General features: G+C 44.5%; 1 protein-coding gene across 1 annotated transcript; it reads right to left on the reverse strand.

The window, feature by feature from the left end:
• Positions 1–28,458: 28,458 nt before the first annotated feature.
• On the reverse strand, positions 28,459–116,079 carry LOC124616286 (opioid-binding protein/cell adhesion molecule homolog; the record flags this gene model as incomplete). The annotated part of the gene is made up of 8 exons (XM_047144589.1): positions 115,983–116,079; positions 97,790–97,948; positions 82,288–82,451; positions 81,476–81,487; positions 75,541–75,702; positions 51,318–51,452; positions 35,766–35,976; positions 28,459–28,517 (listed from the first exon to the last, which is right to left on the reverse strand). Coding segments are annotated over exons 1-8 (999 nt in total), but the record flags the coding sequence as incomplete, so codon positions are not given.
• Positions 116,080–144,179: the final 28,100 nt, after the last annotated feature.

Consider the following 144,179-nt stretch of genomic DNA (forward strand, 5'->3'; position numbering starts at 1 on the left):
GTCCTGTTGGAACAGCAAGTTCCCTTGCCGGTCTAGGAATGGTAGAACGATGGGTTCGATGACGGTTTGGATGTATCGTGCACTATTGAGTGTCCCCTCGACGATCACCAGTGGTGTACGGCCAGTGTAGGAGATCGCTCCCCACACCATGATGCCGGGTGTTGGCCCTGTGTGCCTCGGTCGTATGCAGTCCTGATTGTGGCGCTCACCTGCACGGCGCCAAACACGCATACGACCATCATTGGCACCAAGGCAGAAGCGACTCTCATCGCTGAAGACGACACGTCTCCATTCGTCCCTCCATTCACGCCTGTCGCGACACCACTGGAGGTGGGCTGCACGATGTTGGGGCGTGAGAGTGCCGGCCGCGGTGGTCTCGCGGTTCTAGGCGCGCAGTCCGGAACCGTGCGACTGCTACGGTCGCAGGTTCGAATCCTGCCTCGGGCATGGATGTGTGTGATGTCCTTAGGTTAGTTAGGTTTAAGTAGTTCTAAGTTCTAGGGGACTGATAACCACAGCAGTTGAGTCCCATAGTGCTCAGAGCCATTTGAACCATTTGGGGCGTGAGCGGAAGACGGCCTAACGGTGTGCGGGACCGTAGCCCAGCTTCATGGAGACGGTTGCGAATGGTCCTAGCCGATACCCCAGGAGCAACAGTGTCCCTAATTTGCTGGGAAGTGGCGGTGCGGTCCCCTACGGCACTGCGTAGGATCCTACGGTCTTGGCGTGCATCCGTGCGTCGCTGCGGTCCGGTCCCAGGTCGACGGGCACGTGCACCTTCCGCCGACCACTGGCGACAACATCGATGTACTGTGGAGACCTCACGCCCCACGTGTTGAGCAATTCGGCGGTACGTCCACCCGGCCTCCCGCATGCCCACTATACGCCCTCGCTCAAAGTCCGTCAACTGCACATACGGTTCACGTCCACGCTGTCGCGGCATGCTACCAGTGTTAAAGACTGCGATGGAGCTCCGTATGCCACGGCAAACTGGCTGACACTGACGGCGGCGGTGCACAAATGCTGCGCAGCTAGCGCCATTCGACGGCCAACACCGCGGTTTCTGGTGTGTCCGCTGTGCCGTGCGTGTGATCATTGCTTGTACAGCCCTCTCGCAGTGTCCGGAGCAAGTATGGTGGGTCTGACACACCGGTGTCAATGTGTTCTTTTTTCCATTTCCAGGAGTGTATTTTCTCCATGTGTGACCCATTAGACTAAATGACGCTGCAGTCGATGTACTTATTAATATTGCTTTACGATGGATCAAAACATAGTAATCTAGTGGCGAACCGGTACTCAACGACTGTTCAGCGAACGTTGCTAGGAATGAGCCTCCGCAATAGGCCCCAAGTTCATGCCTGCATGCTGATGGCTGTTCACGGCTGCGAAGGCTGGAAACTGCACGCACACTGAGTGGTGACAAATGGCCTTTTTTAGATGAATCACGGTATATTCCCCATCGGATAAACAGCCGTTGGCGTGTACGGCGTGAAACGTTTGAAAGCAAGGGATAAGGGAGCGCGTGGTCTAGAGAATGCTTGCGTGGCACTCTCTGGGTGTTCTCTTCATTCTGCAAGGCATAGTGAAACAATGTAAGTATGCGTCTATCTTTGAGGGCCACGCCCGCTCCTATATGCTGTTTGTTTTTCCTCAGCGTGATGGAATCTACCAGCAATGACAATGTAACGTATCACATAGCTCGCAGTGTAAGTGAGAGCAGTAGGGTAAATTTTCCGTACTCCTCTGGCCACGAAACTCCACAGGTTTAAGTCCTGCCGGGAATCTTTGGGACCACCTCGACTGGACTGATGGCGCCACAGGTCCTCAACCGAGAAACCTAACACACGTCACTGGAATCGGCATGGCTCCACATCCTTCTCGACACCTTCCAGAATCTCTGACTCCGTTGCTGCACCTCGTGCAGCGGTCTGTGGTGCAAAATAAGGTTATTCAGAATTTTGACAAGTGTTCACATTAACGTGACTCGACAGTGTATTGTGGAATTTGTTTTTGTGAGTATGATTCTTATCATTATTCTTATTCTTAATAAATTAGTAGCTCCACTGTTGTCATAAATGTTACTGTAGTAACACAGCCAACAAACGTAGAAGTGTACAATTAACTAAAATGGTGCAAAACAAAGGTCACTGAGCATTGTTTGCATAGGTCGTACGAAGTTTGTAAGGCCCTGAAGTCTGCAATAAAACCGGGCTAAACAGACTAATGCAAAAACAACGAAAATATCATTACACATGAGCGTGGTTGTTGTTGCAGTTTGATGCAGCTCTCCATGCTACTTTACACCGTGCGAGCCTCTTCATCTCTGAATCATTACTGCAACCCATATCCTTCTGAATCTGTTTACTCTTGGCTTTCGCGACGTATTTCTTGAATAAAAACCTCTCGGTGTACATGCCGCGTCAATTCAGGATAAAACTCCAAGCTTTCGACCACTACCTCCATGGTCGTCGTCAGGGCTAAAACTGACTGTCGTAAACTAGCGAGGCTCCCACTTTTATATGCAAAGGACGGCTTCTGATTCGCTGGAATACGTCATAGCCACAGCGATATGGCGAGTAGTGAAGTGGTGCCCTCTACTTCCATAGATGTAGTTTCTATCCCGCGTTGCTTGCAGTGCCATACCTTGAATCAGGAGGTAAAGTGCGGGAAGTTTTTTTCTGCGATTTTTCGTTATCCAGTGCACTCTTCCATGTGTTGCTAAGGAGATGGCGGACGCTACTAGCACTTCTCCTGCTGTCACCCGCAGCAAGACTGCAACACATGAGGTGCGAGGATCGACTGCACCCGCCGAAACTCGCGCCCCGCCCGCTACCGAAGGCAAGGGAGCGGCTGGCGACGTTCGACAGCTTGGCGCGAAACCGCAAAAGCAGCTCGAGTCGCGCCGCCTAATCACCGAACTTTTCGGGGCGGACGTTTCTCCCACCAAAACAACTACACTCAACATCACTTTACACTCACCTGTCAATGGACAGTCATGTACCATTCTCCCACCGACACCGCAGCCTCAAGAGACCGAGGCAGCGGCGGCAGATGTGGACACAGAAAACCACTACACAGAGCCCTGGCAGGTGGAGGGCCCAAAACGCAGACCCAAAAAAACACCAGCACAAACAAGCGAGCAACCAAACTCGCTAGGCAACCGAAAGGCGCTGTTGCCTACACCCACTAGCTCACCTCAGGCTAGCAACATTCACACAAAACAAAACGCAAACACAGTTGTGGCGAACAACAACAAAGCACACAAAGCCACAGCAGTGCCCACACAACACAAGACTGGTTTCCCCCCAGTTGTTATACAAAACTATGGGAACCTTAGTGCCCTTAACACTGCATTCGCGGCAAGGCACATAAACAGCACATTACATGCAAAGTACTCGGGGGATAGGGCCTCACTGTACGTTGCCACAGACAACGAATATAAAGATCTCCTGACCTTCCTCAAAATCGGAAGATCGAACATTACACGTACAGAACGCTGGACGAGAGAACCCAGCAGTACGTGATCAAGGGAGTGGATCCCAGTACCGCCAACGAGACAGTACATGCGGCCCTTTGTTATCTGGGATTCGACTGTAAAAGTGCCTCCCGGATGACAGGGTTCCGAACACACGCACCGTTACCACACTACATGGTTGAGTTAGCCGACTCGGCTGATTCCCATGCCATCCTGCAGATAAAGAGCTTTCTGCGGATGGACGTACGTGTAGAACTTTACGAACCACCCAACGTCCCCCAACAATGCAACAACTGCCAGCGGTTCGGCTACTCGGCCCTCCGCTGCGGCCTGGCAACTCGCTGCCGCGGATGCGCTGGCAATCACAGATTCAACACTTGCACACAAACACAGCCAAACCAGGGACGCTGTGCCAATTGCGGTGGGCCCCATGCGGCAAACTTCAGACAGTGCAACTCATACAAACAGGCGCTGAAGCGAAAACAAGACAAAAGTAGGGTACTGTATGACATACCACGTCCAAGGCCAGCGCCGAACCCAGTAAGGAACGGCGTAACGTTTGCCACGGTTGCACGCCCTGGCGGAACGGCACAGGCTGCGGAACCTCAGCGCCCTACACACACACGTGAAACAACCGCTGCAACAGCCACACAACAGCCACAGGCAACATCTGAAACCCAACAAGCGTCGGTACCAACACCTATGCCCCCAAACAACACGACCCCACTCCCGGAAATCACGTGCTGCGAAGAAACGCACCATATACAGGAAAACACACCGACACAAGAACCCCCCGAACCCCAAGCCCAGAGGAGAAATAGACGTACACGCAAACACAGGGCGGGGAACACGAAATCACCACAACAGGCCACACAGCAACAACAGAACAGCAACACACAAGAAAACAGTCAACAAGACACCGAGACTGTAACTCACACTACCATCCCCCTCACCACAGAAGTAACACAGGCGCCACAACCTCTGTCACAAAGCACAAATGCCGCTCCTAACAACACACCAATACCCGCACAAGCGGCCGCTAACTCCACAACAGCACCTCAGGCTGCCACACCTAACACCAACACACCATCTTGGGGAATACTGGAAACACTATTCCCCCGACACACGACCGTTCAAATCCTTACCAAGGTGCTGACGGCCGTCACTACACTCATCACCCAGCTCATGAGCGCCGAACCCGGGCAATACTGGGCTGTCATACACACTGCCATCACAACACTCTTTCACACTCTTACATGAATAATATGCCACACAAGGCCCATAACGCAGACCCACATACACTATCACAGATCCTGTTCTGGAATGCAGACTCGATCCACAACAAAAGGGCAGAATTTGCCGCGTTCATGGAGCGCAAGGGAATCCTTGTCGCGCTACTGAGCGAGACTAAACTTAAACCGCACAAACAATTAAACTTTCCTGGCTATTGTGTCTATCGTACCGACCGACCGGGTGACGCCGTGGCGGTTGGAACTGCAATCGTCATACACAAAGACATTGAGCACACAAACATAGAGCTCCCTGAACTGGAAAAAATCGAGGCTACGGCCGTCAGAGTCAAGTTCAACGGAGCCTACACCACACTGATATCGGTATACAACAGCCCTGTAGGCATCTCAACACGCGATATCAGCACATTACTCAACATTTCACCGCGAGTAATAGTCGCTGGAGATCTGAACGCAAAACACCCAGAATGGAATTCACGCATACGAAGTCCCAACGGCAAAAAACTGTACGAACATTTGCTAGGCAGAAACTACATTATACTAGCGCCGACTGAACCGACGCACATTCCCTATCAGCGGGGACACAGGCCAGACGTGATAGACATGGCCCTCATCAACGGCATTACATCGACACTCAACGTTGCCGTTGAAAACGATCTGTCCTCAAACCACCAACCTGTAATACTATACATTGAGGAAACACTGCAGCACATGGAACAACGCAAGATGTTGGACTACGGGCGTGCGAATTGGACATTGTTCAAGGAAACGCTCGATAGCCAAATCGCACCCATACACGAAATTAATGAAACAGCACAAATTGACGAGGCAGTAGAAACCCTCAATAACGCACCTCACAACAACACAGTGCGGCCCTGCCCCAGGAAATCCTGGGCCTAATCTCAATGAGGAATCGCCTCAGGAGACAATGGCAGCGCACCAGGCGTCCGTACTTCAAACGGCACATTAACAGACTACAGGGCATCATACACGATAAAATACAAACACATAGAACACAACAGTGGAATCAAAAACTCGAAGGGCTGGACACCGCACGACCTGTCGTGTGGCAACTAGCCCGACACTTCACCAGGGAGAAAATATACACCCCAACGCTTCAATGGCCTGACGAACCTGCATACTCAGCGGAAGAGAAAGCAGAACTAATGGCTCGAACACTCGCAGCGTCATTCACACCGAACCTGGTACCATCAGATCCAGTGTTCACACTTGCTACTGACCAAGAGGTTACACGCATTCTAGCCCAACCATCGCGCGACGACATTCGACATGGTAGCACAGCCGAAGTCTCCTGGGCTATAATGCATTTCGCTGCTAGGAAAGCCCCTGGCCATGATGGCATTCAAAACCGTGTCCTCCAGGAGATCACGGATAAAGCAACTGAGTACCTAACACACATAACGAATGCCATACTAAAACACCAACACTTCCCCGCCTTTTGGAAGACGACCAAGGTCCTGATGTTCAGGAAGCCGGGGAAAGACCACAGCCTCCCACAAAATTACCGACCCATCAGCCTTCTGAGCTCGCTCAGTAAGATTGTTGAGAAGGTGATTCTCAAACTCATCACTAGGCACTGCATAACAAATGACATCCTGAGACCGGAGCAATTCGGCTTCAGGAATCACCACTCCACAACACAACAACTCCTACGGGTCGTTGAACATATAACACATGGCTTCAACATAAACAAAGCTACAGGGGCAGTGTTCCTGGACATCGAAAAGGCTTTCGACCGTCTATGGCACAACGGCCTCATCCGCAAACTCAGCGACGCGGGATTCCCCGACGGGCTGCTGCGTCTAATACTCTCATACCTCACAGACAGGAGTTTCAACACTGACGTGCAGGGAATACAATCACCACGACGCGGTATACACGCGGGAGTACCCCAGGGAAGCATCCTAGGGCTCCTACTGTTTAACCTCTACATAAACGATCTCCCAACCACACACAACACAATGATGGCAATCTACGCGGATGACACAGCCATCCTTGCGCAAGATTGGAAACCATCAAACATTACGTCACGCCTACAGACTGCACTCAGAGTGGCCGAGCCTTGGTTGGAGAAATGGCGTGTTAGAGTAAACGTCGACAATTGCGAAGCCGTTCTGTTCACTAGAAGACCGAAGCAACTGCGCAAACACCGCTATTGCAGACCAATAACTCTACATGCACGTCCAATACGTTTCCGCGAGAAAGTCAAAAACCTCGGTGTCTGGCTGGACCGGAAATTACTCTGGGGGGACCACATACAACACATGACCAACCGAGCTAGCGCGAGGCTCAAACATCTCTATCCTATGCTCAACAGGCGTAGCACACCGAACAGAAGGGTGTCGAGGTCCATGTACATGACACTTATCCGACCCCTGATGACGTACGCAGCTCCTGTCTGAGGATACGCTGCGCCTACACGCCTGCGCCGTCTGCAGCTCATACAAAACAAAGTACTCAAAATCATAAGCAATGCTCCACGATACACACGCATCGCGGACCTTCACCGGGAATACCGACTTGAGACACTCACGCAGGTAATCCACAAACTCACCACAAGACTATACAGAAACTACAGACATTCGCATAACCCGTTTATTCTGAATCTGAGGAACTACGACCACAACCATAGATGGAAACATAAAAGACCAAAAGACATACTTGTAAGGACATAACATCTATGGCCAAGCATACGCAAACATAACGGCACAGGCGAGCCCCTGTTAATCAGACGCCATTACTGGATATCCAACTGAAATATACTGTCGAATAACTGGCACCACACAGGGAGGCCGTACCGTACACTGCATGCAAACAAGCTCCACACATCCCCCACACAGTGAGATGATCTATGGCCGATCTCCCACTACTGTATAACGATCTTGATTGTTCCAGGAATGTAGCAGCTGCAGCAACTGGGACACCTCGCCATCGCTTGTCACGGTAATGATGCATGATACCTTTACTAACAAATCCAACCTTGCATGAGCTATCGCAGCTAGTAAGCCACTACTGCTCTTACTACCCATCCCACTGTCGCAGAGGTTTTTTTTCCCACGGCACGAGCCATGGCACTTTTTTCCCTCTGCTCTTCAAATCGCTACCCTCACTCGCGTTTCGTCCACTCTCTATCACCTGATGGACCGTGTTAATGCGTAGCCTTACCCAGACGCACGGACAACATCACAGCCCAGCATCCTGTGAGCCACTTACTAGACAACTAACATGTTTACGGAGGTGACAGTAGAACTTTTGGTTTGGTCACCACGTTGGTGCGGGCGTGGAGGGGACCCATCTCTATCTTAAAAAAAAAGCCGTTGTCTCTGTTAAAGTTACTATCGCTATGTCTAATTTCGACTGCTTCCCGGATCACAGAGTCCCAGTAATTCGATGCGTGGGCTATTACTCCCATTTCTTCAAATAAAATCTTATGATTGTTAAGCAGGCTATGTTCAGCCACCGCTGATTTTTCCAAATACCTGTATTTCAGGTGGCGCTGGCGTTGGGACTCTGTGATCCGGGAAGCAGTCGAAATTAGACTTAGCGATAGTAACTTTAACAGAGACAACGGCTGTGCACTTAGCAACACTTGGAAGACTGCACTGGATAAAGAAAAATCGCAGAAAAAAACTTCCCGCACTTTACCTCCTGATTCAAGGTATGGCACTGCAAGCAACGCGGGATAGAAACTACATCTATGGAAATAGAGGGCACCACTTCACTACTCGCCATATCGCTGTTGCTATGACGTATTCCAGCGAATCAGAAGCCGTCCTTTGCATATAAAAGTGGGAGCCTCGCTTGTTTACGACAGGCAGTTTTAGCCCTGACGACGACCATGGAAGTAATGGTCGAAAGCTTGGAGTTTTATCCTGAATTGACGCGGCATGTACACCGAGAGGTTTTTATTCTATTTACTCTTGCTTTCCTTCTACAATTTTTACTTCCCACACTTCCCTCATATAATGAACTGGCGATCACTTGATGTCTCAGAATGTGACTTATTAGCCGCACATTTCTTTTGGTCAAATTGTGCCTCAAACTTCTTGCCTTACCAGTTCTGTTCAGTATCTCATTAGTTACGTGATCGACCCATATAATCTTCAACATTCTTCTGTAGCAACTGATTTCAAAAGCTTCTATTCTCTTTTTGTCCAGACTGTCTGTCGCACATGTTTCACTTCCATACAAGGCTACACTCCAAGCAGATACCTTCAGAAAAGTCTTCCTAACATTTAAATCTATTATCCACACTGACAAATTTTTCTTCTTCGGAAATGCATTTCTTCTCATTGCCATCTACATCTACTCTCTAGTTTGGCCATCATCACTTATTTTGCTGCCTAAATAGCAAAGTGTCTCATTTAATGGTCTAATTCGCTTGGAACCACTTGATTTAATTCAATTACATTCCATAATCCTTGTTCTGCTTTTGTTGATATTCATCTTATATCTTCCTCTCAATGTCCATTCCGTTCAACTGCTCTTCCAAGTCCTTTACTGTCTCTTACAGAATTGCAATGTCATCGACAAATCTGAATGTTTTTATTTCTTCTTCCTGTACTTAATTACTACTCCAATTATTTCGGTTTCCTTTTCCGCTTGCTCAGTGTTCAGACTGAATAACATCGGGGATAGGTAACAATCCTACTTTACTTCCTTCTCAACCACTGCTTCCGTTTTACGCCTCTCGACTCTTATAACTGCCGTCTGGTTTCCATACAAGTTGTCAATAGCCTGATGGAAAACGTATAAGTGACGTAAGAGAACATATAGAAGCAACATATAAGTGGTAGGTCGAACATCGTAGTTCACATCTACCACGAAAAGCGTCAAACCATTCCCAGCCTGACACATTTCGTTTTTATGCAAATAACATGTGATGCCAATAGAAGTCATCTGTAGACCGACAAGCATGTTACTTTTTAGTCAAATCACGAGGATTAAACGGTGGCGGAGGAGGAGGAGGAGATTAGTGAAACTTCCTGGCAGATTAAAACTGTGTGCCGGGCCGAGACTCGAACTCGGAACCTTTGCCTTTCTCAGGCAAGTGCTCTACCATCTGAGCTACCCAAGCACACCTCACGCCCCCTCCTCACACCTTTACTTCTGCCAGTACCTCGTCTCCTACCTTCCAAACGGACAGAAATAAAGTTGTGAGGAGGGGGCGTGAGTCGTGCTCGAGTAGCTCAGATGGTAGAGCACTTGCCCGCGAAAGGCAAAGGTCCCGAGTTCGAGTCTCGGTCCAGCACACAGTTTTAATCTGTCAGGAAGTTTCATATCAGCGTACAGTCCGCTGCAGAGTGAAAATTTTATTGAGGAGATTAGTGTTTAACGGCCCGTCCACAACGAGGTCATTAGAGACGGAGCACAAGCTAGAATGGGGAAGGAAATCTGCCGTGCCTTTTCAAGGTAACCATTCCGGCATTCGCCTGAAGCGACTTACGGAAATCACGGAAACCTAAACGAGGATGGCCGGACTCGGATTTGAACCGTCGTCCTCCCAAATGCGAGTCCAGTCTACTAACCACTGCGCCAACTCGATCGATGATTAAGACGGTGACTGTCTAGCCCAAGCCATCTTTATTAATGTCATTTCTATCTGGTAAGTGGGAATCGTATGGAGAATATTTGCTTGCACATCAAAGCCTTGAACAGCCAGCGCTAAGAGAAAGGGAAGGACAGTGACCGGCACGCCCTGCCATGCCGCTCCCGGGGAACCCTTGGAGCATTTTAGGAGCGGAACGCCGACTGAGGGCTGAGGTGGTCCTAGCCGATCACAAAGCAGGCAGCGCTGCTAGCATATTGTTCCTCTGACGCCGCGTCTGCGGCCAAGGCAGTCAGTTATACCGAGGAACTTGGAAGGGGAATAACTGCACGTGGTCCTAGCAAATACGCTAAAAAGGTAACCTGTGGCGGCTCACATCCCACACAATGGGTATTTCACGATATGTCATTTCCAGCAGTGCTTTTTACACAGAGAGCAAGGGACACTGTGCACAGGCGAACAAGTTTGTGGAAGGCAGGTGAAACTTTCCCATCACACAGTCCTGAAAGCTACGAATTGTTTGTTGTGAAAAAGACACTTACGAAACAGAGTTTCAATTTTTTTTTTTTTTTTTTTTAACATGGATTGATAGTGAAACACACGAGGCTGTGAAGTAGGTCCGCTTCCATATTATTCTCGGAACGGAGATAGCGAGAGAAAAGACGATTGGAGAACGAATTTTTCGCAGTCTGTAGTGGGAGAATTTAACAGCATAAAAAAATTAAATGATTAGCTAGCAGCAAGCGAACTGTGTTTTCATTGCTGGGAAGTGTATTTTCGAGCGAGACCGTGAGCGAAGCAATCACGGAAGAAGTGTGCTCTACGGATTCGGTTGGCAGATTTCATTTGAGTAGCATGTTTTCTTTCCGGCGGCGGACTGCAGCTCTTGCAGCAGATGGCTCTTGGACGGGACGGAAGACTTGGATGCAGAGAGATGCTCATATTCAGAACAGACTGGGGTAACACATCTATTGCTACACTCAGTAGTCACGTCTACATGCACGTAATGGCGAGAACATCTAGCGGCATTAGGTGGTCAGGTTGGAACAAAGTTAAATATTTGCCAACTTTCAGTAAATTCGGTCTGACGTTTCATGACTAGGCAGACACCCAAGCTCCTCTTTCCGGTACGACAATAAAATCACGCTTTCATTTCGCAATTATGTTGTACTGTATTAATAAGCCAGGAAGTTGATATAGGCGAATCCCGTTTCCCTGTTAAATTATATTTCTCAACCGTACCATTGCTCATCGTAACTTAGTTTCATATCGTATTTTTCATGTATTTGCTGTGTGCTCTATTAGAAGTCTCGTAATGTCCTTCATAAATCTGTGTATGCTAAGAATTGTAATAAATATGGGGATTAAATTGGGCAAACCTTTTGATTTGCGGTTAGTAAATACCTTCCACGGGCAAATTATGGGAAAACTCGTTCCTGCAATTCAGTGCTGCGGCCGCTGTTTTGGGCTAATTGCGTTATTCATATCCGTTGCGTTAAGGCCAGAGATAAAGGGAAAATCTTCCACTCAATACTCCCAGACTGGTGCACTTCTATTGGAGGCTCAGATCGGTATTTTGCTACCATTTGGTGTTCTTTTCAAAGTGCAGGCGAATCATGTATCGTTAACCTATTTCAGGATACACAGTAATGTTAAACAGTTAACCACGGGAGTTAGTGTTCCTGGTAAAGTAATTTCCGTATTTCTGCTTCTCGTCACAATCGTCCATCATCCATCTCAAGCAATAAGCTTATTATTATTATACAATGAAAAAATGTTCTCAAGAAATGAATTCTTGCAAATGTATGTTTCGCAGACACAAACAGCTCCTATATTTCATAGTTTGCCCTCAGAAATATGTTCCAAACGGGAAATTAATTATTAGACAAAGAAACACTTCCGTTACGTATCTGGGTGTATATGGTGTACATCGGTGTTTTTCGTAGAGCTCCATGGAGATTACTATTTTTTCTATCTTTCTCTTTCCAATTCCTTCAACGTTCTCACGATGAGAGCATATGAGTAACAGTAGGATCCAAGATTATGGGTAAGAAGTACGAGTCATTATGCTGTTGTGCCTGAGACTGTATACATTTTCTTCCCAACGTCATTGTCGTATCATATTTCATGGATGTTCTTAATTAGCTCTATTTCCATTTCTTCTATATTCGAAATCAGGCTAAAAGTAATTGCATCGGACAAATATATTTTAAGAGGTTCAGTACAAGTAAGTATTAGGAATCGTTTGTGTCTATCTTCGGATAATATCGTTTCCTTCGTGTACCATACTGCTAGCAGCTAGAAGCATAAGTGTTGGGAAGATTTTTCGTCAGTCTACTCGGATAAAAATACAGGTGACGATAGTGAAGTGGCAACGGCTTGGTGATACGGCCCTCGCAAAGAGTACTTTATAACTTTAATTCGGTTCTACTGCGTACTTTCATGTAAAAATTCAGAATACACAATAAAATAGTGGATCTCTGAAGGAGAGTCATAGGCACGCAGTGCACGTACGGCTGTTAATGGACACTCGATGAAGAGTTTGATAGTGAAACAGTATTAAAATTTTCATTTCATCCTTCAAAAACTTTTGTATTTATTAAAACGTACAGAAGTTGAATATAGAAAAGATTACAAAGAAATGATACATACATGATCACTCACAACAGACTTAGACACAGTCTCTCGTACGTAGTTACAGAAAGTCGTTAATGGAAAATAAGTTATAACATTTGTGTCGCTGTAATACTGCATCCAGACATGAAGTGTTTACTTGGAAAAACAGCCATCAAATCCAAACTAATTTCGATGAATGTACTTCCCAAAGACGTCTCTTCTCCCTGAAAATGAGGAGACTCATAAGTAAATTGAGCAAGGAACGTTTTGAAACTTCCTGTCAGATTAAAACTCAGGTCATTTGTCTTTCCTGGACAAGTTCTCTACCATCTGAGCTACCCAAGCACGACTCAAGCTCTCTGCTCACAGCTTTACTTCCGACAGTACCTCATCTCCTACCTTCCATATTGGTACTGCCGGAAGTACAGCTGTGAGGACGGGACGTAAATCGTGCTTGGGTAGCTCAGATGGTATTGTCAATCCTCTGGGCTCGGGTTCGATTCCCGGCTGGGTCGGGGAATTTTCTGCGTTCAGTGACTGGGTGTTGTGCTGTCCTCATCATCATCCTATCACCCTCATCGACTGCAGGTCGCCGAAGTGGCGTCAGATTGGAAGACCGGCACCCGGAGAACGGCCTGCCCGACGGGGGACCCTTGCCATACGATTAAATAAATAAATAAATACTGGTACATTACCATAGCCGAAACGGTAGCTCAGCTTGTTCGGTCTGAAAGCTGCGTGCTCTCTGCAATAAAAAAACAGAGTCAAGGAGTCAACGATCAACTTGAACGGATGTCTTGTGACGTCCGCCTAGACCAAACGCAACGACCTAAATAAATAAATAAATAAATATGGTAGAGCCCTTGCCCAGGAAAGGCAAATGTCCAGAGTTCGACTTTCGGTCCGGGACACAGTTTTAATCTGCGAGGAAGTTACATACAAGCGTATACTCCGCTGCAAAGCGAAATTCTCATTCTGGAAAGTAACGTTTTACTTGAGAGTACTATCAAAAGAAGAAGTTTTTCTGGCTAAGTTACTTGAAATGGTGGATACTACTTATGCAGTAATTATCGGCTACCTCAGTTATTCAGTTCCCCACAGCGCGTTCAACAATACACATATGTTAATTACAGTATTATTCGTCCCTCTACGCGACTCTTAAATGATACTGATACACGTGATAGAATAGCTCGCGCCACATGCTCGTTTTTACGGCCTGACAAAACATGATGTACTCGGTAACATATTAGACAAAGAAGGAGTTCCACAATCCATCATTCCATATATGTTATGTCCTGTACTAATTTCAGTACCTTATACTGATACATTAGTTCGCAGAGAGTTACTGCTATTAAAATTCCATATTTTATAAAATATTTGTCATCGACGAGATATCGTTCTGTTTCGCGTACTTTTCATTGCTGACAAACAAATCGGTTCAGTACTTCTGTACAGAGTAATCCTTATACAAGAAGTGTGGCTGCTGAGAGGACGTTTCATAGCCTACACCTCACATAGTGTCATTTGCACTGTTGCTCATCACTATTGGGGTACCATAAAGACAGAAAATAAGTATAAGTTACTTATTTTACGTACACAGTACAATAGGAAGAATACACGGTAAAATTTGTGGATGATTTGGGGTTATGCTTTTAGTGCACAGAGCTAACACCTATTGCAGAGCGACTGGTATAACAGCTGGGTATCGAGTCGAATAGAGCTTGGATGGCAGATACGGGCACATCAACCCATGCCGCTTAAACTCTGTGACAGATTGATGAATTATAGTGGCTCGCACTTGGTATTTTACGAGATAAGTAATGAAACGTGTTTTTTTGTCGGTCAGTTTCGGTTGAAAAATTTCGCCTATAGTTTCATGAAGTTGTGGTGGCATATACGTATCCTAAAATGGTGTTTGTAGTGGAGGTGCATTCCAAGAAGAGCGCCGTCATTGGGGTTTCTTTTGGTGGAAAACCCGAGCATCGTAGATATTCGTAGGTGCTTGCATAATGTCTACGCAGACCCGGCAGTGAACAAAACCACGGTGAGTCGCAATAAGGTCGCGCAAACCTGGCCGATCTCCCGCGAGCCGACCGCCGGCAGCAGCTGTGACTCCTACAATGCTGGAACGTATGGACACACTTATTCGAGGAGATCAACGGATCACAACCAAACACTAAACTGCACAACTGTACGTCTGCGTTGCAAGTAGTGATACACTCGTCCACCAGCTGTACTCAAAGATGTGTACCTGCTGCGTTCCTCGTGGTCTAATAGAAGACCATAAAGGGCAAGGAAGCACAATCTTTGCGGAATTGCTTACATTTTACGAGACTGTCCGTGGCAATTTATTGTTGAACATGGTTTCATCTTATCGAGCCGGAATCAAACCTGCTATCCATGGAGTGGCGCTAAGCCACCTCTTCTCCGAAGAAAAAGTTCTAATCGCACTCTCTGCTGGTAAATTCCGGGCGACGGTCTTCTGGAACTCTGAAGGGATTATTCCGTTTGATGTCCTCCCTCATGGTGCAACGATCGATCAACCCAGAAGTGCGATGTGCTGTCGTCAGAACGCTGAAGACGTGGACATACAATATTGCACGGCCGTTGAGATCGTGCGTCACGATGAGTATAGCCCCCCTGAAGCCATCCATTATGTGTATGTATGACGAGAGAGATGCAGTCCCATGCAAGCAGCAGCGATATCACGAATCGATAAGCTGCAGTTTCGAGTTTGCCGCTGTCAGATTCCTACACATTCCTAGACATTTCTTCAGCTTTCTTGAGACATAATACGATCTTCTCACTAACAAACAATAGTGAAATGGAGCTGTATCTAGGGCGTAAATGCCGTTATTTCTTACAGATATGTGATGTACATCGTTGTAATTTGACACTTGTTACATGCCACGTTCATGATGTAACAGTTTTAATAATGGGCTGTGTTACTGGAATTAGATTTCGGGAATGATGGACAAGCGCACTCACATATCAGTCTGAGTTACGGTACGCTGCTCCGATATTCTCTCCTGACAAAAAGAGTGAATCAATCATCGAAATGGGGAGGCGGGAACGAAGTAAAACTTTCAGGGATGATAAAGTATATCAAGTTATTTCACTGTTTATAACATTCAGGCTAACTCGTCCATATGTGCCACTTATCAGTACGGCGTTGTACCACCTCTAACAGGAATGTATGCACTGATTCCATTGGGAAGGCGTTCATAAAATCGCTGTATCCTCTCCTGAGGCACGTTGGTCCACAATCCTTGCAACTGGTCCTTGGTAGTGATCCATGTTAGTCCACTGTTAGACTGGCCCATCTAATATTTCATTTATAACCGATTTAAATTCAACATATTTTGACTTCCATTTCTGGCAGTTAATAGATAGATATCTAACGGGTAATAATCTCAGTGACTGCAAGGATAAAAGCCATCTGCTCCTGTATTAATTCTTTCTCTTTTCTGGTGGCACTTTTTGATATTACAGTGTCTGTGATTTAACTGCGGCTGTGATGAGCTAGGGAAGAAAAGGAACGGCAGGGCATGGACTTTGAGTCCAGGTAGGCTCCCTTGTGAGTTTCGCCTCGGCTTTCAGAGGTGTCAGAGAGGGCATCGGGCGAAATTTCTAGTCGCGCCAGGTACAATGCTGAGGGCCGAACATGGCTTAACTCGGGCGCCTGGGAATCGCCTTCCAACAGTTTTTGTCTTAACGTGCTCTGAGCATTGCGGGGTCTGGCCTCTCTCCAAAGAAGCCATATAATGTCCCACGACTAGCAGCTGGTGCAGAATCTTGGCTTTCACAAGCTGTGCCACCTGGTCAAAACATATTTCAAAAGAACTTCGTTCTTCACCGACAAGTTTTCTTCCTAGAAGGCAATGGAGTGGCAAGTCTGCTGCAGATAATCTCTGTGCAGCTACATGTTGTTCAGGATTTCCTGTCTGTCTGTGTAAAAGCGATGGGCTGACGATCCAGCGCCAGTTCATGTGGGGTGAACATCCTCATTTCTGGTATGTTGTAATAGGCCACACGTTCTTTTAATAAAATGCAGAAGAGACGAAGTTTGGATGCCAGTTTCCGAGAAAGTCAGACATGTAGGCAAGCGGACTGGCTGAACTGAAAAACTTAGCTGAAGTATGGGAGTGTAATACAATATAGTTTATGAAGTGCTTACATAAGAGTTAATCTATTGGCTAACGTTGTTAAACATTCACCAGGTGGGTAGTCATTTTGTTAACAACAATATCATTGGTCAGTATTTTACAGAGCCATCTTCACTGGTGCACAGGAATTTCACCGACTTTGTACAGACGAGAGAGAATGTTCCGGTTTGAAGCACTTTTTCTAGGGGCTCTTCATCTGGAGGCCTTGAGAAATGCAATTGGTCCTCACACGTTGAAAAGAACACATCGCCCACAGATGTAGAGAATGGACATTGCCGCATCAGCAGGCGATCATGGCACTAGCAGCTCTCTGCTCTACAGTTTGCAGAATGTGTTAAGAAATTGCAGATTAGGAGGATAGGGTATGCGACTGATCAATCGTTATACTTTTCTTGAGTCGCTGACCGCTACTTCGTGACTTGACCAGTGATGTTTGCGTAAAGTATATTTCCATTCTTCTTGTGCAATCTGGCAATTCCTTTGTATCCAGCACATATTTATCGTTCCAAAATTGATTTGTGAGATGCCGGTTTATGAAATTCAACTAACGTCTTTGGTCTTTGCTAGGTCATTTAAGTGTTTCATCTCAGTAATGGTCAGTTTTCTTGTTCTCTGTATTTGTAAACCCCCATCAGATCCTGTAATTAATTCTTGTTCGGTATGTGCGAACACAGAATTTTCTAATAAACTTGGGATAATTTGGACCATTCATCTTGCCCTATGAACCATGGACTTTGCCGTTGATGGGGAGGCTTGCGTGCCTCAGCGATACAGATAGCGTACCGTTAGTTTAACTACAACAAAGAGGGGTAGCAGTGTTTTCCGTAGTTGTAAGGGCACGTCTGTACGAATGAATGATCTGGCCTGGTCACATTAACCAAAACGGCCTTACTGTGCTCGTACTGTGAACGACTGAAAGCAAGGGGAAACTACAGCCGTAATTTTTCCCGATGGCATACAGCTTTACTGTATAGTTAAATGATGATGGCGTCCTCTTGGGTAAAATATTCCGAAAGTAAAATATTCCCCCATTCGGATCTCCGGGGCACGCAGAGCATTCAGCTCTACTATGTGGTTAAATGATGATGGCATTCTCTTGGATAAAATATTCCGGAAGTAAAATAGTCCCCCCATTCGGATCTCCGGGCGGGGACTACTCATCAAGACATCAATACCAGGAGAAAGGAGACTGACGTTCTACGGATCGGAGCGTGGAATGTCAGATCGCTCAATCGGGCAGGAAGGTTAGGAAATTTAAAAGGGAATTGGATAGGTTAAAGTTAGATATAGTGAGAAGAAGTGAAATGCGGTGGCAGAAGAAACAAGACTTCTGGTCGGGTGACTACAGGATTATGAATTCAAAATCAAATAGGAGTAATGTAGGAGTAGGTTTAATTATGAATAAAAAAAGAGGAGCGCGGATGAGCTACTACGAACAGCATAGTGAACGCATTACTGTGGCCAAGATAGACACGAAGCCCACGCCTACTACAGAAGTACAACTTTATATGCCAGCTAGCCCCCCAGATGATGAAGAGATTAAAGAAATATATGATGCGATACAAGAAATTATTCAGACAAAGGAAACGAAAATTTAATAGTCATGGGGATTGGAATTCGATAGTAACGGCAGTTGGAGAAGGAGGGTTACCTGCCGTTTTTAGACGTCTTGGTGCGACGTAAGAGCGATTCAGTATATAGAAAGCCCAGTCGCACAGACCTTTACTTGCAAGCAGCTAGTTGCACCATCCGGCACAAACAATGGATGTTTTGAAGACATTGATTCACTGTGCCTACATCATCTCTAACACCGATAGTTTGCAAACGGAACTGGAGCACCTGAAGACTGTATTTCTGAAGGATGGGTATTCGTCCCAGGAAGTGGAGAAAGCGCTGCAGACCTGTAAACGACGGAGCAAAGGAGAGGAAGAGGCCTTTAAAAGGACTGCCTGTTTACCAGAATTTGATAATGTTTCAGCGCTGATACGCAGAATACTAAGAAAATATAAAGTGAAAGCAATTTTTTGCCCTCCTGCACAAACTTAGTCGCTGTTGGGATCTGTCAAAGACGACCTAGAGCTGCGCAAGGCAGTTGTTTACAGAATTCCGTATGAATGTGGCAAATCTTATAAATGGCAAACGACGCATACCGGGCAGGATCGCATTGTAGAACATAAGCGGCATACTCGCCTTCTTCAGCCTTGTAAGCCTGCCATCACCGAACACTGTATTTCCACTGGTCATGTCATGAACTACAGTGAGACAAAATTTGTGGCCATACGCCTAACTTTTGGAGTTCTGCTATTAATGAATCAGTGGAAATACGACTGTCTGACAGTCTCTTCTTAATCGAGACGGCGGTTTTCAATTGAATTCGGCATTGAATCCAATAGTTGAAAAACATCGTGTCCTCCGTAGCCGGCGTAGTTCTGTAATGGAACGGTGGGAAGACAATCGAACTGATATCGATGCGGCGAGTTTTCAGCACGGAGAGCGCGCGGCTCAACAGAATCGAACGCGCTCAAGTAGCGTACGCGCAACGTCAAGTGAATCCACCACGCACGTGCCGGAGGGGCCTTAAATACCAGTGCTCAGTGCGTTTTCGCCAATATCGCCTGAAGTTGGCGAGGACACTCTGCAGCCTAAATATTGTGACAGGAAGTTACAAACATCAGGCAGTACTCCCGTAATTTTCTGGAACATTATGAAAGAAGGTTGTAAACGTGAAAGAGGCTTGGAGACCCTAGAAGGTTTCAGATAGATTACATAATGATAAGACAGAGATTTAGGAACCGGGTTTTAAATTGTAAGACATTTCCTGGGGCTGATGTGGACTCGGACCACACTTTATTGGCTATGAGTTGTAGATTAAAACTAAAAAAAGTGCAAAAAGGAAGGAACATAAGGAGATCAGACCTGGGTAAACTGAAACAACTAAAGGTTGTCGAGCATTCCGGGGAGAGCGTTAGGAAACGATTGACAAGTATAGGGGAAAGAAATAAAGTAGAAGAAGAATGGGTAGCTTTGAGAGATGAAATAGTGAGCGCAGCAGAGGATCAAGTAGGTATAAAGACGAGGGCTAGTAGAAATACTTGTGTAACAGAAGAGATATTGAATTTAATTGATGAAAGGAGAAAACATAAAAATGCAATAACTGAAGCAGGCGAAAAGGGATACAAACGTCTCAAAAATGAGATCGATAAGAAGCGCAAAATGGGTAAGCAAGGATGGTTATAGGACAAATGTAAGGATGTAGACGCCTATATCACTAAGGGTAAGATAGATACTGCCTACCGGAAAATTAAAGAGACCTTTGGAGAAAAGAGAGCCACTTGTATGAATATCAAGAGCTCAGATGGAAAGCCAGTCCTAAGCAAATAAGGGAAAGCAGAACGGTGGAAGGAGTATATAGAGCGCCTATACAAGGGCGATGTACTTGAGGGAAATATTTTGTGGAAATGGAAGAGGATGTAGATGAACATGAAATGGGAGATACGTTACTTGAGTGAAGAATTTAACAGAACACTAAAAGACCTAAATCAAAAAAGGCCCCGGGAGTAGACAACTTTCCGTTAGAACTACTGATTGCCTTGAGAGAGCCAGCCTTAAGAAAACTCTACCACTTGGTAAACAAGATGTATGAGATACGGGAAATAACCTCCAAGTTCAAGAAGAATATAATAATTCCACTCCCAAAGAGAGCAGTTGTCGACAGATATGAAAATTACCGAACTATGAGTTCAATAAGTCACGGCTGCAAAATACTAACGCGAATTCTTTACAGGCGAATGGAAAAACTGGTAGAAGCCGACTACTGGGAAAATCAGTTTGGATTCCGTAGAAATGTTGGAGCACGCGAGGTAATACTGACCCTACATCTTATCTTAGAAGATAGATTAAGGAAAGGCAAACCTACGGTTCTAGCACTTGTAGACATAGAGAAAGGTTTTGGCAATGTTGACTGGAATACTCTGTTTCAAATTAGGAAGGTGGTAGGAGTAAAATATAGGGCTCAAAAGGCTATTTACAATTCGTACAGAAACCAGATGGCAGTTTTAAGAGTCGAGGGGCATGAAAGGGAAGCTGTGGTTGAGAAGGGAGTGAGATAGGGTTGTAGTCTGTCCCTGGTGTTATTCAATCTGTAGATTGAGCAAGCAGTAAAGGAAACAAAAGAAAAATTTGGAGTAGGAATTAAAATCCATGGAAAACAAATAAAAACTTTGAGATTTGCCTATGTCGTTGTAATACTGCCAGAGACAGTAAAGAAGTTCGAAGAGCAGTTGAACTGGATAGGCAGTGTCCTAAAAGGAATGTATAAGATGAACATCAACAAAAGGAAACGAGTATAATGGGATGTAGTCGAATTAAATCAGGCGATGTTGAGGGAATTAGATTAGGAAATGAGGCAATTAAAGTTGTAGATGAGTTTTGCTATTTTGGCAGCAAAATAACTGATGATGGTCGAAGTAGAAAGGATATAAAATATAGACTGGCGATGGGAAGAAAAGCATTTCTGAAGAAGAGAAATTCGTTAACATCGCGTATAGATTTAAGCGTCAGGAAGCATTTTCTGGAAATATTTGTATGGAGTGTAGCCATGTATGGAAGTGAAACATGGACAATAAATAGTTTAGAGGGGATTAGAATAGTAGTTTTCAAAATGTGATGCTACAGAGGAATGCTGAAGATTAGACGGGTAAATCAAGTAATTAATGAGGAGGTACTGAATAGAATTGGGGAGAAGAGGAATTTGTGGCACAACTTGACGAAAAGAAGGGATCGACTTTTAGTACACGTTCTGAGTTATCCAGGGATCACCAATTTGGTACTGGAGGGGAGAGTGGAGCTTAAAAATCGTAGAGGGGGCTCGAAAGGTGAATACGCTAAGCATATTCAGAAGGATGTAGGTTGTAGTAGTTACTTGGAGATGAAGAAGCTTGAACAGGATACAGTAGCATGGAGAGATGAATGAAACCAGTCTCTGTACTGAAGCCCATAACAACAACACCTGATTTTATAGTTAGATTATCCTCTTTTTATAATCTATTTTGAGGAGCGACACTTTTTACTAAAATTTCTGAGGACATGAGAAGCGATCTACATCAGTCCAGCTGATTTGGACCATTCTGACATCCATAAGCGTGTGTCAAAAGCTCAGTTGAAACCTTATAATTTTCTGGATACTGGCACTGGGACGGATTTAATGTTTGAGTTGATTCCACAAATGTTCTGTCAAGGAAAAATCTCGAAATCTTGCTGGCCAAAGAATGTACCTGAGCATCACGCAGGCAGTTCATAGTGACACGTGAAAGGAGTGAACGAGCAATAAGCTGTTGAATAACGGCACCTCGGTCCTGACACGTTAAGGATGCAGGATGTCTATGACAGAGCGTTGTGCAGTCAGAGTTCCGTCAATCACTACCCGCAGTGAAGTGAAGTAAACTCCGATGGCTTCCAATTCTATGACGCCTGGAGTAACACTGCTGTGCCTCTCCAAAACATTGGAAGAATGGAAACTCGCCACAGATCGTCGCCGTACTTGCTGACGATGGTCACCAGAATATCGAAGAAGAACACAACGCGACGCCCTTCGTCGGCAGTCCATGATTCCAAGTCACGGCATCATTCAAAACGCACCTGTTTGTCTTTTGGTGTTAAGAGCGTTCTGCTCGTGGAACAGCAGTTCCCTAGTCCGGCTATCGCTATTCACCAATCAATGTTGTGGGTTGACACAGAATATTAGAGAGAATCCAGTACTTGTTCTCGAGCGGCAGGTGCAGATGCGATGGACTTACAGTGTGCTTGGCGTGTAGTGCAGTGATCCCACTGGTCCTCCCTTGTGTCGGTGTATCTGATAGACTGGAACCTTGACGACGAGTATGCTTGCCCGAATGTTGCCGTTGAGTCCAACATCGACTCCTTGTCATTTCTGTATGCCGCACAAATATGGATATTGCACTATTGGGCCAGTTGGCCGTTCGGAGACACGCAAAAACATGGCTCTGAGGACTATGGGACTTAACTGCTTTGGTCATCAGTCCCCTAGAACTTAGAACTACTTAAATCTAACTAACCTAAGGACATCACACACATCCATGCCCGAGGCAGGATTCGAACTTGCGACGGAGACACGCAATGAGGCTTTTAGCAGACTATGTCAGGTGCTGATACCGCCATGGCTCTGAGGACTATGGGACTTAACTGCTTTCGTCATCAGTCCCCTAGAACTTAGAACTACTTAAATCTAACTAACCTAAGGACATCACACACATCCATGCCCGAGGCAGGATTCGAACTTGCGACGGAGACACGCAATGAGGCTTTTAGCAGACTATGTCAGGTGCTGATACCGCTGTCTCATATGAGTGCGTGTGAGTGCGTGACATCTCTGCGTCCTTCACGGTAATCACTCACCATCTAGCGGTGTCCACGTCTCTTACAAACCCTACCAGCACCAAAGACGAGCCGGCCGAAGTGGCCGTGCGGTTCTAGGCGCTACAGTCCGGAACCGCGAGACCGCTACGGTCGCAGGTTCGAATCCTGCCTCGGGCATGGATGTGTGTGATATCCTTAGGTTAGTTAGGTTTAAGTAGTTCTACGTTCTAGGGGACTGATGACCTGAGAAGTTGAGTCCCATAGTGCTCAGAGCCATTTTTTTGAACCAAAGACGAACAACACTGCATCACTCTGGCAGCCTTTATATTTGTCGACAGAATTGAAAACGCTAACTATTTCTATATCGCTTACAGTGTGTGTGTGTCTGTGTGTGTGTGTGTGTGTGTGTGTGTGTGTGTGTGAAGTTACTCTGACATATGACCATGTTCTCTGGGTGCTTCACATTTTTTCTAAGGTAATGTAAAAGTGAAATAATAATACGTCAAAGACTCGCATAATATTTGCCTGCTGACTGTGATGAAACGCCAGTAAAAACACTTTGGTATTAATTTTTTCCAATGGAATGAACAAGGTACTACTTTTACAAATGTCCGAAGTGGTGACTCGCAATATATATGCAGGAGTAACATTATCACACTGGACTTTTATCAGTTTGAACGACCTTGATGTTGCTTGAAAAATGTGACAGGCAGTAATAGCTATTACCAAGAGGTCCTCTTCAGTGTGAAAAAGTTTCTCGCACACAAAACTTCCCACGTGAAGCCACCAGAGCCAATGAAATACACACATCAAAAAAGTTCTCGATCACCCCGGTTCCCCTAACTCCTGAAGATAGACTTCGACAGTGGATATTGTGTCTCAATCACAGTCCCTTTGACCGTTCAGAGATGTCACTAAACCCAAAGAAGTAAAAAACCATGCATGAGCGGCGCGTATTAGACGGATGGGGCCCGACAAGCTGCCAGTTTAGTCATTCCAACAGGAAGAAGGTACACGGGTGGTCTTGTCTGTAGTTCAACGATGCCTAGACGGTCAATACCGCGGTTCGATAGCGTCCGCATTGTTACTTCATGCCAGGAAGGGCTCTCAACAAAGGAAGTGTCCAGGCGTCTCGGGGTGAACAAAAGTGATATTGTTCGGGTATGTAGGAGATACAGAGAGAGAGGAACTGTCGATGACATACCTCGTTCAGGCCGCCCAAGGGCTACTACTGCACTGAACGACCGCTACCTACGGATTATGGCTCGGAGGGACGCCACAATGTTGAATAGTGCTTTTCATGTAGCCACAGGACGTCGTGTTGCGACTCAAACTGTGCGCAATAGACTGCATGATGCGCAGCTTCACTCGCGACGTCCTTGGCGAGGTCCATCTTAGCGACCACGACACCATGCAGCGCGGTACTGATGGGCTCAACAACATGCCGAATGGACGGTTGAGGATTGGCATCACGTTCTCTTGATCAATGAGTGTCGCAAATGCCTCCAACAAGACAATCGTCGGAGACGTGTTTGGAGGCAACCGGGTCAGGCTGAACACCTTAGACACACTGTCCAGCGAGTGCAGCAAGATGGAGATTTACTGATGTTTTTGGTGGCGTTATATGGCGCCGACGTATGCCGCTGGTGGTCATGGAAGGCGCCGTAACGGCTGTACGATACTTGAATAGCATCCTCTAACGGATAGTGCAACAATATCGGCAGCCCATTGGCGAGGCATTCGTCTTCATGGACGGCAATTCGCGCCCCCATCGTGCACATCTTGTGAATGACTTCCTTCAGGATAACGGCATCGCTCGACTAGAGTGGCCAGAACGTTCTCCAGACATGAACCCTATCGAACATGCTTGGGATAGATTGAAAACGGCTGTTTACGAACCACGTGTCCCACCAACCACACTGAGAGATTTACGCCAAATAGCCATTGAGGAGTAGGACAATCTGGACCAACAGTGCCTTGATGAACTTGTTGATAGTATGCCACGACGAATACAGGTATGCATCAACGCAAGAGGACGTGGTACTGCGTATTATAGGTACCAGTATGTACAGCAGTCTGGATCACCACCTCTGAACATCTCGCTGTATGGTGGTATAACATGCAATGTGTAGTTTTCATGAGCAATTAAAAGGGCGGAAATTATGCTCATGGTTGTCCCTATTCCAATTACCTGTACAGGTTCTGGAGCAATTGGAACCGAGGTGATGCAATACTCTTTTTGATGTGTGTATTTTCGGATCATGCGACAGAGTTGACCTCGAAACAGAACAATTATTATACTTCCATTCACCATTATGCTTGACGTAGATCACGAGAAAGATGTGCAAATTAGTCCTGACACATCGTGTTGAAGCTAAGTCAAGAGGGTTATTTACAACAACACTGGAATACGTGGGTAGCCATAAAGTTAATGCATCCCATAAATACAATGGAAATCTGTGTCTATGGTTCTCCACTACTACAGCGTAGCAGCTCTCCATGTCTGAAGCATGACTAACTATGTTAATCATCTCCGGTGAAACAGACTAATTCAAGGAAAATAACATACGCGTGAAGAAAGTATCAACCATACAGTGCTGTTTCACCCACTAACTCCACGCAGTGCTGAAGGTAGCAGGAATGTACTTGGTTTATATCGTTCTCTTATGACTTTCTACACAGTGTTATGCCTACCATGTGCGCTGTACAAAGAACGATTCCTCTCACCAAAGTGGCAGCCTTATACCAAAGCTATTTTAGCTTCGTAACTTTTTACTCCTTCCTTTACGATTCAAGTACATTTTTTCTAACTGATACAGTTCCCATCCCTGAATGTTTACTTATCAATGGGAAACAGCCTGTGTCTTACAGATGTCAGCAGGGAATAGAAATAAACTCTTGTGGGGAATCACTACGTGAGACAGCGTGTAGAACTACACTCCTGGAAATTGAAATAAGAACACCGTGAATTCATTGTCCCAGGAAGGGGAAACTTTATTGACACATTCCTGGGGTCAGATACAACACATGATCACACTGACAGAACCACAGGCACATAGACACAGGCAACAGAGCATGCACAATGTCGGCACTAGTACAGTGTATATCCACCTTTCGCAGCAATGCAGGCTGCTATTCTCCCATGGAGACGATCGTAGAGATGCTGGATGTAGTCCTGTGGAACGGCTTGCCATGCCATTTCCACCTGGCGCCTCAGTTGGACCAGCGTTCGTGCTGGACGTGCAGACCGCGTGAGACGACGCTTCATCCAGTCCCAAACATGATCAATGGGGGACAGATCCGGAGATCATGCTGGCCAGGGTAGTTGACTTACACCTTCTAGAGCACGTTGGGTGGCACGGGATACATGCGGACGTGCATTGTCCTGTTGGAACAGCAAGTTCCCTTGCCAGTCCAGGAATGGTAGAACGATGGGTTCGATGACGGTTTGGATGTACCGTGCACTATTCAGTGTCCCCTCGACGATCACCAGTGGTGTACGGCCAGTGTAGGTGATCGCTCCCCACACCATGATGCCGGGTGTTGGCCCTGTGTGCCTCGGTCGTATGCAGTCCTGATTGTGGCGCTCACCTGCACGGCGCCAAACACGCATACGACCATCATTGGCACCAAGGCAGAAGCGACTCTCATCGCTGAAGACGACACGTCTCCATTCGTCCCTCCATTCACGCCTGTCGCGACACCACTGGAGGCGGGCTGCACGATGTTGGGGCGTGAGCGGAAGACGGCCTAACGGTGTGCGGGACCGTAGCCCAGCTTCATGGAGACGGTTGCGAATGGTCCTCGCCGATACCCCAGGAGCAATAGTGTCCCTAATTTGCTGGGAAGTGGCGCTGCGGTCCCCTACGGCACTGCGTAGGATCCTACGGTCTTGGCGTGCATCCGTGCGTCGCTGCGGTCCGGTCCCAGGTCGACGGGCACGTGCACCTTCCGCCGACCACTGGCGACAACATCGATGTACTGTGGAGACCTCACACCCCACGTGTTGAGCAATTCGGCGGTACGTTCACCCGGCCTCCCGCATGCCCACTATACGCCCTCGCTCAAAGTCCGTCAACTGCACATACGGTTCACGTCCACGCTGTCGCGGCATGCTACCAGTGTTAAAGACTGCGATGGAGCTCCGTATGCCACGGCAAACTGGCTGACACTGACGGCGGCGGTGCACAAATGCTGCGCAGCTAGCGCCATTCGACGGCCAACTCCGCGGTTCCTGGTGTGTCCGCTGTGCCGTGCGTGTGATCATTGCTTGTACAGCCCTCTCGCAGTGTCCGGAGCAAGTATGGTGGGTCTGACACACCGGTGTCAATGTGTTCTTTTTTCCATTTCCAGGAGTGTATTTATGTCATGTCCTACACATATGGTCTGTATGTGTTGCTGGGCTAGGTATACCCACCATAAATATTTTTCGCTGCAAAATTATCATATATATATATATATATATATATATATATATATATATATTCAATGAAAGGAGCTACAGTCACCTACTAAACCGATGCTAGCGATTCTCTTGCATACGACATGCACTCATATTTGTCAGTCATTGCTACCGAAAGTTTGTAATGCAGTGTTCTTGCACTGCGACATCACTCAAAAGACGCAGTGTTTCTGTGATAAGGAACATCCTCACTGTTCATTGGCAAAATTCGTTAAAATTTTCGTGTAACGCTATTTTCAGTGAAGATGAAACTCACCTCTTTGGGTATATGTCCAAGTTCTCCAGCCAGTGTTTTACACGAATATTATCGGCGCTCTGTCCGATGGTAGTTCAAAAATCCACCACACATTTCCAGTGGTTTATTTCTGGTGGAATGATAGGTGGAAGAACGCACTCAGAACACGTTCACAGATTTAGTGACAACAGCCCTCCCAAACTGCGGCCAGCACCTCCGATGCTACGAGGGCGTGTACTGTCGTGAATTGGCGTCATCGACTAAGTTCCCTCAAGATGGCAATTATTATACTAGTGGCAAGATGCCTAACCGGCGAAGGATGAAACCCGGCGGATGCTTCTTGCTTCTGAATGGCTGCTGTGTTGTCACCTGAAAAAGAAATAATAATTAGTGCAACTTATGATGGAACTGTAAGGGAATTGTCATTCATTGGGAATTCAGGAGCAAGTAACTAGCTTCGCGACAGCAAATAATACTGGTTCACCATACAGAAATAATGAGTACACAGGTGTACAGAACTGATTCGCTATGTTCTGATCTTCACATCTACATCTAAGTGACGACTTTGCTACTCACAATAAAGTACGTGGCAGAGGGTTCAATGAACTACCTTCAAGCTCTGTCTCTACCATTCCACTCTTGTACGGCTCGAGGGAAAAACGAGCACTTAAATTTTTCTGTGCCAGCTCTGATCTCTCTTATTTTATCGTGATGATTATTTCTCCCTATGTAGGTGGGTGCCAATAGAATGTTTTCGCAATTGGAGAAGAAAATTGTTGACTGAAATTTCAAGAGAAGATCCCGTCGTAGCGAAAAACGCCTTTGTTTTAATTATTGCCACTCCAATTCACGTATCATGTCTGTGGCACTTTCTCCCTTGATTCGTGATAATACAAAAAGAGCTCCCCTTCTTTGAACTTTTTCGATGTCATCTGTCAGTCCCACCTGATGCGGATGCCACACCGCACAGCAATACTCCAGAATAGGGCGGACAAGCGTAGTGTAAGCAGTCTCTTTAGTAGACCTGTTGCACCTGCTAAGTGTTCTGCCAATGAATCGCAATCTTTGGTTTGCGAAACCCACAACGTTATCTATGTGATAATTATTTGTAATTGTAATCGCTAAGTATGTTGTTTAATTTAAAGCCTTCAGATTTGTGTGACTTATCGCTCAATCGAAATTTAGCGGATTTCTTTTAGTACTCATGTGAATAACTTCACACTTTTCTTTATTCAGGGTCAATTGTCATTTTTCGCACCATACAGATATCTTATCTAAATCATTTTCAATTCGTTTTGGTCATCTGATGACTTTACAAGACGGTAAATGACAGCATCATCTGCAAACAGTCTAAGACGGCTACTGAGATTGTCTCCAATGTGTTAATATAGGGTAGATCAGGAATAATAGAAGGCCTATAAAGCTTCCTTGGGGAACGCCGGATATTACTTCTGTTTTACTCGATGACTTTTCGTCTATTACTACGATATGTGACCTTTCTGACTGGAAACCAGGAATCCAGTCGCACAACTGAGGCCATATTCCATAGGCACGCAGTTTGGTTAGAAGACGCTTGTGAGGAACAGTGTCGAAAGCCTTCTGGAAATCTAAAACTGTGGAATCAATTTGACACCGCCTGTCGATAGCACTCATTACTTTATGCGTATAAAGTTGTATTTCACAAGAACGATATTTTCTGAATAGTGCTGCCTGTGTGTCAATAAATCGTTTTCTTCGAGGTAATTCATAATGTTCGCGCACAGTATATGTTCTAAAACCCTACTGCAAATCGTGTTTAGTGAAATGGGGCTGTAATTCAGCTGATTACTCCTATTTCACTTTTTGGGTATTGGTGTGACTTGAGCAATTTTCCAGTCTTTATCTACGGATTTTTCTGTGAGCGAGCGGTTGCACATAATTGCTATTTAACGCCTGCAGTTGAATTGCGCATGTTATTTCTTGGTGTTCCTTTGTCCTGTAAACCACCTCATTTAACCATTATGACAGATTCGAAGTATCGTGTGGCAAATGCACAATATACACTCCTGGAAATGGAAAAAAGAACACATTGACACCGGTGTGTCAGACCCACCATACTTGCTCCGGACACTGCGAGAGGGCTGTACAAGCAATGATCACACGCACGGCACAGCGGACACACCAGGAACCGCGGTGTTGGCCGTCGAATGGCGCTAGCTGCGCAGCATTTGTGCACCGCCGCCGTCAGTGTCAGCCAGTTTGCCGTGGCATACGGAGCTCCATCGCAGTCTTTAACACTGGTAGCATGCCACGACAGCGTGGACGTGAACCGTATGTGCAGTTGACGGACTTTGAGCGAGGGCGTATAGTGGGCATGCGGGAGGCCGGGTGGACGTACCGCCGAATTGCTCAACACGTGGGGCGTGAGGTCTCCACAGTACATCGATTTTGTCGCCAGTGGTCGGCGGAAGGTGCACGTGCCCGTCGACCTGGGACCGGACCGCAGCGACGCACGGATGCACGCCAAGACCGTAGGATCCTACGCAGTGCCGTAGGGGACCGCACCGCCACTTCCCAGCAAATTAGGGACACTGTTGCTCCTGGGGTATCGTCGATGACCATTCGCAACCGTCTCCATGAAGCTGGGCTACGGTCCCGCACACCGTTAGGCCGTCTTCCGCTCACGCCCCAACATCGTGCAGCCCGCCTCCAGTGGTGTCGCGACAGGCGTGAATGGAGGGACGAATGGAGACGTGTCGTCTTCAGCGATGAGAGTCGCTTCTGACTTGGTGCCAATGATGGTCGTATGCGTGTTTGGCGCCGTGCAGGTGAGCGCCACAATCAGGACTGCATACGACCGAGGCACACAGGGCCAACACCCGGCATCATGGTGTGGGGAGCGATCTCCTACACTGGCCGTACACCACTGGTGATCGTCGAGGGGACACTGAATAGTGCACGGTACATCCAAACCGTCATCGAACCCATCGTTCTACCATTCCTAGACCGGCAAGGGAACTTGCTGTTCCAACAGGACAATGCACGTCCGCATGTATCCCGTGCCACCCAACGTGCTCTAGAAGGTGTAAGTCAACTACCCTGGCCAGCAAGATCTCCGGATCTGTCCCCCATTGAGCATGTTTGGGACTGGATGAAGCGTCGTCTCACGCGGTCTGCACGTCCAGCACGAACGCTGGTCCAACTGAGGCGCCAGGTGGAAATGGCATGGCAAGCCGTTCCACAGGACTACATCCAGCATCTCTACGATCGTCTCCATGGGAGAATAGCAGCCTGCATTGCTGCGAAAGGTGGATATACACTGAAGTAGTGCCGACATTGTGCATGCTCTGTTGCCTGTGTCTATGTGCCTGTGGTTCTGTCAGTGTGATCATGTGATGTATCTGACCCCAGGAATGTGTCAATAAAGTTTCCCCTTCCTGGGACAATGAATTCACGGTGTTCTTATTTCAATTTCCAGGAGTGTAGTATGCTGAACGTCTCTGAATTTTTTTAGGTTAAAAGTTACATGGATTGACAGTATAGACTAGGTGACTTCGCAGACTGAACGTCGGATGTTCCATTGATAGTTTTGTTTTTTAATCAACTAAATGACTACCTGCCTCGGTATTCGAGGCAGCTGCACAGTCCCATGCTGTTGGTAACTGAAGTCGTTCGAATCAGTCTCCAACTGTGGCACGTAAAAGTTCTCAAGCACGTCGAGATATCTACTTCCTGTAACTGTGTTCTCGGAAATAAAAATTGACCATACACCTTTTCCCATGAAACTGTACAAAACACATTAAATGTAGGAGAGTCCCTCTCATGCTGAACAACTTCATGTGGTAGTTCCATAACCCATATTCTCATATTATAACGGTTCACTTTTCCATTTAGTCCGCAGCTCGTGGTCGTGCGGTAGTGTTCTCGCTTCCCACGCCCGGGATCCCGGGTTCGATTCCCGGCGGGGTCAGGGATTTTCTCTGCCTCGTGATGACTGGGTGATGTGTGCCGTCCTTAGGTTAGTTAGGTTTAAGTCGTTCTAAGTTCGCCGGCCGCGGTGGTCTAGCGGTTCTAGGCGCTCAGTCCGGAGCCGCGCGACTGCTACGGTCGCCGGTTCGAATCCTGCCTCGGGCATGGATTTGTGTGATGTCCTTAGGTTAGTTAGATTTAAGTAGTTCTAAGTTCTAGGGGACTGATGACCATAGATGTTAAGTCCCATAGTGCTCAGAGCCATTTTAGTTCTAAGTTCTAGGAGACTGATGACCATAGATGTTAAGCCCCATACTGCTCAGACCCATTTGAACCATCTTTTCCATTTAAATGGAGTGCTGCCTCGTCACTAAACAGTAAGCATGGAACAAAACTGTCATCCGCCATGTTGACAAACGAAATTACAGAGCTCCACACGTTGTTGTTTGTCATCGTCACGAAGGGCTTGCAGCAGCTGAATTTTTCATGTGTAAACGTCGACGCAACAAACGCCAGACGGACGTCGGGGGCATGTCGAGCTGTCAAGCTGCACAGCGAACGGATTTCTGCGGATTCCTTGTGAAACTATGACGGATGCGTTCGACGTTTATTTCAGAGGGTCCAAGACTGCCCTGCGATTTGCCTTTCTCGGAATTGTTCACACCATTCTCTAATGCTCTGTGCTGTAGGGGGATCCACACCATACCTAGTGCGAAAGTCACGTTGAAGAATTATTATTGACACGTACTCCGTAAAACGTACAACACAAAAGCCTTTCTATTAACTCGACACCATTTTTACTAGAACTGAAGTGGACGCACACAGCTGCTACCTAGCGGGAACCACGGAAAACTAGAGAGTTTCCTCTTACCAACAATAGCTGTTTACGGACATATCGCAAATAACATATTAGTTATGACTTTATCAAAACGGATGATTCCGTTCGATACGCCCCGTATTTTCCTTTTCACTTACAAAATTTGATGCGTTGCCTTAAAATATGTAGATTCAAAATGTGTAGGCAGTAAGCTTCTACGAGGAACCATGGGTTGGTAAAAATTGAATTTGTCTTTGAGTCACCATTTTATTCCACCCACCCCCCACCCCCCATCCCCATTTCTCCTTCCTACGAGGCCAGAGACGTCGCTCTACTGTGTCAGTATTGGCTCTTAAGCAAAAAAGTTTGACCACCACTGTCCTACATTGTTTGCGACACATCTACATCTACATCTGCACACATACTCCGCAATCCACCATACGGTGCGTGGCGGAGGGTACCTCGTAGCACAGCTAGCATCTTCTCTCCCTGTTCCACTACCAGACAGAACGAGTGAAAAATGACTGCCTATATGCCTCTGTACGAGGCCTAATCTCTCTTAACTTATCTTTGTAGTCTTTCCGCGAAATGTAAGTTGGCGGCAGTAAAATTGTACTGCAGTCAGCCTCAAATGCTGGTTCTCTAAATTTCCTCAGTAGCGATTCACGGAAAGAACGCCTCCTTTCCTCTAGACACTCCCACCCGAGATCCTGAAGCAGTTTCGTAACACTCGCGTGATGATCAGAACTACCAGTAACAAATCTAGCACCCGTCCTCTGAATTGCTTCTATGTCCTCCCTCAATCCGACCTGATAGGGATCCCAAACTCTCGAGCAGTACTCTAGAATACGTCGTATTAGTGTCTTATAAACGGTCTCCTTTACAGATGAACCACATCTTACCAAAATTCTACAAATGAACCGAAGACGACAATCCGCCTTCCCCACAACTGCCATTACATGCTTGTCCCACCTCATATCGCTCTGCGATGTTACGCCCAAATATTTAATCGACGTGACTGTGTCAAGTGATACACTACTAATGGAGTATTCAAACATTACAGGATTCTTTTTCCCATTCATCTGCATTAATTCACATTTATCTACACTCCTGGAAATGGAAAAAAGAACACATTGACACCGGTGTGTCAGACCCACCATACTTGCTCCGGACACTGCGAGAGGGCTGTACAAGCAATGATCACACGCACGGCACAGCGGACACACCAGGAACCGCGGTGTTGGCCGTCGAATGGCGCTAGCTGCGCAGCATTTGTGCACCGCCGCCGTCAGTGTCAGCCAGTTTGCCGTGGCATACGGAGCTCCATCGCAGTCTTTAACACTGGTAGCATGCCGCGACAGCGTGGACGTGAACCGTATGTGCAGTTGACGGACTTTGAGCGAGGGCGTATAGTGGGCATGCGGGAGGCCGGGTGGACGTACCGCCGAATTGCTCAACACGTGGGGCGTGAGGTCTCCACAGTACATCGATGTTGTCGCCAGTGGTCGGCGGAAGGTGCACGTGCCCGTCGACCTGGGACGGGACCGCAGCGACGCACGGATGCACGCCAAGACCGTAGGATCCTACGCAGTGCCGTAGGGGACCTCACCGCCACTTCCCAGCAAATTAGGGACACTGTTGCTCCTGGGGTATCGGCGAGGACCACTCGCAACCGTCTCCATGAAGCTGGGATACGGTCCCGCACACCGTTAGGCCGTCTTCCGCTCACGCCCCAACATCGTGCAGCCCGCCTCCAGTGGTGTCGCGACAGGCGTGAATGGAGGGACGAATGGAGACGTGTCGTCTTCAGCGATGAGAGTCGCTTCTGCCTTGGTGCCAATGATGGTCGTATGCGTGTTTGGCGCCGTGCGGGTGAGCGCCACAATCAGGACTGCATACGACCGAGGCACACAGGGCCAACACCCGGCATCATGGTGTGGGGAGCGATCACCTACACTGGCCGTACACCACTGGTGATCGTCGAGGGGACACTGAATAGTGCACGGTACATCCGAACCGTCATTGAACCCATCGTTCTACCATTCCTAGACCGGCAAGGGAACTTGCTGTTCCAACAGGACAATGCACGTCCGCATGTATCCCGTGCCACCCAACGTGCTCTAGAAGGTGTAAGTCAACTACCCTGGCCAGCAAGATCTCCGGATCTGTCCCCCATTGAGCATGTTTGGGACTGGATGAAGCGTCGTCTCATGCGGTCTGCACGTCCAGCACGAACGCTGGTCCAACTGAGGCGCCAGGTGGAAATGGCATGGCAAGCCGTTCCACAGGACTACATCCAGCATCTCTACGATTGTCTCCATGGGAGAATAGCAGCCTGCATTGCTGCGAAAGGTGGATATACACTGTGCTAGTGCCGACATTGTGCATGCTCTGTTGCCTGTGTCTATGTGCCTGTGGTTCTGTCAGTGTGATCATGTGATGTATCTGACCCCAGGAATGTGTCAATAAAGTTTCCCCTTCCTGGGACAATGAATTCACGGTGTTCTTATTTCAATTTCCAGGAGTGTATATTTAGAGTTAGCTGCCATTCTTTAGACCAATCACAAATCCTGTCCAAGGCAACTTGTATCCTCCTACAGTCACTCAACGACGACACCTTCCCGAACACCACAGCATCAACAGCAAACAGCCGCACGTTGTTATCCACCCTATCGAAAAGATCATTTATGTAGATAGAAAACAAAAGCGGACCTACCACACTTCCCTGGGGCACTCCAGATGATACCCTCACCTCACAGCCTTTAACTAGGATCAGCGTCCAGTTGCGAAGCAAGCAAGTGTGGTGCAGAGCAGTGTTCGGCCCTGGCCGCTTGGGGTGGACGGGGACTCACCTTGCGAGACGTACACGTTGATGGTGTCGGGCTCGGTGTCGGGCGCGGCGCACGTGTAGTTGCCGGAGTGGGCGCGCGTCGCGTGCGACACGACGAGCCGCGAGTGCGTGCGCGGGCCCGGCTCCGTCATCACCGACACGCCGGCCACGCCGCTCTGGTCGAGCGGCCGCTCGTTGTGCCACCACAGCACCGGCCGCGGCGCCGTCTCGCTCTGCCACAGGACACGACACGGCGCCCAATTACCGTGCGGCGTAGTGGAATAAGAATACGTCTACACGTGTACTCCGCAAGCTACTGCGCAGTGCGTCAATTCGTAAAGAGTAAGGAACGGGCGGAAGGGGCGGTGATGCGGTGGTGAGAGGGGGAAGGGAGAAAGTGGGTATTCTTAGTACCAGTGAAAAGGTACAGTACTTTCCGCTCTACAGGGTGTTACAAAAAGGTACGGCCAAACTTTCAGAAACATTCCTCACACACAATTAAAGAAAAGAGGTTGTGTGGACATGTGTCCGGAAACGCTTAATTTCCATGTTACAGCTCATTTTAGTTTCGTCAGTATGTACTGTACTTCCTCATTCACCGCCAGTTGGCCCAACTGAACGAAGGTAATGTCGACTTCCGTGCTTGTGTTGACATGCGACTCATTGCTCTACAGTACTAGCATCAAGCACATCATTACGTAGCATCAACAGGTTAGTGTTCATCACGAACGTGGTTTTGCAGTCAGTGCAATGTTTACAAATGCCGAATTGGCAGATGCCCATTTGATGTATGGATTAGCAAGGGGCAATAGCCGTGGTGTGGTACGTTTGTATCGAGACAGATTTCCAGAACGAAGGTGTACAGACGGGAAGACGTTCGAAGCAATTGATCGGCGTCTTAGGGAGCACGGAACATTTCAGCCTATGACTCGCGACTGGGGAAGACCTAGAATGACGAGGACACCTGCAATGGACGAGGCAATTCTTCGTGCAGTTGACGATAACCCTAAAGTCGGCGGCAGAGAAGTTGCTGCTGTACAAGGTAACGATGACCACGTCACTGTATGGAGAGTACTACGGGAGAACCAGTTGTTTCCGTACCTTGTACAGCATGTGCAGCCACTATCAGCAGCTGATTAGCCTCCACGGGTACACTTCTGCGAATGGTTCATCCAACAATGTATCAATCCTTATTTCAGTGCAAATGTTCTCTTTACGGATGAGGCTTCATTCCAACGTGATCAAATCGTAAATTTTCAAAATCGACATGTGTGGGCTGACGAGAATCCGCACGCAATTGTGCAATCACCTATCAACACAGATTTTCTGTGAACGTTTGGGCAGGCATTGTTGGTGATGTCTTGATTGGGCCCCATGTTCTTCCACCTACGCTCAATGGAGCACGTTATCATGATTTCATACGGGATACTCTACCTGTGCTGCTAGAACATGTGCCTCTACATGTACGACACAACATGTGGTTCATGCACGATGGAGCTCCTGCACATTTCAGTCGAAGTGTTCGTACGCTTCTCAACAACAAATTCGGTGACCGATGGATTGGTAGAGGCGGACCAATTCCGTGGCCTCCACGCTCTCCTGACCTCAACTCTCTTGACTTTCATTTATGGGAGCATTTGAAAGCTCTTGTCTACGCAACCCCGGTACCAAATGTAGAGACTCTTCGTGCTCGTATTGTGGACGGCTGTGATACAATACGCCATTCTCCAGGGCTGCATCAGCGCATCAGGGATTCCATGCGACGGAGGGTGGATGCATGTATCCTCGCTAACGGAGGACATTTTGAACATTTCCTGTAACAAAGTGTTTGAAGTCACGCTGGTACGTTCTTTTGCTGTGTGTTTCCATTCCATGATTAATGTGATTTGAAGAGAAGTAATAAAATGAGCTCTAACATGGAAGTAAGCGTTTCCGGACACATGTCCACATAACATATTTTCTTTCTTTGTGTGTGAGGAATGTTTCCTAAAAGTTTGGCCGTAGCTTTTTGTAACACCCTGTATAAGCAGCCGGTTTCGCTGCTCGCTCGCACGGGGAAATATAAACAGAGGCGCCTCCACCGCCAATTTTGCTGCACGACGCGGCCGGCATCGGGTGCAACAGAATCCATGTGGACGGGTGGAAAGAAACGTGTCACGCTTCATAATACGTGAAACTTCATGGCAGATTAAAACTGTGTGCCAGACCGACACTCGAACTCGGGACCTTTGCCTTTCGCGGGCAAGTGCTCTACCAACTGAGCTACCCAAGCACGACTCACACCCCGTCCTCACAGCTTTACTTATGCCAGTATCTCGTCTCCTACCTTCCAAACTTTACAGAAGCTCTCCTGCGAACTCGGGACCTTTGCCTTTCGCGGGCAAGTGCTCTACCAACTGAGCTACCCAAGCACGACTCACACCCCGTCCTCACAGCTTTACTTATGCCAGTATCTCGTCTCCTACCTTCCAAACTTTACAGAAGCTCTCCTGCGAACCCTGCAGAACTAGCACTCCTGAAGTAAAGGATATTGCGGAGACATGGCTTAGCCACAGCCTGGGGGATGTTTCCAGTATGAGATTTTCACTCTGCAGCGAAGTGAGCGCTGATACGAAACTTCCTGGCACTTGCCCGCGAAAGGCAAAGGTCCCGAATTCGAGTCTCGATCTGGCACACAGTTTTAACCTGCCAGGAAGTTTCATATCAACGCACACTCCGCTGCAGAGTGAAAATCTCATTCTCGAAACATCCACCAGGCTGTGGCTAAGCCATATCTCCGCAATATCCTTTCTTTCAGGAGTGCTAGTTCTGCAAGGTTCGTAGGACAGCTTCTGTAAAGTTTGGAAGGTAGGAGACGAGATACTGGCAGACGTAAAGCTGTAAGGACGGGGCGTGAGTCGTGCTTGGGTAGCTCAGTTGGTAGAGCACTTGCCTGCGAAGGGCAAAGGTCCCGAGTTCGAGTCTTGGTTCGGCACACAGTTTTAATCTGCCGGAAGTTTCATATCAGCGCACACTCCGCTGCAGAGTGAAAATCTCATTCTGGATTGAAAAAAATGGTTCAAATGGCTCTGAGCACTATGGGACTCAACTGCAGTCATTAGGCCCCTAGAACTTAGAACTACTTAAACCTAACTAACCTAAGGACATCACACACATCCATGCCCGAGGCAGGATTCGAACCTGCGACCGTAGCGGTCGCGCGGTTCCAGACTGAAGCGCCTTTAACCGCGTGGCCACACTGGCCGGCGAGTGGATGTCCTATGTAAGATATTGGGAGACTTTGGCCAACGCAATTCCGTCTTGCCCGTAGAAAAGTGCGTGTAGATTAGTATATAATATACCCGAGCTACAAGTTGTGAAATCGTAATATCTGTAAACTGGAACAATTGCTGCAATCGCTGTAAAGTCGAGTGATAACGGTTCAAATGGCTCTGAGCACTATGGGACTGAACATCTGAGGTCATCAGTCCCCTAGAACGTAGAACTTCTTAAACCTATCCAACCTAAGGACATCACACACAACCATGCCCGAGGCAGGAATCGAACTTGCGACCGTAACGGTCGCGCGGTTGCACACTATAGCGTATAGAACCGCTCGGCCACCCCGGCCGGCGAGTGTTAATGTTTAAAATAAATAGATAATCAACTGTCATCAATCTTTAACATACCTTAAAAATCACAAAGAAGTCAAGTTAAAGGAATTCATTTAAAATAAAAGATATAGAATGCAGGGACCCACACATCAGCGTGTGAGCCCTCCAGCCCCTTGCCTAGTATCGTACAGAAAGGGCACGCTCTCTAGGTAGCGCTCTCAAGCTCCCTTCCCCAGTAATCCGTTGCGCAATTTTAATTCAGGGCTTGACGACATCAACTTTCATCTGGCGTCCCTAGGCAAGGAGGTTTGACGGTAATCTTTCATCAGTAATAGCAAAATTTTTTCTTATTGCATTCGTTAAGAGACGAAGCACTGCCTTAAGCACTTTTACGTTATTGTCATAATTAGAGCTGCAGCATGTCGTATGTATTCGTTACTGATTACGGAATATTTCAGCAGACCCAGAGTACCTTTTAGTTTCTACATCAAACGTTTTGTTACTCTCTTGTTTTGTTCCCGCACGAAGTTCATTTCGAGTATTCTGTTGTCAGGAGAGAAGCAGTAATAACAAAATGTGCCGGACTCGCGCTAACATAATCATTACATTACTCCCCTGCCTCCATTCCCGTATGCCTTTTGACGACTAGACAGTTCCGTATTTCTTCATTTTCTCATTCTCAGAAGAGTATGTCGCTAGCTACGCGTAGTGCCGAATCATTAGTTGCTACCTTTTCTTTCCTGCACGTAATTCCTACCCTCTTTAGTCACAGTCTGCAGTATTTGAATTCTTCCAGGTCCTTACTCCGAGATACGTTTTAGGGCATGTAATAGACTGCATGCAGCAACTGTACGTATCCAGCATCCCGTACACTCACTTTAATTGACATTGTCAACCAGGAGATTTGCGGTTTGATGTAATCTTTTATTTACGTCAGGGACTGAAAAACCCATGAAGTCAATATCGCACACGAAGTCTTCTTTATTTAGACTGATTACTACTTTAGGCTAACAATCCAGCCATCTCCAGACGTAAAACATTTTTGATTAGTGTTGGTGCCATTACGGCTCCACATATAGCTAAAAACTTTTTTTAAATGATATCATCCATACATAACATACTTAAAAACAGCTTTTCACCGTTCGCACCCAATCTTATTGAACGATGGTCACAAAACAAATGCTTTACGCCTTAACAACTTAGTAACGCTGGTTTTCATTATGTACGGACGTCGACATTTTAAGAAACCGTAATGGCACCATCACTAATCAAGAATGTTTTATAATCTCAAGGTGGCTAGATTGTTAGCCGAAACTAGTAATCATTCCCAATCAAGAAGATTTCATCTACGATCTTCACTTCTTTGTTTTGCAGTCCCTAGCATAAATAAAATATCACGTACATTATCTACCTGATCGAAAGTATCTGGACACTTCAGTGCAAATTAAAGGCCGGTGTGGCCGGTGTGGCCGAGCGGTTCTAGGCGCGTCAGTCTGGAACCGTCTGGCCGCTACGGTCGCAGGTTCGAATCCTGCATCGGGCATGGATGTGTGTGATGTCCTTAGGCTAGTTAGGTTTAAGTAATTCTAGGTGACTGATGACCTCAGATGTTAAGTCCCATTGTGCTCAGAGCCATTTGAGCCAAAGGATCACGTATTCGAAACTCAATAAGTGTCACCTACTGCTACGAAGAAGCTTCAAATCTGGCTCAAAGCTGCCTCCAAACTACTTCTGCAATGGTGCAAAAATATGGAGCCCTCGAAGATGCTTCAAACAGCAAGGTGAAGAAGCCTACGAAAAAAATTGAGGAGCATGGAAGTTCATGTGACATGTAAGATGACTTAATGACGTCACACTGACACCAAATTTCGTCACAATTCTGCACAGCGCCGCTTTGGACATGTAGCACGATGGGAAAGTTGTCACACCCCCTTTGCCCACGTTCCACCACTTCTTTTGATGTCCCTGCAGTTTAGGTTGAACCGCGTTGCCCAGCGTAGTTACCACGAGGTTTTCTTATGGGTGGTCGAGGAAACATTTCATACACACCGACGCTCAGAAAACGCCTCACAGAGTGGCATCAAGGGCGTCGAAGAAACCACCCCTTCCCTTCCGGCACATGACGTTCTTCACAACCTCTGACACTGTATGGATGTTTAAACATTTCTCTAACGACGTTGTGGGGCTGCATCCCCATTGAACGTGGTCTCAGCCCTTTCGAGCGCCGCGCAACAGCAATTTTTGCTCTCGTGTGCAGATTGGAACCTCTAGAGACCGTTCAAAACCATTAGACGAAATTTGAAAGTGATCCTGAGGAGCAAAAGGTGCCGGTCACGATGGCCGTGCTGTTCTGGGCAGTTCAGTGCGGAACCGCGCGACTGCTACGGTCGCAGGTTCGAATCCTGCCTCGCGCATGGATGTGTGTGATGTCCTTAGGTTAGTTAGGTTGAAGTAGTTCTAAGTTCTAGGGGACTGATGACCTCAGAAGTTAAGTCCCATAGTGCTCAGAGCCATTTGAGCCATTTGAGCAAAAGGTGCTTATGCATTTTCAGCCCTCCTGTTTCGTGCCCTTCTGTGACATGATGACAGGGGTGTGCGTCCAATTCGGTAACAACTTTCGTTGTGACAACCAACGAAGCAGTATTAGCCACCTGCATGCATCCAGCCCCATTGACACTTCGTAGGCTGTCTCTTTAAGGGCTCATTTTTAAATTGGTCAGTAAAGGTGGGCGGGTGGCACAGAGGGTGCGTGGGGAAGGGCGGAAGAGCTTAGGAGGCTCCTTGCCTTTTGCTCACGTACCATTCACGCCAGCTGCCCACGCCCTTCGTGTTCACATCACAGCAGGGCGCGAAACAAGAGCGCTGATAATGCCTAGGCACCCTTTCCTACTTCCGATCTGTTTCAAATATCGAGCCGGCCGGTGTGGCCGTGCGGTTAAAGGCGCTTCAGTCTGGAACCGCGTGACCGCTACGGTCGCAGGTTCGAATCCTGCCTCGGGCATGGATGTGTGTCATGTCCTTAGGTTAGTTAGGTTTAATTAGTTCTAGGCGACTGATGACCTCAGAAGTTAAGTCGCATAGTGCTCAGAGCCATTTTTTCAAATATCGCAGAATTGTTTTGTGCGTTCCCTAGTGGATGCACTCTGTATACAAGAACAAAGACTGTGGTAGCGCTGCGCTCCAAAGTAGTGCAGTTGCGTTCAATGGCGGTGCAGTCCAAGGGTGTCCTTAGAGCATGGTTGAAACTTAGGGGATATCAGCAATACGAAAGGATGTGACGAACGTCGGTTTGTTGCTCATCGCACTACGTACTATGGGTTTCGAAAGTAAAATGTGTAGTAGTCATGCCCAAAGGAAAGGGGTGGTTTCATTCACGCCCGTTATGCCACGACGCAAGGTGTTCTCGCGTCGATTTGCAGCGCCCGCACTATTTGAACGCTGGGCGTCGCGGTTCTGACCCCAACGAAGAGGGGTGAAAAGAAAGGTGACATGTGGGTTAGATGGGATGTGGTGTCGTTCTCATCGAATGAAACGTCGATGGTGACGCTGGGCAGAACTGTGGTGAAATTTGTTGGCTCAGAGGGTGTTGCCGAATTGGGGAAGGGAGTGTCTTAGAGGAGCTCGTTGACATCTTATTCAAGCACGTATCAATGTTTCAGCCCCCTCTTGCCCTTCCCCGTGCTTACTTCACAGGAGGACTGGAAACAGGAGGGCTGATAGTGCTTAAGCACCCTTTGCTGCTTCCGATCGCGTTCAAGAGTATCAAATTGGTTTTGAACGGTACCTAATGGCTCCAACCTTCACCCGAGATAAAAAATTGCGTCCCAAAAGTTGCGCATTGTACTAGGGGACATTAATATAAGGTGCATCCACCCTTCGTCTTTATGACGGCTTTATCTCTGTTGGGACACTTTGAAAGAGAGGAATGGCAGTCAATTCTTTCTGAAGAGCCGAAACCAGCGATGGGTAGCGACATTGGACGCTGGGGACTGAAGCAGAGGAAATTCGACATTATAACTCATCCTAAAAGCGTTATATTGGGTTTAAGTCGCGACTTTGGGCAGACCAACACATTTACGGAATGTTACTCTCCAAAAACCACTGCCTCACAGGTACTGCTTCATGGTACAGTGCATTGTTATACTGATACAATCACCGCCTCCGAATTGTTCCTCTGCTACACGCAGCACACAGTGCTGTAAAATGTACTCATATCCTTCCACAATTAGGGTTTTCTTAACCGCAAAAAGGGGTTCACGCCCTAACCACGAAAAACACCTCCATGCGTTTCAAAAACTGCTCCACTGGTTCTACTTAAAATGGCAGATAGCGTTGACCATGCGTTCCCCTAACTCAAAGCCGCAAAGCTGTAGCGTGATTCATTGCTCAAGGCCACTCTTTCCAGTCATTCTCTGTCTAATAGCGTCTCTCTCTATATCTTCACAAGCGTCGCATACCACCAACTACACAAATGTGTGGGTTATGAGGCGCTGCTCGACTACTGTACCTCATTGTTTTTAACTTTATACGCACAGGCAGTGTGCTAGCTGAAGGGCTGGTAGCACTTTGGAACTCACGAGAGGTCCCTTCCGCTGATTTCATACGATTTCTTACAACCATCCTGCACAATGCTTCCTGTCTGTTGTTGTTCCTTCGCATTTGCACTTCACAGTCACGTCGTCAACAGTCGACTTGAGCGGAATGGTTGGATCGCCCATAATGGATTTATAACCCAGGTGACTTCCAGTGATTAGCTGCTGCCCGACCCATTGACGACGAAGTAATCCTATAAGGGTACCATTTTTACCGGCTGAGGTGCAGAACCCTAAAAACGCAAGGCGGACAAGCCTCTTTTTAAAATTACGTATGAATATGATGCTGCTTAAAGTTGATTAGTCTTAAAACTGATTGTAAAAGATACTATTTTTATACCGCAGGGTATTTAGGTTTTACAGAACTACTACGTTACCTGGAAGCTAATTACGCAATTTCAACAGGGTATTTTCTGAATTCTGGTTTACTTGATGCTCAATCTAGGACGATATGTCATTGCCCGCCACTTTATTTTAACAAATCTTACCGAAACGACGCATTGTTGATAGCTCATCAAAGCGCCGACAGCTAGCAACTGCATATTTCTCGTCCCTCGCAGGCTATTATACAAAAACCACATAATACTGTGATTTACTTTCAAAACTATGAAAAACAAATTCAGCTGCAATATCTGAAATCAAAATAGCCGTCTGGTCCGTATCTACCTGCAGCAGCCTCTCAGTCACCTTTCGCATCATTCATTTGTCAACATACACCAGTATACTCAATGTTCAGACGTAACGCCACGATCTGACGTTTTATACATGATGAAAGTAACAAGTAGCGAATATTTCGTAACACGTATGTGTCTCGACACTACTAAATACATACGGTATAAAATTTAAACATTGCCTTTACAGTCCTACTCATTACCCTACTCATAATCCCTCATGGCAGCATATCTGTCGGCCAGTCTTCAGTCAAGACAGGTGCACTAGATTTATCTAACATGGCTACGCGACAACAATACCGCCTTTCTTTCAAAAATCTCACTTGGAGTCCCTGGGCACTAGTGTTTCTCTTTCATATAGATTACACACTACTGGCCATGTCTGATGTCGAAGTAACTTCGTAAATAATCAGAGTTCCAATTCTTTGTGAAAGGTAGAACGGCCACGAAAGTGCATAGGTATGGTTCGTGTTCAGCGTTGTAAAAGGTATGGTATGGCATGGAAGGAGAGTTAACACCACATGTTGAGTCACCATTGAGAGTGCCACGGAGATGCCATATACTCGTGTGAGACAGCGTTGTCAATACCTGACAGAGTTACAAGAGGGTCCTCATTGTGGGTCTCCATTTGGCCGCCCGGCCGAATCGTGCAACACCAAGATTTATGGGACATTCGGATGTGACAGTGGTCTGATGTTTGACTGTATGGGAACGTGAGGGCATACCGTTTGTCAAGACATGGTCGACCACATCTGACCATCACAAGGTAGGATCGCCGTAATCTACACCAAGCACATCGAAATCCCTGCAAAATTCTGTGTCATCCCACACCAACAGCTGGAGAGTACCAGCACCCACACTAGGAAATTATCGTCCCATGTTTCGGCTGCCGTTGACACCACAACACAAACGGCTGCTTTTGGAATGGTGCCATTACTGGGAAGCTTGGGCGGGTAATGAATGGCATCGCACTGTGTTCAGTGGCGAATGGCTGTTCTGCACTGCTCTAGATGACCATAATCGCCGAGTATGGCGGTGATAGGTGAGAGGTGCTATAGTTACTATGTTGTGGAGAGAAACAGCGGTGTTACTCCCGGCGTCATGGTGAAGGGAACCATCGGACATGACTGCAGGTTGCAGCTCGTTGTTATTAGGGAATTCTAGTGGCACAACGGTACGTCCTCATGTGTTTACCGTCTTGTGACAGTAGCACCGTGGCAGGTTGCAAAAGGACAGTGCTCGTCCTTGCACTTGTCTCTATGAACTGCGTCATGTTGATGTACTTCTGTGGCCAGCAAGATCTGCAAATCTGTCGCTGATAGAACATTTGAGAACAGTTCTCATTTCAACTGCATCACAGTTCAAGTAACCAGGATGTCAAGAGCCAGTTACAGTAGTTGTGGGCTAACTAGATTCAGGAGAGATACAACGGCCTTGTAGCACCCTTCCCAACTAAATCATGCATATACCTCGGCCAGAAGGGGTGCAACGTCTAATCAAGAAGTGGTTTCACACTGCCAAGTTCCTTGTAAATTTGACATGATTTTCTCATTTACACAGTCTATTTTATAGATGAGCTTTTTTGTAAGTACGAACGAGAAAAAATGGCTGAACAGGTGACCGGATGAACGGTAAACAGCACCGGTAAATGGTGAACAGCATATTCAAGGTTATTGCCCTCATGTGGTGTCACTACAGTTCAACGTCATTGATGGCAACATAACAAAAATGTCCTAACTGGGTCATGAAGCCAGGACCTCTAGATCCAAATCCTGGCCAAACAATAAATGGTAAACTGTAAACAGTACCTGTTATCCATTACCCACTACTCATTTACTGTGCCCCATTTACCGTTATTCATTTACTATTACTCATTAACCATTATCGGTTTAACATTTTCCATTTATACATTATTTGGTACCCATTACTGGTTACCCATTACCTGTTATCTGTTTACCTGTTACCTATATACCCATTACTCATTAAGCAATTACCCATTAACCTTTTGCAATTACCTGTTACGTGTTACCCATTTTCCATTTACTGTTGACTGTCTACTATCCAACTATTCGTTCGCTCACCCATTCTCCCATTTACCCACCTCCCGTTTGTGCCTGCAGAGAGTTGTACAAAGATATGCAAAACCATGTCATTTTTCGTGTTGCTGACGTGTTTTTGCAGGTTTGGTTTTTTTTTTTTTTTTTTCCCACGGGATGAGCACTGCCAAACGTAGTAGTGCAGTTCAAATGTGTCGAGGGGTTGTTGTGCCTTACACCAAGCGTGGTTCACTAAGTTAAGTACAAAAATTTACGAGTGCTGTCATCTTTTGGTGATGTCTAAAAAACAGGAGCATAAAGCAATATTTTAATTAATTTCTCATATTGAAGTTTTCCAGAATATTGGATAAAGTAAGCTAATCACTTTTAATTCATTAATTGTATTGCCTAAGTGAACATTCGTTTTTAACTATTTATAAAGAGTATGTTTTATGTTCATTATGATGACAAATGGAAATCTTCTCCGAACATATATGTTCTCAAGCATTAATTTGTTACGCCATCAGCCTCGCATGATGGATATGCTCTACACATGAAATGGTGCTTCAGCAAGAGAAATGAATGTTAATCCTTAAAATCCAATACAACTGACTCTGATCTGCTATTCTCAAGACGTATCTGAAACAAAATCGTGCTATCAAGACTCAGTGACTTGATGCGTGTGTTATGTGCTGAAATCTAGTTTAAAATTTATTATCATCAATTGCAGATAAAGTGGTTTAAAATTTTTTAAGTTTTGTATTGTTAGACCTGTGTTTCTACAGCTCATTTCTTCGCATCTGAGTTTGATGTGGGTATCCCTTTTTTTTTTTTTACATAGCGCTAATTCAGATGAAGAAAATTATGGAAATACTGTAGTAAAACTGCATACTTTCTAACATAACAGGAAAATAAATACTTTTGAATATGGCAGGTTTCAAAGAATAATATGCTGCGCTGTGACTGGCCCGAAAAATATTTTGTGCCGGTACCATCTCGGTTTTTATTTTTAATTTAGTAGCATCCACCATCTTTACTTACTAAATCTGCCACCTTTAATTTTTTAACTCATTCTATCTTTAGTTTTTAAGTCCCCACTATCATTCATTTTTTAATTTATCCCACTACCCTAAATTTTTTAAGTATCCCACCATCTGCCATCTTCGAGTTTTGAATTTCCTGCCAACAACATCTTGATGGCATGAATGTGTTCTGTGTCATTGATGGTATCAAACGGAGTGTCTCTCCTGTCTGGCGCTAGATGCATGGTAAGTGGCCCAGAATACCCTAACGTTTCCTACTCACACCCTCTTAATCCATGAAGTTTGTTAGTTTCCTCTTTACCTTCTGGGTGCTTGACTTTTATTGTCAAGTAGTTTATTTAAACGGTGTCACTTCTACTAATCTTGCATTGTAGATTATTCTGTAGTTTCTCTTTCCTATGAGATTTATTTTGTACTTATCTAAATTTGTCTACATCAGACCAAGAGAAAATTTTGTGTAAGAGTTTCGACATTTCCAGATGATCGTCCAGGGAATATCCTTTCTCGTAGTCCATAGTACCACCAGTGAGAAATCTCATAGTTTAAAGGCTCCTAGCTGGATTTATTGGCTAGCGCAACGGCTACGAAGATCATAACATATATGTGTAACTGTTGAATATTTACTTGTTTATGTATAGTAAGATGTTTGTTTATCTGGTGTCTACAAATGATGTCCCTTTCCTGTGTTGCATGATCGACGTAGGTAGGAATCGACGTAAGAAATCGTCTCGACTTCGCCATTTATTTGATGGCCACAGGGAAGACTCTCGATTGCGACAGTTTTTGAAACAATGAAGATATCGCATAATTTTGAATTGTGTAGAGTCAGTAAGTCATGCTGTTAGGCAAGATGGTTGCGATATAATGTAATGTATGCCACATGGTTCACGTTGTATGAGAAAGAAATAAAATTAATAAAATGTGTATAAAGTTTCTATGAAGAGTTTCGACTTGCTTTTAAAGAAAAAGCGTTAGGTGTCCTCTGGAACATTTGGATTTATTAAGAGGCAACAAGATTTGTCTCAACTGTGAAGAATTTATGGAAAAGTGAAGTCAATTAGTTCGCCATACAGTTGACAACGAGAAGCATCTTTGATAATCGTCACAGCACATTTACAGTGAAATGAACTCTTATTACTACAGTTGTGAAAGTAGAGTGCACTAGAATATCTATTTGTTGACGTTTTAATTTGGAAGTGATACCGTAAGTGGTATTGGAAGAGGTTATTGATGTGTAATAATTTTGAGATTTTCTGTAAACATGAGTAACTTAAGATCCAGTGATAACGTAACCCGCCGGTTCAGCTAGGAAGAGAATCTTTGGCGAAAGGAGCTTAGCAAGATGTTTGTGAAAATGGGATATAAAATAACTCAAATGGACTTCGACAACATGTACAGCGAGTGAAAATTAAAGAGAAGAGACCAGTGTAAACTGATGTGACAAAATGACTAGAGATAGGTCTAGTAATGTACTCTTGTTGATTTCGCTATTAGCGTTTATAACTCGTTGCCAAAGATGATATCGGTTTAGACACAGCCATAGCAACGGGAGGTACACAGGTGAAAATTCGACATAGTGGCTCAAATTAACATCGCTGTACTAATCTGGAACATTTATCTCTATATCTGCTCAGACACAAATTGCAAAAACACCGAGTATGTAAAATTTAGGTAAAAGTTTCTACGTAGCTAATGGACAGCGACCTTGTGTGGGGGTGTTCTGATAGCGAAGGAGTACTGCAATACGTCGCTACTAGACTTATAGAGCACGTACCACTACAGAAGAGGTCGTATCACTACGTTGTGGGGCTGACGCTATTTAATAAATCATTTATGTATATTGCCAACAAAATGTAACATCCTAAACTGAAATGAGACGCTGATGGCTGTAATTGTTTATTTTCTTATTTAATGAATACATTTCACATTACAACAACGAACATGAGCTCACAGCAACTTCTAAATCTACAATCGCCAGTCTCGATACACAGTTCATGCAATGAGCCGGTTGCACTACCCGTCTTTGAGATGTGGGTTAGCACTGCTTTAGGGTGACAGGGTGGCGTAGACGCTTTCCCACTCAGGCGCTGTGGGTCCGATGAGTTGTGGGAGGGAGACGGGAACCGGCGGAAGGCGAGTGTGACCACGGCAAGACACGAATTGCAGTAAAAGTCTCTGTTGTGTCATCAAGCTGGAGCAGACACAGGTGTGCTCCCTCTTCACCGGTTACTCGTTCTTTTGTTTCCGCCCCATGTTTGTAGGGATTTGTCATGGTTCACGTGGGTGATCAAATGATCTTCGAGTAGCCGCCTTTATTTTTCACCATGACTTTCGCCTATTGAATTATATAAGCATTTATACACAACATAATCCTGTCTTCATCATCACTCCTATTAGAATCCAATGTTTTCCACTTGATGAATTCTTAAGGTTTACTGAGTTTAGTGTCAAGAATAAAAATTCGAGGAGAGATGTAAAAACGGAAAAATCGGAGACAGTGATAAAACCTTAGCTGTAAGGAAGCTACGAAACACCGCGGTGACGTAACATACGCGACAGTAAATCACACACTGATGATAAGCTAACCCTCTGCAAGGTAGACACAACAGATCGTAGAATTTTGAGAACATAATGTGACGAATTCAGTAACTGTTGTCATAGAGTGCCTGTTCTCAAGGCGAAAGTCCAAAGCAGTTAGGTAATTAATGTTCATAAGGAGCTACTACGATAACAAGTTAAAAATTTCGCATAGTTGTTCACAGAAAACTCATTTCGTCTCATGGGTATTCACAAATCTGAATGATCAGTATATATATTTCCGAAAAAACAGATACCATCTTAGTATATATATATATATAGTTAAGGCTCACAGGCCACTTGACCATCTTCTCCTTCTGAGCGAATGCACAAACAGTGCCCAAACTCTTACGGGAATCGGCAACGCGCCGCGAGTAATGAGTATAATGGGCGGGGGCACTACGAATGTAATGCGGGGCAATGCGTTGAGAATGTGGGTTTAGCGGGAGGCGTGCCAGAGATAAATCCCTGAGTCGCGTTATCCTCCGTGCCCTCGGTGGCTCAGATGGATAGAGCGTCTTCCATGTAAGCAGGAGATCCCGGGTTCGTGTCCCGGTCGGGGCACTCATTTTCATCTGTCCCCGTTGACGTATGTCAACGCCTGTAAGCAGCTGAGGGTGTTAATTTCATTGTAAACTGAATGATCAGAACAACGAATTTATGGAAAACTGTTAAAATATGACATGGTTGCAATACACTGTCGACTGTAACAGCGACCAACATAATCAGAAAAATTTATTTGTTATAGTCGCAATTTTTATTTTGCCTACTGGCTACGGGTTTTGGTGCCAGGCACCATCACCAGGCCACTCCTCAGCTCTCTTCCCAAGCAGGAGTATCATACACTCGCACACCTATTTGGAAAGGGAACACTGTGATCGAGCGTCAGGAATAGCTTGACGATGCTACTTAGTACCAAACTAGCAGTCGGTACGCAAAATAAAATTTGTGACAGTAGGCTACAGCAAATAATTTTAGCTGTAAACATGTTTAATTAATTTCTTCAACGAAATAGAATTTTGAACTATAAAAGTCAACCAAAAGAACACTGCGTCAACGTACATTTTCGATTATGCACACGAGAGAGATGGTGCTGCCCTCCCCGATGTGGTACTCCCCGTTGCCCAGGATGAACGCTGTTGGCACCGTCACGTGTAGGTTGAAGTAGTGCGACATCAGGCCGTTGTCCGTCGCCACCTGGAAAACAATCAAATCAAAACTGCGTCTCGAAAGCTAAAGTAAGATATATATGTCTTTTTACGCCACAAATAATCCTGTTTCTCAACTAAGGCTCACTATAATTAGTTTCAATTGTAAACTGATTATCAGATTTCTGTGTAATCGCCACCATATGTATGCACAAAATATCAGTGACCATAACTTGTAACCCGTCAATAACAAGTCACATAGCTTAGTTCAAATGGCTCTAAGCACTATGGGACTTCACATCTGAGGTCATCAGTCCCCTAGGCTTAGAACTACTTATACCTAACTGACCTAAGGACATCACACACATCCATGCTCGAGGCAGGATTCGAACCTGCGACCGTAGCAGCAGCGAGGTTCCGGAGTGAAGCGCCTAGAGCCGCTCGGCCACAGCGGCCGGTTCCATAGCTTAATGTCTCTCTTTCTCCACGCCGGCCGGGGTGACCGAGCGGTTCTAGGCGCTACAGTCTGGAATCGCGCGATCGCTATGTTCGCAGGTTCGAATCCTGCCTCGGGCATGGATGTGTTTGATGTCCTTAGGTTAGTTAGGTTTAAGTAGTTCTAAGTTCTAGGGGACTGAAGACCTCAGAAGTTAAGTTCCACAGTGCTCAGACCCATTTGAACCATTTTTTGTTTCTCTACACCTGTAAACTTTCTCTGTACCGTCAGCTTTGCACACATACATCGACATCCTCACATGCATCGGATACAGCGTGATGACGACAAGACCCATCCAAAACTGATCTGCCTATTTCCTAGAAGTACAAAATACCAACCAATATGATGTGTGAACAAATCCCTGCATCATTTTCGACACTCATAATGGCTTACGACAGTGAATTCTCGCCTATACAAATGAGTGTTGCCTACATGTCCGTTCTTTCCAAAATTTTAATGTTTCTCCCAAATATTTAAATGGAAAACTCTCTGACGTAAAGGTTTACTCTCCCAGGCAGTGACTAGTTATCAGCTCACTACACTTATTCTTATCGCATGAAAGGTGAATTAGAAACAAACATTACAGATTTCCTTACCACTGAAGCACTGAAGAAACTGGTATAGGCATGCGTATTCAAATACAAAGATATGTAACCAGGCAGAACACGTCGCTGCGGTCGGCCACTCCTATATAAGACAAGTGTCTGGTGCAGTTGTTAGATCGGTTACTGCTGTTACAATGGCAGGTTATCAAGATTTAAGTGAGTTTGAACGTGGTACTATAACCGGCGTACGAGAGAAAGGATACAGCATCTCCGAGGTAGCGATGAAGTGGGGATTTTTCCTTTCGACTGTTTCCCGAGTTTACCGTGCATACAAGCATGAGGAATCCGGTAAAACATCAACTCTTCGACATCGCTGCGGCCGGAAAGATCCTGCAAGGACGGGACCAACGGCGACTGAAGAAAACATGGCTCTGAGCACTATGGGACTTAACTTCTGAGGTCATCTGTCCCCTAGAACTTAGAACTAATTAAACCTAACTAACCTAAGGACATCACACACATCCATGCCCGAGGCAGGATTCGAACCTGCGACCGTAGCGGTCGCGTGGTCCCAGACTGCAGCGCCTAGAACCGCTCGGCCACACCGGCCGGCGGCGACTGAAGAGGGTCGTTCAAAGTGACAGAGGAGCAGTCCTTCAACCCTTCCGCAAACTGCCACAGATTTCAATGCTAGGCACGCAACAAGTGTCAGAGTGCGATCGATTCAATGAAACATCATCGATATGCGCTTTCGGAGCCAATGGCCGACTCCTTTAGTGCACGATACAAAGCTTTCCGCCTCGCCTGGGCACCTCAACACCGATATTGGACTGTTGATCACTGGAAACATGTTATCTCGTTGGACTAGTTTCGTTTCAGACTGTATCGAGTGAATGGACGTGTTCGGGCATGTAGACAACCTCATGAATCCATGAACCGTGCATGTCATCAGGGTACAGTTCAAGCTGGTGGAGGGTTTGTAATGGTGTGGGGCGTGTGCGGTTGGAGTGATGTTGGCTCCTGATACGTCTAGACACGATTCTGACAGGTGACACATACGTAAGCACCCTGTCTTATCACCCGCATCCATTCATGGTTCAAATGGCTCTGAGCACTATGGCACTTAACATCTATGGTCATCAGTCCCCTAGAACTTAGAACTACTTAAACCTAACTAACCTAAGGACATCACACAACACCCAGCCATCACGAGGCAGAGAAAATACCTGACCCCGCCGGGAATCGAACCCGGGAACCCGGGCGTGGGAAGCGAGAACGCTACCGCACGACCACGAGCTGCCATCCATTCATGTCCATTGTGCATTCCGCCAGGCCTGGGCAATTCCAGCACGACAATGCGACACTCAACACGTCCAGAATTGCTACAGAATGGCTCCAGGAACACTCTTCTGAGTTTTAACACTCCCGCTGGCCACCAAACTCCCCAGACATGAACATTTTTGAGCTTGTCTGGGATGCCTTGCAACGTTCTGTTCAAAAGGGATCTCCACCCCCTCTTACTCTAACGGATTTATGGACTACCCTGCAGGATTCATAGTGTCAGTTCCCTCCAGTACTACTTCAGACATTAGTTGAGTCCTTGCCACGTCGTGTTGTGGCACTTCTGCGTGGGCCCTACACGATATTAGACAGGTGCACAAGTTTCCTTGGTTCTTCAGGGTATATCTTAAAGCATTACGCTGTCGTCCCTTTAAAAGCATACCTCTTCACATCGCTAGATTCTAACTCATGAGTCTATGAAGTGATGGATCAATTTTGTCATCGGTGTTTCGAAGTGGTTGCTCTCCCATCGATGAAATCCATTTTAACCATAACCACACAGAAAATTATGTTGCACAGGTTTAAAAATTATTAGTGTTTAATGTGACATTTTTCAGGAAAAAAGAATGTGTTGCGAGGTTACTCTACACAATGAGAATGACAGAAGGCATAACTTGGCCTGAGAAAAATAAAATTGTGTTACTTATCACAATCCGACATTTTAATTATTGTCTTTACATAATTACATTTTGATAAAAAAGGTTAATATGTATCAACGCTTGTCCTGAAGTAAGACATAGTCTAAGAGCGCTAATCTGATCATGTTAAATAAATACATTAAAAATGTTAATATGGCTTGCTCCAGCCCATTCTCGCCCAAACAAATAATTGTTACCTACATATGCGTTCTTCCCAAAACTTGATATTTCTTCCAAATATTTAAATGGAAAACTGTCTGACTAGATGCCTTGCTCCAGCCCATTAAGTTTATTTATATGGCATCACAGTTCGAGATTATAATTATTGTCTTTACATAATTTCATAAAATAGATTATTATGTATAAGCCCTTCTAGACAACGAATCTCCTTTGCACAGTATTACATCCACACAATACCACTGAGATAATCAACTTTATGGACTAAGTACTTAAAAAAATTGCCTAAACCTTTAATGAAGCTTAAAATTTTTACGATTTGTTCATATTATGTTACTGTTAAGTACATTTGAATGAGTACTTAGTTATTTATTTTGTGTGATTTTAATAATCTATAACACATGAAAATATCACAGAGTATTCTCCAATTTGAATTACTCACGTATTTTCGCAATGCAATATTCAATTAAGATTGGTATTGCTAAAACTGAAAATATAATTAACGTGAATTTAATACTCTATAATGACTGAAAATATCACGCAGTACTCTCCAGTTTGAATTATTCGCGTTTTTTTCGCCCCACAACATACAAGTATGATAGGAATTGAAAAAATTGAAAATGCGTTCTATGCATTATAATGTTCACCTCTGTAGAGATGGCTTAATGAGTGCCTGTCAGTTACGAGTAATAACGTTTTTAACCTATGTTAAAAATGTGGCAAATAATTGTTGAACTATTTCATACAGTTATGTTATTTTCCAAATATAGTCATTTAATTTTAGTTATTTTAAAATCTGTACTGACTGGCTTCATTGCACTTCTTGTGAATGCTCGCCACACGAGCTAACGGACTGTCCGTCACCATTATGAGAACAGAGAGTTCATGTGCCATGCGTGATTAGGGAGATATCTTGAGTGTTATTACGCTGGCCATACTCTAGATCACTGGACAGCTATCTAGAGCTGTCACGCTTTTTTACAGACCAATATTGGGCAGCATCGAGTGCATATAAATAAATAAATCGTTACATAGAATATGTAGACATTATTTACCTTCAAATCCTCAAGATCCCAAGACCCGAAGAAGGCAAAAAAATTGTAGAAAACAGTTTTTCTTGAAGGGACTTGCTAAAATCCTTGAAAATTTTAGAGGATAAATGGCCGATAACTGTTCAGTTTAGCGCAAAATCACGAACGCAGGACCTTCAAAATAATTTGCTTGCATATGTTGTCGGGTGTGGTTTATCTCTGTTTGAAATCCAGTGAGGGCGTTGCACCTTAGTTCATTCTCTTCTAAGCTTTATTAAAGAATAGAAGTACAAGTTTTTCTGCTTATATTTACACGAGTGCATGATTATTTCCAGCTATCTGCAACGCTCCGAGATTTCTGTACTCACAGAACGAATATTCTTTCGAGATCGAAGGAATTTAATCTCTTTTTAACTGGCATTCAGAGAAAGTATGCATGATTTTGGTTTCCAAACAATGATATGATAATATTGATAGTGGTTTTCGGCTTAGTGTGGCGGTGTGGGTTGTGCGGCACGCAGCTAGAAAAACAAAACAGTAGATACCAACACGCAGCTGCCAGACCTCTGCCAGCCAACCATGCAGATATCTTCTTAAATCTCTCACTTTCCAAGCATTTATCCCAACCTGCTTTGTAAATACTGATGTGGCATGGTTAACTTTGAATGGGTGGCCAGATTCCCTTCCTGTGGCCACCCAATACCCCCCAGGGGCGGAAATAGTGTACCCCAACTGACTGTGTCTAGTGTAACTCATGAAATAGTGCGAATGTGTTTCAGTTGTCTGCGAGTCGTGACGTGGGGACCAGCCCGGTATTCACCTAGACGGATGTGGAAAACCGCCTAAAACCCAAATCCAGACTGGCCAGGACATTGACCCTCGTTGTTAATCCGCTGGGAGGATTCGACCCGCTGCCGGCGCGCCTACCTGAGTCCAGGTAGAAGCGCGTTAGCGCTCTCGGCCACTCTGGAGGGTTCAGACACCTCCTTAAATCACCGAGGAAAAATACGTGGTGTATACGATTCCGGCTATTGATGACACAGCTGAATAGTAGGTGCCCTGATACGTTTGCCAGAGCTTTGTCCACTCTCACCCGACCCAGAAGGAGCCTAGTTGAATCATCAAGGAATAAATGTGTGCTGTTTACGACTACGTTCAGTAACGTCACACAAAAGACGGCTATGAGTTCGTATGGGAAACAATACCCAGTTAGGTACGCTCTTCAGTTGTCATGCCGCAGTAGCAGCTCATTCTGTATATTGATGTGGTCTCCAGTCAGAAGACTGGTTTCAAGCCGCTCCCGACGCCAGTCCAACCCGTGTCATCCTCTTCATCTCTACGTAACTACTACAACATGCATTCCTTTGAACCTGTTTACTGTATTCACACGAAGGTCTTCTCCTTCAGTTCTAAACCCTAACCCCCCCCCCCCCCCCCCGCCACATACACACACACTTCTAGAAATTGCTGAACTGAATAGTCAATATTGTCTCAGGATATCTCCATCTCCATTCAACCGACCCCTTCTTTCAGTCAATTTGTGTCACAAATTTCCTGTCGCTATAAACCGAAGGTAATGGATCAGTGTGACTTGAGCAGACGTGCAGGATGCCTCGAAGACGTATACGCGAACCGTACCGTCAGATTAGTGAGTTTGAAAGAGACGCGTTATTGGCTTGAGAGTATGTGATACATACATCCGGGAAATTGCTGCTCGTGTGGGACGGAATGCTTCAGCAGTGCAAGGGGTGTGTACCGAATGGTTCACGGAAGGTCGTAGAACATGACGATACCACATCCGAATGGCATTGCTGGATAGATGTGCGTCCTCCTCGGCTATGACGAATGTGCAGAGGGCAATCGTGTATAGACAGAGGTCACTGGGACCGAAATCGCAAAAGATAGTGTTTTCGGACGAATCCAGATTCTGTTTGTTTGAAAATGAAGGCCGCATTTTGGTTCGCCGCAGACAGTGGGAGCGACATCACAGTGACTGCCTTTGCACAAGACATATAGCACCAGCTTAGGGCCTTATGGCGTGGGGCGCTACTGGGTAAACCACAAATCACAGGTGGCACCTGTCCAGGGCACTGTGACCAGTGTGACCTACGTGAATGACGTCCTGCGACCCGTAGCCATACCCTTTCTGCACACCCCCCCCAGTAGCCATATTTCAGCAAGACAATGCACGACCACATGTTGCTGCACGAACACGTCACAGGGTGTCAGCCTTTTGCCCTGGCCCGCCAGATCGCGAGACTTGTTGCCAGTCGAAAATGTGTGATATGGCGAAACGACGAGTGTAGCGCTGTGACCCAATGACAACCACCGCCAATGAACTTTGTAACCATGTGAATGCAGCATGGATGGTTATACCACAGGATGACATTCGCGCCTTATACGCCCCGATGCAATCACGTGTGGAACAAGTCATCGGGGCCTATGGCGGACTCCGTGCTTACTAGGCGGCAGGCCACATGCTTCTGCAGGACAAGCTAACTCACATATCCTGTAAGTATGAACGTCCTGTCTCTAGTCGTTCAAGGTATTCTGTTTTTTCTGGATATGAGTGTACTGTGGAGATTTTGAATCATTTTGGAGAATTTCGATAATGGTACCTTACGCCATTCTTACGTATATTTAATTATCGTTCACTGTTGTTGTAAATATAATGCTCCTGCAACACAAGAGAATTAAACAGTAGGAAACCTTAATATGTGGTACAATGGTGAGTACTATATGCTGTGTACTGGTTTCCAGTGTTTTGATGCAATTGTCGATACTTGTAGCCGCCATCTTTGAATGATGCTATTTACATGGTATGTTTCGTGATATGCTGCCTCAATTTTTTCCCTCAAAGGAAAAAAGCTTAGGGTTCAACATTTCCTCAGTGACAAAGTGAATAGAGACGAAACAGAAGTTCTGGCTGTGGGAAGATGGGGATAGATGCTTCCCCGCAGATTAAAAGTGTATTTGACTGGGACTCGAATCTGGAGGACCTTCGCCTTTCTTTGCCAAGTTCTCTACCAACAAAGCTACTCACACATGACACACGGCCCCGCTTCAGAGCTTTATTTCTGCCAGTATCTCATATCCTACCTAACAAACTTCACGGCAGTTCTATTGTGAAACTTGAGGGATTAGCACTGCTGAAAGAAAGGACACAGTAGTGACATGACTTAACTATAGCCGGGGAGAGCTTTCCAAAATGAAATGGGGTACTGACGTACTACAGCTGTGAAGACGTTTAGTAAGTAGTGCTTGGGTAGCTCAGTTGGTAGAGCAGTTACATGTAAAAGAGACAGGTCACGGTTTAGTGTCTCGGTTCGGCACACAATTTTAATCTACCAAGAAGTTGCACCCAGAGCACAGTCCGCAAAAAAGTGAAATATTCATTCTGGATTGGAAAAGAAATCGGCGCGTCCTTTTCAAACGGATATTACAGGCGTTTGTTTTGTAGTTTTATAAAACAACGGGAAACTTAAACCCGGATAGACGATCGGAATTTGAAGATCAGTCCTGTTGAATGCGAGTCGAGTGTCTGATGATCGCGCCATCTGGTTCGTTTTATGCAACTTGGATGACAGAAAGGATGGCCAGGTCAGAGAAGACGTTGACTACCGGAATGCTGACAACTTGAAATTGTGTAACACCCAATCGCGTGGGGGCCTATATCGCACCCATAAAGCAGTCCGGGTTCAAAAATGGTTCAAATGGCTCTGAGCACTATGGGACTCAACTGCTGAGGTCATTAGTCCCCTAGAACTTAGAACTAGTTAAACCTAACTAACCTAAGGACATCACAAACATCCATGCCCGAGGCAGGATCCGAACCTGCGACCGTAGCGGTCTTGCGGTTCCAGACTGCAGCGCCTTTAACCGCACGGCCACTTCGTCCGGCTAGTCCGGGTTGTGCCACAAGCTGTTGTAGACTGGAAACGGGAAAGCTGAAAGTGTGAAATGTCAAATTGTCAGAAGCCAGGAAACATCCCTGACATCTTCACATTATAAAAAATTTTAATTGAATAAATGTTAGTTATGCTAATTTCACGTCATATGTAACGTCTGAGTGAAAGAGTGTTGTAAAAAATTAATAAGTATTGAATTAAAAAATATAAAAATTAAAATTTTGTAGATGCGTAAATGAGATGCTCCGTGCCCAAGGAATCACTGAGTGTGTAGGCATCACCTCACTTACTTCTGAGTAATAACTATGAACACAGTATTGACATCATTGACGCAACGAGAAATAAAATTCCAGTATTTCATTTCAAGAAATCGACCAAAGCAGATAGATCGTCATCTCTTTACCACCCACTTTGTTGGTCAAGGGAAGACAACGAATACTTCCTAGAATGGAAAGAGCATACGGTTTGAACATGAAAGTTACATGACACTATTTTTTATTTCATTTTGCTGCACGATGTGCAGATAAGTAATATTGCAACAGTTGTCCATTGGGTTGTAACACACAGCTTCCGATGAATTTTTAGGTCAATACTCTTCTTTACGTTCCTAATATTTCATTTCCATACCATTACAAAGCTCTGAGCATCAAGGATTCACGTCAAAAATAACTGGAATGAAGTTAAATGCACTATTGTTCATTGTTTGCAGGAAAACGAACGGATAACCGATTGTAACATGTTTACCACCGCGATCAGACATGCTCGGCACATTCTGCGTCTCTCGCCTCACAAGCAAAGGAATTTACACACTACTAAAACTAATGGAGGTTGTGATGTAACCGTTTAAATTTGACTAAAAATTTACTAAACTTTTTGCTTAAACTGCAACCATAAAAATCGATACCTGAGGTACCGATTTTACGAATTATATTAAATCTCTCTTACTGCCTATTAAAAGAAAATGAATGAATACTTATTGATTGAATAAATTAAGAGCGATTGCTTACTGTAGTCGTAACGACTGTAATATTTAGAAGACATCTGAAAATATCTTAAACTGTTGAGAAATCTCATAAAAATGTTGGGTATACTCTATGGGGTTTCAGCTCGAGTTGTGTGGAAGATCTTGGCGCCTAGTGACGAGGACAGAAAGAAAAGGTGACTGTCACAGGTAGGGTAGCGTGGTGTGCTGAGGTCGCTGTGTCTTGTCTGGCGACGTTAATGTTTCGTGTGTGCTGCAGCTATATAAATTCGACTGGAAATTGGTGTGGTTGTGGCATTCGTGTCGCAAAGTCATCTCCGGAAATTGCGGGTTTTGGAAAGCAAGATTATCCCACATCAGTCTCCATCTCTTAGGAGATGTGAAGAGCTTAGCCAGTTATCATTCTACAAACTTTAACTACAGCACCACAATATATACGACAAATGAGGCAAGAACGTTTATTAAATGAATATTACAATCCACACTTCATGTGACTTAGTGCAGTAAACTGGTAGCTAAAATTCTGCTTCAAATTTTTTCGCAGAAGTCATAAACATAGTATTATTTCCCTGTAACTCCTTGTTCAAATAATTTTATATAAATCTAAAACATCAAAATCGTAATTTTTGAGGTATCATGACAGTCGAAGATTGTGGTAATTCCAATTAATGCTGTTGTTGCTGGAAAAGGTACGTTTAAATCTACACTCCTGGAAATTGAAATAAGAACACCGTGAATTCATTGTCCCAGGAAGGGGAAACTTTATTGACACATTCCTGGGGTCAGATACATCACATGATCACACTGACAGAACCACAGGCACATAGACACAGGCAACAGAGCATCCACAATGTCGGCACTAGTACAGTGTATATCCACCTTTCGCAGCAATGCAGGCTGCTATTCTCCCATGGAGACGATCGTAGAGATGCTGGATGTAGTCCTGTGGAACGGCTTGCCATGCCATTTCCACCTGGCGCCTCAGTTGGACCAGCGTTCGTGCTGGACGTGCAGACCGCGTGAGACGACGCTTCATCCAGTCCCAAACATGCTCAATGGGGGACAGATCCGGAGATCTTGCTGGCCAGGGTAGTTGACTTACACCTTCTAGAGCACGTTGGGTGGCACGGGATACATGCGGACGTGCATTGTCCTGTTGGAACAGCAAGTTCCCTTGCCGGTCTAGGAATGGTAGAACGATGGGTTCGATGACGGTTTGGATGTACTGTGCACTATTCAGTGTCCCCTCGACGATCACCAATGGTGTACGGCCAGTGTAGGAGATCGCTCCCCACACCATGATGCCGGGTGTTGGCCTGTGTGCCTCGGTCGTATGCAGTCCTGATTGTGGCGCTCACCTGCACGGCGCCAAACACGCATACGACCATCATTGGCACCAAGGCAGAAGCGACTCCCACGCTGAAGACGACACGTCTCCATTCGTCCCTCCATTCACGCCTGTCGCGACACCACTGGAGGCGGGCTGCACGATGTTGGGGCGTGAGTGGAAGACGGCCTAACGGTGTGCGGGACCGTAGCCCAGCTTCATGGAGACGGTTGCGAATGGTCCTCGCCGATACCCCAGGAGCAACAGTGTCCCTAATTTGCTGGGAAGTGGCGGTGCGGTCCCCTACGGCACTGCGTAGGATCCTACGGTCTTGGCGTGCATCCGTGCGTCGCTGCGGTCCGGTCCCAGGTCGACGGGCACGTGCACCTTCCGCCGACCACTGGCGACAACATCGATGTACTGTGGAGACCTCACACCCCACGTGTTGAGCAATTCGGCGGTACGTCCACCCGGCCCCCCGCATGCCCACTATACGCCCTCGCTCAAAGTCCTTCAACTGCACATACGGTTCACGTTCACGCTGTCGCGGCATGCTACCAGTGTTAAAGACTGCGATGGAGCTCCGTATGCCACGGCAAACTGGCTGACACTGACGGCGGCGGTGCACAAATGCTGCGCAGCTAGCGCCATTCGACGGCCAACACCGCGGTTCCTGGTGTGTCCGCTGTGCCGTGCGTGTGATCATTGCTTGTACAGCCCTCTCGCAGTGTCCGGAGCAAGTATGGTGGGTCTGACACACCGGTGTCAATGTGTTCTTTTTTCCATTTCCAGGAGTGTATTTGTATTTTGGAATATTCAAACCAAATTTCTTCTTCAGAGCTGGCGACCGAAAACTTCGTAGATAACTATCTTTCACGGAGGGACTGTCATACGGTAAGATTTTATCAGTCTACAATCCATTCGGTGCTGTGATTAGCGTGAAAGTACAAGGCATGCAGCGAAGTTATCATTCAGTGAAATCTTCTTTTATGTGCCGAAATTATTGCAATTCGTGCCCTGTTATCCTTATCGAGGTTTGGAGAGAAGTCCATGATAAAATTAACTGCCTATAAATTGACGCTATACGAAGTGAATATAATTAACGTTCCAGCTTAAAAACGCCGCAAAAAACGAGACACTGCTCAGAATGACGTCTAATTTCAATGGAATATTATCGAAGCAGGGGGAAACGTTATGGAAACAAAATAAACGTAACAATGATTTTAACACTGGAAGTGACAGAATACGCGAAATAAATGACACAGCGTACGTCACGCTCAGCATGACCGTCTCAATGCAGGATCACGCGCTGTTAGTAAAGCACATCTGCAAGAACCGTTACTGTGGACCTGTAGCTCAACAGAACTTGAGAACACACTTTTGTGCACCAACGTCATCACATCTCTTAAACAGCGCGGATATATGGAGAGGATCATTTTTATGCAAGATGGCTTTCTCCTGTACATTTCACAGCCAGTGAAGCAGCTCTTGCAGAGGAATTTTGGAAATGTTAAAATTGTCAGCAGTCATTTCCCTACAATCTGGCCGTCCAAATCACCTCATCTTAATACGCGTGACTTTTAGCTGTTGGATTATCTAAAAGACTCTGCGTTAAGTGCTCTGATTACAAACGTAGTTGAACTGAAGGCATATATTCAGCAATGCATTCTCAACGTGACCCCTGAAACATTCAGATCTGTTGTGGCAGAAAACGGACAGTACGTTAACATGCTTTGTGCCAGTCTCAAGACTTTTAAAAATCGTTGTCAGTGTTGCTTTTTATGCGGTTTTGACTTCAGTACACTTAAAATACGATGTCACAGTTGCTTTTTATGCTGGTTTTCGCCTCAGGACAATTAAAAACCGATTTTTCCCATCCAATGCGTTACGACCTTGCCGTGACGGATAGGCTTACCTAACTGACAATTCCACAACTGCTGAATGCGAAACTTGTGAGCTCATGGACATAGCACAGTACGGTTGGTTTAAAGTGCAGGTCACACCACATCTGCCACTTGTAACCGACCCTATTACGTTAAGATCGAGCTGTTGCCGGTTTTTTACAGCCTCTTGAAACTGGAGCTTCAATTATAACGACCCTGTATTCCATTAGGTTACATATGGTCAAAGAGTTAAATATTTTGAAAGCCGCTAGAATAGTAAGAGTTTTTAAATGCAGAATAAATGTCAGCGCTCCACTGACTGAAAAAATGCGGCAGTCTTTCTGAAAAGAGAGAGGGTGACGTGTTTGATGGTTTTTCGTAACTATGCGAGGCAGCAGGCGGCTAGGCGCCACACGCCACTGTGAAAGCGTAATGCAGCGGCGTGTTCTACGTAGCATCTAGTCGTCGAAATATTGTTTTCCAATAACCAAAAATCGTACTCTGTACCAAGTGCAATACCTCTGAGAGGATACACAGTTAATACAATAACTAACAATCGCTATTTTCAAAGTTAAAAGGAAATTCTTTCCGTATTACAGAAATATTAAAAAGTTCGGTTACACGTCATTTGTGAACTTCAAAAGTCAGATGAATCGGTCACACGTGGAATCGGCGCGTTTGGTTAAAAGGTATTCTGAAGTACAACGATGCTTCTCTGGTGCTTACAACACATCTCACGGAGCATTCACGGTTTCTAGAAAGACAACGAAAATATCCTTTTTGACACTTTCATCGTGTCCCATTTCGAGCCTTTAGTTGTTCAGGCACACGGCCAAGATATCAAGAGTTTTTACGCACACTGCGCCACGCTCTCACGCTACACAGGATCTCACCACACCACATTGCACAATGCCTTTACAGCATAGCACAGTACCGTGCGACATAAATTTTAGATTGTTCCTAATGTCTGAAATGGTTATTTACTCAATGAATAAATATCCCGTAAATCAGCATCGTTCTGACAAGTCCCAAAAGAATGTCACAAATATCGATTGCTATTAAAGGGTATGAATAGCTCGTGATGTTCTCAGTCGCGATGAAACGGTGTGGCAGAATGAAAACTACCTATAACAATTGAAAGAGAAAAGTTAAGAGGAAGCGAAACACATCTGAGTGTACAATATGATGTCTTCCGAATTTTATTGACTTCCGCAAGTCGTACGGCACTGACGCTTCTGTCCTATTTTTAAATAGTCGTCCAACAATAGTTCGTTCCGGGTATAACTACTTCATAAGGAGTGAAAAAACAATTCAAACTGTGGGGCGGCACTTCAGTTAACTGCTCAGAAGTTAGAACAGCCTGGTAAGCAACCTTTTTATCGATTTGTAGGGATATTTTTCACACTAATTTATCATACTTGATTGCATGCAGGATTGTCCGCAAAAGAGTATAGCCGGCCGTTGTGGCCGAGCGGTTCCAGGCGCTTCAGTCCGGAACCACGCTGCTGCTACAGTCGCAGGTTCGAATCCTCCCTTGGGCATGGATTTGTGTGGTGTTCTTAGGTTCGTTAGGTTTAAGTAGTTCTAAGTCTAGGGGCATGATGAGCTCAGAAGTTTTTATACAAAAGAGTACAGGTAGAGAATACAAAAATAATAACTACTTACGTCTATACATGAGAAACTCCATAAGCGATTTATATTATTTGTCACAAAAATTCTGCGGAGGGTATCAAATGTCAACATTCCTATCATTTGCCGGCCTGAGTGGCCGAGCGGTTCTAGGCGCTACAGTCTGGAACCGCGCGACCGCTACGGTCGCAGGTTCGAATCCTGCCTCGGGCATTGATGTGTGTGATGTCCTTAGGTTAGTTAGGTTTAAGTAGTTCTAAGTTCTAGGGGACTTATGACCACAGCAGTTGAGTCTCATAGTGCTCAGAGCCATGTGAACCATTTGAAAATGTCTTAAGAAATATTACCCTCTGCAATGAATCCCTAAACATCCCAGTCTCTACTCGGTAAGTTAAAGTCGTCCCCAACTAGTATTGCATGATCTGTGTATTTATACGCCTCTGACCGTAGACTTTCCTTGAATGACTCAAACTGTCACAGATGAATCGGGTCGCCGGTAAGAAACATCGAGCAGTTAACTTGGTTTCACCTACACCTGTTATACGTGACAACATAACTTCACTGTCACACTCGACTTCGACCTCAAAAGGGACAATATTTTGTGAACTGCAATGACCACTCCCTATCTACGGTCTGTAACTTGTCTTTCCAAAATACTTTCCAAGACTCGCTAAATATCTCAGAGCTTTTCGCTTACAGTTTCAGCCAGATCTCGGTCCCAAGAATAATTAGAGCTGGAGATCTTGCCTGGTGAGCAATAAATTCGGGAACTTTATTACGAATACTCTGACAGTTTACTGATAAAATTTTGACAGTCGAAGCGTCTTTACTCTGAATGCTGTCTGACTTCCATTGCCGGGTATCGACTGGCGAGTGTTCATCAGAGCGCCTCAAACTACCGCCAAGGCTAAAAAATCCTTCACGTTCACTCCACACGTACTCTGTACCCGAGAAGCTACTTCGTTTGTTTAGTGCCCTCCTGACCTATCAAGGGGTCCTGAATGGAACGGGGAAAGAAAGAAATTTATGGCAGCACTCTGCTAAAAGAAGAGATCGTAAATAGAACACATCTTAAGGCGTTAAAGAATAGTCGATTTGGTAATGGAGGAAATTGTGGGGGGTTAAATCTGTAAGGCGAGACCGTGGCTTTGCAGGTTCCGGCGGCTGTAGGTCGCAGTATTTATGCAGGAATGAAGTTGCTTTCGCAGGGTAGACTAGAGTGGAGAGCTCCATCAAATCAGCCTTCAGACTGACGACTACAGCAGCCACATTAAACTGATGGAGTGTACCTGCAACTTCATCGAGAGGGATTTGTCACGATATTTACTCCATATCGAGGACACAGTTGAAGAGGAGGATAAGTTGCTTTTCGCCAACTACGAGGAAGTATCGGAAGACGTTCGGCGTCGTCGGTCCGGAGCTGCTTCCATTACTGTAATGACTTAGTGCTGCAGTTCTGCGACCAGGCAACTTAGAGAGTGGCCCTTTGTTGTCGTCCTGCAACGTCTAATGGAACAGCGGTGTCACTTCTGCCCGCCTGCCTGCCTGCCCTCAGCAGCACGGCAGCTACCCTCCCTCCTACCACCTACAATTTCTCTTGGCAGAGGTCGAAATCACGAGTCGTTCTAGTCTGTAACAGCTGGACGGATAATTTATTCCGAACTGAATGACAACATTCTGTCACACTGGCTGCCATCGGACAGATTAAAATCATCCAGTATTTTGTAGTCATTGCTGCTATTTACATGTTATAATCAATCAGAATAACAACAGTCCGAACCAAATTTTTAACATATGAAAACGACCTATTATGGTCGGATATAGAAGGAGCATGGCTCGATATTTCTCCAGGAGACTTCCAACGACTTGTTGAGTCGATGCCACGCCGAGTTACTGCACGACGCCGAGCAAAACAATTCCAAAGCAATACTGGGAGGAATCCCATGGCTTTTAAAGTCTCAGTGTGTATAGCATAATATGCTTTATAGCCTGTCTGTAATTGTACAGTCCGACCAACTGCATTCGTTTCTACCGTTGTATGACATGTCAATAATTGGAATCTAGCGTAACTACGTCACATTTGAAAACTGCTTTACAGCCGACACTAGGCAGTAATGAAAACAAAATATAAGGATGAAATTACGATGCAATCTAGACCTTTAACTGTTAACAGGCGTTGGTAACTAGTACTCTCGATGGCTCAGTCGCACAGAGCGTCTGCCATGTAAGCAGAATGTCCGGGGTTCGAGTCCCGGTCGGGGCCCACATTTTGCAACTTTCCCCATTGATATTTATCAACGCCTGTAAGCAGCTAAAGGCCTATATTTCATTATAATTTCATTCTTCTAGAGCTACAAGATCGCCAATGGTATCCGTACAAATACTAGCTCCATGTAAATATAAGGATATTTCTATCCATCCACTGGCTACCGGGCCTCCCGAATGTTATTATTCAGACAATTCGTGATGCCTGTGCTCCCTTTCCATTGTTTTCATAATCGATAACATCACTATACGTTAGAATGGCGATTATACAAAGAATTTTTTATTCTGTAGCTTTAACGCACTCCAAGCCATTTAACTGATGAAACATTATCAAATCTTTCACTCATCAGAGATACCTCCAGATTTACCCGTAGAAGATACAGGGTGTTTCAAAAATGACCGGTATATTTGAAACGGCAATAAAAACTAAACGAGCAGCGATAGAAATACACCGTTTGTTGCAATATGCTTGGGACAACAGTACATTTTCAGGCGGACAAACTTTCGAAATTACAGTAGTTACAATTTTCAACAACAGATGGCGCTGCAAGTGATGTGAAAGATATAGAAGACAACGCAGTCTGTGGGTGCGCCATTCTGTATGTCGTCTTTCTGCTGTAAGCGTGTGCTGTTCACAACGTGCAAGTGTGCTGTAGACAACATGGTTTATTCCTTAGAACAGAGGATATTTCTGGTGTTGGAATTCCACCACCTAGAACACAGTGTTGTTGCAACAAGACGAAGTTTTCAACGGAGGTTTAACGTAACCAAAGGACCGAAAAGCGATACAATAAAGGATCTGTTTGAAAAATTTCAACGGACTGGGAACGTGACGGATGAACGTGCTGGAAAGGTAGGGCGACCGCGTACGGCAACCACAGAGGGCAACGCGCAGCTAGTGCAGCAGGTGATCCAACAGCGGCCTCGGGTTTCCGTTCGCCGTGTTGCAGCTGCGGTCCAAATGACGCCAACGTCCACGTATCGTCTCATGCGCCAGAGTTTACACCTCTAACCATACAAAATTCAAACGCGGCAACCCCTCAGCGCCGCTACCATTGCTGCACGAGAGACATTCGCTAACGATATAGTGCACAGGATTGATGACGGCGATATGCATGTGGGCAGCATTTGGTTTACTGACAAAGCTTACTTTTACCTGGATGGCTTCGTCAATAAACAGAACTGGCGCATATGGGGAACCGAAAAGCCCCATGTTGCAGTCCCATCGTCCCTGCATCCTCCATAAGTACTGGTCTGGGCCGCCATTTCTTCCAAAGGAATCATTGGCCCATTTTTCAGATCCGAAACGATTACTGCATCACGCTATCTGGACATTCTTCGTGAATTTGTGGCGGTACAAACTGCCTTAGACGACACTACGAACACCTCGTGGTTTATGCAAGATGGTGCCCAGCCACATCGCACGGCCGACGTCTTTAATTTCCTGAATGAATATTTCGATGATCGTGTGATTGCTTTGGGCTATCCGAAACATACAGGAGGCGGCGTGGATTGGCCTCCCTATTCGCCAGACATGAACCCCTGTGACTTCTTTCTGTGGGGACACTTGAAAGACCAGGTGTACCGCCAGAATCCAGAAACAATGAACAGCTGAAGCAGTACATCTCATCTGCATGTGAAGCCATTCCGCCAGACACGTTGTCAAAGGTTTCGGGTAATTTCATTCGGAGACTACGCCATATTATTGCTACGCATGGTGGATATGTGGAAAATATCGTACTATAGAGTTTCCCAGACCGCAGCGCCATCTGTTGTTGAAAATTGTAACTACTGTAATTTCGAAAGTTTGTCTGCCTGAAAATGTACTGTTGTCCCAAGCATATTGCAACAAACGGTGTAATTCTATCGCTGCTCGTTTAGTTTTTATTGCCGTTTCAAATATACCGGTCATTTTTGAAACACCCTGTATTAACATTTAGGGCGCGCATGATCATTTCAGTGGTATATACAGCACCATCAAATCAGTTCATAAACTTAAATATGCAATGGAACATATACTTCTTGGAAGAACGCTCATTCAGTTTTATAGCAGCACGATAAGTACCAACAATTATTTGTCCAAAACAATGATTACGAATGCGCTTTATATTGCTACGAGTTCTGTGAACGCCGTCACGTATTTCAGGCAGATAAAATTCATAGAAAGAAAAGTGCAGATGATTAGAGTCACGTAAAATCTGCAACGTATCGAGGCTCATAAAAACATTTCAGTGTTACTTTTAACCAGTTTCAGCAACAGACTGGAGCACATTCAAAGAACGATGGTTGTCAGAATGACTGGAATAAACCACAGCACAGCGACTGGACAAGGATGCTTTTCTAGGCGGCAGCAGCGAGCATCCTCACACTGTGATTTTCAGTTGTTACAGTAGTGATGGAAGTGGATCTGAAATACGTATCAGCCAGTTAGATTTTTTATTTTTATTACTTACTTTTGTTTAATTCAGTAGCACATCTGTGTGGGTGACTTCTCAAATGTTACACCAGAACATACCTGGAATTAACTAAAGAAAACAGCAAAGAGCGTATAAACATGGAAGTACGGAATCTCAGAACAAAAATAGTTCTGGGAACGATAGTAGAAGAAATACAGCAAGACCACAGTCTGTACTTTATTGTGACGCTATATTCCATCCCTCGGTCAGTGAGGTCTGCAGCCAGCTGGTCAGTGTAGAAAATACTAGAACAGGTATCAGTAGTCAGTTGCCAATTGTGGCGCGCCATTTGTGTGATACCTTCTTGCTTTCTCATTCATATTGCAGTGAATCGAGGTGTTTTCCACATTCGCGGAATTTAAATCCCTGACGTAAATTGTTCTATTGATGAGTTTCTTTTCAATGTTTCGTATGGTTTCCATTTCAAGATTAAATGCAGTTGTCACCTCCTCTTCATATGTATAAGAATCAGTAAACATTTAGGGCACACACCCGAATTCAGCACAGTTTTATCCCATAATTGTGACAAAGTTTTTTTGAAGGTTGGTTCAAATGGCTCTGAGCACTAGGAGACTTAACTTCTGACATCATCAGTCCCCTAGAACTAGGAACTACTTAAACCTAACTAACCTACGGACATCACACACATCCATGCCCGAGGCAGGATTCGAACCTGCGACGGTAGCGGTCGCGCGGTTCCAGACTGTAGCGCCTAGAACACCCTGGCCAGCTTTCTTCGAGGGATGAGATGAGGTGTAACCCAGGAGGTATCACGAGATACCATTATTATGTCAACAGCCAGCACGGGACATTAAGTTTCTAATTACTAAGGTCGCGTTACAAGAACAAATTTTTGGAAGAAGAAAATAAATCAATCGTTTGACAACAATTTGCAGCACCGGAAATCTCACGGAGTTACAAAAATTTTTAAAAAAATGTGTTCATCTTTGGAATAACTATCAAAATACATCAAAATAAGTTTTCGATAGAAAATTACCCCTGAAATGTCACTGTCACAGGAGTCATAGCATGAGTGTGTTTATTGACTTGTATGTCATTTTCCCTTAATACCAAAGAAGGTAAGTGATTCCATGGTCTATGTGTAACAATTGTCATGAGATCTGTACCTCCTGTAGTGCTGAAAACGTTTTGCTGAACTTACTGCCTGCAACGGCAAGCGATATGTGTGTGTTACGCATTATTACAAGTTTTACTATGTATTGAAATAGATATAAATTTACTATACAACTACAGAAACTATGCTTCATTTACATGTAAACAGAGCCATGGTATCGAGTGCCCGATCGTCCCAAACACCATCGTTTATCAGAGAAGAACTAACCTATTCCCGCTCTAACCTTCGATCACCGTCAAAAATCATCTGAATAACTACTATTAATTTCAGTCTATATGATTTATCGCTTTTTTAGTGCTTTCCAACAGTTAATTGATGTTGAGACTCAGTCTGATTAACTTGAATGTGCAAGTGGGTTCGCTACTCACTGGGCGGAAGGCGAAAGAGGAAGCAGGCCGTGCGGCTGGCTCCCTGCATCTTAGAAACAGTGTTCATAATAACTATGAGCCAGGGCGGGATGCCTCTTCTGTTGGGCCAGATGTCGATTTTCCTACCCAGTCTGGACAAGTACAGATGGTGGGTGTGCTTGTCATTGGGAGCTCCAATGTTAGACGGGTGATGCAGCCCGAGGAGACCGCAGGCAAGGCGGGAAAGAATTCCAGTGTGCGTTTGGTATGTTTGCCCGAGGTCTCATACGTGGAGGAGGCCCTGCCGGCGGCTATCGAGTGCACTGGGTGCAAGCGACTGCATGTAGTGACACATGTCGGCACGATTGGCGCCTGCCGCTTCGTTCTGAGGTCAACCTTGGGTCCTTTCGGCGGCTGGCGATTTGGCGAAGGCAACCAGCAACGCACGCGGGGTGCAGGCTAATAAGCTGTCTATTTGTAGCATCGTACCAGCGTTGATCGCGGTCTTCTAGTTTGGAGCAGAGTGGAAGGTCGAAACCAGAGGTACAGACGGCTCTGGTGAGAATTTCTCGACCTCCGCTATCGGGTGCAGAATCGTAGGGTTCCCCTTAATAGGTCAGGCGTGCACTACACGGAGGAAGCGGCTACTAGGGTAGCGGAGTACATGTGGGGTGCACATAGGCCTTTCTTAGGTTAGAGAACCCCCCCCCCCCACCCCTCCTCCTTGGGATCAAAGACGATTGCCTGTCAAATCAGCCACAGAGAGAATCTTGGTCCTCACAGATCAGAGACAGAAAAGTTTAATATGATTTTAGTAAACTGCAGGAGCATCCAAGAAAAGGTTCCAGAATTAGTATCGCTTACTGAAGGTTATAATGCACCAACATTATTGGGAACCGACAGCTGGATGAAACCAGACGTCAGTGACAACGAAATCCTAAGTTCAGATTGGAGTGGTTATCGTAAGGATAGGTTAGTCACCAATGGTAGCGGCGTGTTTATTGCTGTACAAAACTCGATAAAATCTAGCGACGTTATCACGGACTCCGAAAGTGAATTAATCTGGGGAAAATTGAATATCAAAGACTGTCAAAAATGGTGATCGGATGCTGTTATATATCACCTGGGTCAGGATCTGTAGTTGTAGAGCGCTTCAGACAGAACCTGCAGAATATCATTAGTAATTTTCTTGATCATACCGTTGCAATAGGGGATGACTTCAACCTTCCAGGTATAGGTTGGGAGTGTTATGCCATCAAAACGGGTGCCAGAGACAGCGAATCGTGTGGCATTGTTCTGAATGTCTTGTCCGAAAATTACGTTGAGAAGATAGTTAGAGAACCAACTCGTGAGGGTAACGTCTTAGCCCTCCTGGCAACAAAAAAACCTGAACTTATCGAATCAGTTAATGCAGAGGAAGGTATCAGTGATCATAAGGCTGTGACAGCATCTATGAGGACGGGTACTGCAATGAATGTTAAAAAATGTAGGAAGATATATTTGCTCAGCAAGGGTGACAGGATACAAGTTTCAGAACATATCAGCAGTCAGCATCAAATATTCGGTGATGAGGACGAAAATGCGGAGAGCAAATGGAAAAAATTCAAATGAGTCGTTTAATATGCCCTAGACAAGTATGTTCCGAGTAAGATTTTAAGGCATGGGAAAGATCGACCATGGTTTAATAGCCGTGTTAGAAAAGTGCTATGTAAACAAAGACCACTTCAAGAGAAGTAAAAACCTAGCTGTAAAACAAAAGCTGAACGTAGCGAAAATGAGCGCTAGCAGAGCAATGAGAGAACGGTTTAATGATTCTGAAAGAAAGACGTCAACCGACCTGAGTGAAAACCCTAAGCGATTTTGGTCGTATGTAAAATCATTAAGTGGGCAAAATCGTCTATTCATTCTCTCAGCGACCACACCGGCATCGAAACGGAAGATAACAGAGAGAAGGCTGAAATACTGAACTCGGTCTTCCGAAGTTGTTTCACCACGGAAGATCGTAATACTTCTCTCCTTTGAATCGTCGTACGAACATCGAAATGGCAGTACTGAGATAACCGATCGCGGAAATGAAAAGCAGCTACAATCGCTTAGTAGTGGAAAGGCTTTACGACCAGATGAGATACCTATAAGATTCTAAAAATATTATGCAAAAGAATTTTCTCCCTTCTAGCAGTAATTTAACGTAGATCGCTTGAGCAACGTAAGGTCCCTAACGATTGTCATTCTTGTTTTCAAGAAAGGCCGTAAAACAGATCTACACAATTATAGACCTATATCGTTGACGTGAATCTGTTGTAGAATTATGGAACATGTTTTATGCTCAAGAATTATGACGTTCTTGGAAAATGAACAGCTCCTCTATAAAAGGCAACATGGGTTCAGCAAACAGAGCTACTGCAACACTCAGCTTGCTCTGTTCCTCCATGAGATCAACAGCACAGTGGACAACGGCGCTCAGGCTGATGCAGTGTTCCTTGACTTCAGTAAGGCATCTGACACCGTCCCGCATTGCCGTTTAATGAGAAAAGTACGAGTTTACGGAGTATCAGAGCAGTCCTGCAATTGGATTCAAGACTTTTATGCAGATAGATCTCAACCCATCGCTCTTAACGGTACTAAATCGACAGATGTAAAGGTAATATCCGGAGTACCACAGGGAAGTGTGATAAGACCGTTTCTGTTTACAGTATATATAAATGATCTAGTAGAAAGCTTCGGATGCTGTTTAGGGCTATTCGTAAATGATGCAGTTATTTGTACCAAAGTAGCAACGCCAGAAGATTGTAAGAATTTGAAGAACGACCTGCAGAGAATTGATGAATGGTGCAGACTCTGGCAGTTGATCCTGAACGTAAATAAATGTAGCATATTGCGCATATGTAGGAAAAGAAATCCACCACTGTGCAGCTACACCAGGCGTAACTATCCAGAGCGACGTAAAGTGGAATAACCATATAAAACAGATAGTGGGAAAAGCAGACACCATACTCAGATTCGTCGGAAGAATCTGAAAGAAATGTAACTTCTACATGAAAGAAGTGGCTTATAAGGCGCTTGTTCGCCCTATTCTTGAGTATTGTTCGTCTGTCTGGGATCCCTATCAGGTAGTACTGATAGAGGAGATAGAGAAGGTCCAACGAAGAGCGGCGCGTTTCGTCACGGGATCGTTTAGCTGGGGAGAGAGCGTTACGGAAATGCTAAACAAACTCCACTGACAGACGTTACAAGAGAGGCTTTGTGCATCACGGAGAGATTTACTATTGAAATTTCGGGGGCAGCACTTTTCAGGAGGAGTCAGACAATAGATTACTTCCCGCAGCATACATCTCGCGTAATGACCACGATCAAAAAATTCGAGAAATTAGAGCTAATACAGAGGCTTACCGACAATCATTCTTCCCACGCACCGTCAGCGAGTGGAACAGGATTGGAGGTATCAGACAGTAGTATCGAAAGTACCGTCCGCCACACACCATAGGAGTATGATGTAGATGCAGATGTACATATGACATCCGCATGACGCTGTAGAGGCAGAAGATCTCGCAGCGGGCGGTAGACATTCCTTGGGACTTGACAACCTGGACGAGGAACTGAACGTGTTTTTGAATGCCACTAGCCCGAATGTGAGTCTTAAGCACTGTATCCATGTTCCAGTTCGCCATGGTCCGATCTGGTGACGATACAACCATATGTTCTGTCGCAATTCAACCACAGTAGGACATTGCGTCTCAAGTATCAGCATTCTTCGTGGTAGCTTGTGCGTAGATCCACCACCGCTTGAACGGCTGGCTTTCGTTATAGAGGGCGTCTTCCTAACACATCTCTAGCGTGTTCCTTTCGCATATATTACAGAGCAGGAGCTAAATACGCAACAGTTCTAAAACTACTCCGGAACTGGGTTAAAAATTTGTTTTCTTGGTGGATGTGAAGTTGAATGAAAGACTTCATTTCTCTTATCGCAAAGTACGCACCTGACATTCGTAAGTGCCGTTGTCCCTCTTCTGGACGTATTGTATCTGCAGCGTCCAGTCTTCTCGGTTGTTGAAGCTGGTTACCTGGAAGCGGTCGTCGTTGGTGTACGTGTAGAGTCCCGAGGACAGGATGTGCCAGTCGCGCCTCCTCACCCACGAGACCTGTAACACACACAGACAGGGTCTAGCACCGTTACTTCCTATTACAAGGCAAAAGACTAGGGAACGGTGCAAATAGTATTATTGTCGGTGTTCAGGAGAAATATTGAAATAATAAACCACAATTCCCAGATAGCCCAGATACGTATCTAAAGTAGTTAGACCCTTTTAAGTTAAAGCTAAAATACAAATCAGAACACTGGAGACGTTTTCTTATTAGGTACACTACCCTTCATAAGTTTGAAAATACCTAGTAATTATAGCCAATGGTAGGAAATACAGTATAAAATGCATTTTGTTGTTTTCCAAATGTTTATTAAGCTCAAGTAATACACAGGAAGATGCAACAATTCAATTTTCGATTTCTCAAAACAGCCACCCTTCGCTTTTATCACTGGCAAACACACTCTCGGCTATAGCTGCGTCAGTTTGACAAGGCTTCAGTTGGAATTAATCTCCATTCTTGCTGCAGGACCTCCCACAATTGTGACCCACTTATGATTTGCCGTTTTCGGATCCTCCTGTCCAATTCATCCCACAGCAGCTCGATTGGGTTACAATCAGGGGATTGGGGCGGCCATTCCATGTTTCTCAATATTTTACGAACCTCTACAGACTTCACATACTTCTTACACAAGCGAGACGTGTGTTTCTGATCGTTGTCTTCCTGCAAGACTAACCTTTTCCCAATCAGTCATAGCATGTCGCTGGAGAATGGCACGATAATCCTTTTGGTTAATTTTTCCATCTGTTTTCACCAAATCTCCGACTTTATTCCCTCCAAAGGATCCCCATACCATCACAGAACCCCCTCCATGCTTTACAGTTGGATTTACGCACTGAGGATTCTAGCGTTCATGGAGTAAGCGGCGTACAAATTGAGGGCGTCTACTTCCAAATATTTCGAACTTGGATTCATCAGTGAATAAGACTGTTTCCCAATCCCCCACTGTCCAATTTTGGTGTGTCTCAGCCTACTGAAGCCTTTTATTCATGTTAACAGGGCGCAACAGTGGTTTCCTTGTTGCTACATAACCTCGGAGGTTGTTGTATGCCAGGCATCGTCTCACTGTTGACTCACTCACCGGTGTATCCCTCGTTGCGTTTAGTTCAGCATTCAATTCACGGACAGTTTTTAATCTGTTACGTTTACTGGTCACTACGAAATACTTTTCCTGGCGTTCTGATATTTTCCTGGGTGCTCCTGAGCGAGGACGATCCGCATAGGACCCTGTTTCTCGATGCCGGTGTTTCGTTTTGACAACTCCGCTGATGGAAATCATCGATTTCTTTACTACCAAATTTTGAAAAACACCGCCCTCAGTCTTGAACACAATTAATTTGTGACCTACGTTTCGGTCCCTTGTGACACCGAAACCTAGGTCACAAATTAATTGTGTTCAAGACTGAGGGCGGTGTTTTTCAAAATTTTGTATTATACAACAGTCGCTGATTTTTACCCATGTTAAAAACCTTAATTTCTTTACTATTTGTCGAACACTATTACCTTCTTGGTGGAAACTGATTATCATTACCCGTGATTCATAAGGAATCTGGCACTATGGGGTCACTTTCAATTACTTTCGCGGCGTGTTATACCCCTATGCAAATGAAACTACAAGTGAACAGAAATGTAAACAACGTACCTCTACATGGCCATGCGGTCTACTCGCGCCATTTGGCGTGTTTAGTAGAGCTGCTGGGACAACGTCGTTTACATAAAACGGAGTAATACTAGTATGTTCCAGTACGTATTTATATGTACAATAATTAAGTCTACAATACTATATGTGTCATTATTAACCGTTATTTGAGCTTGCTATTCCGTATTCTGACCAATAACTCACATAGATCACTTCCATTTTGCTCCGTTGTAATACGCAGCGTGGTGTTCCCAAACTTATGGAAGACAGTGTACCTTACATCCAGCTTCTATTTTGAACACAAAGGTTTAAGAGGTGCTTCATAGCTGATAAATATTTCATGAATTTACGCTCACCGCCGGCCGAAGTGGCCGTGCGGTTAAGGCGCTGCAGTCTGGAACCGCAAGACCGCTACGGTCGCAGGTTCGAATCCTGCCTCGGGCATGGATGTTTGTGATGTCCTTAGGTTAGTTAGGTTTCACTAGTTCTAAGTTCTAGGGGACTAATGACCTCAGCAGTTGAGTCCCATAGTGCTCAGAGCCATTTAAACCATTTTTTACGATCACCAGAATAAAGTAATGCCTGAAGACACACTTTTTTTTTTGAACTACCAGTTTCAATCACAGGGATCGTAATGAGGCATCCGAATAACAGTGCAAAATCATAAGCAACATTTGGTTTTGTTATGAAAATAAACAAAATGAGATATACCTCTAACATAAATATGACGCATTTACATAAAAAAATAAAGGGACAAGCAAAGATCGTACTGGCTTGATATGCTTGTATGTGTACAGGTACAATAAAAAATGGTTCAAATGGCTCTGAGCACTATGGGACTGAACTGCTGTGGTCATTAGTCCCCTAGAACTTAGAACTACTTAAACCTAACTAACCTAAGGGCATCACACACATCCATGTCCGAGGCAGGATTCGAACCTGCGACCGTAGCAGTCGCACGGTTCCGGACTGCGCGCCTAGAAACGCGAGACCACCGCGGCCGGCCATTAACATACACAGACGGAAAAAAATCGCAGCACCAAGAAAGAATTGTGTGACACAAACGAAAGTTGGTAGGCGTGTTTCTACATCTGAAAGTTGATGTCTGTTGTAGTTTCTCGCCAGTCGCATGAGAGTAGCGCTAGTAGCACCACTTATGAGGATGCAAATCTGGTATGCTATAAATACACGCTGTAACGGTCGCGACCGTTACTTATTACCTTTGAGATTGGACGTGGTGAGTTGATGGCGCTCAAGATTGCCTTTAAGGCGACACAGACGCCATTTATCAGCACCTCATTGAGTTTGAATGAGGTTCCGTAATTGGGCTAAGAGAAGACAGGCTTTCCTTCTGCAATATTGCACAATAGGAATGTAGGCACTGTGGATGATTCCTGGCACAGGTGGCCACGAGAATGTACGGTCTCGAGAGCACTGGGCTCCGAGCGGCCATGTGGCTCTATCGAGAGGCAAGACTTTCGTGTTTGGCGCATGGCTGTGGCGCATCGTACTGCATCTGCCGCAGCAACTGAGTAGCAGCTGGTACCACAGTGACACAGCTAACTGCTACAAACCGGTTATCTCGAGGACAGCTCCGAGCCCTCCGAGACACACGCCCAGTAGCGTGCATTCCACTCCACCATTTGTGACTTGAGTTGTGTCATACGAGAGATCATTGAAGGGCAGAGTGAGGATCTGTTGTGTTTTCTGATGAAATCTGGTTCTGCCTCGGTGCCAGTGATGACCGTGCTTCGTTAGGAAGCCAGTTGAGGGTCAGCAACCAACCTGTTTATGTGCTAGGCACACTGGGCCTATCCCGTGGAGTTATCGTCTGGAAAGCACTCTCGTTGTTATTCCACGCTTCCTGGCTACAAATTTGTACGTCAATCTGGTGATTCGATCTTGTGCTGCCATTCATGAACGGCATTCCAGAGGTTTTTCCAAAAGGATAACGCTCGCTGTTTCAACCTGAAATGCTCTCCAGGGTGTCGGAATGTTCCCTTTGCCTGCTCTATCACCAGATCTGACTTGTAAGGAGCACATATGGGACATCAACGGACAACAACTCCAGCGTCATCCACAAACAGCGTTTACCGTCCCTGTACTGACCGACCAAATGCAACAGGCATGGAACTCCATCCCACAAAGTGATATCCGGCACGTTTACAACACGACGCATGCACGTTTGCATACTTGCAGTCAACACTATGGCTGTTAATGTACCGGCATGTGACATTTGCAATGCCTTATCTCGCGTGTACATTAACTTGTGGTCCTGTAACGTAACTCACTTAACTATGTTACTTAGACGAACGTATTCCGGAAATATCTTTACTCTACATTTATTATTTTTTAGTGTTGCATTTTTTCCCGTCAGTGGAGTTGGTAAGAGGGATTGACGTATAATCTGTCCTTTATACGTAATTTTTCGTTGTGCTTCCCGTATTCCTGGTGTCAGTTTGAGGGGGCATGTTTTCGAGAACCCCATCGTTTCGCATTTTTCTGACCATTATGGTAGAACCGCATTGAGTAGAATGGGTAGAATGAGGAATGAGTCGGCAAGAGATACAGTGAAAGAGAAATGCATGCAGGAGGCCATAGAAAAGAAAAGTTTGAGATGTTACGGGCATGTTAGAAGAATGGGTGTATGCAGGATACCGATAGAAGCCCATGAAATGACAGTAAGAGACAGCAGCCCTACAGGAAGTTCTAGAAACAAATGGATCTTTGGATTGAAGGAGTGTGTGATGAAGAGGGGAGAAGATAAAGACGTAGTGGAGAAACAAACGTGGTGGTAGGACAGGAAAAATGGAGATGATTGCGTTCTAAACAAACCCAACCAGAGATTGTGGAAAACGACTATGAAAGCCGTGATGCGATATCCAGGTGTACGTTAAATATGCATTCGTGATTTGTCGTAAATACACACAAGTTTCAACTCTGCAGCGGAATGTGCACTGATGTCAAACGTCCCAGGAGATTAAAACTTTGCACGGGACCTTTGAACTACGCGGACAAGAATTTTACCAAATTTCTTATTTTTTTAGGCGCATTCGTGCTAACTGCGCTTGGTCAAAATATTACATAACTCGAGGAACAGTATAAAATCGTTTCTTTATTTTCGTCTGACGTACACAAGCACTGTTAGCTACCCGTCCTCACAGGTTGTGGTTAAGTCATGTGTCCGCAATATCATTTCTTCCAGGAACGTTAGTATCGAACGTTTCGCCAGAGAATTTATGTGAAGTTTGGAAGGCTGGAGATGTGGTATTGACGGAAGCAAAGCTGTGAGGACGGGACGGGTAGTCGTGCTTGGGACTGTTAGTCGGTGGAGCACCTACTCGCGAAAGGCAAAGGTTCCGAGTTCGAGTCTCGGTCCAACATGCAGTTTCTGTCTGCCAGGAAGTTACACAGTCCTTGCATGCCCAGTGGAGATACAGTGTCGTATAATGATTATAGGAGCTAAAATGTTTAATTTAGCCATGACCACAGAGTACAGGTCATTGACATCGGGAGTAGTAACTACTAGTTACTTTGAAACAGGCTGTTGACTTCACGGTAGGTGCAGTACAACCTTCTTTCACTGCGTTGCTAGGTGGGGGGGGGGGGGGGGCAAGGGGTGGCAAGCTCACCGGTGTGGCCGCGTTTCGGAGGAACTGTATCGAGGAAAAATCTCTGCCCCTATCGGGGACTGAAACCGGGACTTCCAGCGCCGGAATTTAGTGTTCTAAACACTGTACCGTCATGGCCAGTACTTACTTGTTTTTATATATCACGTTTTTAGTTCTTTTCCAGTGTACTCCACAATGCCCCTCCGTTGACTTATTAAAAGTAAATGGATGATTTTCGTTTTTCATATGTTCAGTTCACTTAAAATAAAATGTGTTGGTTATTAACCTCATCAGTTTTGGCAGCAACATGAAAGAAGTTTATACTTTTACTTCCTCGTATCTTGCGTATCCCGCTTAAAAGAACTATACATACTACTATTGTACAGGCGTCGTAGTATTACGTATGTCAAGTACATTGGCGTAATTTATCACGCAAGTATATTGTTAATTGTGTTAGAGTGACGTCGCCTTTCGGTTATTTTCATGAAAATGCGATAAAATACTGTTCACACTTTTCCGCACTTGTGCAGAGATCTACGTGGTAAGAGAAAATTGATGAATTTAGATCGGGATTACCGAAGTCTCCGATTCCACCCACCACTTTTACCAATGACGTCATCAATATGGCGGAAATTGCTGTTCTAAGCGCTTCCAATACGGCGCCTATGATGTCATTATATACACAAGGTAACAAAGACAAAAATACGTACAAATAAGACAGTAATATCTGCCTCCAAAACTACAATCAAACTAACGGGGCAGCTGCGGGAAATTTTGGGTTTTAAGGAGGGGACAAGCTAAATATAATAAACAAAAAAAAGACACACCACGATCCCAAAGCACAAAATGAACAAAAAAAATTACAAAATGTTCAGGAATCAGACACTTCCCTTGACCTATATAGGTCAAGCATAACTATTGATACGAAAAAACTACCACCTACAACTACGAAAAACAAAACCAAAACCACAACACCTCAAAAATTCAAAAGCCAAACATCCCTACGTAAATTAAAACACATTCAATACACAATAAATACACAAAAAGCACAACAAGACGACATCTAGAAACACAACCAACTCATAAGCTCCGCGCTGTAATGACGTCATACACCACAACACCCTTATGTCATGTGTCAAAGCAGACGGGTGGTATCGGACGCTTCCGTTGACCCTTTAGATCTTATTTATAAAAGAGTCACATGAAAACTGTTGTGATGTCTACGAGTAAACGACATGCTTCCGAGATGCACCGGTGCTGTCTTTCAGAAGCAGATATTCGTGCTTGTGTTTAGTGTGATACCACGTTGTGGGGCCTTCGGTGGCGGTACTCACCGCGTGCTCACCCAAGTTCTTGACGCGGCAGTGCAGGTAGGCCGTGGCTCCCAGCTGCGCCGTCACGTTTGTTACCAGCCCGGAGTCGAACTCCGGCTCCGGAGGACCGGAGGGCTGTCTCAGCAGAGGCCGCGGTGTCGAGTGGAACTCGCCCAGGAAGTCACCTGTTCATTACGAGAAAGTAACCAGTACTGCCGACTGTGGTACCACATAGCGCTGCACTTACGAGATAAAGAACCAACATGTATGGAACGTTTCGCTATCCTTCATGAGACCACAAGCATCTTGCAACTACATTCATATTACGAACATAGCCACAAAAGAAAGTACGAAATTACTTGCAGAACACATGGCTGCCGGTGAGACTGTTGCGAGGAATGTTATGAGACATCCGTCTGCCATGTATAACAACAGGTTATATGCATACTGTCTTTGTTTACGTATTTCGTGAATCCTTACAAAAATTGAAATGAAGGAAAGAGAGAAAGGTAGATATTGTTTATTGTTAATGCATTTTAGGGACAGAAACATATCATTGACGACATTTACAGCGTAATAAAGTAAGTATAGCAATATAAAAGTAGGCCTAGAGTAACGAAACAGGCAAATGCGATGAAATAAGCCAGTTCTCGAGTAGTATTTGGGATTTCCGGCCGTTGTGGTTGAGCTGTTCTAGCCGCATCAGTCCGGAACCATGCAGCAGCTACGATCGCGGGTTCGACTCCCGCCTCGGGCATGGATGTGTGTGATGTCCTTAGGTTAGTCAGGTTTAAGTAGTTCTAAGTCTAGGGGACTGAAGTCCTCAGATGTTAAGTCCCATAGTGCTCAGAGCCATTTGAACCATTTTTTGGGACTGGTTGCTGTCTCCCTCAGCAATTTTTCTTTGAACTACGAGTACTGAATTCAACAACATTCTAAATTAATAAAATCAGTTATCGTCTTTTATACTCTGCGCGTAAGTGCAGGTACAAACTACGACGAGAAGTAGTGCCTTTTTCGGATGGAAATACGAGTTGCGTGGGAAAAATAACGAGACTGATGTTTTATCCACCTAAGTTTTTATTTTATTTTTTCAAACAACTATAATATCACCTTCAAATTAGTTTCCTCCGTCAGCTATACTCCGACGGAGGTGTTCTTCCTGTTCTCTGCTTCAACTGGTAAGGCCTTTAACATGTCGGTCACATTCTTTTGATTGTCATCCAGAGTCTCAAAATGACGCTCTTTTAAGACATTTTCCACCTTGGGAAAAGAAAAAGTCGCAAGGACTGAGATCAGATGAACAGGGGGCCAGCGGAAAAACACGAACGCCTTTTGAGGTCAAAATTTCCCTGATGAAAGTGACCCTGTGGCGTGGTCATATTGCGGCATCCACTTGTCCGCACTGACCGGTCTCACCTGATTCAACCCTTTTCCGAGCCTCTCCAGCACCTTTTTGTAAAACACTTGGTTGGAAGTTTGTCCTGGAGGAACAAAATCTTTATGCACAATTTCCCTGCCGGCCGGGGTGGCCGAACGGTTCTAGGCGCTACAGTCTGGGACCGCGCGACCGCTACGGTCGCATGTTCGAATTCTGCCTCGGGCATAGATGTGTGTGACGTCCTTAGGTTAGTTAGGTTTAAGTAGTTCTAAGTTCTAGGGGACTGATGACCACAGCACTCCCATAGTGCTCAGAGACATTTGAACAATTTCCCTACTGTCAAAGAACCAACTCAGCATTGTTTCCATCCTTGATTTGCTTATTGGATTCTTTTTTTGTTTTCGTTCGAGTAGATGCCTCAGTGTGCCAGTCCTCACTTTGTCACAGAGTCGTACTCAAAAATTCAGGATTCATGACCTGTGACCACACGACTGAACCACTCGTGGTCATTGACAACCTTTCAAGACCATCAACGCAAACGTATCTTCTATCGTCCATTCGCTCAGTTGTGGGGTTTTCCGGGCCATTTAGACACAAACCTTTCGCATGTGCAAATTTTCTATCAAAGTTTGGTGTACGGTAAAAGTGTATGAGCTCAACAAAAATGGTTCAAATGGCTCTGAGCACTATGGGACTTAACTTCTGAGGTCATCAGTCCCCTAGACTTAGAACTACTTAAACCTAACTAACCTAAGGACATCACACACATCCATGCCCGAGGCAGGATTAGAAGCTGCGACCGTAGCGGTCACGGGGTTCCAGACTGAAGCGCCTAGAACCGCTCGGCCACTCCGGCCGGCGACAAATAGCAGTGGTGGTCTGGGGTGCCATTTATTTCCATCGTAGCATCCATTTGGTTGTCATCAGTGGATTATTACAGCACAGCGATAAATCGAAGATACTCTACACCCCGTTTTGCTACCCTCCATGGCAACGCAACCTGGGCTTACATTTCAGCAAGATAACTTCCGCGAGCATACGGCATTTCTACTGCTTGTTCTAGCGCTTCCCAGACCATTCCTTGGCCAACAAGGTTGCCAAATCTCTATCCAATTGAGAACGTCCGGAGCATTATGGGTGTGGCCCTCCAACCAGTACGGGATTTGACAATCTAACGCGCCAATTAGACAGAATTTGGCGCATCCAAAAATTCTATAAATAAATGACAAGGTGAATAACTGCTTGCATAAATGCCAGACATCGACCAACGCCTTACTGACTTGCACAGTTTGTGAAGTTCTTTCTCTGGAATGAATCATCCAATTTTTCTGAATTGTCATCATTTGTATGTCTGTACCTTCACATCACATCTAGCGATTTCCGTCCCATTCTGATAATTACTTCGTGCTGAGTCTTTTTATTTCTTTCTTAGAGTGTATGTTCCACGATTCCTTAATTTTGGTTTCTGAAACATTGTAAGCAGGCTTGAGGCATAACTACGGTCTATGTTCAAACCTCTACCAATTTAGATTTTTCAGCATTTCCGTGATGCTCTCTCCTGAGTCATACTTGGCATGGATCCCATACACCTAAGCAGAATATTACGCTGGAATTTACAAGTCTGTTCTAAGCAGTTTTCTTTGTAGACTGACTGCATGTTCCCAGTCACCTGCCAATGAATCCAAATCTGCCTCCAGCTTTGTCCAAAACTGAGGCTGCACGAGCATTCCATTTGACTGTTTGTTATCCTCTCTAATACTGCTGTGCGAAGATCGCCAGTATCAACCGCACTCCGTCCTCGGTATAACCTCTTCCTTGGTGGCTTACGGCTTGCCGCCAGAAGTCAACTCCTCTCCAAGTGCCGGGATAAATGCTCTGGCAGTATGACATCGCTATGCTTAGCGTCAGAGCTAGAAGATACCACGCACTTGCTGACATCTTTTCCCGTCATTGCATTTGTGGTAATTGTAATCAATATGCCAGAGTCCCAATGCACCAATTATTGCTGATCGTTACGTTAAATATTATTTGCTCCCTTTGTACCTGGATGTTGTCTTTTAATCTTAGCCTCAAGACGAAATCTCTTTTCATCACATTTTCTGCACAGATAGCTTCCACATCTAAATTCTACTTAACGAAACAGCATTACTGCTCGAACTCCCTCGCAGATGAAAACTATGTGCCGGACCGAGACTCGAACTCAGGAGCTTTGCCTTTTGTGGGCAAGTACTCTAACACTGAGCTACCCAAGCACGACTCAGGAACCGTCCTCACAGCCTTAATTCCGCCAGTACCTAGTCTCCTACCTTAAATTCTGGAAGTATTACTGTTACATTCATGTAGTATGTTGTCGATATCTGACCTCGTTTGGTAATGATTAATTAATGGTTATTGTCGGGAAAAATTGTAATCGAACCATTGTAAAAGTAAACTCTGATTAGTAACTACACTTTGATTTCGATGTTAAATACATACGGATTTCAAACATTCATATTTGTAAAATCCGAGCTTTTCCTACGGATGCTGTATTTCATTACTATGAAGAAAACGAGTATTGTGTCAAAGAAGTAGGGAAGCCATTAACCCTGAGAACGGCCAAGTTTTTTCCCTAGTCGTTAACTTTTGTGAACTTTCCTACGAGGAGTAGATTGACCAAACAATCACTGCCGAGATAGCGTTGGTAGGCGTCTCTTGTCGGTTCCGTTCTGTGTTCCCCACGTATGTGGAACAAAGTATACCGCAAACAGACTGGGTTGTAGAAAGAAGCCAGCGAACAGTGGTCAGTGAAGACATCTATTGGCGCACTGAAGATATTATATATTTTATGCTAAAACTGGAGAACTTCGTGAAAGAGGGTAATAAATAGCGCTTCTCCGACAGTAAGTCATCCCTAGTAAGTTGTAACAGTGGGCGCAGGACTTTTCCATGTCACAGTATATGCAGCAAAAATTACACCATCTGCCTCCAAGAAAGTTTCTCAAAGGCAGACATTATGGCATTTTTGATCTGTATAATTAATAATAGAGGTAACGAATCTGTGGAAGTATTTTTCTACCACATTCTCCACTGCACTGCTTCTGAGAAGGCTAGCTGCACGAAATTTAATTCATTATCAATGAACGGGACGCAGGACTTATGTTAACAATATGTGTTAAAACAAGTGCTTTTGGTTCAACGTATTGACAGTTAACTATAGCCAGTTTACCATCTTATTTCAATTACCTACCATTATTTTACTTAAATCCTAACACAGAATTATTATTTAGTGCGTGGGAAAGTAACAACAGTGAATGCCATGCTTGTACGGATTATTAAAGTAAGACAGTGGAGATCTTTTGATGGACATTCTTAAATTTCCTTAGTTTAAATTCAATAACTAAAACTCTCAAATTTTAAGTAACTTCACCCTAACAACAGTTATAGATTTCGTTTTTGCGTTCAAAGTTCTTAATGTGCAAAAAGGAAGTCATTTAAGATCGTGTGAGTTTCACTCTAGTACTAAGTGCAATAGTTGCATTTATTAAACTATAAATGCAGTAGGTGCTTTAAGTTTAATGAACAGATTTACTTTCGAAATTCGGCCATTCAGAACGTGCTGACTGGTATTACTTCGTAGAACTAACGATTTTCAGGAGGAAAGTGTCCAATGTGAGTTAGCATTGGTTCTTATCCCAGTTAAAAATGCTGTCACTATTATTTAGTGGGAAACGTTAATAACCAGGTAATAGCGCTGTGAAGTGTATACTTCGTTTATGGATACAACAACTCTCTAGTTTGCCCGCTAAATTCTCCGAAAGTAGTACGAAATCCTATTTAATATTCAGTATAAACGAGGCTGACATAGTACGGAAGTTCAGCTTTCTCTACAATAGTGTTGGTTTTGGTTACGCATCCGACGTTATACACTACGATAGACAGCCAAGGTTCTAGCAAGGTCACGCAGCTTGACGGGAGCAACCAGATACGCGTAATAAAAGACGATAAGGGAACACTACAATTACGATGAGGAAAAGAGGTTGTACGATTGTTATAACTTCCTCTCAACGGCCTGCAATTCCTTTAGTGGGTACTCGTGTGATGAACAGTTATGTCATTTGTTTCTAAATAATTAGAAAGTGCATTTATACAATTTATGATTGAAGATGAATTTCATGAAGATTAAATGAAAAACTTGTAATGTTGAGATCTGTTTCGTCCGTGTTGAGAATTTGAAAGAATTCGAGAAAATCTCTGACAGTTTCAAGCAATTTGTGAGTGCTCCAAGTTCGCTTAAAGAGAGAGGAGTGCACGTTCGGTCAAATGTGAATATCTGATATCGAATCCAGTTCTTGTACACAGTTGTAAAGGTTCACATACAGTTCACTTTAAAAGCTGTTTCCCTGCGTTTAGGTACGAGAAAATTGCAACGCAAATGATACAGTGAGTCAGATCCAACACAAACATTACATTAATGTACAGACAATGCGGCGCATGTCGCGTGTTATTTGATTTATTGAGTAGGTTCTCTCATCACGCGCAAGCATCCTCAGATATTCATTGCCCTATCCGCGACAAGTTAGAGGTTTCACGTACAGGTCGGCATCATAGCCAACTTTATGGTGAGGATGACGCAGAGCGGTACGTTAAACCACTAACGTTTCGCAACCAGAGCAATGAATAACTGAGGATGCTGGCACCGATGAGAGAAACACTCAATAAATCAAACAGCACGCGATCTTCGCCGGTTTACCTCTGCAGAGCGTTCCATTTATCTTGAACACATCAAATAACTTGTTGACCAGAAGCAAAATAAAACTGAGTCAAGTAAATCCTCTTTAGCTACCAGGGGGACATTAACCAGCATGATTGCCTTTCTTGTAACTTTTACGCAGGTACAAACAGCAATACATTTTTTTTTTGTAAACTAGAACCCTGTATTTTTTATTCGGTAACCCTCTACTCAAGATCCATTCACAAAATATATCGCAGTGTCCCTTTTACGTGAACATGACGTTTTTAAAATCTTAACACAAAACTTGCTTTCATATTAATTTATTTTGGCTTTTGGCAGCAATGATCGTACAGCCAGCAGCAATTACAACTTAGCCATTTTAACACGATTGCAAATTTCACACTAGAACAGTAATAAGAGTTTGAGATATAAACATAAGTTCTTAATGCAGAATAAAAACAAAGTAACAAACACCTTACAGCCAGCAGTAGTTACAATAATGCCAACTTATAACTGTAAATTTCACGTAGCACAATGAAAGTATGAATTACAAATATAAATTCTTAACGTAATATAAAAACGCAAAATTACGACCCAGTTTTCGAATCGGGCTGGTTCCATGGAAGAACGATGTCCACACCAACTTATAGTTTAAGGCCGGACGACAGCGTCAGTTACAAATATAAGTTCGTAGCTCAAAATAAAACACAAAATTGGCGGCCGGGGTGGCCGAGCGGTTCTAGGCGCTACAGTCTGGGACCGCGCGACCACTACGGTCGCAGGTTCGAATCCTGCCTCGGGCATGGATGTGTGTGATGTCCTTAGGTTAGTGAGGTTTAAGTAGTTCTAAGTTCTAGGAGACTGATGACCTCAGAAGTTAAGTCCCATAGTGCTCAGAGCCATTTGAACCAAAAACACAAAATTATGATCCAGTTGTCGATGAGAGGACGAGAGCCACAGCAATTTATAGTTTGTAGTTGAATACTAGCGTCTTATAAATTGTCCGCAAGCAAATTGTGCTATATATGAAATCGGTAGGAAAAGCAGCTACACTTGTGGGGAAGGGAGTAGAACCTTGCACTAAATTTCCTGTACAAGATCGCTTGATTGGCTATGTTCTTGATATAAGCCAGTATGACTTGGTTCAGATCTGCCATCGACGTTAGGTCCTTATCGCATTGTCCAGAATCGATAATTTTGAACCAGTGTAGGTGGGCAGCGTAAACACTTGTTCCCTAGTCTCATGCGAATGATAGATGTCGTATGACGCCTACTAAGCTTCACCGAGGCTAACCGTGATGGAAAAGTGAAGTTTCGTTGTATGTCTGGTAGGTGGCCGTCATTATAGTGCTCGGATATGTGCTATTCACAGTTCCAGTTGTGATAAGCAGCTGTCTTAATCGTCGACTTGAGATCCGTATAAGGGATCGGAGTTGGGCGTATCTGTCTTCCAGTAATCCTCTTGGCAAGGCGGATGCCACGATGCTGCTTTATCCAGCGTAATTGGACGTCTATGCCCAATGTTCGTTTGTCTGTTGCGGCATCCATGACACCCAATACATATATGATAGTTTTGTCATCAATTCCCGGATTTTGTAGTTTCTACAACACGTCTTGGGAGTCCGTAAGCATCAGTACCAGACTGAACGCGTGTGTGCCATAGTAAATGGCGTCCCTGATTGCCAGTAACTCAGCCGTGTAGATAGAGGATTCAGGCGGAAATGCAGACACTTGGTAAATGCTATTAGAGGGGCTGAATAGGGCGTATCGTACATCCCCCTCAATTTTAGAGCCATCCGTATGGATGCAAGCGCACAGTGGTCAGTGTCGGATATTGAAGTGCTCTAAGTCAAGAATGATGTTCGTCTTCGTCCAAGCAAACACGAAATCGGGGCTTGATCGAGGAAAGTATCAAATGAAGAGCGAAAGCAAATAAGTTTCGTGTCTTGTAGAACTAGTGGAAAAGTATCTCGCCTCATAACTGCGAGCTATTATAATGAGTTCGGTTGGTGTTCTTCTATGAGGTACCTGTGTGAGTCACCCAAATTGAGGCCGTGGAGAAAATAAAATGACGACGTCTGCATTGCAGACACTTCCACTAACAGTAGAACAAGACGATTCACTCTACAGTGGAGAGCATCGAGTTGGCGCAAAGCTGATTTCGTTGCGTTGCCGTAGGCGATGCTGCCATAATCGCAGACAGCGGATCAAGAACAAAGTGAGGAGGACTGTCGGTTTCTCTCCCACCAAACTGTAGCAGGCACCTGCAATATATTCGCAGCGTACTCCACCTTGCCTACGAGCAACTTGACGCTTCCACGTCAGTTTGCGATCGAAGTAGACGCCAAATAGCTTAGCATGTAACTGAAAGGGAAGCTTGTACGGATCAAGCTGAAATTCTGGAGGGACGTAACTGCGCATTTTGCTCGTATACATCACCGCGTCTGATCATTTGGGCGACAGAGTGAGTGCATTTCGAAACTCCCATGTGGCCAGCATTTTGCATGCATCGTTAATCCGTAATTTTATCACACAAAAGCAGGCGAGTGCACGTATATACGTATGCCGTTCGCGTACAGAACTTTGATGTTGGGGCTAAATAGAGTTTCTATGTCGGCGACATACAGGACGTGTAGTAAGCGACTCCGTATCGCACACTACGGAAGGCCACGGGACAGAATACGACGGCCATATAACACGTCGTCTTGGCCACTGACGTAGACTGTATGAGAGCCGAGCAAACTATGTATAATTCGTAAATACGTCACCGGGAGGTGTAGCAGTTTCAGTTAGTTAATATGTTCACGTATAATGACATTGTAATAAACCCTCGAGAAATCAATAAATAAAGCCATGAGATACCAGTTACTCAGAAATGTTTTTTTCATTGTGCGTCATTACGAGAGGTGTAATACACTGTCAAAAGCACTTCTGCCTTCACGAAAACCGTATTGCGTCTACGGGAGCAAGTCTTTATTTTCTAACCAACATTTTGAGCGGAGCTTGAGAAGACGTTCAGAGGTCTCACACGTAACTGACGACAGTGTAATCGGACGGTATGATGTTGCTTGACCAGGATCTTCCCCAGGTTACAGTACGGGCACTAATATTTGAATCGTCACCTCTGCTGGAATGTTCCGGTCCTTCCAAGTGTCACTAATGCTCACAAGAACACGTTTTGCGTTGTCCGACAAACTGCTGATCATGGAGTAATGGATGTGGTGACATCCGAGCAAAGTGTCCGTATCATATGTAAGAGTGTTGTGGCGTTCTGAGAAAGATAATCATGTTGTTAAGTTTGGTTAAACTATCATGAAGTGCGATGCTGATGGGCGATCCGAACCTCATATCATATAAGACGTCGACACAGAGCCATTTGCAAAGAGGATCGCTTTGCTGCGGCTTTTGTTTAAATGCGTCGGCTTCAAGTGATAAACCGTTAGGGTCACAGCAATGGCTGACTCGCTGGTCACCTGATGCAGCAGCTGTTGTTGATGACGATGATGTTGTCGTCGTCTTTGATTTTTGTTGTTGTAGTTCTGTAGTGGCAGTAGCTGAAACCGTTTCTGCTGGGCTAGTTGTAGCTGCTGAAATTGTAGCTGTTGTTGATGATATTGCAGAATCTGCTGTCCCTGTTTGTGCTGTAGTCCCTGTTGTTGTAGAAATTGTTGGTTCTGAACTGGCAGTTGAACCTGCTGAACCTCACAACGCATTTGATTTCGGACATCGCCGGCAGTGAGATATGTGTCGGAACATATTGATGGCAGATTTGCAGTGCCGATGAACAACAACTTGACCAGTGTCACGGCGAGCGGCCATTTGTGAGGCTAACTGTGTAGCGCTTTCGTCGCAAGCGTGTGGCTAGGAAAACACACACAATTCCAGCGTGCATTACTCTGCAAGTAATCGATTCTCCTCTGTGGGAACGACGGTATTAGTATATAAACACTTACAAGAATGCGAAGACTACGAATCGCCTCACTCGTCCGCGGAAGGTTAACAAATAACGACCGCGCGGAGCGGATCAGCTAATATGTCCGTACTCCGCGACCGATGGTAGCAGCCTGCAAAATTAAGTTTCACCCTTTTGTACGAATACAAAGTGCTGGTTTGCGTGTTTAACATCACTCGTCCACTTGCTGGAGTCAACAGCAAACAAATCGAAATACAACTAAATGGCACACCGGGTCTTTCAGTCAACCGTCTGCAGTCGAAGGTTTGTCTGAGTCCAAAGTGCACCAACGACGAGAGGCCAGAAACGCAACTCACTTCGCACATTGTAAGTTATCGGAACTGTAACTGCAATTATGTCTTATTATTTACAATACGGATACACGTAGAATAGCACTGCAGTATCTCTAAACGATATATTGTGTACAGTAAAGGCAGTTATTGATTAAAAACTGAGTCATCATTACTTTTATTTTTTATGGTTGAAAGTAAGCATAATGCTACTCAGGTAGACGATCTCTAGAACAGCATAGAGACAAGAATCCACCTTCTCCGCGGATGTTCTCTTATTTGTCTTGACGAATCAGGGAACACGGAGTTTCAACCAAAGGCAACGATATCGTATTAGAAATCCCAAAGATGAAGCCGCCCAAGTTCTCACATTTGGTGCAATGAATCTGCAGCTGTGCAAACGAAAGCTTGGAAAGGTCGCCAGATCCGACGTTGTCATGTACACTGGTACAGAGAACTGCGTGGGAATGATTTCCAGAATGGTGTACTCTTCCGTGAGTGGACACAGCAGTAAACGCTTGACGACCAGATCTTCATCTCCCATCTTCCAGTTATCGGTTTTGTTTCTTAAACAAAGGACTGGAAAATACGCTCTAAGACAAAAAAGAGGAACCACGAAGGAATTATCTGAATAAGGAAATCGGTAGACGTGATGCACACGTATGAAGCAGATGTACAGATAAAAGAATGATTAAAGTTTCAGAAAAATTGAGTGATTTATTCAAGAGGAAGACCGTCTTAAATTGTGCAAGTCAATAACGCTTTGGTGTACCCATGGCCCCTATGCAAGAATTTGTTCGGCTCGGCACTGGTTGATACAGTTTTTGGCTCTTCTGAGGGATATCGTCCCAAAATCTGTCCAATTGGAGCGTTAGATCGTCAAAATACCGACCTGATTGTAGGGACCTGCCTACAATGCTCCATAAGTTCTCAATCGGGGAGAAATACGGTGACACTGGTGGCCAAGGTAGGGTTTTGTAAGCAGGAAGACAAGCAGTAGAAACTCTCATCGTTTGTGGATGGGTATTATGTTGCTGAAATGCAAGCTTGCCATGAATGGCAACAAAACGGGGAGCAGAATATCGTGGACGTACGGCAATGCTTAAGGCTGCCATGGATGACAACGAAAGAGGTCCTGCTGTGAAAAGAAGAGAATCGTTCCTGGTTGTCGGGCCGTACGACGGGCGACAGTCAGATGAGTATCCCACCGCCTTCCGGGGAGCGTCTCCAGACGCGTCTTTGCTGGTCATCGCGACCCAGTTCGAAGTGGGACTCATCAGTGAAGAAAATTCTATTCCAGCCAAGGAGACTGCAGACCGAAGACGTGGCTGGAGACGTCTCGGGCAACGGTGGGATACCAACCTAAATGTCATCCGCCATTCTCTGGGTAACCAGGAATACTGGTCTATAGTCGCATTTCTCTTCATACCAAGACCCCTTTGGTTGTTGTCCGCAGCACCCTTACATCATACCGGTACGCCCACGATTTTCTACGCCCCGTTTGTCTGTCCGTCATGGCAAGCCATCCTGGGCGCACATTTCAGTAAAACAACGCCCGCCCGCACACGGCGAGAGTTTCTGCTGTTTGTCTTCGTGCTTTTCAAACCCTATCTTTGGCCAGCAAGGTCTCCGGATCTCGCCCAACTGATAACGACTGAAGCATTGTAAACAGGGCCCTCCAACTAGCTCGGTATTTTGACGATCTAACGCACCAGTTTGAAAAATTTTGCGCACGACGTCCATCTGTAAGACATCCAACAATTTTATCAACTAATGCAAAGCCAAATAACTACTTTCATAAGAGCCAGTGGTAATCAATGCATTATTGACTTACTTAATTTATGAAACTCTTGCTCTTGAGTAAATCATCAAATTTCTCGAAAATTATAATCATTGGTTTATTCGTACATGTACATTACATCTGCCGACTTCCGTCCCTTTCGGATAAATCCTTCGCGCTGTGCCTCTGTCTTTGTCTTACAAAGTACCCTTCAAGTACGAGGTGGCAAAAGGCCAACGATGTTTACGGCATTCAATGTCCCATGTATCGTTAACCACGCAACCAAAGTATTGGCTGTTAAAGGCAATACGGGGTGGGACTGGAGATACCCCATGGAGGTGAGCAGGGCGTGAGTGTACGCAGCGTCGTTGAACTGCTTAGTCGACGAGTAACTCACAGCTATGCCACAGTGTTAGTGGTGTTGATACAGATCAGAGAATAGCAATGATTAACAAGGAGAACTTGGATTATATTTACAGCAATAGTTGTCGAAGTTGACAAAGTGACGGACTAAATTTTCGTGTTTCTGCAAGAATATGTGGTATCGTATAAGCACAAGTGTGCGGACAATGTAGATGAGGAGTACAATGACGGCGACATGTGCTCTAAAACTCAAAGTGATATTTAAACAGGTGTCCGGCCATGTAGTTAATCATCCTTGTCGAGCAGGGAACGACAAATCCCATCTCCAGTGAAACAGTAAAGAACAGTCGTTTCCCAACGAGCGGGTACTAAACATAATTCTGTACATGGAAGATCTTCCTCAGCATAATAAAGAAAACATTTACGAACAGATCTCGAATCAGTCAGCGGCAATATGACCGTGTAATGCGTAAGAAAAATCACGGATATGCAAGGGGGGACAAGGTACATTTGTTACAAAAACTGGTGTTTGCGCTTTCTAAAATGCTCGAAACAATTTACAGGATGTGCCTAATAGTAACCCACAACGTCATGCACATCAAATAGCGCGTGACATAGATTATAGTAATTTCAAGGAAATCAGTGGATGGTTCCATATGTTCAAACAGTGGTACAGAATTGGAAAACTTTAGATTATGAAATTTTAAACAAAACATCAACTTGACTATGCACAACAAACTGCGGAATCAGACAAAAATTTGTAGATGAAATAAAGAAACGTATCCCATCTTTCAATAAGGAATTTGTTTTCAACTCGAGCCAATCGGGATTTGAAAAGGAGATGTATATGAAAGTGCCTAGAGAGCTGTATCAAGGTCAAGTAACATCAATGCGTTAACCCATTCGTATACAATTATGCCGTTATTAATCTGGATGGTAAATTGGCTGGAAAGTTGTTTATTAGGCTTCGAGCAGTTGGAGGTGCTCTGCCCCCTACGATTCTTTCTGGTGTGCGTGATGTTGCAAGTCACATCAAGCGAGAGTGGGAAAATGGACGTACGAGAACTACAACTATGGTATGAGCACTGTTTTTGGCCAACAGCAGGTCAAAATACCTAGCTTTTGCTTCATTTCTGGACTGCGTAAAAAAAAAGGACTACGTTAGAGCGAACTATCACTCCTGAAAAGTACGTGACATTGCAATTCGTACCAGCTGGAACCACTGTATAAATTCAGCCTCTGGATGTTGGTTTTTTTCGTGTCTATAAAACACATTATCGCAGTATCTGCAGCTACGCCTCGAAGGATAGCTAGTTTCACGATAAGCATCACGACAAACTGTTTAGCATTCGACTGTATGCCTCACACATTTCATCAGTGCTCATCATCCCATTAGACCAATATATCACTATATACATTCTTTAAGAATGCATATCTAGCTGAACGTCCTGCACGCCTTCAATCTTAATGTTGCGAACTCCCAACTTTGTGATCACTGCGGCGCGCCATTTTGCATTCAGTGTTCACGGTGCACGTTAATAGTTTGTTTTGAACATTTCTTGAATGTCGACCATATCCATTATGTGAAGTACATACACCCCATAGAAAGTTGATCTCTTTATCCCTCGGACACTCATTTTTGTCACCCTCCTGAAGCACGTGGTGAGTCATTAGCAGCTAATATTTTTCCTGTCATAACTGTTAATACAACACTTTCAAATGAGCCTTTCTAAAGATTGAATTACGACCTCGCACTTACGAGGTTCCTTGTCAGAGTGTACAAAGAACGTGCATTACTGGTCCATTGAAAACCAAAAAGAGACTTAGGCAGGTGGAACATCACCGTAGATGATGAGTTAAACTCTGATTCACGATACTTGATACTAAGATTGTTTCAGAAATGGCAACATAATAGCAGGAGATGTACTAACTATTTCACACGAACTATTTTTCACCTTCTAGATGAAATATAAGTAGCAGAATCCTTATGCTACCAATAAGATGGGTGTCCAGTACATATTAATTTGCGTTTTCGTTGTGTTCTAGACCAAATGTATACTGCCAGACGGACTGCTCATGGAGGTATAGAGGATTGGCCTTCTCGGTCTCTAGACGCATATCTTCTGCGGGTCAATAAAAAATGATGTCTATCGTGATATTCCAACAACTCCAGAAAACATGCCGTTCCTTGCTAGTAATTCACTGCAACAGGTTACTCTGGAAGCAGCCATGAAAGACTTTGAGTACCTTTGAATGTTCTACCATTTTTAACGCACAATGGTTTGCAGTACTCCGTTTCCGTTTCTTTTAAAGTTCAACTTTATGTTTACGTGAAAACATGGTACTTTTTTGACAGTTCTCGAGGATGTGATGTGTGTTACTAATTAACAGTGTAGGGTGATATTCGAAAATGACGTACTGATCTTCATATCATCGTAACAAACAAAGTAACAAGAAAGGGACTCATGTAGGTTAAAGTGCCCCCTGGCAGCTAAATAACATTTGCTTGTTATATCTTTTATTTTCATTCTGGCCAAAAAGTTAATTGGTGTAGCCTGGATATTAATTACAAAGGTCGCTGCGTTGCCTGTGGGTGATGCCTTCGTTTGCAACAAATATGACATACAAAGCTTCCAAACATTTAGACAATGGCCGTTCATTCAATAAATTACATGTAACTGTTATAACCAAATGCTCCCAAATTCCAAACTTACCATCAGCGGCATCTTCCTAGTTTTTATCATTATCAAACAGATTAAATAGGAATTCATGTTATTCGTTTCGGTGAATGATAGTAGTGTTACGATACCAGACACCTCTGTGAGTCGCAAAATTATGCATTCGTATACCAAATTTAAAAAAAGGAACAAATTAAAAGAAAACGTAGCGTTTGTAGCTGTCCCTAGCATAAAGCGAAAATGCAGGGACAATAATTAAAAAGAATAAGGTCAGAAAGGGATAGGCAGACGATGACAAAGTAGATGTAAAGGATAACGTATGGAAATGTTGAGATAAATTTAGGCAGTGGCTACTGATAACTGCTTACCGATGAGGTGTCCATCCTCTGCGCCATCGAAGCCAGCGAGCTGCCACGAGTCGTTAAGTGGCCAGTAGAGATCTCTCAGGTAGGGCGAGTCGTCATCCATGGACAGCGGAATGGACGCGGACCTGCCAAGTGCCGTCAGGTTGATGTAGGCACTCTGCCCTGTGTACGAAACGTTCCAGAAGAAACGGGCGCAGTGCAAAACATCATATTTAAAACTAAGGCACTTTGATATCTTCACTCACTGTCGGAAAACCATGGCAGTTTTTGCGAAATTTGAGAACTCCCACGACTTTCACTGCAATACCAAGCACTAATGACGTTTATTATATATCAAAAGCAAATCCAAAACTCTAAACGAATCTTTCAACTACTAAGTATCCAATCACAAGTGCTAAAAAAAAAAAATCTACTGAAACAGCTAACAAGTTCTGTATAGCGATTGTATTCTATCACCATTCCCCATGTAAGACAGCCTTAACTTTATGACAGTTGTATCGACCAAACCAAACCTCCACTAGCCCATCCCTGCTTCTGAATGCCATACCAGGTGTCTCACTTTCAACATCGAGTTACCTTTCTGGACATGAATTACTTCGCAGCTTATCTAGTTCCCTTCATCCTAACCCAAATCAGCATATGAACTTTAGACCACCAAGCAAACAGGGCTCTACAAATTCTGTCATTTTGGGTCTTATTTTAAGTTTCATTTGGACAGTGATTCAGAGCTTTTAACGTTTCACTTCCGATAACCTGGCCTCAGTCAGACCTATTGTGTATTTGTGATTTACATCTACATAGAATTGTCTAAATACAGCTGTTTCTTTCCCTCTCATGACACAGCGAAACTTCTCTCCACGATGTTATGACATCAATTTTGTATTACGTTTTGTAATCTAGCTACCCGACTGATGGATCTAAAACTCAAAACTCCGACTTTTCGAATGCCAAAGTTGATTTTTGTGATGACAACATCTTCATTATTGGTTTCCTGTTGGATATTTGAATGGGGGACTACCTTTACCCAACGTGATGCCGTAATCATTGAATCATACAGTGGAGTTCCATGTCGTTAGGAAATATAATGTCAGCAGTTTCGCGTTGCATTCAGCCGTTCCCGGTACCTCTGAAGCAAGCTCATGTTCGCTCACGTTACGGAAATATGTTAGTCAACCATCCAGACTCTGCTACTACTGGAAAGCTTGCTCGCTCTCTCCTGGAGCTACATCTTAATATATTAGTACGGCCTCTCCACGCACTCCCCTCTGATGTGATTGCACCTTCTGTATCGCTATCTGTGACGTTAAGGCACGCAAGCCATCGCATGTCAACAAGTTCCGTGGTATGTGTGGGTACGGAACTGTAGCAAATTATCAGTGGAAACCGGTGTGAATGTTGAGACATCTTTTGAGACGACACATAGTCCGGACACAACCACAAAAATGAAGCAGAGTTGTCTTCAACTGGGTGTTGTCCATCAGTTACTCTACAGTTCATGATTGAGGAAACTTAATAACAACATACAGAGCGTGGTTTTCTTCACAGGCCCATCAAATTTGCTATAGCACTACCAACAAATCCAAGTCTACTATTCACCAATCCGCCCGAACAGGCCATGAAGGCCCAACCGTACCGACCGGCCGCCGTGTCACCCTCAGCCACAGGCGTCACTGGATGCGGATATGGAGGGGCATGTGGTCAGCACACCGCTCTCCCGGCCGTATGTCAGTTTACGAGACAGGAGCCGCTACTTCTCAATCAAGTAGCTCCTCAGTTTGACTCACAAGGGCTGAGTGCACCCCGCTTGCCAACAGCGCTGGGTAAACCGGACGGTCACCCATCTACGCACTAGCCCATCCCGACATCGCTTAACTTCGTGGATCTGACGGGAACCGGTGTTACCACTGCGCAAGGACGTTGACACTATTCACTACCCCTACTACTTATTTATGGATTCGTCCCATTTCTTATCTACGTTACTCGTAAATACAAGGTCCTGATACCAGTGCCATTCTAATACAGCGTCTTGAACGTACTGTATGATGAGGCTCCTAATCGTAAACTTATGAATAAGTCCACAAACACCCAGTTTTTGTGAGACAGTGGGGAAGCGGCATAATATTTACAAAACACGGCAAAAAAGAATAATCTACTATGTTATTTAAAAAAAGAAAATGAGTACAATGAGCTACACCCAGAACCCGTCAGAAATTCCTTGACAGTCTATCGCGACATCGATACGTGCGTTTGTCACAGCTAACTCCCTGAGCTCAAAAGCTATCCACACACGTGCTGAGCTCGCCGTGTGATCGACAGTGGTTTCTCATCTGTTGCGGTATTCCAGTCGCGTATCCGTACACGACTCTCAGTTCATCCACGCTTTGCTTGGTCTACCTGCAGAACACTGACGCACAACTGACGCCTCACGTCCAATGGGCGGGGCATTTCATCCTTGGAAAGGCCAGCCGGCCACATGCCAACAACATTCTAGCTTGCATTTAGTCAACTGCGCGTGCTGTGCTTGTCAACACTGTTCTGGCATGTGTACAATGTTATACAAATCGACGTGCGAAATAAATTGGGCTACTCCTTCGGCAAGTCCAATAAAGTAGTAGGGATTCAGTGTTATCGTTGCATTTGCAGCAAGATGCGTTGAATCGTGACTTTTTCCTCCCTCCCCTAATGACCCATTAGAGTATTGTAACGTTTAACATAAATTAAGCACCAGCAAGTATTTTCTGAAAGTACTTGTTTGTAATATAGCCTCTGACACGCTGACGATAAACAGCATCGACAAGAAAAGTCTGAAAGCTTTTGAAATATGGTACCACAGAAGAATACTGAAAACCACACTCATGCTCATAAATTAAGGATAATCCTGATACATGGTGAAACAACGCTCTGGTGGGCGGTTTGCGGGTTTAAATCACCTCGGGTTATGACCATGAGGTGCATTTGACCTGCGGTCGTCGCACTGTGGCGCTGGCAGCAGTCCACATACGCGGTGTGTTGGTGCATGTCAGAGTACGGTGCAGCGAGTAAGTGTGTGGACGTTTTGAAAGTGCTAATGGTGACTGTGTGTAGAAAATGGCTCAAAGAACACATATTGATGACGTTATGAGGAGTCGAATACTAGGGCGACTTGAGGTTGGTCGAACTCAGCAGCTCAAAACACGGCCACTCCGTGTGCCACAAAGTGTGATCTCAAGATTATGGCAACGATTCCAGAAGACAGAAAACGTGTCCAGGCGCTACTGTACGGGACGTCTACAGTGTACTACACCACAAGAAGACCGATATCAAACCATCAGTGCCCGCAGACGGCCATGGAGTACTGCAGGTAGCCTTGCTCGTCTACAGACGACTGAACAGACATGTTTTATTCGCCCGGAGACTTGAAAGGTGCATTCCACTTACCCCTGGTCATAGGAGAGCCCGTAAAGCCTGGTGTCAAGAACACACTACATGGTCATTGGAACAGTGGTCCCATGTTGTATGAGTCCAGGTATAGTCTGAACAGTGATTCTCACCGGGTTTTCATCTGGCGTAAACCAGGAACCAGATACCAGCCCCTTAATGTCCTTGAAATGGACCTGTATGGAGGTCGTGGTTTGATGATGTGGTGTGGGATTATGATTGGTGCACGTACACCCCTACATGTCTTTGACAGAGGATCTATAACAGTTCATGAGTATTGGGACGTCATTTTTCACCAGTATGTCCGCCTTTTCAGTGGCACAGTGGATCCCACCTTCCTCCTGATGTATGATAACACACGGCCCCACCGAGCTGCCATCGTGGAGGAGTACCTTGAAACAGAAAATATCAGGTGAATGGAGTGGCCCGCCTGTTCTCTAAACCTAAACCCCATCGAGCACATCCGGAATGCTCTCGGTCAACGTATCGCTGCACGTCTTCAAACCCCTACGACGCTTCAGGAGCTCCGACAGGCACTGGTGCAAGAATGGAAGGCTATACCCCAGCAGCTGCTTGACCTCCTGATCCAGAGTATGCCAACACGTTGTGCAGCCTGTGTACGTGCGCATGATGATCATATACCATACTGATGTCGGGGTACATGCGCAGGAAACATGGCGTTTTGTAGCACATGCGTTTCGGGACGGTTTTCTCAACTTATCACCAATACCATGGTCTTACAGATCTGTGTCGTGAATGTTCCCTATGTGCCCATGCTATTGGCGCCAGTTTTGTGTAGTGCACGTTGTGTGGCACCACATTCTGCAGTCATCCTTAATTTATGAGCATGAGTGTAGATGGAGAAACCGGAAAACTAAGAAGTAATCGGCAGGAAAAGAAACAGATGACACAGTTTGACTAACTGAAGGAAGCTGCTGAAATAGTTACACAGATGAAGCAAAACTTTATGACCACCCTGCTTAATAGCGAGTTCGTCCTCATTTGGAACGCAAAGCAGCAGCGATTCTGCGTGGCTTGGACACTGTAAGCCCTTGGTAGCTTTCCGAAGGTATGTGCCATCCGATGTACACAGATAAGCCAAGGCCTTCCAGTTAATTAAGGGTCCAGTAAAGTGTGGGCGCGAAGCTGACGCCTGATTGCGGCACAGATGTGTTCCATCTCGTTAAGATAAGGCGAATCTGGTGGTCAAAACATCAACCTTAATTTACTGTCATGCTCGTCAAACTACTATAATACTATTCAGGCGCTGTGAAGCAAACAGTTGTCCTGCTGGCAAATACCATAAAAATGGGGGAAGGTATAAAGGACTACAGATGATCTGCAGTATTAGTCACACAGTCCAAAATTGTCATCTTTTCTTCTGTTACTTCCACAGCTTCCTTGGAGGTCAGATGAAGTTCTCCGTAGAATAATATTGTCCCCAAAAGTCTGTCTCCAAGGCACGATGGCTGATTCGTCCGACCGGACGATACACTTCTATTAACCCACTGTCTAATCTTGATGATCCCGTGCCCATTGTAATCGTAGCTGACGACTTGATTGGGTCAGCAGGGGAAAACTAAGGTTTGCTGCGGAACTGAACAGTGAGCTCCGAAACATGTCTGCTTCAGCATTGTACTCCGTCATCAGATACGCCACCAGTTCGCTGTCTGTCCACCAGTTCGCTGTTTATCCCGCTATACAGAGCTGGCAGACCTCTTGCCTCTACGTTCTGCGACAAGGTGTGAACGTACAACACTTTGTAACGTTTCCGAGATTCTCATTTCCACAAACCGGGTCATAACAATCTGCCCTTTGTCAAAGTCTCTATTGTCACTACATTTTCGTATCTGCAGCCTCTACCATTATTAGAATCAGGTGGGGTATGGCTGCTTCCCGGCTGTCAGCCAGGGTTGCCTCGGGGCCAATGAGATGTACGGGCCCTGCATCGAGCTTGCGACGTCACCCTAGTCTACGATCGCAGGTTCGAATCCTGCCTCGGGCATTTATGTGTGTGATGTCCTTAGGTTAGTTAGGTTTAAGTAGTTGTAAGTTCTAGGGGACTGATGACCTCAGAAGTTAAATCCCATAGTACTCAGATCCATTTGAACCATTTCACCCTAGTCGGCTTGTCCGCCACACTTCGCGAAAGCTCGGACCGTGTAGGGTCCATAGGAAATCAATATGTAATTGAAAAGGTGCTCACTAAAAGGTCTTAAATTTATCATGTGCTATAGAGAGCTTGCATGCATTTAAACGAGCAGTCGAGAATTATTAAACTCGTCTGACATAGTTACTCGCTGCCTGTCATTGACGACTGTTTGCACTCTTAAGACGTGCAGTGTCACGTGGTGTGACGTGCACGCCACGACCTGTCTCTCTCGTGGGTCTCGGGTTGCCTGCTGTGACTTCACTGAGGGAATATGGAGACGGCCCGGACATAGTCGCCAGCTGCAGTCTCCTAATAGTGTGATTTCATGTGTGGCAAGTGCTTCGTTGCTACTTTTCTTATGAGAACTGAATTTCCGGTGTAATAAATAAGAGCAGGCATAATAAAATTGTGGAGTGACTCATTCTGGAGAGATGACCCTAAGCCATGGGATGTTATGTTTCACCACTTTCCGAAAAGATGTAATTTATTCCATCTTAGAGACATTAGTAAGGCATTAGTATAATGGGGACCTCAGGAAGCAAATTTTAACAATACAAATATGGCTGAAATGAAACAGAAGATAGTTAGTCAAGAGAGGGAACCACGGAAGGAGCCTCCAAGTGTGCATTGTCACTCGAATCCACCATAAGAGTAGAAAATTCTGGCACTCCTAGGGAATGATGACAATGAGAGAATCGGCTAATCCTTCAGCCACCCGAGAAAATCAAATTAGAGGCGCTTTCCAGAGCCATCTCTGGCGATTGGTAGCCTGAATGTCAAGGGAATAACAAAGAACAAACAAGAAAATTTCGCAGCTATGCCAAGCGCATAAATGAGATGTAATGTGTCTGTGGGAAAGGCACAGAGAAGAATCATCACTTAGGCCTCAAATTAAAGGGAGGTATTTAACAATAGAGGTACCACAAATTTAACGTGGTAGTGTAGTTGTCGTTAGACCTAACCTGAGCTTTACTTCCACAGGAAAAACACTAGAAAATGGCACTTAGATCTGAACTATCGAATGCCGAACCCTCACAGTAATCCATATATAATCCGCCATAAATTTTACTCTTATTATGCCAGACAACTTCAAACATCAGAAAAAGCAATTTATCGTAGGTGACTTCAGCTGCCGTCGTGTAAATTGGAGATACAACGAAACGATGGCAATGGTCAGTTGCAATAAGAATGAATGGAAATAAATAACTTCTTTCTCCTACATGACTCAAAGCTGCCATACTCCGTCACGAACAAAATTTGGAAACGAGGTTACAATCCTGATAACTGCTTTGTCAGCAGCAAAATCCAAGATAGCTGTGTTAAAAATGTATATGGAGCTCTTCCAGAAACTCAGCATAGGCCCATTGCAATACAAGTCTTCTCAGCAGTCAATTCTGTTAACATGCAATTTCAAAGAAGTTTCAGTTTTAAAAAGGCAACACGGACGGATTTCTCAAGGAAATTGGGTGAGGAAATCAGCAACATAAATTCCGACACAGAAAAATATACATTCTCCGTAAAGTGTCAAAGAAGCACTTCCCGAGAGGCCGTAGACAGAACTGCACACCAGGACACTCTGAGGGTACCAAAAAACCTTCGAGAAATATGAAGAATTGTACTCAAAAGGCCCTTTCAGTGACCAGACAATAGCTCGTGGCACACCCCTCGTAAGAGCATTCAGTGAAACAAGGCAAAAGAAATGGGTCGAAACCTTGGAGAAAATGAACATGCCACATAGCATGAAAACTGCATGGAATCTGATCATAAATCTCAAGGGGACCCAAAAGAAAGCAAGGAAATAATTAGATTAAGTAACATCTAATCAAACTGCTCACGAGCTACTACTGAACGGTAATCATAACAAAAAATGTGACAAAAGCAAGTCGCAACGCGATATCCACATACACATCCATAACTTGTCCCCTCCTTTCATAATGAGGAAGCTCAATGAGGGTACAAACCCTATAAAAAAGGGGTAAGACGGCTGGTGTTGATGGCGTGTGCCTCATTTCGGACCGACTGCCAAAAAATAGGGTGTTGAGCCTATTGAAGCACTGTCGAGACACCCTTTAAATCCCTAAACAATGGAGGAATTCCAAGTTAATAGCACTCATAAAACCTGGAAAACATCGGGATCATCATGCAGTTATCGGCCTATATCTCTTCTCTGACACCTCTCCGAACTGCAGGAAAGGCTGATCCTTAATCGAATCAATGACATCGTTGATTCAAAGCTAAGCGTGCAACAAGCTGACTTCAGTCCAAGTAAATCTTATACCTGCCAGATCTTGGCACTCACAGAGCATACAGAGGAGCGAAATGGAAATAAATTAACAAGGTTCTTGACACTGGTTAATCTAAGTACTGCCTACGATACAGGAACCCACCTAAAACTATTGCTCAAAATCTGTGAAACTGTTAGGGAACATCGGCTAGTAGAAATCATAGTATCCTTTGTCCAGAGACAACTATTCTACGTCATTTTAGAGGGGAAAATCAGTCGCTGGAGAAATCAGAAAAGCGACATTTCTCAAGGAATTGTTCAACATCCCATGATGTTCAACATACATAGGATCAACATTTTCTCTATATTGATGATCTGTGCATCACAGTACATGGAAGAACCTTTGAAGAAGTAGAGGTAAAATTGTAGAATTTTGCCTGTGTCTGTTCTTTCGGACATGTACGAAAGAGCAGACACCACGCATTGACATAACTGATTCACCTCGACGGGCGATGGATCCACCTTCTTCAGTGCCGACGCACAGGTACGTCTGACCCACTGGCGGGAATTTCAGAGGAGCGAACATTGAGGACGTGGAGAGGGACTGTGGATAGGTGGCGCATGGGAGTGTGGGTCGGCCGTCAGGAGTGCCGAGAAAGGCCGAGCAGTTGCGATGAACACTGCGGCCTGGTGGTACAGTAGTTAACGCAACTGCGTAGTAAGCAGGAAATCCTGGGTTCGAACACCAGTCCAGCTAGCATTTTCACTCGTCGCCACTGATGCTGCACAAAGTCCTGATGCAGCTGATATCAATATTCCCTTCCCTTTTCATCCCTTTCCCCCCCCCCCTCCTCCTCCAATTCAAATCACATCATTAGTTGTTTATCTGGGGGTCCAATGTGTATGATCGAGGAACTAACCACAAAACATTGATATAAAGCAGTCGCTGAGTGGTCATCAATCTACTCTATCCAGCGCATGCCTCTACATCTCTGTATAACTACTACAGACTACATCCATTTAATCTTTTTCACTGTAGTCATGCATTACCCGCCAGCGTAGCAGAGATCGCTAATGCGCTGCTTCCTGGACTCGGGTAGGCGCGCCGGCCCCGGATCGAATCCGCCTGGCGGATTAATGACGAGGGCCGGTATGCCGGCCAGCCTGGATGTGGTTTTTAGGCGGTTTTCCACATCCTGCTAGGCGAATACCGGGCTGGTCCCCACGTTCCGCCTCAGTTACACGACTCACAAACATTTGAAAACGTTCGCACTATTTCATGACTTACACTGGACGCAGACAGCTGGGGTACACTACTTCCATCCCGGGGGGTTGGGGTGGCTGCAGGAAGGGCATCTCGCCACCCTCTGCACGTACCACTGCCAAATCCCTCATAACAAAGCCGACCCCGCGTTGGCGCGGGACGAAGGCCGGAGAAAAAAGAAAAGACTGTAGTCAAGTATTGACTCACACTTTCCTCCATTACCAAATTGATAATTCGTTACCGCCTCATGAGACCACAAATTTCTTTTTTATCAATTCGATTTAATATCTCCTTGTTAGTGATCCGATCTACCCATCTAATCTTCAGCATTCTCCTGCAGCACTAGATTTCAAAAGCTTCGGTTTGTTTTTGTCTAAACTGTTTGTCGTCCAGGTTTCACTTCCGTGCAAGGCTACGCTCCAGACCTCGACCTTCAGTTAAGTTATCCCAACACTGAAATCGTTTTTGATGTTAACAAAATTTCTTTCTTTGAAACCTTTTTCTTGCATCTGCCAGTCTACATTATATACCCTCTGTAAATCGATCATCATGCATTAATTTGCAACCCAATTAGCAAAATTCATCTGCTACTTTCAGTGCATCATTTGTTAGTCCAATTGCCTCAGCGTCATCCGATTTAATTCTACTATTGCAGTGCCATTGTTCTGCTTTTGCTGTCATTCATCTTACAACCTCTTTTCAGCCCATCATTCGATCCTCTTGGTGCATATCAAAGAATTTTACTTCTTCCCCCTGAACTTTTATTCCTTTTTCCTAATTTCTCCTTGGTTCCCTTTACTGCTTACTCAACGTAGAGATTGAATAACACAGGCGATAACCCCAGTCACAATCCTGTCTCAAATACTATTTCTGTTTCATGCCTTCTACTCTTAAAATTCTAATCCGGTTTCTGTACAAGTTGCAAATAACCTTTCGCTCTCTGTATTTTATCCATGCCAACGTCAGAATTTCAAGCACTGTATTCCACTGAAGACTTCCAAATCTACTAATACTACACGTATAGGTTTTGTTGTTCTTGTATGCCTTGTAAGATAGGTCGTAGTACTGTCTCGTATTTTCATGCATTTTCTTGGAACCGAAAGTGGTCGTATTCGATGTCGGTTTTTACTAGTTTTTCCATTCTTTTAATTAATATCGTTATTTTGAAACCATGTTTCTTAAGACTGGCGGTTCTGTAATATTCTCACCTGCAGCACCTTCCTTGAAATCGGAATTATTACATTGTTCTTTAAGTTTGACCTGCCTCATGGATCTTACAGACCAGGTGGAATAGTTTTGTCGTGGTAAGTAATCATAAAGATCTCAATAATTCTTCCGTAAATCAATTGTGGTCAAACACCTGACAAACAAAAAACGTTCTTAAACATTTTCCTCTATTCATGCATGTTTTGTGCAGTTACGAAGCTTTTACTTGTTGTTATTCGTCCCTCTAGGTGCTCCACCTCACATACTACCTCGTACATAAGCCACATTGTTTAGGCCCCTGTAAGGTAATGGCTTAGCCCAGAGGTAAGTTCCTGAAACCAAACTCCATTAACAGCCACCGCCTCTAATGGGTCACGACCAGACTACTACGTCTAGAATTAACGTTAACCTTCGGGTTTATCAACATGATCATATGACTAAGCTAGTAAGCAGATGTCCTATGCATTATTATGACTGAGGTTTTATTCCGTCGGCATTTTGGGTGAGTTGTATTCAAGCGTATAACACATCGACTATATACGAGGGTTGGAACTTTAATAGTGGCAACTATTTATTTACAGCTCGTACAAAATAGATACGTGTTTCAAAGTTTTACTGACCTTCAAAGTAGTCATCAGCATGTTGTATAACCCGTTGACAGCGATGTGGAAGTCGTAGGATACTCTTAGCAGTGCCAGCTGTGTTGACAGTTCGAGCGGCGCGATATTGACCGACGAATTTGTAGCAGTTCTGAAGCGAATGTCGTGAAGTGTTTCCTTCAGTTTAGAAATCGATTTGAACTTCGAGGGCTTGTCAGGGGAGTGCAGTAGGTGGTATAACACTTAGCAGCCCCATCAGTCAAACAAATCAGTAACAGCTTGCACTGTACGTGCCTCAGCATTGTCCTGTAGAATGATTGTCAGGTTGTAAGAGGTATGCGCTATATGCGCTGCCTGCAATAGGCAAGGCATAGGAGAGTCTCTGACCAGAGAGCAGTATGTAGTTAGTTGTCGCTTGTGTGCGCTAGTCGGCATTAGTCTTCAGTAGTAGTCTGCGTGAGTCGGCAGTTGTCGACGGTAGTCTGCGCGTGTCTGCGCGTGTCGGCAGTCTGCTCTGGAGGATGAGTATTATTCTAGAAGGTAAAGAAGCAACCTTGCGCATATCTAGTAATGTATGTTAACTGTCTTCCAATTTCTTTTAAAAAACGCCCCAATAATAATTTTTATAATATAAAGTAATTGTTTAAAAAAAACATTCATTTCAATTTAAAGATTATATCCAATGCATGATTATTCCTTTCACGAATCACAAAGCATAGGCCAGCATTGCACGGAGCTGTGCCGAAAATTTTTTTAGCTAAGAGCAGATATATTCGCAGTTTTTATTGAGGTAAGAATTTTTGCTTTTTTTATTCAGAGTACAGGGCCGTGGCGCAGCGCTGCTGTCGTCATAAAATTTACCAGGTTACTGAATTTTTTTATTATTTTGGTGTTTAGGAATTTTTCTGTTCGAACTTAACATTAAATGAGAAAAGAATTTTGTGGGTACATTAAATGTGAATGCATTTCTGCCCAGAGATTATGGATGGGAACCAATTTTGTTCAGAGGTTACAATATTTAAAATTCATTTAATTATTATTTCCGTGGGGAGGTTACACATGGTTCTTGGTTCATTTTAATTATTATTATTGTGGGGAGGTTTCAAGGTCCTGCAGAAAGTGTCATCACTTCTGTCTCTGTGCTGTTCATTTTTGGATCACAGCCTAAGACCAGCTTAGAGACAGAAGTGTTGACACTTTCTGCAGGACCTGACCATCATTTTGCAGGACAATACTCAAGCACGTACAGTGCAAGCTGTTACTGATCTGCTTGACTGATGGGGCTGCTAAGTGCTATAACACCTACTGCACTCCCGTGACTCAAGCCCTCGTGAGTTCAACTCGATTTCTAAATTGAAGGAAACACTTCAAGGCATTCGATTCAGAACTGCAACAAATTCGTCGGGCAATAAAACGCGCCTCTCGAACTGTCAACATAACTGGCACTGGTAAGAGTATCCTACGAGTTCCACATCGCTGGCAACGGGTTATACACAATGCTGGTGGCTACTTTGAAGGTCAGTAAAACTTTAGAACACGTATCTATTTTGTACGAGCTGTAAATAAATAGTAGCCACTATTAAAGTTCCAAACCTCGTATAATGCTTCTTTAGTCTAATTATGTGTTATATTAATGAATTCATCAATTCTGCCCTCTCTGTAGAAGTCAGCAATCAATACGATTTTCAGTGGTTCTGATCCACATCTTACCAAATACATACTATATCACTGCAAGCTAAATGCAGACATCTAGCTCCTTGGCCAGTTTTTCATGTAACGAGCGAGATTAGGACCCTGTGAACGTTCTCTCGCTGTTGTACGAGGTAAAGCAATTCTGGCCAACAGGCAGCCTAATTCTGTGGCGGTCATTCAGACTTCGTTAACAGTGGACGCTGATTCGCGCACTTTGATCGTCCTTGCGCAGAGCATGACTGAGGTCCTTTTACTCTGCTTGCTACAGGTGTGAGGAATGGGTGGATTTGTACGTCAAATGCAGCTTCGCCATTTCCAGTCAGCCCATGGCATGTGAAAATTTCGTACCTTTTCGCATGCCAGTAAAGTCATGGTCCTGCAGAGTAATTAATAACTGTTTTTTTCACTCGTAATCCTCTTGCCTCTATAGCCTGATTGAGGTTAGTTGCAATCTGGCGTTTAAGGAAAGAAGTTTCGACGTTGCCGTGACAAACACAGTCTGCAGGCAGCCATCGCAACAGTCCGCTCTCCGCGGCGACAGAAAACTTCGCCTCCCACAAAATCCACACACAAATTCAGAAATTCACGTATAGTGCGCACCTCTGTAGCGCGTCACAGGATCTATTCCTAATCGTAATTAGGGACGAGGTTCGTTTATTCATGAAATACGCCAGATTTTCGTGCCCAGAAATTTTTCCTTCGCAGACTACTTGGATAGTAGAGAGCGCTAAGTTGTACGCTTGCGAAACACAGGGAGACTAGCTATCTCTGGATCGACGAGGGCTGATGAACCAGCAAGCCTAGATGTGGGTTTTAGGTGCTATCCCACATCCAGCTAGGTAAATACAGGTGTGGTAATCATGTAGCGCCTAAGTTACACGCTAAACAAACACTTAAGAAACGTTATCACCCTTGAACATGAGATCTACACTAGACGCAGACAGCTAGGGTACAAATATTTACCTTTTGTAGATAGTGGTGGCGTCATAACTGCATCCGGTCACCAAACGTCGCTAATACTGCCAAAAACGATGTATACATGGTGTGATTCAAAAGTTTCAAGACTTAACTCAGAACTAGAAATTTATTGAGCGTTTAAGTACAAGTTCATGGTGTGGGTTTCTGTTGTCATGTCCTAGTTCATGAACCATGGGCAACGTATGAGTGGCCAAGTAAGTGGTCCTGACAGTAGGGCTACCAGTTACTTTGGAATAAGGCTGGGCATCTCGGACATATTCTGAGTTGTGGTCATCTTTGCGCTCAGACAGCCAAGACTAGCAAATCCACCGGTTAGTCCCTCAACCGTTAGGGGTAAAACTCAATGGGACCCGGGGCAAGTAAGGCTAGCAACCAGCTTCCCTGCTACTTTAAATATGATGCTGGCAACATTAAGAGCAAAATACCTCGGACCTTTGGAGGTGACGGAGTCCCACCTCTAATTGACAAACCAGGGACTCATAAGATAAGACTCGGCAAACCAATGGTAACGAGATGGGGAGCTATTAATATCAATGGGGGAAGAAGGTAGAGCTGGCACAGGCTGCAAGTAAGATGGGGTTGGACGCTTTAGCTGTTAGTGACATTCGGGTAAGGGGTGAGAAAGAAGAGGAAGTGGGAGAATACAAGGTCTACCTGTCAGGAGTCAAAGCAGGAACAGCACAGTGGGGTGTAGGAAAGAAATGGAACCCAGCGTAGTTTGCATTAAGGTATGTAAACGAACGACTGATGTGGATAGATTTGACAGTGTCTAGCAAGAAAATTTGGATTGTGTCAGTATATTCGCATTGTGAAGGGACAGATCAAGATAAGATGGATAATTTGTATGAAGCACTCAGTGATGTAGTTGTTAGAATAAAGAGCAAGGGCAGTGTTCTGTTCATGGGTGATTTTAATGCCAGGATTGTAAATCGAACAGAAGAGTATGAAAAAGTTATGGATAAATTTGGAGAGGATATGGAGGCCAACAGGAACGGGCAACAACTCTTGGATTTCTGTGCCAGTATGGGCTTAGTAATCACAAACTCCTTTTTTAAACATAAGTTCACCGGTATACTTGGGAAGGCAGGGGAACCAGATCTGTCTTTGACTATATAATAACAGATCAGGAATTCAGGAAGGCTGTGAGGGACACACGTGTATTCAGGGGATTCTTTGATGACACTGGTCACTATTTAATCTGCAGTGAAATTGGTATTGTGAGGCCGAAAGTGCAGGAGGTCAGGTCCATATGTAGGTGGATAAGAGTGGAGAAACTTCAGGATAAGAAAATCAGGCACAAGTACATATCAGTGATTTCAGAAAGGTACCAGTTAGTTGAATATAGTCAATTACAGTCATTGGAAAAGGAATGGACAAGGTACAGGGACACAGTACTAGAAATGGCTAAAGAATGTTTTGGAACAGTAGTGTGTAAAGGTAGGATGAAGCAAACAGTTTGGTGGAATGACACAGTCAAGGCAGCCTGTAAAAGGAAAAAGAAGGCATATCACAAATGGTTACGTACTACAACTCAGGTAGACAGAGAAAGTTATGTTGAAGAAAGAAATAAAGCCAAACAGATAATTGCAGCATCCAAGAAGAAATCTTGGGAAGACTTTGGAAGTAGGTTGGAGACTTTGGGTCAAGCTGCTGGAAAACCATTCTGGAGTGTGATTAGCAGTCTTCGAAAGACAGGTAAAAAGGAAATGACAAATACTTTGGACAGGTCAGGAAAACTGCTGGTGAATCCTGTTGATGCCTTGGGCAGATGGAGGGAATATTTTGAATAGTTGCTCATTGTAGGTGAAAATACGATCAGTAATGTTTCAGATTTCGATGTACAATGGGATAGGAATGATGATGGAAATAGGATCACATTTGAGGAAGTGGAGAAAATGGTCAATAGATTGCAGTGCAATAAAGCGGCTGGGGTGGATGAAATTAAGTCGGAACTCATCAAATACAGTGAAATGTCAGGTCTTAAATGGCAACACAGGATAATTGAAATGACCTGGGAGTCGGGACAAGTTCCATCAGACTGGACGAAAGCAGTAATCACACCAATCGTTAAACATGGAAACAGAAAAGATTGTACAATTACAGAGGCATCTCTGCGTAAAATCTTCTCCGGTATTGTTGAAAGGAATGTGCGAGTATTAGTTGAGGACCAACTGGATGAAAATCAGTGTGGGTTTAGGCCTCTTAGAGGTTGTCAGAACTTGATCTTTAGCTTACGGAAAATAATGGAGAAGTGTCACGAGTGGAACAGGGAATTGTATCTATGCTTTATAGATCTAGAAAAGGCATATGACCGGGTTCCTAGGAGGAAGTTATTGTCTGTTCTACGAGATTATGGAATAGGAGGCAAACTTTTGCAGGCAATTAAAGGTCTTTACATAGATAGTCAGGCAGCAGTTAGAGTTGACGGTAAATTGAGTTCATGGTTCAGAGTAGTTTCAGGGGTAAGACAAGGCTGCAACCTGTCTCCACTGTTGTTCATATTATTTATGGATCATATGTTGAAAACAATAGACTGGCTGGGTGAGATTAAGATACGTGAACACAAAATAAGCAGTCTCGCATATGCGGATGACTTAGTTGTGATGGCAGATTCTATTGAAAGATTGCAAAGTAATATTTCAGAGCTAGATCAGAAATGTAAGGACTATGGCATAAAGATTAGCATCTCCAAAACGAAAGTAATGTCAGTGGGAAAGAGATGTAAACGGATTGAGTTCCAAACAGGAGGAACAAAGTTAGAACAGGTGGACGGTTTCAAGTACTTAGGATGCATATTCTCACAGGATGGCAACATAGTGAAAGAACTGTCAGCGAGGCGTAGCAAAGCTAATGCAGTGAGCGCTCAGCTACGATCTACTCTCTTCTGCAAGAAGGAAGTCAGTACCAAGACTAAGTTATCTGTGCACCGTTCAAACTTTCGACCAACTTTGTTGTATGGGAGCGAAAGCTGGGTGGATTAAGGTTACCTTATCAATAAGGCTGAGGTTACGGATATGAAAGTAGTTAGGATGATTGCAGGTACTAGTAGATGGGAACAATGGCAGGAGGTTGTCCACAATGAGGAAATCAAAGGAAAACTGGGAATGAACTCTACAGATGTAGCAGTCAGGGCGAACAGGCTTAGATGGTGGGGTCATGTTACACGCATGGGAGAAGCAAGGATACCCAGGAGACTCATGGGTTCAGCAGTAGAGGGTAGGAGGAGTCGGGGTAGACCAAGGAGAAGGTACCTGGATTCGGTTAAGAATGATTTTAAAGTAATAGTCTTAACATCAGAAGAGGCACCAATGTTAGCACTGAATAGGGGATCATGGAGGAGACTGAACGCTGAAAGGCATAATCAGTCTTAAATAATGATGATGATGATGATGATGATTTAGGTACAACGGACTAAAATTATTCAAAATATGATCCTTCAGCATCAACACAGAGCTGCCAGCGCGTCTTCCACTGTTCATAGCGCATCTGGATGGCCTCGGGCGTCATGCTGTCAAGGGCTCTCGGTGAAGCCTGTAGGGTGGCTGTGGCAGTGTTGTCACGTAGAACTTGACCAAAACTTCGACGGCGGCCCGCGACGTGTGAGCGGGCGCGTTGTCGTGGTGGAGAATCTAATCGCCCTTGATCGCCGGGCGGACACGGCGAACTCGATCCCTCAAGCGTCGGAGCACTCACACTGAGGAAAAGGTCATTGTTTAAAAGTTCCCGCACTCTCCCCACATTTTGATCCGTTCGGCTTGATAATGGCCTCCCAGAGCGGTCATCGTCTTCAACATTCCCGCGGCCATCTTTGAAAGGTTTGTGCCACATGGAAACCATTGCACAGGACATAGCTATTGCCTTAAAGGCGTCTTGAATCATACCGAAAGTCTCCGTGGCGGTTTTGTTCAGTCGCACGCAAAACTTAATCTCATACCGCTGCTCCAAGCGCTGCTCCATTTCTGCCTCTCCCACTTTCCGACCGACGTCAATGACACAGACTCACGCTGCAAGAGATGCGCACTCTCCAGGTTTCCGGAGGCAACTGCCGCAGCGTCAGTTCGTTCCCTGAGACACCCCCAACCCCCCCCCCCAATACTTCCCCCACCCGGCGGAACCGGTCCGCGCGCTCCCCTACTCAAAGATGAATCAGTCTTGAAACTTCTGAATCACACCTTGTATAAATGCCGACCCCATAAGGGTACGGGAAAAGGCAAAAGGAAAAGGAAAAAAGGAAAGTTTCCTTCATGAAGACATATTTCTTTGCTCCTGCGAAGTGGCAATACAGTGGGAACCGGCAATAGTAGACACTCATTGGTGTACTATTGATGGGAGGAGTCCAGTCCACTCAGTATGTTATTCAGACTATACAGCCTCCTGTCGCGTTTTCCGGATCATCCTCGCCGCATCAGCTCACCTTCTGCTCACTCCACACCTTAGCTGTGATAGTTAATTTGACCTAACAGGCGTCCTCTCTCACCAGAAATATAGAGAGATGTTTGTCTGCGGCTTTCAACAAAACGGTTGTGATACCATGCAAAAGGACTCGGTGGAAGGCCTGTGTTGTTTCCTTGACTCTACAGTTGGCAGAAAACTTCGCTGGTTTCAGCGACTTGGGACGCGAGCGTCACTTTGTGAGGACAGGTGTAGGCAGAGGCTCCACTCACCTGCCTGCGGGAGGTCCCCGGCGAGCAGCAGCAGCGTGCAGAGGCAGGTCAGCCCAACACCGGACCTCCGGCCGGCGGCGGCGTTGGTAGCCCACATCCACGTGCAGCGCGCCACCCAGCCTGCGGCACACAATGCGAGGAGCGCTCGTAAATCACGTGGCGCCCAGTAGCCGAGCAGTATTTGTAACAGCGATCTTGGGATGTGATATATACTTGTATTTGTGTATCGTATACACTCTAACACAAAAGGAAAAAACAGAACGCACTGCGAAGGAATTATCAGAGCGAGACGGAAATCGGTAGCGTGGCGTACATGTACAGATAAACAAATGATTAATATCTCAGAAAAATGGGTGATTTATTCAAGAGAAAGAACTTCACAATTTGACTAAGACAATAGTGCGTTGGTCCACCTCTCCCCCACATGTAAACATTTATTCGGCTTGGCATTGCATGATTGAATTGTTGGATACCCTCTTGAGGGAAACTGTGGCAAGTTCTTTCCAACTGGTGCGGTAGATCGTCAAAATTGAGAGATGTTTGGAGGGCTCTGCCATAATACTTCAAATTTTCTCAACTAGGGCGAGATCTGGTGACCTTGCTATCAAGGTAGGGTTTGGCAAACACGAAAACAAGCAGTAGAAGCTCTCGACGTGTGTGAGAGAGAATTATCTTGCTAAAATGAAAGCCCATGATGCCTTGCCACGAAGGGCAACAAACAGAGCATAGAACTTCGTCGACGTATCGCTGTGCTGCGAGGGTGTCGTGGATGACCACCTAAAGGGTCCTGATACGAAAATAAATTGCACCCAAACCATTACTCCGGGTATGGCGGGAGACAGAGAGGTTGGTATCCTAGCACAGCCCGAGGTGTCTCCAGAAACGTCTTCAAACTGGAATCGCATGACTGGAACACAAACGCCTTCAGTGATGAGTCCTCCTTCGAAATGAACCCTAATGACCAGACACGATGCACTGGACAGAGACGGAATACTAACCTGACTATTGCGCACCATAAGGGCCAACAATCAAGACTGATGTTGAGAGGTGGCGTTTCATTTCATATCAGGACCCTGTAGCGTCGCAAGTTGTTCCGAGCGAAAGTTTGTTTTAGGATAGCTTGCTGCATGTAGCTTCGAGGACTAACATCTAGCGGCCTAACAGAGAGACCCATGAGCATCTGTCACTGCCTGTCGTGGGAAAGCTATTCAAGGTCTCTTACTCAACGCGTACATTCACCAGCTATAAGAACCTAAATAAATTACAATATATATTATTCAATCATTTTCAAAATCAGTACACTACCTTTTGTTATTCAGGAGAAGACTGTATAAAAATTTCAGTATTGTAACTATCATAGTTTCGGAGATAAAAAAATTACTAAAAAGTAAAAAACCAACACTTAGGGAACTAAATTCAGTTAGAAAACAGGGTAGTTTATCTTTTGGTATAATTGTAAAACACAAACCGAACTCTCAGTGTGCAGAAATAATTAATTGAGATTTTCATATTAAAACATAAATTATTTTTCGTTTTCGTAATATAAAAATCAGACAAAGTTATTATTTGCGTCTGATATGGTTGTGGGAATAAATGTGAGTAAATGAGAGTGTGTTTGTGGGACATTCGTTTAATTTCAGTGTTGCATTATATACCATCTTAAGTAACCTGCAAGAGTTACACAAGCCTGTCGTGGGAAAATGATCCTTGGGGATTTACTCACTTTGCTGATGACGTATGTCTAGGTGTGATTGCTATTGTAACAGAGCAGCCAGAAAGTCAGCTGGAATAAAATATGTATCTAAAGAATATTATTAGAATTATTGCATTTTCGTTTTCGTTTATTAAACATTACTTTAATATTTGCACGTCAGATAGGCGCAAATGCGTCTGTGTGTAAGGATTGGTGCAGGTCAGTTTTGGTGCGAGTATGATCATGAGTGAGAATTCTGATTGGTAACGAGTATGGTGAGCCAATCGGAATTGAGACGATTCCCGCTCGTTACCTAATAGTTATACTGGGAGTGAGGCTGGAAAAAGGAGTCGCTCGCTAGCTTTGAACGCGGACGGTCATGTTACTAGTGACAGTAAAAACAATGTGTAAAATGAAAAAAATAATAGGCATCTCGCATCCAGATTGAGTGGCCGTAATAGCAGTTGTATTTACGGACAGTTTTGAGAAGTCTGGAAGTTTTGGGATTGTTTTGCTGGAATGATATTCGCGTGTGAAAATTCTGCCTTCGTGGTATCTGCGTGGCATGTTTCAGTATTCAACCACTGAGCATTTTTGGCGAGCAGTTTCTTTTTCTTGAAATCCACAAGAAGGACCGAGTGTAAAAACTCATGTTAGTCGTGGAATTAATGACTGTGAATGCGTGGTTTAATTCTGGTCGGGTTCGGGCAGATTTCTGGCTGCTGTGCGTGTGAAATGTGTGTATGAGTTGTGAACTGGAAGAAGATAGCCAATAGTTTAAATGTGGACTGAATACTACCGTTTCTTTGGCTATAAGGACAAAATAAACATTTTGTGTGGAAATTTCGGACATTATTTTCCAGAAGCCAATCCATTTTCTTACTTCCCGATAAAATTGAATGTCAGTTTTTTCTACACATCTTTCTTTCATAACTACAGTTGCGCGCCCTCAGTAACTGTAGATATTAGATAGCGTTTTTCGTCAGCGCTGCTTTCACATGATCATGTAAGTATCTACGTTACCGAGTGAAGGGACATTGAGCAGACGCCGTTCTGAGGTAGGTGAATTTTGATTTACAGCCTGCTCAGACAAAAACAAACCCCACCCCGCCGCAACCCTTTAGTTTGTCATCCGCGGCACCCTTACAGCACAGTGGTACGTCGGCGAAATTCCACGTTCCGTTTTGTAGCCCTTCATGACAAGCAGTCCTGGGGTTACATTTCAATAAGATATCGCCCTCTCGCTCACGTCGAGAGCTGCTACCGCTCGCCTTGTTGCTTACCAAACCCCACTTTGTCCAACAAGGTCGCCGGATCTCTTCCTGGTTGAGAACGTTTGGAGCGTTATGAGCAGGCCCCTCCAACCGTCTCGGAATTTTTACGATCTAACGCGCCAGTTGGAAAGAATTTGGCACAATATCTTACGAGAGGGCATCCAACAAATTGGGTCAGTCAGTCTCAATCCGAATAAATATTTGCTTTGGGGCCATAGGTGGGCCAAGGTGTTATTGACATGCTCAATTTGTGAAGTTCTTTTCCTTGAATGAATCAAAGTTTCCTGAATTTGAAATTTTTGTTCCTTGTTTCTCTGTTTATGTACAGCACATCAACCAATATGCGCCCCATTCGGATAATTCCTTCGTGTTGCACCAGCTCTTAGTTTTTTAGTGTAATAACTGTCCTCCTTCATATACGAGGGCAGTTCAATAAGTAATGCAAGACTTTTTTTTCTCGGCCAATTTTGGTTGAAAAAACCGGAAATTTCTTGTGGAATATTTTCAAACATTCCCGCTTCGTCTCGTATAGTTTCATTGACTTCCGACAGGTGGCAGCGCTGTACGGAGCTGTTAAAATGACGTCTGTAACGGATGTGCGTTGCAAACAACGGGTAGTGATCGAGTTTCTTTTGGCGGAAAACCAGGGCATCTCAGATATTCATAGGCACTTGCAGAATGTCTACAGTGATCTGGCAGTGGACAAAAGCACGGTGAGTCGTTGGGCAAAGCGTGTGTCATCATCGCCGCTAGGTCAAGCAAGACTGTCTGATCTCCCGCGTGCGGGCCGGCCGTGCACAGCTGTGACTCCTGCAATGGCGGAGCGTGCGAACACACTCGTTCGAGATGATCGGCGGATCACCATCAAACAACTCAGTGCTCAACTTGACATCTCTGTTGGTAGTGCTGTCACAATTGTTCACCAGTTGGGATATTCAAAGGTTTGTTCCCGCTGGGTCCCTCGTTGTCTGACCGAACACCATAAAGAGCAAAGGAGAACCATCTGTGCGGAATTGCTCGTCATGTGGCTGAGGTTGACAATTTCTTGTCAAAGATTGTTACAGGCGATGAAACATGGGTTCATCATTTCGAACCTGAAACAAAACGGCAATCAATGGAGTGGCGCCACACCCACTCCCCTACCAAGAAAAAGTTTAAAGCCATCCCCTCAGCCGGTAAAGTCATGTTTACAGTCTTCTGGGACGCTGAATGGGTTATTCTGTTCGATGTCCTTCCCCATGGTCAAACGAACAACTCTGAAGTGTATTGTGCTACTCCTCAGAAATTGAAGAAACGACTTCAGCGTGTTCGTAGGCACAAAAATCTGAACGAACTTCTCCTTCTTCATGACAACGCAAGACCTCACACAAGTCTTCGCACCCGAGAGGAGCTCACAAAACTTCAGTGGACTGTTCTTCCTCATGCACCCTACAGCCCCGATCTCGCACCGTCGGATTTCCATATGTTTGGCCCAATGAAGGACGCAATCCGTGGGAGGCACTACGCGGATGATGAAGAAGTTATTGATGCAGTACGACGTAGGCTCCGACATCGACCAGTGGAATGGTACCGTGCAGGCATACAGGCCCTCATTTCAAGGTGGCGTAAGGCCGTAGCATTGAATGGAGATTACGTTGAAAAATAGTGTTGTGTAGCTAAAAGATTGGGGAATAACCTGGTGTATTTAAATGCTGAATAAAACAACCCCTGTTTCAGAAAAAAAATGTGTTGCATTACTTATTGAACTGCCCTCGTAGATCAATAACGCTAACATGCGTCCGTTGCAAGACTCTGTAACGTATTCTAACAACAAATGTTAGGCGTTCCTGGAGGAAAATAAGCATTTCTCAAAACATGATGACGAACTGAGAAAAAACACACTTTATTCATACACATCTTTCAAATGCTAGATGATGTTAGTTTATGACTTTCCAGTTTTAGAAAGGTTGTAAGCGTATTTTCATATCGCTGGTTTAGTTGTGGAGTATCTTTGCTGGTAGCCGCGTCTGTAGTGAGTCGAGCGCGGGACACGGAACTGCTATGTTGTGTAGTGCGTAGCTCTGCACGTGAGAAGCTTTTTTTAGTATTCAGGTTGAAGTGTTGCTACAAGTGCTATTATAGTAAAGCGATGACATATGGAAATAGTTCAGAGGAAAGTGCGTCAAGAAGTAATTGGAAATAAGCAGTGGCGTTAATAACGTATTTACGTATCCTCTCGTAGCGTGTCGCATAGCATCTATCAGCCGCACCGTGTTCGGTCTCCAAGAACGAACAAATGTGAATCAGTAATACTACTTACCACAAAAGAGTGCAATCAAGTGCCAGTGATTTGTAGCGAGCGTGAGAACGTGCGTTCGATCATCGCGTTCCGCATCATCAACAATCACTCGCGCCGCGACGGTTACGCGCACGCTCGTGCAAGTGAGAACTGAGAACTGAAAAATTAACTTTACGAGCAGTGTTATATCATTACTAGTGACAAGGAGGACTATTACCAGGTATCTGTATGTGTGACGAGAGTAAGAACTTTCGTTCGATCATTCGGCTTCCGCTTCATCAACAATCACCCGCGTCGTGTCGGTTACGCGTACGCTCGTCTGAATTATATTTTCGGACTGGTAATCATCAAGATTGTTAGTTGGGATAAACATTTACGATTTAGAGTGTAAACAGTGCAGCCTGTGGTTTCCATATAGTCTCAGAATATAGATGTCCATACAAGACATAGGATAGTGTTGTGTTTAAACGTTGAGTGGCTCCCCTAAACCCGCTTGCATTTTTTCGATAGATAATTTCAGGCAAGCCAACAGCCAGCTGTGGAGCAGAACAATACGACCGCCGCGGGATTACCAGGTACGTGGTGTGGACAGGGCGCACGGTCACGAAACAAGAAGTCAGTATTAGGTACCCACCCCACCCATTCGTACTCCCGGGCGTGTTACAAGGTGTCACCTGTTAATCAAGATACGATCGTGTGGAGCCTCTATGTAAATATACGACTGCCTGCGAAACTTTTAACTGGTGGAAATCAGTAGTTTATACCGGACGGTGAATGTTGTACAGAAAATAAAGTAGCATCCGATATGCTCCAAGAAAGAGTAGTAGGATCCGTCATGCTTTACATGTAAATAAACGGTTTGTCACGTAGGATAAAGAGCGCTATAAGATTTTTCAGAATTAGATTCTTTAATTTTATGAAATGACTATCGTTTTCGGTCCACAGTGACCGTCTTAGGATATGATTAAGAGATACAAATCATAATACGAGGGTTGTTCAGAAAGTAAGTTCCGATCTGTCGCGAAATGGAAACCACTGGTAAAATCTCTTACAGCTTTGCAGAGATGTGTTGGGCAGTGTCTCTAGTATGCCCGTCGATTTTGTCGCGTCGCTCTTTTCAGTTTTGAGTGAACAGTGAGCACGTAAAGATGCGTAGGGAATAGCGTCTCCTGCCAAGTATGAGAGCCTGGTTAGAGATTTCGCCTGTGTCATGCAGCCCACATAACACAACTGTCGAGCACTTCCTTGTTCATGCAAATTCTCGGCCGCACACTGCAGGGGCAATGAAGACGCTCCTGCAGCGTTTCCGATGAGAATACAGTCCGTAATTGGCTCCCCCCGAGTTTCATCTCAGCTCACAGGAACCGCTGGCTATGATTTCCACAGACAACGAGCTGCAGACCAGTGCAGATAACTGGCCGAAATCACAGGCAGCTGCTTTCTATGACGAGGATATTGGAAAGTTGATACAACACTACTACAGAACTCGAAGTTGGAGCGGCGACTGTGTAGAAAAGTATGTGGAAGGTGTACCTAAATGTTTCAAATAAAATGTTTGTGGTTTTCACTGTGGTTTCCATTTCGCGACCGATCGGAACTTACTTTCTGGACAACTCTCATATAATCCTAAAATAAATAGGCCATACTGGCATCGTCAATAATGTAGTCCTGTACTACTATCTTTATTTGGGACCATGTCGCAGCTTCACTAAGACTGTTCGCAGGCGATGCAATTGTGGTGCAAGAAAGCACAGCCGATGAATGATCCTCACGATTTTCTGAAAGAGTTGGACACATATTCACTTAGCGTGATGAATGGCAGCAATCCTTAAATGTTGGTAAACTTAACATAACGCCAATAACAGCGGGAAAGAACAGTGTAGTATCTGATTACAATATATTCATCATTTTGATTTGCTCCTTGTGTTTTACGTGTTTGCAGTTAAAATTGTGGGATGTAAGATCCTTCAGTTATGCGAAACACCGTTTTTTCCAAGTTCCCAAACATGTTTCACCATTTTCACCATGTTTCATCATTTGGTTTCTGTTTTATTTAATCTGTAATGTGAACAATTTTACTAAATGATTAAGTATATTTGCCTATGTCACAAGCACAAAATGAAGAGACAGAGGAAGTAGGGGAAGGAGGGGCACGTTGCGACAAAGGTACATTGCAACATCCGAATTTCTTCTTGAAGTATCCTATCAGGTGCTGCCATCATGTGGAGCTCTGCGTGATGTTTTCGCCTTGATTGTCGGAGCTGGCGCTAGAAGATGTCTTCTTTATGTTCTCTTTCTTTGATCGGAATCGTCATTGGTGAGTAACTGTTTATAGTTTTAAATACGTTTTATGTAAATTAACACGTTCGGTGACATTAAATTTTACAAGTGATAAATAGTTCCATTCTGTAGTTTAATAATGTAATAACTGGTTTTAGTTCAAAGTGATTGTCAAAAAGTTTACTTGTGTTTCGTATGGCGGTGCAAAGTGGGGCACGTAAACCACTCTTCGTTAGACAGACTTTTTATGCGTGTTGGATAATGTAATATTTTTATTTTCCTTGTTCTTGTATTTAGCGTTCACTCAGTATAAATTTTTACTGTCTGGTAAACAAAATGCGTCATACAATCAATAAGAGGAGAAGGTTTAACACTTTCAGATGTGATGCAGAAAGGAGCCACTCAAGTTGTGGAAAATGGAGGAAAGAGCCATTATTCCACTAGAAAAATTGCAAAAGAATTTAACATTTTTTACTGTAATCTCTCTCGACTCATCAAAAAGAAAAAAGATACTGATGGAAAAGTTACATGTGCTAATCGAAACACACCAAAGGATCTTCAAACAATCATGCAGTAATACGAGGGGCGTTCAGAAAGTAAGCTCCGATCGGTCGCGAAATGGAAACGACTATGAAAATCCGATAAAGCTTTGCACAGATGTGTTGGGTAGTGTCTCTAGTATAACCCCAGTTAGCATCACGTCGCTCTTCTCATTTCTGAGCTCTCAGTGAGTGCGTAAAGATGTCTAGAAAATAGTGTCTGCCGCCAAGTACGAGGGCCTGGTGAGAAATTTCGCCTGAAGCTATGCAGCTAACATTACATAACTGTCGTGCTGTTTCGTCTTCACGACAATTCTCAGCCGCATTCTGCAGGGGCAATGAAGATGCTCCTGCATCGTTTTCAAATGGAAATGTTAGGTTACCCACAATACAGTCCGCAATTGTCTCCCCCTGAGTTTCATCTCTGGTCACATGAACCGCTGTCTTTGAAGACAACATTTTGACACAGACAACGAGGTGTAGGCCAGCGTGGAGAATTGGCGGAAAGCACTGGCGGCTGCCTTCTATGATGAGGCTATTGAAAAGTTGGTACAACGCTATGACAAAAGTCTAAGTCAGAACGGCGACTACATAGAGAAGTAGCTGAAAGGTGTAGCTAATTGTTACAAGTAAAACATTAATGATGTTCACTGTGGTTTCAATTTGGCAATCAATCGGAGCTTACTTTCTGAACAGGCCTCGTACTTAGAGGTTAAATTGTGAGATCCAGAGAAATTTTGTTCGAATTGACCAAAGTGGATGTATGAAAAATGGGATATCCTTGTGCAGCATACTTTAACTTGGAAATGCTGTTATCTTGGGAACAAAAGGACATAGCTGGAGTCGATTGAATTTCATGATTTTTTGGTAAAACTATGATTTTCTTATCAGACAACCCGAGAACACAAGTCTGGGAAAAATGATAGAATTAATTAAAAATTATTGGGGAGTTCTTCCAAAAGTTGGGAGATGTTTATTATCGTCATCCTCCTTCCCCTTCTAGAATCTGGAAAGTCAGCGAAACGGGTGTAATTATAGTGTTAAAGCCAAACAGGATAGTTGCGTAGAATGATGTGAACCAAGTTGGAATTATAAGCTATGCTTAACGGGGAGAAATGGTAACAGATGCAGCTGCTGTGTGTGCTCAAGGGAACTTCATTCCGCCCATGATAATTTTTCTAAGAAAAAATTTTAAAGATTTTATTCGGTAGAGCCCACCGGAGGCATCGGTTCTGCCACAGTTTCTAGATGAATAATGGAGCTATCTTTTTTAAATATTTCTCGATCATTTTATTAGACAAATCTGACCAACAAAAGAAGATCCTGTCCTACTACTGCTGGATAACCATTTGTTCCATCCAAGCACAGAAGCTTTTAACAAATGTTAAAACAATTGAGTAGCGCTACTGTCATTTCATCCGCACTGTTCTCACAGATTACAGCCCTGTTCAAGAAATGGGCAGCGGGGGAATCGATGCCTGGTTGAAAGCAAATCCAGGAAAGACACTAACAATTTATGATTTGACTTTCATTATAAACAAAGAGCTTCTGCCACTTTCGCACCATCAAACATCACTTTGATTCTCAGCAAGAGGCATATTCCCATTTCAACCTACAAATTCCAAGGAATTGATTTTCATGAAACTTTTGTGACCGATAGGTCTGCTCCAGAAGAAAAACTTTCATATCGTCAGAACAACTCCGAGAATGTGGCGAGTGCTGTTAATGCTGCTCCAGAAACTTCAGCGGAGAAACGTTTTCCGTGAAGGTGGACGAAGGAAAGAGAGTGACCATGGAAAAAAGAAAAGGAAGTGTGCTATTTTAACAGTTACACTTGAAAAACAGGCACTGTAAGATGAAAGATAGGAAAGAGGACACTAAAAAATGGAAACAAAGGTAAAAGGAATCCAGGAAGTAACAACTAGCAGCAAAAAAAAAAAAAATTGCAATTCTATCCCTCTTACGAAGAAGAAGAAGAATATTATTGTTTGATTTGTGGGGCTGGTTATAGAAAGGGAGAGGAATGGGTACAATGTATGGTATCATTGTTACTGGGCGAATAATGATCCATTCTAGATGTCCACACATCTAAAATGGACACAATGAAGACACCTCCGACATTTCAGACATTTCAAACTGAATAGGCTGTTTTCAGTGAAATTTTGGCATGTGTCAATTTGCCCCGTTGGAGGAGTAAATTGAAACATGCATCGACTTCTCTTCTGTATTTGGTTGTAGTTATTCTAATGGTAGAATCGGACGTATGTTTGTGATTCCTATGTGTAAAAGTATGAACTTCCTCAGTATCGTTTCAAATTTAATCAGTTTAAAGTAAAAAACAATATAAATAAAAACTATTTTTTCTTGCAACGTGCCCCTCCCTCTCTTTTGTGGGTATAATGAACGCATAAGTGAGTAAGGAACGGGTGATGAATATCTAATGATCATGGTTGATTCCAACGCTGTAGTGAGGAATGGAATAGAAGACAGAAATTCAGGAAAATATGGTGTGGGTAATAGGAAGGAGCAAACAGGAAGGCTAATAGAATCATGCAACAAATTTCAGTTACTATTAGCAAAGACACTGTTACAATCTCACGAAAAGGGGAGCTACTCTTGAAAATGGCCTGTAAATACAGAATATACCAGCTGGATCAGTGACGAACAGATAGAAATGCAATAATCATCTTGTGGTGCAGTTCTTCTTGTTGTCTCCGTGTTTGCGAAGAAAATGGGATGAGAAGTTCCGCCTTATGCAAGACACCTTTTTTCTTCTTGTTTCAGCCACACATGTTTCAGCACTTTTGTGCTATCGTCAGTGGGTTCTATTTTTATTTTTAACTTACGTTATGTTATTGTCCTCTTGTTTTGGTAGCTGTTATGCTACACACTATACAACTTGTCATAGTTTTGAAGTTGTGTACGTTTTCCTGTGTTGTTGGCGAAGTAAATAGGCTTACTTCTTTGCCTATGTTCGCGTGGCAATGCAGTTTTTCGATTACTCAAAACATAGGAGGAATTTTCGCTGCCATTACGTGCCATTACGTGACAACAACACGTAATGGCAGCGAAAACTCCGCCTATGTTTTGAGTAATCGGAAAACTCCATTGCCACGCGAACACAGGCAAAGAACTAAGCCTATTTACTTCGCCAACAACACAGGAAAACGTACACAACTTCAAAACTATGACAAGTTGTATATTGTGTAGCATAACAGCTACCAAAACAAGAGGACAATAACATTACGTAAGTTAAAAATAAAAGTATAACCCACTGACGATAGCACAAAAGTGCTGAAACATGTATGGGTGTGACAAAATAAAAAAGGTGTCTTGCGTAAGGCGGAACTTCTCATCCCGATAGAAATGCAGACAACACGTACTGGATTGTAAGACGTACCCAGGAGTAAATATATGGGTCCACAATTTAGTAATCATGGACAGTCGTTCGGAAGAAAGAATATGGAAAGAAGTGGAAGACTGAGAACAGAGGATGAAGATACTGCGATAGCTAATATCACAATAGGCCGATCTATTTAAGAGGAAGAAACATTTATAAATTGGATATCACAGAAATATACCATACAAACAGAGGTATAAGAAAGGCGACTGCGAAGAAACCATAGGTAACAGAAGATATATTTCAAAGGATCAGCAAAAGAATAAAGTATAAACATCATTCACAAGAGACAAATGCAAATTATGGTATCAGCACCTGGAAAAGGACTCAAATAGTATTGCACTGCAAATCCTGAAATCTAGTTTCGACCATGACTCTTGTTATAAACAGTCTAAAACTTTTTTACTCCGCAGATATGTATTCCCCTTGGCTACTTTCTCCGAAATAAGTATCATGCCGCCGAGCGGTTCTAGGCGCTGCAGTCTGGAACCGCGCGACCGCTACGGTCGCAGGTTCGAATCCTGTCTTGGGCATGGATGTGTTTGATGTCCTTAAGTTAGTTAGGTTTAAGTAGTTCTAAGTTCTAGCGGACTGATGACCTCAGAAGTTAAGTCCCATAGTGCTCAGAGCCATTTTTTTAAGTTTCATGCCACTTCTGTTATTATTAAAACATGAGTTCCATTTTCAATACACAACAGTAAGCTTGGTTTCGATCTTAATTACGTACTTCTATAATATAATTTACACTAAAGTTCCAATAACTGAAAAATTTTGTACGGTAGTATGTCGTTCTCCAAACTGTAAAATAAAGGTAGTGTTGTTCGATCAAACATTGTTGTCCATTTTCGGCGAAAGCCTTGGATTACGTGTCGATTTAGGACCATTAGCACTGGCGTGTGACAAAATGGCTCAGTAACCTCTGCGGTGCCATAGCTGCATCATGCGATGACTTAAGTGTAGAGTCACAGCAAGAAGTGGTGCAGCCTCACGTCTTCGTTAAGCGGAGTGGCAGCGAACAATAGAGTTTCTTCTGAGAGGCGTCCTCACCCGCGTTGAGGAGAGTGGCCCGCCAAGCGGACAAGTAGAAGGAACGGGCTGCTGTACATCGCAATTAACTCGCTGCCCGACCCGTGCCGTAGATACTAGTTAGCCGAGTCTCCTAGCCTCGTAGTACCACAACTCCGACTGGCGTGGCCCAAAGACACTGAGTTAGGACAGGCCGCAGAGAGCGCGGTGAGGCGCTCTGGCTCTTCACCGAACACTGTATATCAGCTCTATTTGCATCAACACCTTCAGCTGGAAAACGTCTTTCTTGTTGCTGTTGCTCATCTATAATTTGTACTTTATCGGAGATGCAAGCTCAAGGAACTGATATCCGTCACTGATGGAGCACTGGTGACCATGTAACACCAACGTTTCTTCTGAATAAAATGAGTTAATGTGAAATGTTTCCCTCTCTCCGTACGTGAGGGGGAACTGCAAACTTTCCATCACTTGAAACACAGTTCGAGAAACCCGATACACACTCTTAATGAAGTGAAGATTTCTTTCGCATAAGAACAATTAGGAAGTACTGATCCTGTCGATTACGAAATACTGGAGAAATACGAGTCATCACACAAATAATAAAGAAATTATCAGCTCCGAGGAATAACAAAGAAAGAATAGTCTACTGCTATTCGTTTACTGTAGAAGAATGAACTATTTGCATTTTGCACGTTACTTAAGACAAACACTAATGAGTAAAAGGCGGCGTATATCCGATACGCAGCGTTACTGTAGATAAAGCTCAGATTTCTAATACACTACTTGCCATTAAAATTGCTACACCAAAAAGAAAAAAGCAGATGATAAACGGGCATTCATTTATACTAGAACTGACATGTGATTACATTTTCATGCAATTTGGGTGCATAGATCCTGAGAAATCAGTACCCAGAACAACCACCTCTGGCCATAATAACGGCCTTGATACGCCTGGGCATTGAGTCAAACAGAGCTTGGATGGCGTGTACAGGTACAGCTGCCCATGTAGCTTCAACACGATACCACAGTTCATCAAAAGTAGTGACTGGCGTATTACAACGAGCCAGTTGGTCGGCCACCATTGACCAGACGTTTTCAATTTGTGACAGATCTGGAGAATGTGCTGGCCAGGGCAGCAGTTGAACATTTTCTGTGTCCAGAAAGGCCCCTACAGGACCTGCAACATGCAGTCGTGCATTCTCTTGCTAAATGTAGGGTTTCGCAGGGATCGAATGAAGGGTAGAGTCACGGGTCGTAAAACATCTGAAATGTAACGACCACTGTTCAAAGTGCCGTCAATGAGAACAAGAGGTGACCGTGACGTGTAACCAATGGCACCCCATCCCATCGCGCCGGGTGATACACCAGTATGGCGATGACGAATACACGCTTGCAATGTGCATTCACCGCGATGTCGCCAGTCACGGATGCGACCATCATGACGCTGTAAACAAAACCTGGATTCATCCGAAAAAATGACGTTTTGCCATTCGTGCACCCAGGTTCGTCGTTGAGTACACCATCGCAGGCGCTCCTGTCTGTGATGCAGCGCCAAGGGTAACCGCAGCCATGGTCTCCGAGCTGATAGTCCATGCTGCTGCAAACGTCGTCGAACTGTTCGTGCAGATGGTTGTTGTCTTGCAAACGTCCCCATCTGTTCACTCAGGGATCGAGACGTGGCTGCACGATCCGTTACAGCCATGCGGATAACATGCCTGTCATCTCGCCTAGTGATACGAGACCGTTGGTATCCAGCACGGCGTTCCGTATTATTCTCCTGAACCCACCGATTCCATGTTCTGCTAACAGTCATTGGATCTCGACCAACGCGAGCAGCAGTGTCGCGATACGATAAGCCGCAATCGCGATAGCCTACAATCCGACCTTTATCGAAGACGGAAACGTAATGGTACGCATTTCTCCTCCTTACATGAGGCATCACAATAACGTTTCACCAGGCAACGCCGGTCAACTGCTGTTTGTGTATGAGAAATCGGTTGGAAACTTTCCTCATGTCAGCACGTTGTAGGTGTCGCCACCGGCGCCAACCTTGTGTTAATGCTCTGAAAAGCTAATCATTTGCATATCACAGCATGTTCTTCTTGTCGGTTAAATTTCGCGTCTGTAGCACGTCATCTTCGTTGTGTAGCAATTTTAATGGCCAGTAGTGTAATATCTCCAAGCGTATGTTTACTCTACATCCAGACAATAAAAGTGTGTAGGATGTTTAAAACCTGGTATAGAATACCGTTGCGTCCGATTGAAATTGTAGTGGAACTTTGTTCGTTGATAAATCTACCATAGTTAAGTCAATTAAGGGTTTGGATCAGGCTTTGACTAAAAAACATCAGTTATTCTATAAATCGATGGGTTAAATATGATTCGCAGCTGCTGTTAGTCGACTGAATGGAAAGAAACAGTTAATACGACAATGAAACTCTTGTTGTCATAGAATAATGAATTCATAAAATCGGTAGGCACGAACTGCCAATTCATTTAAAGAAACTTGCTGACAGCGGCTAAATTATTCCGAAAAACAGTATATGGACCTCTAGAGCCGCATCAAGAGGTTATTTTACTTTAAACCTAATGATCTACCGAGGTTATCATAGATGCAACGGTCACGGATTTATCTCGTCTTTTCCACGGTGTAATACATAATGGGTATCCGGGAAGTAAGAACAGATTTGAATATTGCGCCATTTTATGATATTGTAACGCCGGAAATGCATATCCTCCTATTTCCATCTATTGTACTATATTTTGTTTTCCTTATTTTTGTTACCTGAATATATGACATTTCTGTGTCTTTACATATTGTAATTGTTTTACTATTTGTATATATATATATATATTTATGCTATCGAACGATTACATCGATAGGTCGTGTGAAGACTCAAAGTGTGTAGGATCTTTGGTAGTGTTATCTCTGCCGCGTGGAGCGCGGGCAGAGCTGTAGGAGTCTGGCTGGAGTAGCGAGTGGAGCAGGTGTGTTGTGTGACGCTCACGCGAGTTGCCGCGCTTTCGGGGTTTGGCAGCATGTAATTGCGCTCGACTCGCGATGATAGTTTCTGACATGGTGTCGCGGGCGGGAAGCATTAGCTGGCGCACATCAAGAGCCCGTTTCGCCTGGTGACCGTGTCGAGAAGAAGGCGCGCCAACATCCAGCTTCTGCAACAGCGACGGCCGACAATGAGTGACTGTCGCCACCTCCTCTTTCGACGGCTTCAAACCTTCAATCAACCAACAAGGAAGACTAAAAGCACGTAAAGTTTCAGAACTGTATGGCAGACCTCAGCTTTTCAAATTGTTCCATTTGCCTCGCAAAATTACAGCAACTTAGCATGAACCTTTGTTGCTCATTGTCCCAATTGCATTGCCAAGCAGGGTCCCTTCCTTTTCCGAAATGAACCCGAGTGTCGTTGAAATTCAAACGCCAGCATAATTCCATTTCACTGCTTTAATTTCAAAGTTCAATTTAAGTATTCATAGCTGGCTACAATAGTTAGATTACACAAGCACAAATTAAGAGTGCGAGTTTTGTTACCGTATTTTAGCTTACCTGTGACTGCAGCTCAGCTTGGTACGTACTAAATTTTACTATTGTTAATTGTTCAGAATCGTTTAATTCAAGTTCAAAGTTAAATCTCTTCTTTCTAAATTGCGTAGATTCAAGTAGCTTTAGAAATGATTGTTGAGGTAGTCCAAGACTAACTGTATTTCGATGTGCTTCAGAAAGAAAGCTCACTATTAACTTCAGTCACTAAATTAACTTTCGATTTTCCGGTTTCATTAATTCTTTTGCTAAATTAGGTGTAGCGAAATTTATTACTTCTGACAAACTTTCAGTTTTCACACTACACGTGTCAACCTTCAGTTGCCACGCTTCTAGTGCTAATTATATGTGTAATAACCTTTCTTTTTCAGTTATTATAGTAATTGTCCATAGGACTGGCGACCGTAATTTCCCCCAAATCTCAAATATCTAATTACCGCTAGTTGATTGTCAACGTAACGGCCGCACATTTACTTTCTTTATTAACTTTATCCCTATTTCAAAATTAATTTCCCCCAGTTTCACTTGCATTTTTCCTTTCATTTAGATGTAACCCTTTCCTCCCTCTTTACCGACAGGTTAACTTCGGTGACGATTGCTTTTCTAAAATTCCCATTAGTAAACACGGTTTCATTTTTCACTGTCATTAAGGTCGATAAGTGAGGGGGAGGTTACAATATGACTGTTGGCAGCTGTGGTTTTATCATTTTTTATATCTGCGCTCCTCTCATTTAATAGCCTGATAGTTTTTGCATGGTGAGAATTGTTGTTTGATGTTTATTTCCGTCACGGAGCAGATGACAACTGAGCAACATATCCAAGTAATAAAAAGTTATCACAAAAACAGCGAAAGTCCCACAGCCACCATTCGTGAATTGCGTGTGACACTGACGTAATTCTACTCCAAGCGAATCATCAGTTCGGATGTTGATCCAGATGTTTGAGACCACGGGTTCTATGTCATACGTCAAGATAACACAAGTATTCGAACACAAGAACACACTGCTGTAGTGCATGACAATGTGACGGTACACCCCAAATGGTTCAAATGGCTCTAAGCATTATGGGACTTAACATCTGTGGTCATCAGTCCCCTAGACTTAGAACTACTTAAACTAACTAACCTAAGGACATCACACAATCCATGCCCGAGGCAGGATTCGAACCTGCGACCGTAGTAGCAGCGCGGTTCCGGACTGAAGCGCATAGAAGCGATTGGCCACAGCGGCCGGTCGGTACGTCCCAGAAAAACGGTTCGCTGACGAGCTCAACAATTGAATTTATCACCAACTTCACTGCATGGAATCCATTCAAAAGATCTGGCAATGCATGCGTACAAGATTTAACTTACATAAGACTTCAAGCCTGCAGATCGTGGAAAGAGACATCGATTTGCTCTATGGGTCTTGGCTCGAGAAGCGAAGAACGAGAACTTCACAAAAAGAATAATTTTCCCAGATGAGGCGCACTTCCATCTCAATGGGTGCGTCAGTAAACAGAACTGCAGTATATGAGGTAACGAAAACCCGCGAGAGGCTGTGGAAGGTTTTTTTTATTTAATCGTGTGGTGATTTTATACAATATACAGTTGATACAAGGCAAGTGATTTTATACAATATACACATGATATAAGACAAGATTAAACCTTAAAGTCCGTGTTTTTCAACCAATTAATTAAGATGGGTGTGAGAGTGAACAAGTAGTCAGGAATTCCAGGGTATGAATGAAGTGGACAGCGTTGAACTAAATGTTCAGTTGTCTGCTCTTCTTGATTACATTCACAAATTGGTGAACTGATCCAGCACATTTGTACCTGAAGTACCTACAACAACCATGTCCAGTCCTTAACCTGTTGAGGTGGCACCAGAGGTTCCTCCTTAGGTCAAAACCTTTTGGCTTCTTTGTAGGATCAACGTGATGGGCTCTTGTTCCCAATGTTTTTGTTGTCCTTTCATGCTTCCAGCTTTCATTAAGATCAAAACCATCCGCGATGACTTGCCCTGCAGTAACACTTGCTGGTCTTCTTGATCGCAATCGTTCCTGTGGCGGATGACAGTGCAGTGGTAGAGAGGGTGATGCAAAGATTTTCTTGGCCTCCCTCAGTAGAGTTGGTTTCTGCCTTCAGCGAGGTGGAGGTATGTGACTCAGTACAGGTAAACAGTGGCATGATGTTGGTTTGAACCAGTAATACAGCGCATTGTGTCATTAAGTTTTGTGCACATTTTCCAACCAGACAGGTGCACAGTACTCAGCAGCAGAGTACACAAGACTGATGCCAGTTAAACGCAGAAAGTCAGCAGAGGTTCACCAGGGTGTACCACTGAGCTTATGTAATATGTTGTTCCTTGCAGCAACTTTATGAGAAAGCTGGGTGATTTGCTCTTTGTAGCTCAGGGTTCTATCTAGAGTGATTCCGAGATATTTTGAGAAAGTATTGTGTCTCAACGTTTGTCCATTGATCAGAACTCTTGGTTTGTAGTTCGCAGCACGATTCGCTAGATGGAAACAAGAGACTTCAGTGTGTGATGTGTTTGGGATCAATCTCCAGGTCTTAAAGAAAGTTGACATCTTCTCCAGATCCTCCGTAAGAATTCGTTCACCATCTTCGAAATTACTGCTCTGTGCTACCAGTGCGATGTCATCAGCATAGATGAATTTAGTTGATATTGTGGTTGGTAAATCATTAATGTATAAATTGAATAGTGATGGGGCTAAAACAGATCCCTGTGGTAGTCCATTATTTAGTCTCCGTTTGTGGCTTTTAGAGCTGCCTAGAAACACTTCAAAATGCCTTTCGTTACGCATGCTGGATATTAGATCCACAATTTCTCGACTTGGTACAACTTGCAGTAGCTTGTAGATCAGTCCCCGTCGCCAGACAGTGTCATACGTGGCTGTAATGTCGATGAAGACAGCTGTTGATTTCAGATGGCCTTGAAAACCTGCTTCAATATGGGTAGTTAGGGCAAGAACTTGATCGGTGCAGCTGCGTCCTTGTCTGAAGCCAGCTTGTTCAGGAGGGATAGCAGCCTCGACGAACGGTGCTATTCTAGTTAGGAGGACTCGTTCCAAAAGTTTGAATGTACAATTGAGCAGTGCTATAGGGCGGTAGCTTTCAGGGCTGTCTTCAGGCTTGCCAGGTTTGAGAGTGGCTATAACTTCCGACAGTTTGAATTGTCTGGAAAGTTTGTTCTCTTTGAGTATGTAAGTAAAGAGCGAAGTGAGCCAGCGTACGCAGTGTGGGCCCATGTTCTTAATAAATTAATTATAGATGTTTTCAGGGCCAGCAGCTTTACCGACTTTCAGTTGCTTGACAGCACTTTCTACTTCCGCTATGGAGAAGGACCTAGAAAGCGGCTCGTTTCTTGGGGCACTGCGCTTGAGGTCGGGACTCAGTTTAGGATGCGGCGTTTTGAGGTGTTGCTTGCCAGTTAGCGCATTCAAGACTCTCCATGCTTTCCTACTTCACTTGACAAAGTTCATTTTTTTGAGTGTTGCTTCCCATTTCTCTCATCTGTTCTTGTTTAAAGAGTGGAGTAGCTGTGAGCCCACTGTTTGATTTCTAGAACTTCGGTATTCTTGATGTAAAGCCTCACTTTCTTTGTTCCAGCCAGGAACATATTCCTTTCTGTAACCCCTAGCAATGTTTAACTTAGCAGCTTTGGTAACTAGTCTAACGAATTCGTCGTAGTTGTTTGCTGTAGCCTGTAAGTTCTTCGCAGCTAAGTTGGAGTCAAGGTCTTTTGAGAATCCATCCCAGTTAGCTCGTTGTAAATTCCATCTGGATAGGGGCATTAACTTTACAAGGAGAATTTTTAAACCAATTTCTGTCATATCAGGACGGTGTTGGCAGTTTGGGAAATTAGACAGGACCGTACGAGTGGCGTTAAGTGGTTGATCTAGCTGATCTTTGGATACAAATACCAAGTCTGCGTTGTAATCCTTATTCCAGCGTGCAGAGTGGAAGGTTCCCTTATCTTTTACATCAAAGACCAAGTGCATGTTGGTAGTTTCTGCCCATTGAGCTAGTAACTCCCCAATTGACATCGACGGTGTCGTATCGCCAATCCGTGTGATGGCTATTAAAGTCTCCAGTGTATATACAAGGGTGATCGAAAGCCGGCACAACTGTGGAGGTCCAATTCACACTTGGAGGCTTGTACAGGTATATAATTTTTAAGTCGTTTATCTGGATTACTATTGTGTAGATGTGGTTAATGTCTGTAGAATCACTTACATGCACTCCGTTTTGGCATGACTTCACATAAGTGGCTATTCCATATTGTGGATATTCGTCCTCTACGCTGAAGATCTTGCTCATCTTTGGTATGTGTTTCTTGAATGTTGACAACATCAATGTTAAGTTCATGCAGCTGTTTCTGTACATACATTTGGCAGAGCTTATGCCTTCAATATTAAGCTGCTTAATACGAACTAGGTGTTTCTCGTCTCTAGTTGGATGATCCTGAAAAGGACGGTTATTATTTATGTTTCTGGACACATTGTATATCACCTATGACACTGTTGCTCGTTTAGCACCACACAGAGGTCATGTGTAGGGTAATTTAGGTTATACCTACGGACGTGAGCAACGATGGACCCCCCTGTGGATGGTGACTTGCATCCACAACGTACGACTGTCTGGTGTGGGTTCTGGGCAGGAAGAGTAATCGACTCGTAATGAGGGAGGTGCTGTCACTGTGAACGGCGACCGTTATCGAAACATACTTTACGATTGGTTTTCCTCTCTTATTGATGAAAATGATGATTTTTTTTTTCAACAAGATGGTGCGATATATCACACATCCCTTGAAACGATTGCTCTGCTGAATGAAAAGACTCATCAAAAAATTATCTCTTTGCGTGACAACCAGAAATGACGTGCCAGATCATGCGACCTTACGCCTTGTGAATTTTTGTGGGGATTTGTTAAATCAAAAGTGTAGGTGAACAAACCAGAAACAAGATACCAATCGAAGGACGAAATTAAAAAGTTTATTAACGGTATCCCACCAGATGTTTGTGAACCAGTCATTGATAACTTAAATGAACGCGTTGCTCGTTGACGTGCAGCCTTGGGTTGTTTTATGGAGGATATAAATTTTCATACATAAATGGGATGAGTTATTTAATGGGTTTGAATAAACATTACATTTTCAATAAACTTCGTGTGTTCTACAGCACTTTAATATTGGTCCCTACTTCCCGGACACACTGTACTTAGCTGTAAGAAAGAACGCTCTAGTGCGATGTTCTTCTTAAGGGCGTTCCATAAATCGAAATTAGAAATTTTACGTGCCTGTTAAGTGCAATACGAGAGCGCCAGCCGTCGAGCAGAGACGCGGCGCAGCCGGCTACGTGTGCAATCTCGTCGTTCACTTTTTCTGATCTTCCACCAAACACATACTTCACTACAAGTAATCAAGTTTCTCCAGAAATGACTGGTAATAATAATGACAAATATACCGGCACATCCGTAATGAGGTACAATGGGCTGTAATGAAGAATCTTGACACGAGAAATGCATCGTCCAGTAACATCATTTGTCACATCCAAGTATGTACAGGACTGGTGCAAAAGATGAGCAAAACAGGTGATCCGCTGGGTATATGTTTCTCTTGTAACTAATAATATTCATCTAACGTAACACACTTATTTTGAGATGAAACAAAGCTACTCACAACTACTATACAGTGTGGTCCATTGATCGTGACCGGGCCAAATATCTCACGAAATAAGGGTCAAACGAAAAAACTACAAAGAACGAAACTCATCTAGCTTGAAGAGGGAAACCAGATGGCACTATGGTTGGCCCGCTAGATGGCACTGCCATAGGTCAAACCGATATCAACTGCGTTTTTTTAAAGTAGAAACCGCCATTTTTATTACATATTCGTGTTGTACGTAAAGAAATATGAATGTTTTAGTTGGCCCACTTTTTTCGCTTTGTGATAGATGGCGCTGCAATGGTCACAAACATATGGCTCACAATTTTAGACGAAAAGTTAGTAACAAAAAATGGTTCAAATGGCTCTGAGCACTATGGGACTTAACATCTTGGGTCATCAGTCCCCTAGAACTTAACAACTTAAACCTAACTATCCTAAGGACATCACACACATCCATGCACGAGGCAGGATTCGAACCTGCGACCGTAGCAGTCCCGCGGTTCCGGACTGTAGCGTCTAGAACCGCACGGCCACCACGGCCGGCAGTTGGTAACAGGTAAGTTTTTTAAATTGAAATACAGAACCTAGGTACGTTTGAACTTTTTATTTCGGTTGTTAAGATGTGATACATGTACCTTCGTGAACTTATCATTTCTGAGAACGCATGCTGTTACAACTTGATTACTTGTAAATACCACATTAATGCAATAAATGCTCAAAATCCTGTCCGTCAATCTCAGCGCATTTGGCAATACGTGTAACGACATTCCTCTCAACAGCGAGTAGTTCGCCTTCTGTAATGGTCGCACATGCATTGACAATGCGCTGACGCATGTTGTCAGGTGTTGTCGGTGGATCACGATAGCAAATATCCTTCAACTTTCCCCACAGAAAGAAATCCGGGAACGTCAGATCCGGCGAACAGGCGGGCCATGTGCATCGACGACCAATCCACCTGTCATGAAATATGCTATTCACTAAAGCTTCAACCGCACGCGAGCTATGTGCAGGACATCCATCATGTTGGAAGTACATCCCCTTTCTGTCATGCAGTGAAACATCTTGTAGTAACAGCGGTAGAACATTACGTAGGAGATCAGCATACATTGTACCATTTAGATTGCCATCGATAAAATGGGGGCCAGTTATCCTTCCTCCCATAATGCCGCACCATACATTAACCTGCCAAGGTCGCTGATGTTCCACTTGTCACAGCCATCGTGGATTTTCTGTTGCGCAATAGTGCATATTATGCCGGTTTACGTTAGCACTGTTGGTGAATGACGCTTTGTCGCTAAATAGAACGCGTGCAAAAAATCTGTCATCGTCCCGTAATTTCTCTTGTGCCCAGTGGCAGAACTGTACACGATTTTCAAAGTCGTCGTCATGCAATTCCTTGTGCATAGAAATTTGGAACGCGTGCAATCGATGTTGATGTAGCATTCTGAACACCGTCGTTTATGAGATTCCCGGTTCTCGTGCAATTTTGTCTGCTACTGATGTGCGGATTAACCGAGACAGCAGCTAAAAACACCTACTTGGGCATCATCATTTGTTGCAGGTCATGGCTGAACGCTTCCTGTTTTCTTAAATAACGTAACTATCCGGCGAACGATCCGGACACTTGGATGATGTCGTCCAAGATACCGAGCAGCATACGTAGCACACGCCCGTTGGGCATTTTGATCACAATAGCCATACATCAACACGATATTGACCTTTCCCGCAGTTATTAAACGGTCTATGTTAACACGGGTAATGTATTACGAAGCAAATGCCGACCGCACTGGAGGAATTTTACGTGATACCACGTACTTATACGTTTGTGAGTATTGCAGCGGCATCTACCCCAAACGAAAAAAGTGGTACAACTAAAACATTCATATTTCTATACGTACTGCACGAATATGTATTAAAAATGGGGGTTACTATTCAAAAGAACGCAGTTGATTTCCGTTTGACCTATGGCAGCGCCATCTAGTGGCCCAACCATAGCGCCATCTCGTTTCGCCCTTCAAACTAGACGAGTTTCGTTCTTTGTAGTTTTTTCAAAATGGTTCAGATGGCTCGTAGCACTATGGTACTTAGCTTCTGAGGTCATCAGTCCCATAGAACTTCGAACTACTTAAACCTAACTAACGTAAGGACATCACACAGATCCATGCCCGAGACAGGATTCGAACCTGCGACCGTAGCGGTAGCGCGGTTCCAGACCGTAGCGCCTAGAAACGCTCGGCCACCCCGGCCGGCGTAGTTTTTTCGTTTGATAATTATTTCGTGAGATATTTGGCCCGGTCACTATCAGTGGACCACCGTGTAGATGGTGATTCTTGACACCTTTGATATTGGCACTGTGACGGAGTCAGATCTGGTCTAATACGTGTTCCATCGGGGACAGACCTGCAAATTTTTGTGGTGACATGAGTACCTCGGCGTCACGCAAACAGTTATAGAGACACGTACTACCTGTGGACAAGCATTCTACTGCTGCTAAATGATATCACGATACCGTTACATGAGAGGTAACACGAGGACGCAGGATATCCATGACGTACCGTTGCGCTGTCAGAGTTCCCTCCGTCACTACCTGCCGTTACGTGAAGTCATGACCGGAGGCTCTTCACGCAGTGACACCAGGAGGAACACCGCTGTGCCGCTTCAAAGCACTGGAAGGGCAGACCAGTCAACAGTTGGCCTCCGTACTCGTCGAGGACGGTTATCCACGTTAGGGCATAACTGCAAGTAACCGCTGAACACACTGCAAAATCATTCGGCAGCGCACCATATTTGGAGGTCACGGGACCACTCCAAAGACTACCGCTCGTGTTGTGTTAACGGCTGTCCACATATGGGACGGCAGTTCCCTAGTGCGGTTTCTGCTAGTCTCCAACGAACGGTCCGAGATGACGCAGAATGTTGCAGCGAGTCCATCAGTTGTTCTCGAATGCCATGCGCAGATGTAAAGCGGTTAAGATGCGGTTGGTACACTATACGGCTATCCTTACGTTCGGTGGTCAGATGTGGTCGACCGGAATTTTGACCTGTCCTCACTTTCCCACGTAGTCCAACACTGGGCCACCATCACATCCACATGACGTACAAATTTGAATATTGCTTTATCCGGCCCGCACCCACACTGAGGCACCTTTCTAATTCTGTCAGATGATGATAACAATATATCACACGAGTACGCGGAACCTTTGTGCCATGAACAGTGACCATTCTACACCTGACGCGTTTTAACCCCTTTTTAAACTACACCAGGCCTGAGAACAACTTTAATCGCGAGCAACCTTAACGCAATCTAGCGGCCATTCTACCTGTCACCAGAACTGTGGCGTACATTTCCATACTGTCCTACGGTGTACAGGTGCACAGAATAACATTAACAACCGACCCCTTTTTCTGGGTGCTTATTGATCAGTTTACATGGATGACTGTGAGAACTGCAAAGAGTGAGGTATTCCATATTCCATAGCGGTGGTAAGTAGGCTGCGAGAGAAGTTATTCCGCAGACCTAAAATATGTGATCAAAAGTATCCGGACACCTGGCTGAAAACGACTTACAAGTTCGTCGCTCCCTCCATCGGTAATGATGAAATTTAATATGGTGTTGGCCCACGCTTAGCCTTGATGACAGCTTCCACTCTCGCAGGCACACGTTCAATCAGGTGCTGGAATGTTTCTAGGGGAATAACAGCCCATTCTTCACAGAGCGCTGCACTGAGGAGAGGTAATGATGTCGGTCGATGAGGTCTGGAACGAAGTCGGCGTTCCAATATATCCCAAAGGTTCAAAAATGGTGAAAATGGCTCTGAGCACTATGGGACTTAACATCTATGGTCATCAGTCCCCTAGAACAGAACTACTTAAACCTAACTAACCTAAGGACATCACACACATCCATGCCCACGGCAGGATTCGAACCTGCGACCGTAGCGGTCACGCGGTTCCGGACTGAAGCGCCTAGAACCGCAAGGCCACAACAGCCGGCCATCCGAAAGGTGTTCAGTAGGATTCAGATCAGGACTCTGTGCAGGCCAGTGCATTACAGGGGTGTTATTGTCGTGTAACCACTCCGCCAAAGGCCGTGCATTAAGAACAGGTGCTCGATCGTGTTGAAAGATGCAGTCGCCATCCCCGAATTGCCCTTCAACAGTTGGAAGCAAGAAAGTGCTTACAACATCAATGTATGCATATGCTGTCATAGTACCACGCAAAACAATAAGGGGCGCAAGCCCCCTCCATGAAAAACACGACCACAACTTAACAACACCGCCTCCCAATTTTACTGTTGCCACTACACACGCTGACAGATGACGTTCACCGGGCATTCGCCATACCCACCCCCTGCCATCGGGTTGCCACATTGTGTACCGTGATTCGTCGCTCCACACAGTGTTCTTCCTCTGTTCTATCGTCCAATGTTTACGCTGCTTTCACCAAGCGAGGCGTCGTTTGGCATTTACCGGCTTATATGTGGCTTATGAACAGCTGCTCGACCATGAAATCCAAGTTTTCTGACTTCCCACCTAACTGTCATAGTACTTGTAGTGGATCCTGACGCAGTTTGAAATTCCTGTGTGATGGTCTGGATACATTTCTGCCAATTACACATTACGACACCCTTCAACTGCCGGCGGTCTCTGTCATTCAACAGGCGAGGTCGGCCTGTACGTTTCTTCACATTTCCACTTCACTATCACATCTGAAACAATGGAGCTAGGGATGTTTAGTAGAGTGGAAATACCGGTTACGGACATATGACACAAGTGACACCCAATCACCTGACCACATTCGAAGTGGGAATTTCGTACTGTAAATGTGACTGTTACTATTTGAAAATGCGTATGTTTCGATAGATTTGGAGTGCGACTCGAATGAGTCAGCAGGTTGTCTCGTGAGTGGGAAGAACCAATTACTTTGAATGTCAGTGAAGATTTAAGTGAACTGTCCAATACAGGTAAAAAGTGTAAATATGCCGAGATGAATATTAATAAGAAGAATGAAAAGAGAAATTTGTCGATTACAAGTTATGAAGAAAGTTGCTTTCCAAAGCAAGCGGGGATTACAAAAAGTAAGTTACACTCTATTATAGCAAATCAAGTAGGTTTCATTGAATGCTGCACAACACTTCAAAGTGAACAGGTACGTGATACTATTTTCTTACATTGTCACCACGTCTCTGTAAACAACGGACGGAACGTTATATCAATCGTTCGATTTTTCGACGATACAAACCTGCTCCTAGGTCACGGAGCCATTCGAGAACCGCTTTGTCAACGTCGTCATCGCTGGGAAGTCTCTTTCTCCCATATGTTCCTTTTAGCTTTCCGAGAAGATGGATACTGCATGGTGCAAGTCATGGACTCTATAGCAGTTGCTTCTGAAATTCCCATCGAAAACATTGAACCAAAGCTTGTATTGAGCGCACCCTGTGGGGTGACGCTTTGTCGTCCAGGACCACGATGCCTTTGCTTAATTTTCCACGCCTCTAGCATTTTACGACCATAAAGCTTTCTCCTTTGTGTGCAGCTGACAGAAATCACGGAACCAGGTGTGAGCACAATTTCCGATACTGCAGACGATCTCGGATGATGGAATGAGCAATGCATATTGAGATGCGCATCAGCTCAGCAATGTTCGCAATAGTCACTCTGCGATTGCTGCGAATCAGTTCCTCGATTACCTAGACGTAATTGTCAGTGTTTGGTGTGGATGGCTTTCCTTGCCAATCAGTATCACTCATGTCTGTGGGGCCTTCGTCCGAATGTTGGCAACATTTCTCTGTGGTCATATGCGACATTGCTTTTAGTCCATATAGGGTACAGCGGCGATATTCTGCTCACGGAGATAATTCGCCAGAAATAAGAAAAGTTACAACAGTGCACTAGTTCCTCATTGAGCCACAGTCGTTTTGCCTTCAGTGTTCCATTATCTCTGTGTCGTCGCAAGTGATTGCAGTAAGGGTGTTTTCTGTAACATTACTGACAAGTCAGAAGAACGAACTGGCATAGTTAAAGAATACAACGTAACAAATTAAGGTGTACGATCCACAATAACGTGAATTTTTAATTGCATAAGACCACAGATTATGCAGTGTGTGCATCAACAAATACTGCTGGCCTCTTTCACAAAGGTCTAACTTGCCGTGTCTTTCGAAATGTCTGCACATTGGGCTACATCACCGCATGCGCGAGCGGCTATTTCCGCTCAGTCATGCGTATTCAAATACAAAAATAATTATATAAACAGGCAGAATACGGCGCTGAGGTCGGCAACCCCTATGTAAGACAACAAGTGTCTGGCGCAGTTGTTAGATCGGTTACTGCCGCTACAATGGCACGTTATCAAGATTTAAGTGAGTTTGAACATGGTGTTATAGTTGGCGTACGAGCGATGGGACACAGCATCTCCGAGATAGTGATGAAGCGGGGATTTTTCCGTACGAGCATTTCACGAGTGTACCGCGAATATCAGGA

Source organism: Schistocerca americana, chromosome 5 (genome assembly GCF_021461395.2).
Source record: "Schistocerca americana isolate TAMUIC-IGC-003095 chromosome 5, iqSchAmer2.1, whole genome shotgun sequence".
Lineage (NCBI taxonomy): Eukaryota > Metazoa > Arthropoda > Insecta > Orthoptera > Acrididae > Schistocerca > Schistocerca americana.